The sequence below is a fragment of the Peromyscus californicus genome, unplaced genomic scaffold (genome assembly GCF_007827085.1).
Source record: "Peromyscus californicus insignis strain IS unplaced genomic scaffold, ASM782708v3 Scaffold_1__1_contigs__length_55948999, whole genome shotgun sequence".
In the NCBI taxonomy this organism is placed as follows: Eukaryota; Metazoa; Chordata; class Mammalia; order Rodentia; family Cricetidae; genus Peromyscus; species Peromyscus californicus.
In genome coordinates, this window is record NW_026294492.1 from 18,811,089 (window position 1) to 18,949,452 (window position 138,364).

Sequence of the window (138,364 nt, forward strand, 5' to 3'; positions counted from 1 at the left end):
AATGACTGTGTGTTGCCAGAAATAAATGGTTATAAATTTGAACTTCATGTGAGAAAAGGGTCTCCGGGGACCAGAGAGAGTAGAAGCCAGAGCAGAGGGACTGAGTCAGGGTGTGGTAGCACAGGTCTTTAATCTCAGCACTGGGGAGGCTAAGGCAGCTGTATCTGTGAGTTCAAGAACAGCTTAGTCTACAGATCTTTTTAGGGCAGCCAGGGCTACATAGAGGTACTCTGTCTCAAAACCTCAAAACAAAAACAAAAAGAGAGAAGTGGGACTAGCCACGCCTTGTAGGGGAAACACAGGGAAGCCTAAGGCAGTGTTTTTATACCTCCATATGCCAGTCATTAACATCTCAGACGCCCCTAGCACCCTGGTTAAATCGGATTCTAAAATCTGGTCTGTGGCCTATGTGTATTTAGGTCTACCCACTTCCCTGCAGCTCTGCCTCCGTCCCTGCTGCAGCCCAAGGTTGCCGATAGCACCTTGGTGACCGGAGCACACCCTGCCTCCTACCTGGATGCTGAGCTGTTGGAGTGTGTGTTGTGGAGACCATTCTTTAGCCCTTGGAGACCTCTACTCCTGTATGTACACATTGTCTTTTTTCTTTCTTTCTTCTTCTTCTTCTTCTTTTTTTTAATAGGCTGTTCTTTCCTTATGGCCTTCAAAAAGTAGGTCAAGGTAGCTAACCTGCTTTAGGGAGAAGTGCCAGGGTTCAAGAAATCCAGCCCGGTGTCAGGACTCTTGAATTCTATTTTCAGGTTCCGAGCTAACAGCTGCATGGCAGTCCTCCCGGGGCATTCTCCCCTCCGGGTCTTGCTGAGCTGGCTTTAGGTCTCAGGATTTCTTTCCTTTTTTTTTTTTTCCCCCTGAAGCTGTATCCCTCTGGGGCTGTCTTTTTTTTTTTTTTCCTCTCTCTCTCTCCTTCATCTGGGAGGTAGTGCTTTAAAGCTGTTCCCTGCTCACTGCTGGTGCCTGGAGCAAGGAGGAGGACGAGGATGGCAGCTGATGGAGAGATTAGAGGCTTTGAGTGGACACAGCTGAGTGATGGGGCCTGGCAAAGCTAGCTGTCAGAATGCTAGGAGACGGGCCTAGGGGATGTTGCATGGATATTGATGTCGGGGTGAAATGGAAGGTTCCTGGACTATGTGTGATGGCTGTAGCGTGCCTTCTGCTTCTAAGCCTTCCTTCTGTGGAACACAGAGAAACTCTGGTTCGTTTATGGAAACTCCAGCAGAGGGGACCATTGGAGCTGTCACCACAAAGGGCACTGTTAAAGGGAAACCACACGGAGCAGGGTACAGTCTGACTAAAGACCAAGCATCTTGTCTTAGGCCTGAGCAAACCAGTCTTTTTTTTTTTTTTTAATTTTTATTTTCTGTGCATTGGTGTTTTGCCTGCCTGTGTGTCTGTGTGAGGGTGTTGAATCCCCTGCAACTGGAGTTACAGACAGTTGTGAGCTGCCGTGCGGATGCTGGGAATTGACCCCAGGTCCATCGGGAAGAGCAGCCAGTGCCCTGAACTGCTGAGCCATCTCTCCAGCCCGGCAAACCAGTCTTAAGAGGCGCCCAGCCCCCAGCCAGCACCACAGGAGCCAGAACTGGCAGATCTAGGAAGGGTGCAAATGAAAGGACTCCGTTTGGTAGAGACAGCCAGAGTGCAGAAGGCAGGGGAATTAATACAGATAGAGGGAGAGAAGGAGGCAGGCCGTCCTAACTGCCAGGAAGAATCACCCCGGGAAGACACAGTCCTGTGTATCAGTGTGCACTGCAAGGCTTCATGCTGGTTAGGAATCATCTTAGGCAGTGTTCTGAGCTTGAACCCCCTACTCGGCCTCTTGCTGGAAAGCTGTCTGATTTCTCTGCACCTCAATCTCCCAGCCATAAGGCAGAAAGAGCAGTCTAGATGCTCCTTGGCCGACCATGGTGTTACACCCTGATAAAATCACTGTAGGAGCTGCTGGGCATGTAGGTCAGCTGGCCAAGCACTTGCTGAGCTAATGCGAGGACCAGAGTTTGGATCCACAGCAGCGGTGTACATGCTGGCTCAGATCGGCAGCCTGCCTGTAATTCCAGCTCTTGGGAAGAGGAGCCAGGAGTCCCTGGAACAAGATGGGTGTCTAATGAGCAAGTTCTGAATTCAAATGAGGGACCCTGCCTCAATGACTAAGATGGAGAGTAACAGAAAAAAAAAACTGACATCATGTGCACACATGTGTATGCCTCCCCCACCACAACATGCATGCACAGTCCACACATACATACCAAGAAAAATAAAAACATTGCGAGTAGAAAATTCACTTACTTCTGCCTACCTGTGTCATAACTTGGAACGCAGTGCGCTGGAGGCTACTGCTTACCTCTCCTCATGAACCAGGGCTGACAGAACTGGTGGCTCATTGTCACTGCCCAGGAGCAAGAAAGACTACAGCGCTATATATTGCTAGGCTGAGAAAAGATCAAAATTCCAAGAGCAGTTTCTACAGAAGATGCATTACCTGCACAGAAGGTAAAGTCTGGCCATCATAAGTCAAGGGGCAGACAGTCTATGTAAGAGCCGGCCTGACATAGACGCATTGCAATTGGGCCATCATTCATAAATGCAATTTCTTTCACTTTACTTTCTGTTCAACCCATAACCTTATTTGAGGTTTCTGTAAGGAAAGAGGAACTATTGAAGATAGAAATCCCAATTCTGACTTCCCTGCATCCCACAGTTCCCCCAAGTAGCTGATTTCTGTTCCGCCACCTCCCAGACAGTCACACTGCTCTGGCGGCTGGGACTCTTGAATTCGGACCTTTGGTTTTACACTGTTATCTGGTGCATTATTTTGCCCCCGAGAGTTTATTTCTATTCAACACAGATAGTGTGGCTATCACCGGACCAAAAAACAATCCCATCCAAACTCTCTTGGTGAATTGAGGAGTTTGTTTTGGTCACTTACAGGAGAGCTGGTAACTAGGCAGTTGCATCACTGAAAAGCCCAACCAACATGGGGGATGGATGACTCTAAGTCTGCCTCACTAAAGCCAGGAGGTGGTGGTGCACGCCTTTAATCCCGTCCCTCAGGAGGCAGAGCCAGGTGGATCTCTGTGAGTTCGAGGCCAGCCTGGTCTACAGAGTGAGTTCCAGGAAAGGCACCAAAGCTACACAGAGAGACCCTGTCTAAAAAAAAAAAAAAAAAAAAAAAAAAATCTGCCTCACTAGTACCTCTTGGACAACATACAGGCAGCTACACCACCTGAGAACTCTCCTCTCCCTCCAGCAATTGCTTACTGGCCAGATAACTTTAGGGATGAAGTTACTTTTTGTATTGCTGTGATAAGACACCATAACCAAGGCAGCTTAGAAAGCATTCAATTTGGGGCTCCCATTTCCAGAGGGTGGCAGAATCTACAACCATCATGGTGAGGAGCGCAGCAGCAGCAGCAGGCAGGCAGGCAGGCATGGCTCTGGATCAGAGTTTACATCTGACCCGTGAGCATGAGGCAGAGAGAAAGCCAACTGGAATAGTGTGGGGTTTATTACTTTTTCTTTTGGTTTTTCGAGACAGGGTTTCTCTGTGTAGTTTTGGTGCCTGTCCTGGATCTTGCTCTGTAGATCAGGTTGGCGTTGAACTCACAGAGATCCACCTGACTCTGCCTCCCGAGTGCAGGGTTAAAGGTGTGCGCCACCACTGGCTAGGCTTTAGTGTGGGCTTTTTAAACCTCAAAGCCCACCCCCAGCGACACACCTCCCCAACGAGGCCACACCTCCTGATCCTTCCCGAACAGTTGCACTAACTAGGGACCAAGTATTCAAATATAGAAGCCTATGCGGGACCACTCTCATTCAAACTATCACAACTTCCCTCAATGAGGTACTGTAAAGTTTAATATGACATAAACCCTTTCCTCCCCAAGTGGTTTTTGGTCATCCAGTTTATCACAACAACAGAAACTGTCTTAGTTAAGGTTTCTATTGCTGTGAAGAGAGACACCATGGCCATGGTAACTCTTTTTTTTTTTTTTTTTTTGAGACAGACTTTCTCTGTGTAGATCTGGCTGTCTTGGAACTCACTCTGTAGACCAGACTGGCCTCAAACTCACAGAGGTCCGCCTGCCTCTGCCTCCCAAGTGCTGGGATTAAAGGTGTGTGCCACCACTGCCACAGGGCCTTACAGCAACTCTTATAAAGGAAAATTTTTAATTGGGGCTGGCTTACAGTTTCAGAGGTTCAGTCCATTATCATCATGGTGAGAAGCATGGCAGCATGCAGGCAGACATGGTGCTGGAGAAGGAGCTGAGTTCTACATCTGGATCTGCAGGCAGCGGAAGGAGAGACTGTATGCCACACTAGGCCTTGAGTATATGAGACCTCATAGCTTGAGTATATGAGACCTCAAAGCCCACCTCTACAATGACACACTTCCTCCAACAAGGCCACACCTACTTCAGTAAGGCCACACCCCCTAATAGTGTCACTCCCTATGGGCCAAGCATTCAAACACATGAGTGTGTGGGAGCTATTCCTGTTCAAAGCACCACAGAAACCGAAAGAGGACAGGGGAGGTGTGGGTGGGTGGGTAGGTGTGTCTGGGAGAAGGAAGCCAGAGAAAATAGAAAATGCAGGTTTGGGGTACGGTGAGCAATGTCTCCAGATACATGTACTGGCTCTCACTCTCTATCTCTCTGTCTCTGTCTCTCTCTCTCTCTCTGGTTTTATCCTTGTCTTTCCAAAGAAGGATGGGAAGTAAATGTGTGGGTGCTATGTACTGTAGGTTTCAGGGGATTTCCCAACAGCCCTGTAGGAAGCAAGACTTGAAGAGGGTAATGCACTGACCTATCCTATCAGGCTCACAGCATAGGACATATAGGAAACAGAACACAAATTAACTTCTCAAGGTTAAATGAAGTATTAATAAAATGAAGGCCATTACATTATCTTTCAGGCCCTTCTCGAATTTCTATGGTCGGGAAGAAAACGAAAAGCCTCCACCCAGGGGCAAGCGGAGAAATTAAAACATACAGAAAGGCTGAGGAAACAGAAGGCAGAGTTCTCCAGGGCTTGGGGCGTTGGCCTGAGGTTTCTGCCCCTTTGTGTCTGCTTCTTACTCTGTCAGGTCAGGTGGAAGATACCGAATTCAAATCGGCTCTGGGGCACCGCTGGAGAGGATGCTGGCTGCAAAGCTTGCAAATTACAGGAATAAATCTAGAGGGGGGAAAAAAATCAAGCGGACTTCCTGCAGCCCTTGGGGGTTGGAGGTGCGCTCCATTTCCTGCATACTTGGCCCAGGTAGCAAGCACCTGGCCAGAGAGACGAAGGATTGGGCTAGAATGTGGGAACCCACGGAAAAAAGGAAGGTTATGACTCAATTCCTGCTCCCTGGAGCCCGTGGCTTAATCTGAGCATCCTGGATAGAGTTGGAGGAGGGGTGCACCTGCCGCTTCAAGCTCCCTGCTGACCTCGGAGGGGTCCTCAGGTTGGGGAACACCTCAAGAGACCAGTGTTAAGGGTTGTTGAGTCAGGAGCTGGAATTCAGGTGGGTGATTCACCGGGTGACCTCAGCAACCAGAATCCTGGCTCCTGGGGGCGTCGGGTTGGCAAAAGGCGCGCCCCAGGATGGGGAGGGTAGGGAGGGGGCAGGGATGGAGGCGGGGTTCTTGAAGCAGCCCACCAGTGGCCAAGAGGGAGGGGCGTGGCAGGACACAGCTCCGCCCCCTGCGCGCCGCCTAGCCTGCGGACCAGACCGGGAGGCGGCGGCCAACCTCTGCGCTGAATGGGCGGGTGGCATCCCGCTCCGTCCCGCCCGCCGCCGGCCCCCCCATCGGCTGCTCCCGTCGCGCCCGGGTCTCCGCCCGCAGCCGCCTGAGCCCGCCGGGCTGTGAATGAAAGGCAGGCGCGGCCGAGGACTAGCTGCCAGCGACGCGGCGACGCCGGCCTCCTGGGAGGCGCGCTCCCCGCGGAGATGTACGGTAAGGAGGGCTGGGCGCCCCGGCTCGGGCCCGCAAACTTCCAGGACGCGGACCTTTGTCCCCCGGAGTGGCCCCCGGCCAAAAGCGAGAGGGCCGACTTGGTGCCAGCCTGGCTGTGTCAGTCGCCCTGTGAGCGCGCGTCTGTGCCAGAGAGGACAAAGATGCCTCGGGCCGGGGGACTATCTGGTCCCCTGAGGTCTTTCGGGCCGGCGTGTGCAGGCGCTAAGGGGCGGTGGTCCGTCCCCGGGTAGGGACTCTGGCGGTGGAGAGGCACCTGGCTTTGGGAAAAGCGAGTGTCTCCGGAGCTGAGCCGACAAGGAGTGTTGGTGGAGGCGATCGTGTGACAGGGTTTGCAGAATTAACAAAGAGGCTTGTGCTTGGGAGTTTGATGCGCGAAACTGGTCCAAGGTAGAGGGGAGCTGCTCGCTGCAAGCCTGATGCCGGGCTCGCCGCCTGCCTGATGTGGGAGGTGGCGCCGGCGGTGCAGGAGCTGGTGAGCAAACCGGCGCTGAAGCCTCATCTCTGCGAGCTGGGTGGACTTGGCCTCTACCTAATCCGGCTACCGGTGGGATGCAGGCTTCCCAACTTCTAGACTGGCCCTGCGGAGGGCTGAAGGGAAGAGATGTAGCTTCGAGGGTCTCCCTCAATTCCACAGGCACCGTCCTCACGGGTGTGTGACAGTTCCAAGACCCTCTCAGTGTGCACGGCTCTGCTTACTCATTTATCAGGAATTCCTCTGGTTCTGCAGGCAGTGTGGATGAGGAAAGCTCTCCTTGGGTCCCACTTGGCAGCTCAAAAGAGTAGAGAACACTGGCGATCTGGACCAGTCTAGGAATGGGCTGCCTTGCAGAGCCTACCAGGGGTGTGTGTGTGTGCGCGTGCGCGTGCCTGTACTCCTATGGCCAGACTATTAGAACCCAAGTCTCTGGTAGTTATTCTGGGGCCAGCAAAAGAATTGGAGCCGTGCTCACATCCTCTCCTACTGTAGGGTAGGAACTCTGCACCTGAGGGGTGAGTGATCTAGAAGAGCGTGTTCCCAATTTAACCCATCTCTAAGGCTGCTGGCTGCCTCTGCAAACAGACCATGAGTCACAAAGTTTGTTGGCACAGAGGAAGCTGAGAGCATGCTGAAAGGGCTGGGCAGTTGGTGGGCCCCCTGTTTAGAAGACAAAGGCTCAACTTGCGCATCTCCTTCCCTGCCCAGCCGATTACACTGCCACATTATGATCCCTGTAGAGATATCAGCAGGTCCTCACGGCGTGCATTAATTCTCTTGGGTGGACCAAGTGGGGGAGGGGCGGCCTGAGCTCAGAGGCTGGACCCATAACCAGTGGGGACTCTGAAGGAAGGTGACTGGACTTGTGCATTTGCCTGTTGGGAGGATAAAAGAGCCATATACCTCTTTTATTCTGTCTACCTCTCCCCACCCCACCCCACCCCGCCCCGTTCTTTTCTGCAGAGGGTGCAGCCTGAAGCTGCAGATCACTTGATAGAAACATGTGACTCCAGGAGCACCTGCAGCAGGGAAGGAGTTAGGACAGGCCCGTCCATCCGTATGGGCCAGAATTAGCAGCCCTGGGTCACCACCACATTACAGCTAGTCGATAATGCGGTAACTTCCTTAGGGTGTCTGAGAACTGGGGTGTGGGGGTTCCAGGTCTGCTCCTGCTGGAAGAGCTGGCTAGAACAGAAGGAGGAACTGAGGAGCCAAGCCTTACGGGCGTGCTATTTTCAGAGGCACCACAAAATTTCAATTCTCTTTAATAATGTTTCTATTTCCCCAGATGCAAACAGAGCAGGGACCTGACCCTGAGTGATTCATAGAAAGATTGTGATGAAGGCCTTGGGGTAGTTGCCTACGGCCAAGGAAAGTCACGTCAGTGCTGGGAGGGAGCTGCCCCCCCCCCCAGTTGTTTGGGAACCTGCTCTCCAGAGGAGCGTCGCTTGTCTGCCTGCATTCTAGCATGGTCTTGCCTTGGTGAAAAGAAAGGCTGTTACATTCTCTCCCTAGAAGTCAGTGTGAGTAGGATAGGAGTGTGTGTGTGTGTGTGTGTGTGTGTGTGTGTGTGTGTGTGTGTGCAAGCATTCTAGAGGCAGGGACAGAAGGGTCACTGCAGGTTTGAGAACAGCCTGGGCTACAGAGTGAGTTCCAGCTTAGCAGGGCTACGTAGGGAGAGGCTCGCTAAAAAAGAAAAAAGGAAAAAAAGGCAAACGATGTGAGTGGGGTGGTGAGAGGCACACGGCACTGTGGACTTCCTATGGATTATCTTTTCCCCTGATTTTTTAAGTGACTTGTCCAGGGTGACATGGTCAAGTAAGGCAGGGTGACACCTCAGTGTCAGTGCTGGCCCCCTGTCCCCCTTCCCCTAATGTCTCCGGTGAATACGTCGTATAAGATGCCACCAGGCATCTTATGAACTGATAGATAGTAAGGACATTCAGAACCAGAAGCTACTTAAGAGCTTTAGATAAAGGTGACCTTTGGGCACCCACCGTGGTGACTCAATCCATTATAAATTCAGATCCATGAACTATGCCCTGTCCTGTCCTCAGGCTCTGTCCTTGCCTCAGGCCAACTTCAGACAGATCTTCATTTCTCTCTTGTCAGTGTCTACCTTATACCTTCGCCCTCCCCAGCTCAGTCGTCTTGTAGGGGGCTCAGTCCGTCTCCTTCCTTTGCCCTATAGGAGGCCAAAAGTCTTTTGTCTTTCCTGGAGGGCACAGTGGGATCCTAGACCTGAGGTCTGTGGATCTCAACCCAAGAGCCACGCAAACTCTCTGGCCTTAGGCAAGTGCAGTCCTGGCTCCGAATTCTATTTCTCTATAAAACTGTGAAATGCCTCCCTCCCTCCCAGGTCTGTTGTGTACCTCAAAAGCCAAGCAACAGTGGTTCTACATTTGCATGACAGGGCACAAAAGAGCCTGTCCCTTTCAGGTCCTCTTGGGGCTTCTTGTATGTGCAGGAACTGGCCAGGAGGAGAAACAAGAAACCTCAACACATATCACCTTGACCTTGCTAACTATGGGCCACTAAACAGCTCCCCACACCCCTTCCTTTTCTTCTTTTTTTGAGACAAGGGTCACACCATGTATCCCAAATTAGCCTTGAATTCTTCCTCATATTCCCGCCTTTGACTCCCAAGTGGTGGGATTACTCATGTGGAACTACACGCAGCCTGAACTGTTTTCTTCCCATTTCCTGACCCACCCAGACTGCACTACCATTCACTCAACCCTAACCCAGAGTCCCTTTCTGAAATGGCTCTCCAAAGGGACACCTATTACTTCCCACAGTCTTTTCTTGTTTGTTTTCTGAGACAGGGTTTCTCTGTGTAGTCCAGGCTGTCCCGGAACTCACTCTGTAGACCAGGCTTGGCCTTGAACTCAAAGATTTGCTTGCCTCTGCCTCCTAAGTGCTGGGATCAAAGGCGTGCGCCCCCACCACCGCCACCTGGCCCTGTGATTATATCTATGAATGTGGATTAACAAGAGCCATGGAGGAGCAAAGCATTTTGTCCTGGGGAGGGAGGGTCACCAGACAAATTCTGTGCAAAAGTGGATCCCGTTTTCTTTTGATTGGGATTATGTAACTAGGATTTAACCTGTTCCTCTTACCTGCGCCAGAGCCGTGAGAGCATCCCATTCCCCTACTGAGGTCAGTTTGAGCTTCCTGAGAAGGATGCCTCAAGAGACCGAGGGCAGCTGGCCACTAAGAGTAAAGAGAAGAGAGAGGATTTCCCCACCGCACTGTGGTCTGGGCACGCTGGTCCCACTGGAGCCAAAGCTGCTCTGAGCAGTTCCTCTGTATGCTCAGCTTGGGCCTCCCTTCCTGCTTTGCGAGGGAGAATGCTCACTGTAGGGAGAGCAGGGGTGTCTGGGTTTTAGAACGGTGCTCAGCGCATCCAACATACTCCATATAGCTGTCGTAAATGGAGCAGAGAAACCACAGGACCAGGCAGGCCGATTCTCTCTGAGGTGCAGACTCACCTTTGCGGAAATCTGCCTGCCTGCCTGCCTGTCTCTGTTTCTGTCTCTGTCTCTGTCTCTGTCTCTGTCTCTCTCTCTGTCTCTGTCTCTGTCTCTCTCTCTCTCTCTCTCTCTCTCTCTCTCTCTCTCACACACACACACACACACACACACACACACACACGCACACACACACGGCGACACTGACCTCCCCTGCAAACCTTGAGCCTCCTGCAGCTCATGGTACCACACATGGCTTCAGCTGCATGCCCTCCCAGTATCTATACCCCCATCTTTACTTTCCTTCGGAAGAGGCCCCGTGGGTACAGCCTGTTTTATGTCCCTTGCAGTTCACGGTTCAGTCATTCAGGCTGTTGCAGTGTTGTTCTTTCCTGTCAATTAAAAACAAGAAGTTAATATCACCTTCCAGAAGATCTGGAAAAGAGAGAAGGGGAAAAAAATCATCCCTTCACTGCTGCTCATTCAGACCTATCTTTTGGGCTTGGGACTAGCTCAGTGGTTGAGTCTGAGGCTTGATTCCCAGCGCGACAAAACAGAATAAACAAACAAACCCTAAAGAACAAACTATTGAGCTGGGCAGTGGTGGCGCACGCCTTTAGCCCAGCACTCGGGAGGCAGAAGCAGGCACATCTCTGAGTTCGAGGCCAGCCTGGTCTACAGAGTGAGTTCCAGGACAGCCTGGGTTACACAGAGAGACCCTGTCTCAAAAAACAAAATAACAAAAAGAATGAACTACTGAGCAAAACCCCCCAAGTCCTCCGGTTGCTGGGTTGTAGTGCATACGAATGCTATGATTTTTGCCACTTGCCCAAATCCTTCGCCCTTCCCTTTCCTTCTGGATCTGCTGTGTTTGTTAACTCTAAGCCAGCAACAGAGAAAGAGCACTGAGGACCCCCTACCCCAGCTCTGACCCCAGCTCTTCCCCTCAGGTAACCTTGAACTTGAGCTTCTCTCAGTGCACTGGAGGGCACAGGCACAGGCACACACACACACACACACACACACACACACACACACACACACACACACTCACGCTCACGCTCTAAAAAGAACGCCCACCTCACCATGGAAATTAACTTGAATGAGACCTGCCTGCATTTTTCTCCTTTCCTCGAATCTTCTCTGCTTCTTAATTTTATTGTTTGTGTGTATGCATGTATCGTATAGGTGTATATGGTGGGGGGCATCCACGGCACATGTGTGGAGGTCAGAGGTAGCCTCAGGTATTAGTCCTTGACTCCCACCTTGTCTTGTTTACCCCTTCGCTGTGTGTGCCAGGCTAGCTGGCCTGTGAGCCTCCAGAGTCTATTGTGTCTGACTGCGACCTCACCGTGAGCGTTCTGGGACTACAGATGTGTGCTGCCGTGCCTGGCTGTAGGTTCTGGAGATCTGAACTCAGGTCTTCCCCTGTGCATGGCAAGAAGCGTTTTACCCTCTGAGCCATTTCCCTACCTATACTCCTTTGCTTCTTAATTTAAGAAAAGAGGGCCGGGAGGCCGTGGCGCATGCTTTAATCCCAGGATTTAGGAGGCAGAGGCAGGCGGATCTCTGAGTTCAAGGCCAGCTTGCTCTGCAGAGTGAGTTCTAGGGCAGACAGGGCTGGGATTTGAAGAGAAACCCTGTCTTGAAATATCAAAGGAAAGAGATAAAGATAGATAGATAGATAGATAGATAGATAGATAGATAGATAGATGATTGATAGATAGATAGATAGACAGACAGACAGACAGACAGACAGACAGATAGATAGATAGATAGATAGATAGATAGATAGAACAAAATCAAACAAAAACTTAAGCCTCTTAGCTTAAGAACAGTGCTTGTTATGTTATTCCCCAATTCAAACAATGGAAACTTAATTTCTTAAAAGGACCTTTATTTTCCTTTACAACTGCTATTAACAATGATCTTTCTAGAGAAGCTGAAGATACACCTAGCTATAACCAATGTCTTGATACTTGTTCTATGCATTTGTTTACGTGGTTGGATTACTCATTTTATACAATTTCATGTTCTGTTTTTTTAACCAAATGGCATATTTGCATCCTCCCCCAGCCCCAAATTAATGAAAATTTGCCAGTTGCCACTTAAAATAGATATTTGAGGCTGGGTTGTTAGAGCTCAGTGGTTAAGTCCCGATGTCCTGCATTCAGTTATTACTTAGCTCCCTGTTGCTACATTAAAAATCTGTGATAGCTGGGCTGTGGTGGCCCACACCTCTCATCCCAGCACCAGGGAGGCAGAAGGAGGTGGATCTCTGAGTTCGAGGCTGGCCTGGTCTACACAGAGAGTTCCAGGACAGCCAGGGCTACACAGAGAAACCCTGTCTTGGGGGTGGAGAAAAATCTGTAATAAATCAACTTAAAAGAAAAGGTTTATTGACCCAGTTGTAGAGATTACAGTTTGTGGTCAGTTGGCCCCATTGTTTCTGGGTCTGTCGTGAGATAGCTTGCTATGGTGGAAGTTGGAAAGGAAGCCGCAAACTTCACAGTGGCCAGGAAGTCAAGAGAGATGGGAGGGGCCAGCGTCCTGGTGTCTTCTCAGGAGGAAGTCATGCCCCCTTGGCCTGACCCTTCCGTCAGGCAGCCTCACAGCTTACACTTCCCAAGAGTACCAAGCTGAGGACCAAGCCTTCAGTTTATGGGCCTTTGTAGAACATTCCAGAGCTAAAGTATAGCAGACCCCAGCACTGTGTACACAGGAACATATTTATGGGGTACTGTGTGATATTTACACGCACATACATATATACATAAGTATATGTGTATTATAATGTTCAAGGCTAAGTATGTCTAGCTCCTCAAACACTTATCATTCCCTTGAGATGAAAACATTCAAAATCCTGTCTTCTAGCTAAAATACATTCATATACACTGGGGGCTGGAGAGATGGCTCAGAGGTTAAGAGCCCTTGCTGTTCTTCCAGAGGTCCTAAGTTTGAGTCCCAGCACTTACATTAGGTGACAGAGAACTGCCTATAACAGATGTTCTCAACCTGGGGGTCGAATGACCCTTCCACAGGGGTCGCATATCAGACATCCTGCATGCGCAATATTTACATTATGATTCATAACAATAGCAAAATTACAGTTATGAATTGGCAGCGAAATAATGTTATGGTTGGGGGGTCATCACGACACGAGAAACTGTATTAAAGGGTTACAGCATTAGGAAGGTTGAGAACCACTGGCCTTCAGGGGACCCAGCACCCTTTTCTGGCCTCCACAAGCATGTACACTCATACATATAAGTAAAAATAATAAAAAATAAACCTTAAAGAAACAGACGGTCCAATATTACTATCTATAGTCACCCTATACCAGATAGCTGCCATTTTTCATTTTTTGTGTGTTATTACTGTTGAGTGTTTGTACACGATGTGGAGGAGGGGGCACATACCAGGGCATACTTGTGGAGGTCAGAGGACTGCTCTGGGGAGTTGGCTCTCTCCTTCCACTTTTATGTGGATTCTGGGGCTCAAACTCTGGGAGCCTTTCCCACACTGAGCCTGTTTGGCAGCCCTAGCTCTTTTTAAAAAAACTGGGTGTCAACACCCTAGCGGGCCTGGAACTCACTCTATAGACCAGACTAGCCTCGAACTCACAGAGATCCACCTGGCTCTGCCTCCTGAGTGCTGGGATTAAAGGCACGTGCCCCTGCCACCCGGTTTCCCAGGCTGATTTTTAAAGACTATGGTATGGTACAGGGAATGAACAAACACCTGGTACCCAAAGGTTTTTTTATCTGAACTCTGGAATTTTCCCTTAGGCCATAGTCAAGGAATGAAGGTAAATGCATACATATTTTAGGAACTTGTTGCTATTGTCAAAACTGTGGTTTTCAGACTCCTACTGGTAGTTATCAGAGTGCTTATCTTTTGGGACCCTCAAAGGCAATAAATACTAGGGATTAGGGGTGTGGCTCCCCTTAATGCTAGAGGCTATAAGGCTCCAGGTAGTGTTCAGGGCTAAGGATATGGTTGATGGAACATTGCTTAGCATTCCTGAGGCTCGCTTTCTTTCTTTGTTAATCTGATCAAAGCCTTCGTATCATTCTGGGTGTGCAGTCTCTGCAGGCATCGGTGTGTATACGTGTGCACAAAAGTGTGCAGAAGCCACAGGTTGACACCAAGTGTCTGTTGTCACTCTCCACCTTGGTTTTTAAGACAGGAACCTGAAGTCCATTGATCTGGCTAGGCTGCCTCCATTGATCTGGCTAGGCTGCCTACCATTGAGCTCAGGGGACCCCTTCCCGTTGCTGCCTCCCTAGAGATGGGGTTACAGACACGATCTACCATACCCAGCTTTTATGTGGGTACTGGGAACCCTAATTCAGGTCCCCGTGTTTACATGGCAAGCCCTTCACCAACTGAACCATCTCCCTCACCCCCTAACTTGTATTATTACTAATGCTTCCTGTGTTTTTAAGCATTTACGTTTCAATGAATTGTAAGACTGTGAGTGCCGTGTTTATTAAGGATATTACCACTCGATTCGCATTTTCTTGGTATTGCATTGAATGAAAATAGACAAAAACTACCAATTATTTGTGGTATACCGGCTATGTATGATATAACACAGGCATCAAAAGGGACACAAAAGTCCATGTCTTTTGCATCAAGATCATGACTTCAGGAGCTAGTGAGATGGCTCTGTAGGTAAATGTACATGCCGCCATGCCTGGAATGGCACGGAGTTTATCTAGCAAGGTGGGACAGAAGGTCATCTGTGGTCTGCCAGCAATATCCTGAAGTAGAAATGACTTGTAAGAGAAGACTCTATGTGCTGACTGACTTATCTTGCCTAAATTCTACAAATTGGGATTAGCTTTTCTATTTTCAAGGTGAGAAAACTGAGGTGTAGAAAGTTGAATAAACTTGCCAGGGTCGCCTATTTGAGGGATAAGGCTGAGATTTGAACTTGGGCTTTCCAAATCCAAATGCCATCACACTGACCCCAGATGATGTGAACCTTCCAGAGGATAGAGGCCTTCCGTGGTGGGGCTCACTACACCATACTTCCCCAGACCTTGCCAATACGGAGGGTGACAATGTTTCAGAAAGCGACACACCACCATTCTGTGGTTCCAGGCCATCTACAGACGACGCTCACTTCTGGATGGAATCCGTTCTCATCATTGTTTTGCTTTGTCAGAGAGAAAGGGCCCAAGGAAGAACCTCAGAGGACTAAAGAATAAGTAAGAAAGACACAAAAACAGATGTGCCATGATGGGGAGCTCGGGCAAGAGGCGGCACATGTGTTTCCCGGGCAGACAGAGTGGAGTGGGGCTGGCACCTTCAAGACGACAGTGTGAGGATGGCAGTGCCCTTAAAGGGGACTCCTATCCTGGGGGGTGCATGCCAGTCATTCCAGTACTTGAGGCAGAAGGATCAGGAGTTCAAGGTCATCCTCTTTTGCAGAGCAAGTTGGAAGCCAGCCTGGCCTATATGATAGCCTGCTTTAAGAAAAAAAAAAAAAGTCTCGGGGCTAGTGTTTGTCCTGGACAGAGAACCTTCTGGAACAAGAGGTGCTTCTGTTTCCCTGAGAGTTTGCCTGTGAACTAGAATTTGCCCTCCAATCTCAGGTCTAAGCAGACTTGATTTAGCTAGTGCTGCCTCAGAGGCGGGCTTGAAGCAGGCTATGTAGAGTAGGCCTGTATCCTATGTGGATCTCATGCATAGACCAGGGGTACTTATATCCTATATGGGCCTGGCTGGGACCAGGGAAGAGACAAATGGAGTAGCGTTGTCAAGTCACAGGACTCTGGACACTTAATTCATGTTTCTGAGACAGTCTTGGGAAGTAGCCTCGGCTGTCCCGCACTGCCTTAGCATCCTGGGTACTGAGACTGAGATTCCAGGCAGGCACCGCCATGCCTGCCCGGCCCAGCTTTCCTCATTTATAACTTGTGTGAAGGCTTATCCCTGAATTACAGGAACACTTGTCACAGACCTCGCCTTAAGATCTCTCAAAATGACACGATGCCAGCATCTCCTACCTTCTCACAGCCCATGCATGAAAGAAACTTCTAGAATGGAAGCAGAGAAGACGATGCTGGGAAAATCCAGAGCTCTACCCCCAAGCCTTCTTCACGCCCGCCGCCGCCCCCCCCCCCCCCCGATACTTTATTGTTATGTCTGTCATTTATTGTCACCGTGAATGTCATTATTTCCTTACACCACAGATCTGGGAGCCTCTTGAACATACAGCCCCTACGGAGCACACGGTCTCCAGCGTGTTTCAGTTCTGTTTGCCCAGGTGAAGAACTAGGGCACGCAGGGAAAACTCACAGGTTGGCACTGAACTTGAAAACCATCCCGTGTATCATTCATCCGCACAAATACGCCTAGCAACCCACGAGCCCATGCTTCTGGGAAATGAATAGCGGTGGGCTGGGAGTCCCGCTGAGATCAGAGACAATCCTGAAAAAGATAGCAGCCATGTGTTGTCGTCCTCATTGGGCTTTCCCACACCGCTGGTAAAGTCCATATAAGAACAGACCAGTGTCTAATCATCTGGCTCCCTCTTCCACTTTGAGGCTTCAGTCTCAGGAAACAGCCCTTGGTTACCTGTGAGATGTGGTCAAGGAGGCCAGACGTTTTCGAGTATTTCCTCCCGGGTGGTTTGTGGAGATCAACGTTAATGCCGCAATCTTTCTGTTCAAAAAGGAGGGTCATCTAGTGGTCTTTATTGTGATTGCTGTTCTTATCACTTGTGTAGTCTATCACAAAACAAAGCGGGGGGGGGGGGGGGGGGGGGGGGGGATGTTGGGGGCGGGGAGCGCTGGCCAGAATGTTCCTGATAAACGACAGGCCCGTGCACCTTCAGTCTGGGAGCTGGGGAGAGTGCACTGTGTGTGATAACTGGATCTTCTGTTGACATTGAACCCCGGAGAGTGTGCAGCCCCGGCTAGCAGGCCTGAGCCCCGGCAGCTGGTAAAAGACAGGAAACCCATCTGACCATCCGGAAGCTGCTCGTTAGGACTGCTAGAAATGTCTCCTCCAGACAGCACTCTTGGAGAACGGAGCTGAGTGTTCTGGAAAAGTGTGGGTGGTGCCGGGCATCGGCCACACTGTCCTTCTGCTTCATCAAGGACATTTCTGGAGTGCGTGGGGGCGGGGAGTTGGCCATCAGAGCCGATTCAGGCTCTGTTGCTGTGTGAATCTGGGCAGGATTCTCTACCTCCCTCAGCTTCAGTTTTTACCATCTGTAAATAGGAAGAGCTGGACTGGATGGTCTCGAAGGGTTTCCAAGCTCTTCCAGCTTGTGAAGTGACTGGCAAAGTTGGTTTATCCCTGGGCCCAGGCTTCTGAGGCTGGTGTGCACCCAAAGAAGCTGTGTGGGTAGTTGGGGTGGATGGAGGGGTGTAAACAAATGGTCTTAGTGGGAACCAGCCACTTTTTGTAGCCTGGCTAGGCATCAGCTTCCTCACTGGCAAGTTAGGAATAATGACCTTTGTACCCAGTGTCTATCCTTGGCCCTGACCAATGAGATGATCATGCTGACCCATATGCTGGGCCCACTTTTCTTGTTTTACGGACATTCAAGTCTCATCCAGAATCCTGCTTGGTGGGTGATCCTTTTTCTTTTCTTTCTTTCTTTTTTTTTTTTTTTTTAAGATTTATTTATTTATTATGTACACAGAAGAGGGCACCAGACCTCATTACAGATGGTTGTGAGCCACCATGTGGTTGCTGGGAATTGAACTCAGGACCTCTGGAAGAGCAGTCGGTGCTCTTAACCTCTGAGCCGTCTCTCCAGCCCGAGTGATCCTTTCTTGGTTTTTTCCCACTCTCAAGGATAATAAGGTCTCAGAAGTTAGATGTCTTGTGCAAAGTCATCAGCTTAACTTGGTGGCATAGATTAGGGAGAAAACAGGTGCCCTTTTATCTCACGGTGATCCATCTTCCACATGGATGCTTGAACACGCCATTTCCAATTGGGCTACACCAGAATTCAAGACTCTGTGCCACTTAGGCCACTCCTAACAGTGAAACAGGAGGAAAAAATAAACGGGAGAAGATCCTGGCAGGTGACACACTAGATAAAAGCTAGAGAATTTATAAGGAATGTCGGAAGCTCAACAGACACACAAAAAAACCTTGATTTTTAAAATGTACAAGAGACTTGACTAGGGAGGGCGGGTACAGCACTTGCTCGATCCCTCAGGCTGCAAAAATAACAACAGAAGAAAACACAGCTTCATCAGCTACACTTACGGACTGAAAACCCAATAGAGATCCTGCCTGGTACCACGTCCCAGAAAAGTGCTCTAGAAGCTAGGGGAGGGAGTGCAGCAGCTGGGAGGCTGAGGTAGGAGGATGGAGAGTTAAAGGCCATATACTGACCAAAAGAAAAAGAAAGTGAGAGTTGGGGGAGTAGGGGTATTTCATCTCATATGCAAGAGGCCAACAAACGTATGAAACTCAAAACCATTGTTATATGCTACTTTAGGATCCTTACGGCAGCTGCTTCCAAAAAATCCAGGAAAGGACGGGGCGTGGGGTGGCATGGGGTGGGGGTGTAGCTCCGTTGGTAGAGTTCTTACCTGGTTCTCATGCCCAGGACGGGAAGATCTCTGGGGATCTCTAGGCCAATCAGCAAGCTCCAAGCCCCAGTGAGGGACCACAGCTTAAGAAACAAGATGGGAGGCTCCTGAAGAACTCCCAGATGGGGATCTCACTCCTGGAAGAGGGGAGCTGCTCTTTTACAGCCGCTAAGGGGAAGCTCTTCGGTCCTTTCCTGCAGGCCGCTTGTGTGGAGTCCATACCTGGGTGGATGGCTGGGCTCATCACTCCTGCTGAGGAACGACAGGAATAACATTTATAGTATAAGCTGTTTTTTTGTGAGATTGGCTATTTCTGGAAGGTGCCATGGCTTTAGGCGTTTGTGTAAGACATCTTAGGTTGCTAGGGTCAGGCTCCAAATGGTCACGATCTCATTGATAAAGTATAGGAATATTGCATTTTAGTTTCAAACTTTTGCCTCTACAGACAGGTGAATGACTGATGAAAATGTGGTGTTTGCCTATGATAGAATGCTACTCAGTTCTGAAAAAAAAAGAGTCCTAGGGATATAGCTCAGTGGTAGAGTATATTCCTAGCAGTCATCAGGCCCTGGGTTCAGTCCCCAGTGTGGCAAAAATGAACGAGTAAAAAGAGAACCCCGACATTCTCCAACATGGATTGACCCTAAGGACATTCTACAAGGGAAATAGACATTCACAAAGGGACAGATGTTTTCACTGGTAAGTCCCCATCAGACTACTAGTGTTGTTCAATTCACAGGGACAGAAAACAGAATGGATCCAGGGGCTGGGGTAAGCTCAGTTGGCAAGTTCTTGCCATGGAAACACAAAGACCTGGGTTCGAATCTCAGAAACCACATACAAAAGCTAGTGTGGCTCCCCTGGTCACCCCAGGGCTGAGACGTGGAGACTGGTAGATCCCTGGGGCTCCGAAGTGAGAAAACCTGTTTCAAACAAACAGGTGTGTGGGAGCCCGTTTTCGGGTTCCTCCTGGCTTTACCCAGCAGGTCCACATAGAGGATGATTAGGACCACAGGCCTGAGTGCAGGTATTTGAGATGGTCTGCACTTGGCTGTGCTGGGGGAGAGGTCTTTTGCTCTACCCCTTGTTGTCTCTATAAAAACCCTGGGGCAGAGGCAATCGGGGCCGTTGGAAAAGGTTCCAGGCCCTCTTGAGGCTTTCCTTTATTTTTTGTCCATTTATCTCCACAAGATTCTCCGCAATAAATCCTTCTATCTAATATTTCCTGCTGCCCACACTCAAGAAAACTCTGGGGAACTGTGGGGTTGGTGGGTAAACGCCCCACACAGGTGGATCTGATGCGGGAGAATGGAGAATTGTTTCATGGGCGGAGAGAATGGGGAGTGTTTAGTAGGTAGAGTCAGTTTTTTTTTAATGAAAAGCGAAGATGGATGTGGTGATGGCTGTGAATAGATGTAATACCACTGAAGTACACTTTAAAAGAACTAAAATGAGAAAGTTTGGTATTGCCTAATTTAAATGTAAAATGTTTCTCTGTGTGTTTGGGTGCTTTGCCTGCAATACGTATGTCTGTGCACCATGTGTGTGCAGTGGCTGCAGAGCCAAGAAGGAGACACTGGATCTCCCTGAATTGGAGTTGTATATGTTTGTGAGCTACCGTGTGTGTGTGTGTGTGTGTGTGTGTGTGTGTGTGTGTGTGTGTGTGCTAGAATTGAACTTGGGTCCTTTGGAAGGGCAGTCAGTGCTCTCAACCGCTGGGTCATCTCTCCAGCCTCTCCCCACTTTGAAACAGGGTCACACCAGTTGCTCACGCTGACCTCCAGCTCCTTGGCTCAGGCTACTCCCCCACCCCCACCCCCCACCTCCAAGTAGCAGCGGGTGCTACAGGTGTAAGCTATTGTACCCAGCTTACATAAATTTTACCGCCATTTTACAAAAGTTTTGTGAGCGTGTGTGGGCACGGGGTATGTGTGTGCACATGGCACCGTTTTCAGATCTGCTCACGCCCTCACCACTGGTCATGCTGATGACTTAGCAACAATCACCTCTTTTTTAGGGGTGTCTATAAATTGAGGCTCAGAAACAGGCATCCTCATATTCTTCGGATTTCTGGAAAACTCCATCTCTCATCAAGCATGCCGTTAAAGTGCCATTTTCAAAGAAATGAAAATTTTACCTAAATCAGATTAAGGGCATGTCCGCTGCTGCATTTTTCTGCGAGTGGGTAGAGGGAAGATTATCGGATTTGAGGCATATGTTGGGGTGGACGGCCTTCACAGCAAATGCACTCTTCACCTGGGGGGTCGTCTCTAGGAAGCTGGTCGTTATCCTGAGCAGCAGAGCTGAGATGCTAGGAGAGGCCCACATGGCTGCTGTCGGGGGAAAGAGGTGAGCCAGGCATTCTCCAGAGAAGATCCACGTAAATTCGGGTCTCGGCTTCAACTCAGCCGGCAGGGTTGGTGCTTGAATTATGGGTTGATTTTTGTTTTTTTTTTTTTTTTTTTTCAAGACAGGGTTTCTCTGTGTAGCTTTGCGCCTTTCCTGGAACTCACTTGGTAGCCCAGGCTGGCCTCGAACTCACAGAGATCCAGGGGTTGAGTTTTGACTGAGCTGCTTTGCAAGGGCAACTCTAGATGCCTGCTCTGGAGTGAGCGGCAGATTTGGAGGAAGCAGGAGAGCAGGAGGAAGAAAGAGGAGGAGAGGGTCGGGAGAGAAGACAAAACGAATGCCCTACCCAGGAACTGTGATAAATGCATAGGTCCTAGCCTTGACAGAAACCCGCTGGAGCTCCAGCCGTGGCTAAGAAGACCGTGGATGATTTTAATTTACTTTAAATTTCTTTTTCATAGTTTGCATTCTGAGCATTTTAATGTCAGGGCACAAATATAATTAAAAGTATTTTTCATCACCGACAGTCTTGTGGGTAGTTATCTAGAGTCTTCTAATTATGTTTAGGAAGTAATTATGCAAAGATTCATGCAGGAACAAATCGATGTTGATAGGCTTCGAACCTCAGTTGGATGTAGGCATTGGTTGGGAAGGTGAATATTTTAGGGACTGGGAGATGTCTTATCTGTTGGGTGGTTGGTTATACAGTTCTTAAAAAAATACCTGCCAAAATGTATGCTATTGAACTCTTAAAAATCGGTGCATCTTTTGCATGTTAATAATATCATAATTAACGAGTAGGGAAATCCAGGAAAAGCAGAAACCAGGCAGACAATCACAGGGCTGTTCTGTAGCCCAGGCAGTGGGTATGCTGGGAAATAGGGTCTGTGCCAGCCTGCACCATGACTTTTACCCATAGCCCAAGATGATCCCTGGCACCCTGGTCAAAGGACTCATTGAGAACTGGCGGGCAGAGCCCATGATACAAGGCCAATAACATGCTGAGCAGCAAGTGGAGGAAGCTGACCCTGGAAGTTGGGTCCGTTGGCAGCTGGGAGGCTGCTGGTGCAGGCAGGGTAAGTGGGCAGAGGGCCCACAAATGGCCATCTGGGTGGGGAGGGTCTGCCCTGGGAGCAGTGACCGCGACATTGCTGACTTTCAGGGGACCAGAAGCGACAAGGCCTGCCTCTAACAGGCCCTTAGCAGGGTCTCAGCCCAACACTGGCGTGGCTAAACAGAGCCAGCTTGTGTGAAGGACTGACTTTTCCATTTCCTCCTTGGGGCTTTTGTGACCGGTTCAGCCCAGAGTGATGTCATTCCTCTAAGGATGCACGGCCGTTAATGGGCTTGCCATTCACCTAATGTCTTAATAATGTGCTGGTTGGTGACATCTCTCCATAGACATCTGCGTCTCCATGGCTAGAAGATGAATTTTTCTCTAATGACACATTGGAATGAATACATCTCCATGTCTCCCTTTCGGCCAACAGCATAAGTATAAAGACCTCCAAGAGACACATTGCTTTGGGTTTGAACTCAGCTGCTTTACTTAGCATCTGGGTGTCTTTGGAAGTGTTATCTGCTTTGTGTCTCATTTTCCCCATCTGTCAAATGGGACAACAGACCCACCTCGATGGTGTTGGGAGGGTTAAAGAAAGAGGCATTCAAACCGCGTAACAGTCCCTGACACACGGTGTCAGGATAACGAGTGGTAGATGGTGTCGATGTTCATAGGAGAAGCCGCTACACATTTTCCCATCCGCCAGTCCTTTACAATGACAAGGTCCCAGGAATGAGGCCCCCTCCCCGGAGACTGGATGATCTGCTTGGGCGGGAGAATGCACCTCGCTTCATGGAGAGCTTTCGAAGGAGCTGTTTTTGCGCTCTGTCTGCTTTTCGCTGCTACTTATGGTAGGCAGCATCTGTTGAGACTTCGCTCCTCAGTCAGGTGTAACGGAATGCCCATGCGCACCAGGGCTTCCTTGAAAGTGGGTCTTGGCTCTGCTGGGCCTCTGCTTACTGGGCATTTTTAGTAGGGCTCAACCTAGTGTTTTTTTCCTCCCCTAGAATTCTGATGCTTCTCATTCAGTTTTGCATTTCAAGTGCATTGCTTTTGAAATCTCCGTTGGCACCAAGACCACCCTGGGCCCCGACTTTCTACGTTTTATCTGCCCTGGGCACAATGCCTATTTTGTATTCTGGCGACTCACACATGATGCAACAGACTCTCTGATTATATATTTGGATGTCTGAATAATTGATCTCAGACTCTTAGCCTGCCTGTAAGAGTCCCTGTCTCTCAAATCTGTTACCCGTCTGCACAGTTAAAATGCTTATACTGCCCTCAATCAACTTGGCACCGTGACAATGAGGCTTCCTCTGGCTTCTATATTTGTAAACGTGTGTTCATTTGGAAACTGGAGGTGAGTAACCCTGCTTTTTTTAGGCTGCCTGTTGACCACAGTAGGAAACTGGGTATATTTTAGGAAAGAGGAAAGCAGAAATGTGTTGTCCATTCCAAATCCCGATTTCTGGCTCCCAACTTTCAACCAAATCACTGGTGACATTACTAACGCTCTAGTGCTTGTGGTAGATTTTTGGTGCTGCCGAGCTCTTTAAGAGTTATTTTTGAGATGCTTTTTACCTCACAGTTTGTATGAACTGGAAGGAACAAATAAAGTACTGCAATGTATCAAGATATTCGGATGAATGAATCCCCGTGAAAGGCTCGGATCACCTCACAAAGAGCTAGGCACACAAGTATGGAATTCCTTAAATCTGAGCTCTCATTTATTGACAATCCTAGGGTTTAAGAAGCTCACAAAACACTTCCACAGATGTAACTGATAGACTGCCTGTCGTGGTAAACACTGTTTATGAAGTGAGTGCTTATTAGCAATCAGTTATTGAGTAAAACACCAGCTCTCCTGTGGTAATTTGGTGTACACCAGGACCAGAGGAGCTAGGGGTCGCAGGGCTATAAGTTAAAGCCAGAAGGTGTTGGGCCACGTCTCAAGTCCATCCTGGCCCGGGGCAGATAGGCTCCCGAGGGTCTGCGCCGCTGCTTTTGGAAGCAACCTACAGTCCCAGGGACTCACAGCTGGCCAGGGGTGAGCTTGGAGAAGCGTGCCCTGCCTGGTCTGCAGAGCCGTTGTGACATCTGGAATTTGTGTGACGTTTGAATGAGGCCCTTGAGTTGGCAGTCACCGCCGCTGAGATGACACTCTCCCCTCCTTTGCTGGCCCTTCTTTACTTTCTCTCTCGGAAGTTCCAATGTCACTCCCTCCTAAGAGCCTCTCTAGAAGGCGGTGCGCATGCTCGATAGCCAGGCTCTACAGAGCCGCCTTCTCCTTCCCTGTTCATATTGTCTCTTCCTCTCTGGCCATTGTTCCTTCTTGAAATTCACTTTCCCGAGATGGCTCAGTGGTTAAGAGCTTTGGACTGCTTTTCCAGAGGACTCAAGTTCAATTCCAGGATCCCACTTGAGTGGCTCACAATGACCAGTGAACTCTGGCTCCAGGGGTCCAACCCCTCTGGTCTCTGCTGGTACTAGCCTTAGGTGCACATACCCATGCACAGACATAGACATATAATTTAAAATAATAAAAAATAAATATTTAGCCGGGTGGTGGTGGCGCATGCCTTTAATCCCAGCACTCGGGAAGCAGGAGCAGGAGGATCTCAGTGAGTTCGAGGCCATCCTGGTCTACAAAGCAAGTTCCAGGATAGCCAGGACTATTACAAAGGAACCCTGTCTCGAAAAACCAAAAACAATAAAATAAATAAAATAAAAATTTTTTAAAAATTAAAATAAAAATAAATATTTAAAGAATGATTTAGCCAGGTGGCGGTGGTGCACACCTTTAATCCCAGCACTTAAGAAGGCAGGGCTAGGCGATCTCTGAGTTCAAGGCGCCAGCCTGGTCTACAGAGTGAGTTCTGGGACAGCCAGGGCTACACAGAGAAACCCTGTCTCGAAAAAAAAAAAAGAAAAGAAAAAGAAAGAAAGAAAGAAATTCACTTTTCCCGCCAACTGCCAGGACATGGTGGCCCCTCATGTCCTCACTGTGTAAAAGGCCTCTGCTTCCTGTGTGGCTCAGCTCATCCATGTCACACACTACAAGACCAGAACAAAGCCTTGAGGTTCTGCCTGCAATCTCCTGCCCTGTTCTGCCTCTAAATACCTCCCCTGGAAGCCTTGGTCACTCATCTCCGTCTGTGCTGGTCGGTTTTCTTGTCAGCCTGACACAGCAGGGTCATTTGGGAAGAGGGAGCCTTCGTTGAAAAAAGGCTTCCTTTCCCTTTTGCTGGCACACCGCCGACGCCCATGTCTGTGGGGAATGTCTGAACTAACGCACGTCTGCCCTCGGAAGTCCGGCCGGTCTGCTGCCTGACACACCGGCTCTTGCACGGCCCTTTGCTCTGGCTGCTTCCGCACACGCTGTCACGCCAAGGCCACACAACTGCTCCCTGTTTCTTGCCACCCTCACCAGTGTCTAATGTACTCAAATGCCTTTAGGTGGCATGCACGTGTACAGGACTAGATAAAATAACTGCCGGGTCACAGACCAGCTCCTTCAACCCAGAGTTCCAGTAAGAAAAGAGCTGAGGGGCTGGGGATTTAGCTCAGTGGTAAAGAGCTTGCCTAGCAAGCGCAAGGCCTTGGGTTCGGTCCTCAGCTCCGGGGAAAAAAAAAAAAAAGAGCTGAGCAAGTACAGAAAGAGTGTGTGTGTGTGTGTGTGTGTGTGTGTGTGTGTGTGTGTGTGTGTGTGTGTGTATGTAACTCTAGGAGTCCAAATCTTTGAATAACAACAACAAAAAATTATCAGATTTTCAATTTAACTTTAAGAGAAAACAAGAGATATTAAACTTTATTTATTTCTTAAGCAAGATATTAAACTTGTTTAGATTTAGATGGATACTCTATAGAACATTTTCTTTTGAGGAAAGAAATACAACTAAAAACTAAAGCCTCAAATCAGAGCTATCTGAGGGAACTTACTAGAAAGACGTAAATGTTACGTGTTTTTGCTGTTCAATACGGTAACCACTAGCTTTGCATGGCTGGGTTTGTTTGTTTGTTTGAGACAGGGTTTTCTCTGTGTAGCTTTGGTGCCTGTCCTGGATCTCGCTCTGTAGACCAGGCTGGCCTCGAACTCACAGAGATCCGCCTGGCTCTGCCTCCCAAGTGCTGGGACTAAAGGCGTGCGCCACCACCACCCGGCTTTTGTTGTTTTTTTTCTTTCTTCCTTTCTTTTTTAGTTCAAAACATACTTTTAATTTATTCTGTAATTGATATGTAAAGGCATATGATTATACCTATAAATGGGGTACCATGTAACATTTCCATTGTAATTATACATATACACTGTATAATGTTTAAATCAGATTAAACTATCAGTTCAAATATTTGTCTTTTTTTTTTAATTTATTTATTTTTATTTTATTTATTTGTTTTGCCTGCACGCATGTTTGCGTGAGGGTGTCAGATCTTGGAGTTACAGACAGTTGTGAGCTGCCATGTGGGTGCTGGGAATTGAACCCGGGTCCTCCAGAAGAGCAGTCGGTGCTCTTAACCACTGAGCCATCTCTCCAGCCCCTTGTCTTTTTTTTTTTTTAATTAAAATGTGTGTGTGTGCCTGTGTCTGCTTGTCTGTATATGCACCGTGTGCATGCAGTGCCCTCAAAAGCCAAAAGAGGGCTTTGGATCCCTGAAACTGGAGTTATAGTGGATTTTAAGCCACCCAGTGTGGATGCTGGGAACCAAACCTGGGACCTGTGCAAGAGCAACAAGTGCTCTTAACCACTGAGCCATCCATGCCTTGAGCCCTCCAGGACCTGTCATTTCTTCGTGGAGAAATTAGGAAAAAATAATAATCTCACTATGTAGTCCTGTCTGGCCTGAAACTCGCTATATAGATGAAGCTGGCCTTGAACTCACAGAGACCTGCCTGCCTCTGCCCCTTCCTCTGGCTTTTTAACATATATAAGAACCTAACTGTCACTACCCTATTGCAGTACCACACCAGGACCTCTTCCTCTGGTCTAACTGTAGTTTAGGACTAACTTCCCATCCCATCTTCCCTCAGGTCCTCCCATCCCGTCCTCCCTCAGGTCCTCCATCCCGTCTTCCCTCAGGTCCTCCCATCCCGTCCTCCCTCAGGTCTCCCATCCCGTCTCTGGCTATTGAACACACAAATGAAACATCTACTTAAGGGGCAGAGTTTTGTTTTGTCTTTTGCTTTTTGAGACAGGGTCTTTCTGTGTAGTCCTGGCTGTCCTGGAACTCATTCTCTAGACCAGGCTGGCCTTGAACTCACAGAGATCCGCCCACCTCTGTCTCCTTTAGTGCTGGAGACACCGCCCGGCTTCAGAGTTTTTACTTCAGTTTAAGAAGCCACAAAGTGCCGGGCATGGTGGCGCACGCCTTTAATCCCAGCACTTGGGAGGCAGAGGCAGGCGGATCTTTGTGAGTTCGAGGCCAGCCTGGTCTAGAGAGCGAGATCCAGGAAAGGCGCAAAGCTACACAGAGAAACCCTGTCTCGAAAAACCTAAAAAAAAAAAAAAAAAAAAGAAGCCACAAAGCTTGGCAAGATGCTGTCTCCCTGTACAGCCAGCTACTCGGGGAACTGAACTTAGCGAGACCCCATCTGAAAAAATAAACAGATAGCCGTAAAATAAAACTTAAAAACTTAAGTGACTGTCACACTAAATGATACACTCTAAGACCCGCCCCCTCCCCTTCATCAATTGGTCGCCTAGCTGCAGCCAGTGGCCAACATTGCCACTCTGCTTGGGTCCTTATGGGTCTTTCTGCATTTGTAGCACATTTTACACACACACTTACACACATGCCAGGTTTGTTGCACGCCTGTGGTATCATGTCATGCATATCCTGCAGCTTTCCTTTGAATCACCAGGATGTTTACGGAGCTGTCAGAGGTAACACAGTTCAATCTCATTTGTTTCAGCTGCCAAATGGATGTCCCCTGGTTAGGAGCGTTGCCTGTTTCCAAACAAAGCCACCGAAGCCACTCCCGACCTGCTTCTTTGGCAAGCGGGCAGGGACAGATGTGGAGACATGGGATGTCTGGGTGTCCATATTGTGCCTTGGGTTCTCCCATCCCAATTGCTTGGCCTAGGCAGGGCCGGGGCCCGCGTGAGGTCAGCCCTGAGAGTCTGAGATCCCACCAAAGAGCCAGCATTTGTTTTATGGTCGGAAGCTGGCAGCCATGTCCTGCTCCGGTCATTTGCCGCTCGCCGTGCTGAGAAGCTGACACCTAGATGCTGTCAAAGGGATGGTGATGAGGTCTGAAAATACTGAGACATTAATCACAAATCAAGATGACAGGTGCAGATGGCACTCCTCTGACGGCCGAGCTAAGCTCAGACTCTAGGGGAGATCCAGAATGCTTCTTAGCACCTTGTTTTGTTTTTGAGACAGTGTCTTCTCGTGTAGCCCAGGATAGCTCAAACTCACGGCAATCCTTCTGTCTCAGCTACCTGCATGCTGCTGGGACTGCAGATGTGCACCGCCTCGCCTGGCTGGCGAGGGTCTTGTTTTTAAGTTAGATTTCTCAAGTTCACTCAGGACACTCATTTTGGGGCGCAAGCATTAAATAATGGGGTTAAAGGCTCACATATTGGAAACATTGGGGTATTGGGTGTGGAGCTGTGAAGAAAACAAAGCTCCATCATCTGCTGTGTGCAGGATCACTGTCCAAATGGGTCTAAAGAGGCGTGTGGCACGATGAGGAAGCCAGTATAAATTATACTGAGATGAGACGTCACTGCCTGCTTCTGAGGGACACAGGGCACTTTCTCCAGTGCTATTAACCCTACTGGCCTTCTTTTTTTGAGACAGGGTTTCTCTGTATAGTTTTTGACCTTTCCTGGAACTCTGTAGACCAGGCTGGCCTCGAACTCACAGAGATCCTCCTGGCTCTGCCTCCCAAGTGCTGGGATTAAAGGTGTGCGTCACCACCGCCCCACCCGTCCTAATTTAATAATTAGATACAGTTAATCATTTAGATATGAAATGCCCCTTTCAGAAGACTCAAAGGCTCCATCCCCAGCTGCTATTGCTCTTTTGAGAGGCTCTGGAAACTTCGGAGGTTGGATCTAGTTGGAGGACGTTCCTCATTGTCCCAGGCCCTGTGATACCTGTTTCTCTCTTGCTTCTGGGGGCCATGAAGTGAGGAGCACCTGCCGCATACTTCTGCCGCCATAACGTCTGCTTCATTAATGTCCAGACTCCACAGTGCCCAGGACTATGGACTGGCCCCTCTGAAGCCATGACCCCAAGTAAATCGTCCCTAGGCAGTTTTTTACCATGTATTTTACCATGGCAGTGAGAAAGTCTAATGCCCTCCCTTTATCCCAAACACTACCCCATTGGCTATCTGAAACCATAGATGGTGGCGCTGAATCTTAAGTAGCCTGTGTCTTATTCCTATAATGCATGCTTTGGATAAGTGTAGTTTATAAACCAGGCACAGTGAGAAATGAATGGCAACAATAAAACGGAACAATTATAATCCCATCCCGTGTAAGCTGCCAGCATTGCTACCTTTCCACCTGGGGTCCATTATCAAATAAAAAGGATTCGTAGAGTGCACGTGCATGGCGGTATTGCGGCAGTCGGTCTGACAACCAGGATGTGTGCTGTGTGATTATCTGGAGGGTAGCATATACAGTGTGGATATGCTGGGCAAAGAGGTCATTCACATTCTGGCCTGGGTGGGGTGAGACCTCCCATGAGATTTCATTATGCTACTCAGAATAGCATGCAATCTAGAACTTAGGAGTTTTACTTGTTTCTGCGCCTTTCCGTTCAGTATCTGTGCACCAAGGTGGACCCTGGGTAACAAACCTCAGAAAGAGAAACTGCAGACACCCAAGTCCCTTGTGTTTTGGTTTTTTTTTTTTTAAATCAAACATCCCCACCCCTAGGAAATTTCCCCGGGTGTCCCCCTTGTCTTCAAAATGATGCCAGTGAAGTTTGCACTTAAATTATTTATGCAAACACATTTCAGCCATCTGGCCAAGTTTCACTGGGAATGCCTTTGTTGGCAGACATCACGGTGGAAAGCATGTCCTGTGCCTATGTTTAGTGGGAACCGGCAAAATAGATTACCGATGTGGGAAGCCTTTCTCCATTGTTTTCCCTGCAGATTGCGTGGTAGATTTCAGACTCTGACCCCAACTCACCTTGTGTCTCGTGCCTGTTTCCCAAACCTATGGGAGTATTAATATTGTCATTCCGGGCTGTCGAGATGGCTCAGTGAGTAAAGGCACTTGCTGTGCAGGCTTGGTGACGTCAGCCCGATCCCTGGGACTCGCACGGTGGAAGGAGAGAACTGACTCCCATGGTTGTTCTGGCCTCCACGTGTGTGCCCCTGCTCCCACGCACAACAGAATGCATTGAAAACATTGAAACCCGCCGGATTCTTCAAAATATATATTGTCATTCCTTCGTGGGCGGGATGGGTTCTAATCCAGCTCTCTCAGGACCAGGGTGGCTTCCCAAACACCATTGGAAATGGAGAGTCACCATTTTTGCCAGTAGCCCCAAGCTTTTGGCTTCTCCCTCTCTATGCCGTCAGCCAGGGTTTGGTCCCTGGCTCTCCGTTGAATTCCTCTAGCCCTCCATTCTGGTTCTGGCTCCTTCTAGTCACTCTAAACTCAAATCCAGCCAGCCAGGTTTCTCCTCTGAGAGCCCAGAAGTCATCCCTATCACCATACATCGGGCCCAAGGCTGCCTTCCTTAGCCCAACAAGCAAAGTGCCCCCAGTCCTCAGGTCCTCTCCTGCTACAGTTGGGATCTGTCCTGCCCCCGAAGACACAATCCAGATGCTTGAGTCTTAACTCCTGCTTCTGTCTTTGGCCTCTGGAAATCCATCCTCAGGGAATACTCTAGAAAAATGAGAACAACTGTAACAGGCATACGTTCTTTCCAACGTTACCTTGTCATGCGGTTGCGTGAAGATGTAAACATGATAAATATCAAAGATTTGAAAAAGATGCAGTAATTCTTGTGGGTCTCACCGGAGTTTGAAACACCCACTCAGAATGCTACCTTGACAATGGGGGGAAACGCGTATGAAATGGGAAGAAGCCCTGTGTGTTTGGAACTTAATTGTGGGAGTTACTTTGAGCATCTCCTAGAGACAAGGAAGCCAACAGAGGGCTTGAATGATGTAGCTGATGTCACGTAGCTCTGTCCTGGTTTGGTGAATTCCAAGGCATGCTTTGCTTTGTAGTATACCGTTCTTAGATTGTTGTTTTGTTTTTGTTTTAGGCAAGGTCTTGCTTTGTAGCCTTGACTGGCTGAACTCAGATCTGCTTGCCTCTACTTCCCAAGTGCTGGGATTAATGGAGTGTGCCTTTATTTATTGAATGTATAATGTTTGCCTGCGTGTATATATGTGTACTATGTATGTGTCCGATGCCTTCGAAGGCCAGAAAAGAGTGTCTGATCCCCTGGAACTGGAGTTAGAGATAGTTGTAAACCACATGTGGATGCTGAAAATTGAACCAGGGTCTTCTGCAAGAGCAATTAGTACTCTTAACCTCTGAGCCATCTCTCCAACCTGTAGACTATTCTTATATATAGTGAAAACCATATATGTGTGTATCTATCTATATATATATATATAGATAGATACACACACCCACACATATACCATATATATATACACACCATATATATATATATATATATATATATATATATATATATATATATACATATATATATATAACTGTGTGTGTGTGTGTGTGTGTGTGTGTTCTTCCTCAGGACTTTGAGTCTGCAAGGATTCCCAAGCCAGCTTGGGTTCCTAGGCCACTTGCCCATGTGACCCCTTGCTCAGCAGCCTCTCTTGCCTGGGTGACCCCTTTCTCCTCTTCACAGCTAGTCCTGCATCCTTCAAGATGGGGCCTGGCTTCTGTCTCCCCTGAAAGTCACCCAGCCAGAGAAACACAAGCCCTCCGAGGAGCCTCTAACACAGGAGACTTTCCCAAAGACGCATCAGCACGCACCCACCACTGTTTTATTTCTGATTGGCTCTGATAGTCATTGGGGGGGAAAGGCACAACGACCATCCTGTGTTTTGTTACTACTTGATATCCCCAAGGGACCCTTGTCACTGTGGGGACCCGTGGTACCATCAGTATATTGGCAAATCCTCTTCTCCCCGCCCCTCACTAGTGGCCAACCTCGATTGTCACACAAAGGAGAAGGCAGGGGAAGATGTGATGTGATGTGATGTGGGGATGTGTTCTTGTGCCCCTAATGTGTACATGAGGTTTCTATATCCAGTCTCCTTGGCAGCTTCCATCTCTACCAGCAGAACCATCTCTACCTTTTTTTTACATTAAACTTAAAAATTTTATTTGGGAATATAGATTACTAGGTAGTTGCAAAGAAACACATAGAGAAGTCCCATGTACCCTTTTCACCCAGCATCCTCCAGCGCTGACGTGATGTGTCACTATGGTTCAGTCTCAATACAAGAAACTTGACATTGGTCCCGTCCACAAAGCGGATTTCAGTTTCGTCAGGTGTAGATAACTTTATAGCTTGCGTTACTTTGAACCTTTATTTATTGTGTGTATGGGAGTCTGGTGGGGGATGTGCAAGCACGCTACAGATAGCAGTGGAAATCCGAGGACAGCCTGTGGAAGCTGGTTCTCTCCTTCCACCGTGTGGGTTCTGGGGATCAGGCTTGGTGGCCAGTGCCTTTACCCACTGAGCCATTTCACCAGCTTTGTGGACAACTTTGGTTGTTGTTGTTGTTTTGTTTTTGTGACGGGGTTTCTCTGTGTAACAGTCTTGGCTGTCCTGGAACTCTCAGAAACCTGCCTCTGCCTCCCCAGTGCTGGGATTAAAAGCGTGTGCCACCACCGCCTGGCTGTGGACAACTTTCTAAAAACATTCCATCCCAGAATTTGTCTTTTTTCTACAAGAACACGCTTCCTCCACACCTGTGTGACATCCCCTTCCTCACTTCAGATCTTTCTGTGCACAATTGCTCTGAAGTTGAAGAGCTATCCCTTTCCTTTCCTTGCTTGTGGGATCTTGGGCCAATGAATTAACCCTTTTGGCTTTCTCATTTGAAGAGTGGCCATAACAACCTCATGGGACTTTTGGGTTTTAATGCAAAATGTTTTAGGTAGGCACATAAAACAATACACACTCAGCTATGGCTCAGCAGTTAAGAGTGCATTTGTATACTGCTCCTGCAGAGGACCAGAGTTCAGTTCCCAGCACCTGTGTCTGGCCGCTCCCAGTGGCCTGTAACTCCAGCTCTGAAAGACCTGATGCCCTCTTCTGGCCTCTATGAACACCTGTACTCATGTACATCTGTATTTGTGTGAGGACACAGACACGAATGCATACACAGAATGAAAAGTAAGTGCACTCAGGAAATGTGTTTTTCCTCTACCCTCTCCTACATTAACTGCTGCCTTTTTCTCACAATACAGTGGAATTCTTCTCTTAAGTAATGTTCAAAATTACTCTCCCCTGACACCTTTTCCATCCCAGCTCCAGTCTCCTCAGCAACCTGGTCTATGTGTGCATGACACTGAATGTGTATGAACCTGACTTTAATGTGTTTCATGCTCCTTTTGAACATATTCGCATTTCTGCTTTTTACCTAGCAACGCTATGAGGTATTTGCAGTAGAGACCTCAAATCTTTCATTTCTACAAGTCAACATATTGGAGAAGAGCCTGGGTTTGCCACCATCTGGAACAGAAGGATAATTTTACCAGCCTCAGAGACTGTGTAAAGATGAACTAAAAGAAAGCAGAGTGGGGCAGTGGTGGCGCACGCCTTTAATCCCAGCACTCGAGAGGCAGAACCAGGCAGATCTCTGTGAGTTCGAGGCCAGCCTGGTCTACAGAGCGAGATCCAGGACAGACAGGCACCAAAACTACACAGAGAAACCCTGTCTCAAAAAACAAAGAAAAGAAAGAAAGAAAGGAAGGAAGGAAGGGAGGGAGGGAAGGAGGGGGAGAGGGAGGGAGGAAAGAAAGAAAGCAGAGTGTCTAGCGTAGATGAGCTCGAAACATGCTGGCTGGTACTGTGGTTGCCCCTTCTGCTGTTTCCCCACAGGGCTTTGTCCTTGGGCATCTGAGAGCACGAGTGTCATCTGGGTTAGGGTGCACTTTCTTAGTGGCTGTTTGTGTTTCACTCTGTGCTGGCTAGTTTCATGTCAACTTGATACACGTTGAAGTCATCTGAGAGAAGGAAAGGTCACTTAAGAAACACCTCCATAAGATCGGGCTGTGGGCAAGCCTATAAGACATTTTCTTAATTACTGATTGGTGGGGGAGGGCCCAGCCTGTTGTGGGTGGGGCCATCCCTGAGCTGGTGATCCTATAGGTAAGCAGACTGAGCAAGTCATGAAGAGCAAGCCGGTAAGCAGCACCCTCCATGGCTTCTGCATCAGCTCCTGCCTCCAGGATCCTGCCCTGTTTGAGTTCCTGTCCTGACTTCCCTCAGTGATGAACAGTGATGTGGAAGTGTGAGCCAAATAAACCCTTTCCTCCCCAACTTTTTTTTTTTTTGGTCCTGGTGTTTCATCACAGCAACAGAACCCTAACTAAGACACAGGCCAAGCATAAAATATGGAGGGGCTGGAGAGGTGGCTCAGTGGCTCAGAGCACTTGTTGCTCTTTCAGAGGACCCGGGTTTGGTTCCCAGCACCCACATGGTAGCTCACAACCATCCTAGCTCCAGTTCCAAGGGATTCCATGCCCTCTTCGGAACTCCAGAATACCAGACACTCTTGTGGTACACATACATACATGCAAGCAAAACACTCATTCTTATAGAATACATATAGCTTTACAAAGTAAATAAAAATAAAAATGAAGATAGGAAGCAGTGGTGACCAGTCATTTTCTGCTATTTTATTTCCTTCTATCCTGATACCTTTCTCCTAAGTTAGGAAAAAAAATTGTTTGTGTGTGTGTGTCTGTGTGTGCGTGTGTGTCTATTGTGTGTCTGTGTGTGCGTGTATGTCTATGTGTGTGTCTGTGTTTGTGTGTGTATGTCTGTGTCTGTTTGTGTGTATCTGTGTGTGTGTCTCTGTGTATGTATCTCTGTGTGTGTGTCTGTGTCTGTGTATGTATCTGTGTGTGTATGTTTGTATCTGTGTGTGTCTCTGTGTATGTCCCTCTGTGTGTGTGTGTGTGTGTGTATGTGTGTGTGTGTGTGTGTGTAAGTGGAGGCCAAAGGTTGCTGCTGGGTTTGTGTTCTGAGACAGGGTCTCTCACCGAACCTGGAGCACACCGGTTGGCTACACCAGCTGGCCAGCAAGCCCCAGGGATATGCCTGTGTCTGCCCCTTCTACTCTGGGGTTACAGGCGTAGGGTACCACGTTCATTGTTTAAGTTGTTGCGGGGGATCCAAAATCTAGTGAGCACTCTAGTGACTGTGACTTCTCCCCAACCACAGAAATGTTCATAATAATTATGTGAAAAAAAAGAAAAGTAATAATAATTTACGTGAAACTAGGAATGTAACTAAGTTGGTAGAGTGCTGGCCTGGCATGCACGGAGCCCATATCATATATCCATAGCCCACTCATCCAGTACCGCATAAACCTTGCAGAGTTGTACATGCCTATAATCCAAGCTCTTGGGAAGTGGAGGTAGAAGAATCAGAAATTCAAAGCCTTCCTCAACTACATGGGGAGTTCAAGGCTAGCCTGGGCTAGAGACTCTGCCGATGATGATGGGGATGACGATGATGATGACGGTGACCACCGAGGAATGACTCAGTCAGTGATTAAGGGCATTTGTTCCTCCAGAGGACCCAGGTTTGGTCCTCAGAATCCACATTGGTTCATAACCTTCCGTAATTCCAGTTCCTGGGGATTCAATGCCCTCTTCTGGCCTCTGTAAGCACCAGGTACAAATGTGATATGCATATGTCCATACAGGCAATACACTCACACACATAAAATAATAAAGCTAAGCTGGGAGGTGGTTGAACACAGGAGCCTTTAATCCCAGCACTCAGGAGACAGACAGAAGTGGATCTCTGTGAGTTCAAGGCCAGCCTGCTCTACAGATCAAGTTCCAGGACAGCCAGGGGTACACACAAAGAAACCCTATCTTGAAAAACAAACAAACAAACAAAAACAACAAGAACAAAAATCTAAATAATAATAATCAGTTGTCGCAGTACCACGTGGTGGTGGTGATGGTGGTGATGGTGGTGAAGATGATGAAGGCTGATAGCAACGGAGTGTTTATCTTGTAGCAGAAACTGTGCTAGGGGCTTCTCTGGTTTCGTAGCCCTGAGAAACAGACTTCCTCAGTCCCATTTCACAGATGCATAGGCCAAGGCACACAAAGGCTTAGATACCTTGCCTCGGTTTGTACAGCTATCAGAGCTGGAATTGGGGTTCAAAAACCAGGCCATCAAGCCCCCCCCTGGACACGGCTGAGATAAACGTTTCCTACTGTCTGTGGTCCCAAGAGTCAGACAATTGGAAGAGATTCTGTTTGGTTTTATTTGTTATCTGTTTGGAAAGTGGTGCTAAAACCCCCAGGGGAAGCCCACAGGTAGTAACGAATTGAAGTCCTGACATTAAATCAATCGGACACGTTCCTTTTAAGATTCCCATTCTCAATTAAGGTGGCAATCAGATTAACCGAGATTGGCTGGGAAAGCGGGGAGCATCTTGGAGGCTCTGGAGCGTGAAAGGTCAGCCTGCTACTGCCAGCTCCTGGCTCGGCTGCCTCCCTGGGGAGAATTCAGCTGCTGCAGAATTCTTCTTTCAGTGAGGTCTGTCTAGAAACCAGTTCCTGACTCCTTCCCCGAATTCATTTTCACCTGACCCTTCTCTTGTTCTTCTCCATCCATAATCTTCCCTGGGTGAAAGACCGGTGACGGCACCCCGCTGTTGTGCCTCCCAACCGTGTACCTGTCCTGCGTCGCCGTCAATGTCCTTATCGCCAACTGAGCAGGACCCAGGCTCTGCCTGTGTGGCTCCCTGGCTTTAATTACCCAGGGCAAATGGCTGCCTCGCTCTGAGTAATGAGAAATCGGGAGCAACAGGGAATGATTAAATAAATAAATCGGCATCTGGTCAAAAGACGGAATAATAAGCAGCCATTAAAGTTTGGAACAACAACAAAAATATATCTAGTGAGAAGGTCACGGTATTCCTGGTACAAGAAAGTACGCTTCAACAGCAGTAGCCCATGGGACCCGGATTTCATGCATGTGTTTTAACAATACTTGAAAACACAGAGACAAATCTAGAGCCAAAGCCCCACCTTGTCAATCATCATCTCCGAGTGATGTGATTACAGGGTTTTCATTCACTTTTACTTCTTATAAATGTGTTCCCGAGAGCGTGATGTCTTTTTCAAGCAAGGGAAAAGGGGACCATGGCTAAGGGAAGTTGGTTCGCTTCTCCCCGAGCGGTGGCTTGAGTTCTCATGGCATGCTCTACCACTGAGGATCCACGTCTGGCCTCACTAGGTGGTTTTCTGGATTCATCCAACTCAGAGATAACTTCAGTTTGCTGGACCCTTGGACTCACCAACTCTGTGGGGGCCTCATGTCCCCAGCTAAAGGATGGGACCCTTGGTGGCTGTGTGTGTTTATATTGAACTTCCTTCTCCTGGCCACATGGCCCAGCCAGTGCCCCACAGCTGCTGGGGGTTTAATCAGCATTCACACAAGCTGGGTCCTCATGGGACGTACCACACGGGGGTGACGCGCCTTTCTCTCTGAACTTTGTCCCATTTCCTCCAATTCATCTGAAAGGGCTGTCTGTGCCGTTAGCCCTGGGTTTAGACTTTATTGTGAATTGTTTTTTGGTTTTTTTTTTTAATTCCATTTGTTTTGGTAGGGATGACCAAGTCTAGCCCTTGTTTTTACAGGGAGATTATAGAAGAAAATAAATATGGACTATTTTGAGCAAAAAAGGCTTTGTGTGTGTGTGTGTGTGTGTGTGTGTGTGTGTGTGTGTGTGTGTGTGTGTATGTGTGAATGGGGATAATGGAGCTCATGTTTTTAAGACAGAAAATGAGAGCCAAGCGGAAAGGAAGGACTTCCCTGGGTCTCACGCCGATCAAAGGCAGGTGAAGTCCCCCTCACGTCAGCCTTCCTCTGGGCCTGCTGTGCTCAGGATACTGTACAGAGGTCAAGGTTGCAGGACCCAAGGCCTGGGCAGTTTACAGTTTTTCTAGAGGAAGAAAAGATGAATCACTGAAATAACAGTCTGAACGGCCGGCCGGGCTCTGCCTGTGTGTCTCAGTGCAAAGTACGCACATGCGCAGACTCCAGCTGGGGGGGAGGAGGCGGGGGGGGGGGGGGACAGGGAGGGATGGCTGCTGGCAGAGGTGTGAGGGATGGAGGCATCCAGGGAGGTCCAGGTCCTGAGTCAGGGTCACCCCCCCACCCTAGCTTGTACCCAGCATCCCTGTCACCTCATTTACTTACTGCATGCCCCACTCCCTGTTCCTGTTAGGACGTTCTGTCTGGCCTCTGAGCCTTGGGAGGCAGAGAATTAACAAAGCACCTATCGTGGAGAATGACTGAAGGACAGGGTGACCTCCACCTTGAGTGGGCTTCCCTGGGTGAATGCTACGTGCGAGGGTTGCGATGTTGATGCAGACATGGAAGCCCCGCTAACTCTTCCGCTGGGAAGCAAACTAAACCAGAGTCACCTTAAGGCTACGCCAGCAATGGGTGAAAACAAGAAGACTGGCCGATGGCCGGATTGATAGGATAGCGTCAGGCGCCCAGGGGGATTCTAATCCAGCGACAAAGAGCAATGCAGAATGATCGTGGAAGGGGGGGGGGAGTGAAGATACATCTTAGCTATAGTAATGAGGGAATTAGGGAGCCTCCTGGCAAAGAGACATGTGCTGTGAGATCTTGGGCAGGATAATCTCTCAGATCCTCCCTCTGTCGTACAGGATCATGCCAGGTTCTATGTGAAATGCTTTCAAAGTACTTGGCCCAAAGCCAGTGGTAAACCCTGGGGTTTGAAATATTACAGATGAGCCTGAGGGAGCCAGAGGCAGTGAGGTGAGGGGGCGAGGAATACAGAGGGCATGGACTCTCCTGTGTCCTGGACCTGCAGGTCACATGGGCTGAGAAGACGTCGTCACCAGAGGAGGCCTAGATTTTGAAAAGTTCGCGATGTTTAGTATGGGGGATTTTTGTTCCCATCTCCCGCTTGTCCCAGGCAGTTCTGGCCAAAAGAACAGATTGGTCCAGACCCCAGGATGGGGGCAGGCAGAGCCCAGGAGAAAAGGCTGCCATGGATAGGAGTTGGCAAGGCTGACAATGTTGGCCAGATGATGTTGCCAGCAGCCGGGGCTGTTTGCCATCAGATCCAGAACACCCAGAGTGGGGCCAGCGCCCTCACCATGGCTGCACACCAGTCCCTGAGGAGCATTTAAAGCCCGTGCCCATCCTCAGAGGGAAAGGATCATCTGATGGGGTCATTGGGGCCACGCAGAGGCCAGAAGGTAGCGGGGAAGGCCAGGGTACGTGGCATGGGCAGGTAGGAGACCCCTCTGACCTCCGGTTCCCCGTCTCCAGCATGCCTGCTTCAAAGACCCTGTTTCGTAGAAAGATGGGACCCCAGAGCCATGAGCTGTGAGCTGGAACTGGGGTGTCGGAGGTAGTGGCAGCCCTGTGGAATTCAAGGCCAAGATCCTTCCCAGAGCCTCCAAGGCCAAGGCAGGCGTTTATGGAACTGTTGCCAAGTGCTTTAATGCGTCTTTGATGGCTTACAAGTTTAACCCCATTGACTTTTCCTCAGTCACAGCCATGGCTTTCATTCATGAAGTATGTATCTGCACCTCCTACCAACCTTCACCTGTGCTGGTCCTGGGCTAGAGCAGACACTGTCCCCACCCTTGACCAGCTTACCTGCAGGGGACATGATGTGGACATGGATGGAGGGAGTCATTTGGAGAACATGCTATGAAAATGGATGAATTGATGCAGGAAATTTAAAGGGAACGGAGTCAAGGGAAGCTCCCCCAGTTAGGTTGTGTGAAACCCCCTTGAGAAATGAGCGAAGCTCCCCTTCCCCCAAAAAAAGTAATGGGAAGAACATTCTGTAAGGGAGAATCTTCAATGCAAATGTCCTTGTGAAGAGTCCTTGCATCTGGGCTGAGGAATCCTAGGGGAAAAGGAGGAGAGGGGACCAGGACAGTCTGACCATGCTTGATTTTCAAGTTGTTGGGTGCCACTGAAACCTTGTAACTGGACAGTCTCTTAAATTCTGTTCATCGCTTGATTTTCAAGTGTCAAGAGATACTATATATATAAAACAGGAAGTTGGCCAGGCCACCTTTCCTTCACTTTCCTTAAAATAGGTATAAAAGATTAGGCGGGTGACAAGAACATCCTTTAGAGAGTCGCCTTTGGTGCATGGAGATTGCATCTGCCAGGCATCTCCAGAGAGTGAGCGATGACCCTGGTGGAGAACAGTTCCCTCCTGGAAATAAAATGGGTGAGGATTAAAAGGGACAGTATAGGCACGTGGCCACGAGCTGATCTCCACCCGCCTCAGTGTGCGAACATTAAGAATCAGTGCTCTCAGGAGCGAGATTAAAGAAACGATAGAAAAGCCTATTGAATTCTCGTGCCAATGAACTGTTCTCAGTTGTTTCTTAATGCTTTCTTGCCAGGATTGTGTCTCCTTTAAACTCACCTGCTCTGAGGCAGGCAGAAAACTCAGGGAGAGGCTTGTGGGTTTCCCAGCACCCCCCTTAACTGCTTTGGGTCCCAGAGGCCAGGCCTGAGCCCAGCGCCGCCCCCTACTCCCCACCCCAACCTCCCATCCCTGCTCTTCCCCTTACCTCCAGGTTGCCCAGGAAATACAGAGGCTATATAGCACCTACTGCCCTATGACTGAGATTCCAGAAAAACTCACTCTAGCTATATGACCGTGACTGGTCAGATTCTAAAAGGAAGCAGATAAGATGCCGATAAGCCCTGAGCTGAGTGTCCTGTTGACTCTTCTGTTGGGATGCACCGAGCGACACAGCTTTATATTTACCACTCGGTGAACTGCGTGTTGAATAGCTGACCAAACCATTGTTTTGTTTCCGAGTGTTCCCTCCCTCCTAAACCAGGTTCTTCATTTCACATCCCTACCTTATTTTAAACCCTGTAAAGGTTTAAGAACAAACAAAACTCCAGCACCCAACGGAACAGAATGGGTCTCAGACACCTGTGAGCCGGTTTTTCTCGTATAAACACCCCGACACCCAAATGTCTAGAAGGTTCTACTGTTAGGGATTATTTCCTTCACCTTCCAGGCTTTAAAACAAAACAAACAAAACCGAACCAAAAACATGTGCCTTCTAGAAGACTGCTTCTCAGACGCCGGCAGCTCGTGAATTGGTTAATTGGATGATCTCGGGGAATGGGAATTTAGTTTTCGGGGGCCGTTCATGAGATCCATCGGAGACCAGCATCAAGCCACCCGAAGGCTCCGGTGTCTGGGTTTGGAGGACCCTAGGAAAGAGGCAGGGAAATAAGGAGGGGATGAAGGTGACATGCTTCATGGAAAACTGGTAGAGATGACAGGCTCTCTCGGTGGTTTCTCCCTCCCCACCCACCCCCCCACCCCCCACCCCCACCCCGCCTTCCCCATCTCCAGCAGCGCAATGATGCTTCAGGGCATTACAGTGCAGCTTTGGTGGTCCCGCACAGGCAGATGACCCCCCCAGGACTTCAGCCCTAGCCTTTCTGGGTGTGGCCCATTCTAGAGGCCACTCACAGGCACCTGTTTCCTCCCGTTCTGTGAGGCGCTCCTGTACTCTGGGTTTCTTGCTTGTGTGTCTGAACCCCACATTCTTACCTTATCCTCTCGCCTCTAGGAGGTACTCACGTTTTGCTGGACTCTGACCTCGCTTGTCCTGTCTTGATGCGTCACCAGTCTTGGGTGGCCCACCCACACAGCTCCCTGATTAGACATCCCTGTACCGTCCTGCATATGACATCAGGGTGGGTCTTTATTGTCGCCTGTTACTCAGATGACGCTCAAAGATACCTGTTAGCCTGGGCACAGCGGTCCTCGGTCTGGCCCTGCCTGGTCTTTGTGTCTCCTCTTCTAGGATGTTAAGAAAGATGCAGTGTCTCTCATGGCCCCCCTAACTGGGAACTATTACCATAGATTTGGAAGGAATTGTGGATTTGGGTTAAATTACTCAAGGTCATGCAGTAAGTAACCAGAAGAACTGGGGTTTCAGCCCAGGCATCTCTGTCTGACTCTCGAGCCTAAATTACTTAGCCACCATGCTCTGCCACTTTGCAGACTCCAAGAGATGCCAATGAGCCTCAGTATTGCCTAGCCGTGGGTGGAAACGCGGCTTCTCGGGCCCCGCCCCAAGCTCATGTGCACTCTCCTGCTCCCACCCCCATTTGAATTTCCCTTTTGCACATGTGCTCTGAGTTTTCCTAGCATAGTAACTATGTAACCCACCCAGCCCTGGTACAGTGGTTACCTGCTTGGTCTCTGAAGCTAGATTTGGGGGGACTAAATCCCGGTTGGCCACTGTACAGCTCTAGGCGGGTCATTTAACCTCTTCATGTCTCAGTTTCCTTATTTGTAAAACAGGGATAAATAGCCGGGCGGTGGTGGCGCACGCCTTTAATCCCAGCACTCGGGAGGCAGAGGCAGGCGGATCTCTGTGAGTTCGAGGCCAGCCTGTTCTACAGAGTGAGATCCAGGAAAGGCGCAAAGCTACACAGAGAAACCCTGTCTCGAAAAACCAAAAAAAAAAAACAGGAATAAATAAACACCTCCCCCCATGGAGTTGTTCTAAAGATTTAATAAGTTGCCATATGTCCTACCTGGGCACCTGGAGAAAGTGTCCAAAAAGCTGGGCCAGACAGATGACAGTGTAGCCTATAGCCTTAAACCATGGGCTTTGAGACCCCGAGAAGGAATGTGTCCCCTTGGGAGATGTCCCATCATAAATAATCCTGGGTGCCAACGGGACATGGCTCTAAATGCTTTTGCCCAGGAAGGAGCAAGGAGGAGAAACCAAGACAAACCCAGGAAATGTCTGGTGACCAGAAGAGCCTGGGGTAGCGGTGACTGAGGGCTGCCTTGTGAGGCAGGGGTGAGGCTCACAGAGGGTAGTTCCCTGCTACCCCGCCCCTGGCTACCTTGCACTTCCTCAAGTTCACATCCATTCCCACATACCCAGATCATGAAGCCTGAAGCCCAAACCATGGCTGTCTCCTCCTCCTGGCTGGATGCCACCCAGACTTCCCAGCCCGAGCTCCCTCACAGCGTCTTCCACTGGCCCGTGCAGAGCTCTTTGTGTGGTGAAGGAATTCCCACTAAAGCAATTCATTCTTTTCTCGGTCACCCCTCATCTTCCCAGTGAACATTTGCATTTCAAGTAGAAGGCGTGAGCAAACACAACTCATTTGTAATTGGCGGGTGGAGGGGGGCATTTTTGCGGGGTGGACTTTCCCAAGCCCTGACAGGCTCCACTATGAAACAGATACCCCTCCACTTTCTACCCACCCCCACCTCTCTTGGCACAAAGGCTCTGGGATGCAGCCGGAGGACAGTCTTGCCTGGGAGAAGGCTAAAGAGAACAGTTTCTAGATGCTTCCATTTGATACATTAAGTTATTTTACCAGTTCGTTTCATTGGTGATTTCCGGACACCATTGGTTTCTCAGCCTCAGAGATCCTGAACAGGGTCATTTGGGGCTTCTCGGTGGAATAAATTTTAACTTGGTAAAACCCTGCTGCATTGTTCTTGGTTTTTCCGTTTGGCCAGGGGACCAGGGAAGGGCTGGCATGGAGAACTAGCCCAGCTCTTCTACGCAGTTTCAAATGCCACAGACAAGAGCCTTAGAAATTCACTGTCTGTTAATAGTTAATGATCCTGTCCATTCATCATCATGTTGTGACCATTCAGCAGAGGGAGTGGACAGGAGAGGACACTGGAGGAGACTGAGGCTCAGGAAATAGGGAGCTGGGAGCCAGTGAGGGCAGGGGCAGCAGTCACCCCGCTTCCCCGTGTGGCCTTCATCCTCCCAGGACATTCTAGACTCATGGGCTGCAGGGGTAGGTTTTATAGTCTGATCCCAGAAATTCATGGTGTGTGTGTGTGTGTGTGTGTGTGTGTGTGTGTGTGTGTGTGTGTGTGTGTGTGTGTGAATGGTAGGGTGGTGGCATGGCAGCACCTGGCCTTCACATGAGCTCCCACCCATGAGGTCTTATCCTCCAGGTGTTCTTCTGAGGGGTCTGGCTTCTTCCTCTGAACACCCCACTCTGCCCAATCCCTAAACCAAAGACACAAACAAAAGACCAATGTCTTAGCATGTGGGAATCAGTGGGAGACCTCCACCCTGAGAAAAACAAGGCCCTTGGCCCATCAGTCCTGGTTTCTTTCCTCATAGGTCCTGGATCCCCGGTCTCTGCAGCCCCATGAGAAGGCTTCATTCCTAGTTTTGTGGTTTTTGGTTGTTTTGTTTCGCCCATTCCAGGTGTGTGCGGCTGCTGTGGAGCCCTTCGTCCCAGATACAAGAGGCTGGTGGACAACATCTTCCCTGAAGATCCTGAGGTGGGTCACATTAAGGGGGGCTACATGGGCTGCTGACTAGGGAAGGCCTTTGGGCAGCGCCTCTTCCCGGCCCACAGCCTAAGAATGGCTAGCGGCTCTGTCCCATGGAGGATGAGGACGTGCGACTCTTTTGAAGGCTGGGTGTGCAGAAGGGCTGTTAGGAATGTGCTGGGCTGTGGCTGGACGGTTGACACATCTTTCTCACCCTGTCTCAGTTGCTCCCTCTCCTGATGGAAATGTTTTCCCGTCACTTAGGGAAGACGTCCCCCTGTCTAGCGTTTGGCTCGGGAACCCGTGTCTCTCCCCAGCTCCCTCTGGCATCTGTCAGGTGTCTGGCTGTGCATCGCGCAGGAGGTCTGGCTGCTTGGCTTCCAAGCTGTCACTCTGTGTGTCACTCTGTGTTATGCATTGTGGTCTGAGGATGTCAGGATTTGATGCATTGGCCGTGATATTTGAGAATTCTGCATGGGCAGCTGGAGGATCCTGTTTCTATTATTCTCTGGAGAATTCCCTAGGAGCTGAGGAATTGCCTCCTTTATGTCTTAGTGGTGACTATCCACACACCTTAATTCTGAGCTACCTTTAATGATACCATGTCCTTCTTCCACACCAGTGTGTATCTCTACACCCACATGTATATACATGAATGCATATACACACAGGCGCACAGACCTACCTCTGTCCATATTTGTATGTATGGGGTGTATGCCTGTGTGCAAATGTGTGCAATGCATGTATGAGGCCAGAGACTGACATCAAGTTCCTTTATCACGCTCCACCATGTGTTTTGAGACAAGTCTCTCACTGAACCTAGAGCTTGCTCTTGTGGTTAAACTGGGGACAGTGAGCCTCAGGGAGCCCCGTTTCCACGCCCACCCAGCTCTTAGGAAGTGCTTAGGTTACAGGCACAAGAGCTGCTGTGTGCAGCTTTTACAGGCTCTGGGGAACTTGAACTCAGACCCTTGTCCTCACACAGCAAGCATCATGCTATTACGGTATCTTCCCAGCCCCATGCTTGGAGGACAGAAATGCTGTTTTCATCCTTTCAACATTCCTGATGCCCGGCCCCTGTATAATAGACACCCTGTAAATGTCAGCTCAATTGAATTAGTATTTGCTCCAGACTTGAACCTTCCCACCGCACGGGGGGCCATGGTGATCTTAAGCTGCCTGTCTTCTGCAGGATGGTTTGGTGAAAACCAACATGGAGAAGCTGACCTTCTATGCCCTCTCGGCTCCAGAAAAGCTGGATCGCATTGGTGCCTACCTCTCAGAGAGGCTCATCCGAGACGTGGGGCGCCATCGCTATGGGTAAGTCAAGGAAGGGATTTTCAGAAATTACGTTACATTTTTAGGGTAAGATAGTGTAATAACATTTCAAGAAAAAAAGTATGGGGTGAGCTATTGGATATACTGAGGAAGACAAGACCAGGACCAAGGAGGGTGGGTTTACATGCTCCTCCTGAGGCAGGTGAACTTGGATGATTCTGTGGACATTTGGGAAGGGGACATGCTGGCTTCATTTGGCATCATCGAGTCCTCGTGTGCCCACATAGAACTTACATGGTCAGTCTGGCTTTCAGTGTGCTTCTTCTCACCAACCTGGCTCCCCTTACTGTCTGAGGCAGTGAGGTGGAGCCAGCCATGTTCTGAGAAGGCAAGGTTGGGGTGGTTTGTCCACTAAAAAACACACTTTAGAGAAAGGGCTGGGATGTGGCCTAGTGTCTGGCATGTCCTAGGAGCCTTGGCTTCAATCTCTAGTGGAGTACCTCTGTGATCCTAGCACTCGGGAGGTGGAGGCAGGAAGATCCAAAGTTCTAGGTCATCCCCAGCATCAGAGCAAGGCTAGCTTAGGAAATGTGAGCTGCCATCTCAAAACAAGACAAAAATACACTTCAGTGAGATATTTATCATCTTCATCTTCTGAGAGGAAAGGACTATGTGGGTTTCAAAGAGAGAAGAAATCTTAAAATGACCAATACATTTAGCTATTTAAATCTTGATGTAGATTTTATTTATTTATTTGGTTTTTTGAGACAGAGTTTCTCTGTGTAGCCCTGGCTGTTCTGGAACTTGCTTTGTAAACTAGACTGGCCTCAAACTTATAGAGATCCACCTGCCTCTGCAGGGATCAAAGGCGTAGGCCACCACCACTCGGCCAAAACCATCAGATTTTTAAAACTGAACATCAAAGATAATTATTAACAACAAATAAGATGAAAGATTCAAGGTTGCACACTAGTGACATCATAGGAAAAAGATTACAAAGGGTCCAATCAGAGAGCCAGCGTCGTCTAGATAAGTCAGAATACAGTCCATGCCCAAACTCCTGGACCGTCCTATCACATTAATATACTTTTTTCTAAAAGTAAATATTCCAGTACTAATCAGGAAATGGCAAAAAAAAAAGAGGCATTTTCACACTTTTCTGGAAAGAGAACAAATCGGTTAAAATTTTCTAGGTCATGAAATATGTGTCTAGATCTTCAAAACTATAGCCCGTTTCCGTCCGTGGCTTCCCAAGGAAACCATCTCAATACCTCTACCTTATACACAGAGATGGTTTTTGCAGTGTTTTCTGTCTTTTTCTGTCTGTCTCAAAAAACCCAAACCAAACCAACGGAGTCTCAGGTTGTCCAGGCTGCCTTCGAACTAGCTATGTAGCTGAGGATGACCTGGACCTCTGGATCCTCTTGCCTCCTTCTCATAAGTACTGGAGCACAAATGTGGGACACCAGGCCCAGACCATAGTGCTTTTTTTTTTTTTTTTTTTTTTTTTTTTTTTTTTTTTTGGTTTTTCGAGACAGGGTTTCTCTGTGTAGCTTTGTGCCTTTTCCTGGAACTCACTTGGTAGCCCAGGCTGGCCTCGAACTCACAGAGATCCGCCTGGCTCTGCCTCCCGAGTGCTGGGATTAAAGGCATGCGCCACCACCGCCCGGCCCATAGTGCTTTTTATAACAATGAAAAGCTAGACATGGCCTAAGCGTTTGGCAAGAGAGAACTCCAGTAAGTTATGGTTTGTATCGTATGATAAGATAATAGAAATGGAGTTTATAAAGATCCCTATCTAATGATATTAAAAATAGGAAAGCTTAGACTCTAATGGCCATGTACTAAGTATTTAAAGTGAAAATATATATATATATATATATATATATATCAACAAATCTCAGTGGCTAAAAAGTGAAGTCCATATGCCGACGTGTTCAGAGCATTCATCTGTGAGTGGCACAGTTGGAGGACTTCGTTTGTCTCATTGTGTTTTCTGTTCCCTACACATTGACTGTTGGGCATGTGCTACTTCCACAACAGAAAAGTGGACCTCAGTGTGCACTGTGCTTGCTCCTGCCCTGCAGCCATGATCACATAATTCATAGGCCAAATAGCTACCCAAGTTCGAGGCCAGCCTGGGCTACCAAGTGAGTTCCAGGAAAGGTGCAAAGCTACACAGAGAAACCCTGTCTCGGGAAAAAAAAAAAAAAAAGGAATCAAGTCCAGAGCCAGGTGGTGGTGGCACATGCCTTTAATCCCAGTACTCAGGAGGCAGAGGCAGGCAGATCTCTATGAGTTTGAGGCCAGCCTGGTCTACAGAGTGAGTTCCAGGACAGCCAGGACTACATAGTGAGACCCTGTCTTGAAAAAAAACCAAAACCAAATCAAACAAACAAAAAAAATCACCTCCAGGCTCCTCAACTTCTAGCGTCTCTTCCACTGCCCAGCCATGCCCACCACACCTATTATATAACCAATACCAGACAGACCGGCTCAACAGTCCTCAGGTTGAGAAACCAAGGATCATCAGGAAATGCTGGGGTTGGGGAGGAGGCTGGGCATCAAACCGAGACTTTGTGTATACTAAGGATGTGCTCTCCCCCCAGCTCTGGCAAATCTTAAACCAGGCTATCTCTGATGTGAAAACAAAAACGCGAACTAATATGTTTCCACGACCATGCTCTATATAATAAAATTAGGCTGCCACTCAATCAGAGGAGGAGCATGAACGCCTTGTGCATACCGGTTACATAACTCATTGCCTTGATGGGCCGTAGAGCACATTTCAAGCAAGGAAAAATGGCTTTAGCCTAGACTGAACCAGACGCTACCGTGCCAGCGGTAGCATTAAACATTTAATACCGATTCTGCCCGAGCTCTCTGCAGTGATGTTTCTGGTGATTAAAAATGTCCATAGCTGACAGAGCCTCTTCGAATCCTGCCTCTGCTCCTGGAATGACAATTCAAAATTGGCATCATCCTGTTAAAAATAGCCCCTCGCAGCGTCTAGGTATTTAAAGCCTGAAGGAGGACTTTGATCATAAACATTTGGAGAAATGCCTGTTAGGATCCTCTTTTTCTCTTTGCCCTTCTGCGGCTCCCTGCCCAACACCCTGGCCTCTTCCTTGTCCTGGATGGGGGCCTTGGAAGAGCAGCATTTTCACATCAGTGACGGGAGCTGTGTCTTCCTAGTATGATAGGGGCGGCTAATTTTTTTTTTCTTGGTTTTTCGAGACAGGGTTTCTCTGTGTAGTTTTGGTGCCTGTCCTGGATCTCGCTCTGTAGACCAGGCTGGCCTCGAATTCACAGGGACTCGCCTGGCTCTACCTCCCGAGTGCTGGGATTAAAGGTGTGTGTCACCGCCGCCCGGCTAGGGGTGGCTATTTATGGTTTGGTTCTATGGATATAAACCTTGAACCACCTTCTCATGACCTGTGAACCCCAGAGCCATCTCCTCATGACCACTGCCTTTCTGCACTGTCACTCTGTCACTGCCGTGTGGGGTGCTGATTCCTGAGTGTCTGGCCCCAGAAGGATGTCAGCTGTGAGCAGGGAGAAGATGGGCGAACTTCAAGGTGTTGGTATAAAGGGTGGTGATAGGCAAAGGAGCCAAACCCCAGCGTTTCTTACGCTTCTCTCCTTCCTTTCATTCTCTTTCCAGATCAGCCCAGCGTCCCTAGGAACAGGGGCACAGGGGAAGGGATGACTGTGCTGAGTGAGACAGGTCCACAGGGGGCACCGAGCGTGGACCGCGGTGTGCAGGGTATCTTATTAGACAGTATCTGGGGTCCCCACTGTCTGCAGATCTGCCCCAGCCCAGGGCTCAGCACCGAGGATGGAGACAAGGAGGTTGAGGAGCCTGGCCCAAGATAACCCAACATTGTTTCTAGAGGGATCTGAAGCTGGTGTGGAGTGGTTTGACCCTTCAGAAGAGTGTGCTGCAGACTCTGCTAGATGGGGAGGGTCAGCCCGCTCTTCCTTAGCTGGGACCAAAACTGTCTTCCCTGTTCTCGGGCTTCTAAAAAACTCAGAAAGTTGAATTCAGGAATGGACTGAGAATAGACAGAATACACAGAATGCCTGGAGTAAGAGGCCCTTTATTCAGGGACTCCAGGTCCATCTTTCCTCTCCATCTGGGTGGGGCAACCAGCCTACTCATCCCACACTTCTTGCGCTGCAGACCTTTCTCTGGTTTCTCTGGCTACTTCTGACCTGGAACAAGGTGTCCGGGCAGAACCAGCCTACCCAGGAACTCCACGGAGGCACCAGGCATTCTGGATATTTTCCTCTGTGGCTATCATTCACTTTCTGTGTCAGTACCTGAGCTTGACTTCTTCTGGTTGTAACCTACCCAGCATCCTCCTCTGCTGCCCGAGATTCCCAGTCTATTCCTGGTCACTTGTATCCTGTCCTCTTCATCTTCCATGTGGGAAGCCCACACGACATATCTGGGGCTGATGTTTGCTGCGGCAGCAGCCTATACCTCTCCCCATGGCCCAGCTCCATCCTAGTCTGCTCTGCCCCAAGTACCCACAGAAACCAGTTTGAACTCTCAGACCTGTTATTACTTTGGACCCCTTGAACTCGGATCTCTGTGATGGTAACCTCATCATGGGAATCCTGTTGATGAACAGTACCCCAGAAAGTCCCATGCTCTGTTCTAAGAGAGTAGGTCTGACAGGCAGGGCACATGGGGCAAGGTAGTGTGATAAAATGGGACGAACACTGAGATCATCACTTGTGGGGGGGGGGGGTCCAAATTCAAGTTCATAATTAAAACCGTGCCATTCTTGGCATTGGGATCAGAAATGGAGCATCGAGGGTTGGCATATTTAGGGAACTAAGCCCTGTGCTTCTTTATGTCTTTACATTTCTATGTCAATTCTACGGTGATAATCACTCAATAGCCAAGTTTTTTTCTAATAAAGAATAGGTTTTCTTTTTTCCTTTTTTCTCTTATCAGGGCAATCTAGATGCCACCCCCATCCCCCAAAAAACAATAATGCTTGAGAACTTGAGAGGCCTTCTGGAATCTTCTCTTGCCACCCACCCCATCCCCTTCCTTTATTTATTTTGCTTAAACTCTATTAAAGGTAAGATGTCAGTAGAAAAACACTGGCATGACCCACAAAAAAAGGGGGAATTTCTCTTTGCCTACCATTATTTTCTAATTGTGCTTGGTGACTTGGCCATGTCCAGGTGTCCCTACAAGGAAGCCTCCCCACCCCACCCCCCCGCCCCGTGCCTGTCCTCTCTGGCATGTCCCTTCTGGCAGGGGTCCCAGCCAGTTTTCTTTTCCAGCTTGGGTGACTTGAACTCCCTGAAATGCCAGGCCTGCAGGAGGTGTCTTAGCTGTGACTGACTATGCCCGTCTGGGGAGGTCAAGGTCATGGAGGGTGAGGCATGCCTATCCTGGGTAGGAGGAATGCCAAGCCAGGGCTCCCACTCACCAAATGAATTCTAAGAGGCAATGCTGCCTTTGTGTTCCAAAGCCACCACCGAGAGCTGGGCCTGTAGCTCAGTGCTAGCGTGCTTAACAAGCGTGTGCAAAGCCCTGGGTTCCACCCTAGCCCCTCAAGAAAAAGAACTTTATAGATAAACGGATGACATGATCCATTTTTTAGTATACCCAGAGATGACTATTTCATAATCTTTAATAATTGAATTTAGTAATATTCAAGGATTTAATATCTGGCTCAAGCTCATAGAGATTAAAGAAATAAATTTTATAAAAGTGGAAAAGATTTCAAAGTATAGAGCCTTTTTTTTTTTAAATGACTATTTTGTACAGAAGTTAGTGCATGGATGTTTTTAGTAGTTGGTGTCCGATGGCTGTTTTTAAAAACAGATTTAGGGTCTGGAGACATGGCTCAGTAGGTAAGAGCACTGGATGCTCTTCCAGAGGACCCAGGTTTGAGCTCCAGCACCCACAGGGCTGCTCACAACCATTTGTAATTTCAGTTCCAGGGGGTCCAATGCCCTCTTCTAGCCTCCAAAGGCACCACACACAGACATGCATGCAGGCAAAACATTCATGCATAAAATAAATAAACCTTAAAAAATAAAAAAAATTTTAAAGGCAGGTTTAGGGCTGGGTGGTGGTGGCACACACCTTTAATCCCAGCACTCGGGAGGCAGAGCCAGGTGGATCTCTGTGAATTTGAGGCCAGCCTGGGCTACGGAGTATGTTCCAGGAAAGGCACAAAGCTACACAGAGAAACCCTTGTCTCGAAAAACAAAACAAAACAAAAACAAAAAACAAAAAACACAGGTTTAGAAGACACCATGGATTCTGTGACTTTGTGTGGATGTGCCAAGTTGGTTTGGGGCTTAGGCAGTTTACTACACATTTTCTGTGGTTGGATGGTGGCCACAAGAAGTACAGTTAGGGCCTGGAGGAAGCCAGGTGATTCCTCCTAGGCATTTGTTCTATTGACTCGGAAATTTTTTTTTTTAAGACCAAAAATATCAAGAGTTTATAAATATTCTCCTCGGGTTCAAAGATGCATTCGATCTGGATTGATGAGGAGGAACTGGTCTTTGGGCTCATTCTTAGTTATACATGTAGCACATGAACTTGACCAGGGAGCCTTAACATTTTTAAGCACCCTTGCAGCTCGGTCTCACCCTGATTCTCAGTTCCGGGCTGGAGCGAACGCTTGTTAGAAGCACGGCACAGACACCGGCAGCCCACAGAGGCATCTCCTCCCTCAGATACTGCCCTAGTCAGGTGCAATAGTAGGCGAGAGCGAGACCGAGTGAAGCCACCTTGTCTCTGTCCTCAGGTACGTGTGTATCGCCATGGAGGCGCTGGACCAGCTGCTCATGGCCTGCCACTGCCAGAGCATCAACCTCTTCGTGGAAAGCTTCCTTAAAATGGTGGCCAAGCTGCTGGAGTCGGAGAAACCCAACCTGCAAATCCTGGGCACCAACTCGGTAAGGGGTGGGGCTGGGGACGGATTAGATGACCTCTGGGTCAGTTTGTTCCATCATCACTCGATTTCTGATGCTAAACAAGTGGTTCTCAACCTTCCTAATGCTGCGACCCTTTAATACAGCTCCTCATGTTGTGGTGACCCCCAACCATAAAGTTATTTCATTGCTACTTCATAGCTATAATTTTGCTGCTGTTATGAAACGTAATGTAAATATCTGATATGAAGGATATCTGATATGCGACCCCCAAAGGGGTCTCACCCACAGGTTTAGAACTGCTACCCTATGCACAGTATATGTCTTGTCTTAGTGTCTCTCTTTGTGTGAGCAAAGAGGCATTGTGTTTTAATTTCAGTGAATATACTACTTGCATAAGCATATGATAAAATAGTCCTTAAAAATAAAATTTGCTGGAGCTGGAGAAATGGCCCAGTAGTTAAGAGCACACAGCGCTCTTACAGAGAACCTGAGTGTAATTCTCAACACCCATCTTGGGCTGCTCACAACCATCTGTAACTCCAGACATCTCTGGATTCCTCAGGCATCTGCACGCATGTGCACAGACCCACACATATGTGCACGTAATTAGATATGATATAATGAATCTCAAAAATAAAATAAAATGCGTGGGCTGGGTAGGATGGCACACATCTTTACATCCCAGCACTGGGGAGGCAAAGGCAGATGGATCTCTGTGAGTTCGAGGCCAGGGAAGGCTACATAACAAAACCCACATCTCATAATAAATAAGGTCCTGCTCCTTAGACTGATGACTTCTGATTTTTTTCCCTAATAAATTGTCCTCATAAATAATTTTCAACGAGGGCCCAAGAAATAGAAAAGCAGGACTGAACCTGGGTCATTCTGTGGAGAGTGGAGGTGCCCAAGGCCCTTATGACTCAGTGTCCCATGGGTCACCATTTGAAAGCTGGTCTCAGTTACATGTCCTTTAGAGATAAGAGCACAGAGATGAAGGCCCCAGAGAAGAGCGGAAGACTGTGGTGAAGCAAGAAACGGGCTGTGGGTTTAGGTCTGCCCCTTCCCAGCTGGCTGATTCATGTGGGCTTCTACCAAAATCTCGAGAGAGTTGAACTTGGTCTCTGTGGGTCCCCTGGGCTCTGTTGCTGGTGACAGTACAAGCAGATGCTACCATGACATGTTGTGATTCATGAGAGAAGCGGTAATAGGCGTGCTACGAAGTCCCACTATGATGTGTGTGCCTAAATGTTCTCGAATGTTCTGGCTGCTTTCTTTATCTGCTGCCTTTTGCCTTAGTCCCAGCCCCTACCCCCCCCCCCCGCCCCCACCTTAGAGCATACTTTAAGCTCCGGGTCTTTAAAAGCTTAGATGCAACTATTCTATGGCTTTGGTGAGTCCTTTATCTTTCTGCAGAGAGAACAGAAAAGTAGGAGGTTTTTCCCTTTATGTTCCCAGCGAGGTGTTTCTGACTATTTCTTTAAATTTTTTTTTTAATGTTTACTGATTTCCTTGGTGTATGTGTGTGGGCATGAACTTGCCATATGAGCAGTTCACAGTCAGAGGGGAAGTCACGAAGGTTAGTTTTCTTCTTAACACCTTTTGGGTCCTGAGGATTGAACTCAGGTTGTCAGGCTTGGCAGCAAGCCTCTGTACCTCCTCCTGAACCATCTTGCTAGCCCTATTTCTGAATTTTCAATCATATAAGTCATGACTTTTCTCCTGCTCTGTGACAGAGTTGCTTTAACTAGAACATCTCCTAAGTGTCCTTTGCAGGACCCGATGTGCCAGTCCTTCCCTTCCCACCAGCTGCCTTTGACAAATTACATATACAGCAGCTAAGGGCGAGGCCCTTTGTCATGTTGCCCGGGCAACAACTTCATGTACTGTTTTAGTTGTCGTGTTTGAGATAACGACAGTCTGGGAAAGAGCATCTGCATGGAAAATAAACCAGTCACCCTGCATCCACGGGGGGCCACAGAAGCAGGTGGCCAGAAGCTCTTGTTTTTCTCAAAGGGAATCCTAGCCCAGGGGCAGGTATTTATTATCTACAGCCTTGAAAATGCCACCTCCTCTGAATTCGACATCCTGGTGATTCAGCATCTTAGCTGGGGAGCAGCGATTAGCGGGGGTGGCAACCCTATAGTGTTCAGCTGAACCTGCAGTGGGCTGGGATTCCTACTTGGAGGTAGCCCTTCCTAGGGTTGTCCTTCATTTGGACGCTCTGGCAAGTTATCTACGCCGAGAACCCCCAGAAGAGCCCTACTTCGCATCATTTTAGATTTGCAGGGACCCCAGTGCCCGCCTTGCTCTGCCTTGGGACGTTTAGCCCAGGAGTGTCAGTCAACAGGGTCTTCACAGGGATCTGAAGCTTTGTGGGAGCTAAGGAAGATGGAGGGAGAGGAAGGAGAGGTTCCGGTTTCTTTCTTCTTTACCCAGCATCCAACTCCTTTTAACTGTGTATTGTATAGTCACTGAAGCACGCTTTAACTTAGTAAGAAGATTTCACTGCCAGGAGAAGGAAAGAGAAATCAGATGTGGTAGGATGCACCTGTAGTCTCAGGACTCAGGGGGTCTTGGGAGAAGCTTATCTCAACAACCAAAAAAAAAAAAAAAAAGGTAAAGCGACCGGAGCAGACACCGTGAAAGTCAAAACAGCAATGGTTCTAAGACCTGCTGTCACGCGCTAGAATGGTCTTGCTGAGGCAAAGAGGAAGGGACGGCAGAAAAAGACCAGCAGCTCCCAGGCTGCAAGAGAGGTGAGATCCTGCCTCTGCCCGCAGACTCTCTGTTGTCCTGTTCTTGACAACAGAGAGTTTACTCAGCGCCTTCTGTAGAAGGGGGAAGGGCTAACTCTGCTTGGAGACACTTTGTTGGTACCAAGTGAGCCCAGCAAGGCTCGGATTCCCTTTTCAGGCCAGGGGAGAGCTGTTGGTGCAGGGTCACTATCTGGAGTAGACGCCCTCTTTGTTACCCCAAGCCCTTAATCACCCTCGGCTTTCCACACATTTGTGAGAGGCATTGTGAGGACTGGTGATCTGCTCCAGCAAGCTTGGCGCCCTTTGTTATAAGGAAAGAGCCGGAACTTTGATCTTGAAAGGGTGGCCCTTGGCAGTGTGCTCCTGGCCTTTGAAATGTCGTGTGTTTGGAATTGTCAGTTTGTTGTCATGGAGACTTTCTTCATCATGGCTATGTCTTAAAAAAGAAAAAGAAACAAAATTTCGACTTTATTCTCTGGTGATTTCATACATTAAGTAACTAGTATTTTAATAAAAACCATGTCTGAGGGCTGGAGAGATGGCTCAGAGGTTAAGAGCACTGACTGCTCTTTCAGAGGTCCTGAGTTCAATTCCCAGCAACCACATGGTGGCTCACAACCATCTGTAATGAGATCTGATGCCCTCTTCTGGCCTGCAGACATACATGCAGGCAGAACATTGTATGCATAATAAATAAATAAATAAATAAATAAATAAATAAATAAATAAATCTTTTTTTAAAAAAATGTCTGAGGCTGGAAAGATGGCTCAGTGGTCAAGAGCACTGATTGCTCTTCGGGAGGACCCACATTAGATTGCTCACAACCTCTTATAACTTCAGCACCAGAAGATCTGATGCCCTCTGCTGGCCTCCTCAGGCACCTGCACCCATGTGCATATCACCACACACAGACACATGTAAACACATAAATAAAGAATAAAAATAAATCTTTTTTTTTTAAGTGACAGTCAGGGTGAGTGGTCACTCTGGTCATAGTGTGCCTATAAGACAAGTACTCATTAACTCCATTTTATAGGTGGGACTGTTGAGGCCAAGGAAGCGTAAGTAACTTGCCGCAGGTCACCCTACTGATAATTGGAGGAGTTGGAATTTGAATGTATAGTTGGGCTCCAAACCCATCCTCAAAATACTAATAGGGGGTACCAGTTACAATGGTACCATGCTTGTATTTCTTTGCACTTAGGAGATAGAGGCAAGAAGGTCATTCATTCCAAGCCATCTTGAGCTGCAAAGCAAGACCTTGTTTTTGCTTTTGTTTTTTAAAGCCAAACAAATAAACAAAAAACCAACCACAAAGGGCTGGGCTACAGGTCATTGATAGAGAGCTTGTTTGTGTGCAGAAGGAGCAGCGTTTGTTCCCCAGCACAGCAAGTAAGCAAAGAAGGAAGGAGAGAAGGAGGAAGAGGTAAAGTCCCCCTATAAAGTTCTGTGGTGGTTTGAATGAAAATGGCCCCCGTAGGCTCCTAGGGAGTGACACTATTAGGGGGTGTGGCCTTGTTGGAGGAAGTGTGTCACTGGGGGAGGGGCTTTGAGATTTCAGAAGCTTCAGCCAGGCCCAGTGTCACTCTCTCTTCCTGCTGCCTCCTGATCCAGCACCATGTCCGCCAGCTCACCACCATGCTTCCCGCCATGACAATAATGGACTAGACTTCGAACCTATAAGTCAGTCCCAATTAAATGTTTTCCTTATTAAGGGTTGCCATGGTCCTCCAGGCAGTGGTGGCAAACATCTTTAATTCAGCAGTTGGGAGGCAGAGGCAGAGGCAGGTAGATCTCTAAGTTTGAGACCAGCATGGTCTACAGAGCAAGTTCCAGGACAGCCAGGGCTAAACAGAGAAACCCTTTCTTGAAAACAAACAAACAAACAAACAAACAAACAAAAGGAGTTGTCATGGTGTCCCTTCACAGCAATAGAAATGCTAGCAAAGACAGGTTCCAACTATGTCCCAGCCTGGTTTAGGCCCTCTTAGACGTGAGTATGGCCTCTTGGCCATAACCCCCATGAGGCACCCCATAAGAGACCTGAGTCAAGACCCCTAGCATGTCCTCTCTGGCTCCTCATATCAACCCCTGGAGGACTCAGGAGCAGCATGGAGTGGGCTAAGAGCTGCCCCCCCACAGGGACACCACAGACTGGCACTCTCTGACCAGGTCATGTGAGTAACTGGATTGCCATGCCTGTAGCCACCAGGCTTCCAGGTTGAGAAGAAATGCCTTCTACCACACTATCAAAACAGTGTCTTAGGGATGCGGCTCGCAGAGCCCGGTGTGGAGAGGATGCCTCTGTCTTAGCTAGCCCTTTTGCCAGCCTTCACGTTAGAAAGAGAGCACGTGCTCTCTGTGTGGGAGGTCAGGACTGGCGTGAAGGACACCACCCCAGCCCCTGTCACAGCTGGAGCCCTGCAGGAGTGAGAACGGGATGGGGTACAGCTGAGTCTTGTGGCCCGAGCCTCCCGGGCAGTCCTGGACTTTAGGGTTGAGGACTGGCTTCCAGAGATGGAACCATGGTGGGATCACCCATCCAACCGTTGGTCTGACTCAAAGCCACACCAGTTCCGTCCTTTAGAAGAAGTGGGCCAACTATCCGTGTGGTCAGTCTTGAGCAATGCCATAGCTGTGGACAAGTTCATTCTAGTGCAAAGGATCCGGAGCCTGTAGAGTCCCTGGCCCAGACTCCTCGGGGTAGGCCCAGTTGGACCCGTCACAAGCGAGCTGACCTAAAGTCATCCATTCACTTGCCAAGGCCTCGATTTCCTTTTCTTTGTAATGGGGCAAGTATGTATCCTTCCACACTCACTAACTGATGGAAAATTATATCACCGGGCGGTGGTGGCGCACGCCTTTAATCCCAGCACTCGGGAGGCAGAGCCAGGCAGATCTCTGTGAGTTCAAGGCCAGCCTGGTCTCCAAAGCGAGTTCCAGGAAAGGCACAAAGCTACACAGAGAAACCTTGTCTTGAAAAACCAACATATATATATATATATAATATCACATAACAGTGTCGGTAGCAGACTGAAAATAGTGTCATTCGGGATGTCTGTGTCCAGAGCCTTGGAACCTGTCATTTTATGAGGGAATGGGGCGTCTACAGCCGTGAGTAACTCAAGAGTCTGGAGAGCGAGCTGCGTTATCTGGGCTCGGGGGCTGGAGCGGTTCTAAATGCTGTCCCGTGCGTCTCGTAAGAGAAGTAGAGGGATGTAACATGGGAGGAGGCAGAGCAAGACAGGCATAACGCGTCCTCAGAAACAGCACAGTGTGTGAGTACAAGTGCACAGAGCATTTCACGTGTCTCTCAGAGCACACTGGCATCAACCACTCTTTTGCCTATGCCCCGCCTCCCGCTCCATGGACACCTGGCGTTTTAGAAGAGGCACTGAAGGCAGGTGTAGCGGTTCATACCTGTAGTCCCAGCACTTACAGTCTGAAGCAGGAGGATTGTGAGTTCCAGGTAAGCCTGGGCAATATAGCCAGACCTCTTCTGGAAAAAAAATAAAAGATGACATGGCCGACCTGGCTGTTTGTGATGGAAACTCCTGTGTCTGAACAGCTTCCTCAAGGACTTTTTTCCCCACCGAGACAGGGTTTCAATGTGTTGTGTAGAGTTGTGTAGATCTGGCTATCCTGGATCTCACTCTGTAGACCAGGCTGGCTTCGAACTCACAGAGATCCACCTGCCTCTATCTCCTGAGTGCTGGGATCAAAGGTGTGCGCCTGCGCCACCACTACCCGGCTGCCTCAGGGACTCTTACTTGGTGTCTTTTGAATACTTGAAAGCTTGCAGCCGAGCAAGGTGTAAGTTAAGCCAAAGCAAACAAACATCAGTTAGGATGCGTCTACCTGAAGTTTGGTTTACTGATCAAGTGGGGTAGGGCAATGCACAGCGGCCTGGGTGGAGTACTGTTTTCTGAGTGGCGTGTGGAGTGTTTTCCTAGTAGTGCGTGGAATGCGTCTATGCACCATATCATCCCTGTGAATGTCACTCCCTGTGACCGCAGAGCTGAATCTCATGGAGGCGGGGGAAGCTGAAGTTCCTGAGAGTAAGTGATAACATGCATTGCATTCAAACAGTCTTATCCCACCCTTCTCGACTTCATTCACTTTCCCAGGAAGTGATCCATGTAAGGAGAGGAAAACAAGGGTTTAGCCAGTTCCTGGGGGGGGGGGGGGGGGGGGGGGGGGGGGGGGTGTGTGTAGCTGTGGCTCCTGGAATCCCCTTGGGTTCTGCCCCGCCCTGCTGCATCAGGTGACCTCTACCCAGGCAGCTTGGCTGTGTCCATGGAACCCCTTGTTCCCACCCTTTGCTCCATGCTCACACTCACCCTCGGGTACCACGTCACTGGAGAAGCAGCTGCCTCTCCTTTCCATTTCTCTGTGCCTTCTGGGTATCAATTTTTGTTGTGTTCTGGGGTTTGTGTGTGTGTTTGAGACAGAGATTCCCATGTAGCCAAGGATGGCCTCAACTCACTTTGTGGTGGGGACTGACTGTCCTTGGACTTGTCCTGTTCCTTCATTCTTTCACTTCTCAAGTGTTGGGATGACAGGTCGGGGTGACTGCACCCAGCTCCTAGCTCAGAATCTCGGTGTTGCCTACTCCAGTCCATGCTGCCTATCTAGGCTCTGGGCTCGAGGGTTTGGAGATAGCAAAGGTGACGGTGCATCCAAACCTACACCACAGTTGACGGAGCTGGGTATAAACACCACCATGACGGCCGTGGAGTCATTTCCTGGTCGGGTCTGGTTGTTCTGAGTGTATCTTCAGTCATCTTCGTGACTGCCTTATGAAGTAGGGCCTTGTATCCACTTCACAGAGAAGGGTGTTGCCAGTCGTTAGGGTCTGGGCTGGGTATTTCCAGGTTCTTGGTGTCTTATTTGAGAACGAAGTAAAGTACAAGCCCACACAGACTGCAGAGTAGCCCAGAAATTCTATTTAAAGGAGAGCAGTAGAATAGGTTAGAATCCACTGCAAGAGAGCTGGGGCCCAGGGATGTTAGGGCGTCCATTTACTAAGTTTAAGTGGAGGAGTTTGGAGGTGCAGTATGGGTGTTTCTCTATTTTGGTTGACAGGATTAGATTGGGTAGGCCATTGCTCATTTGTACATGTTCCTTACCATAATACATCTGAGTTTAATCCTATGCATGCTCAATAATTCACAAGATGGTAAAAAGGGGATTCACCCTAGAGGTTGACTTTGAGGGCTTGGCCGCTTTATTGCAGTCCTCAAAACCAGTCTAGGTCAAATGGGACCATTGGCCCGAGCTCCATAAAAATGGGGCATTATCATGGGGATGTTAGAGGGAGTCATTTATTTCCACTGTCTGAAGCTTGAAGAGAGTGTGTGTATAGCCCAAGCCAAGGGGAGTCCCAAGTAGCTAAGATATTCCTTATGCCTGCCTCGAGGGAGTAAAGACTCAGAAGTTACACAGCCTGTCCTGTGCTCCATGAAAAAAAGCAAGAATGAGATGGGACCAATGCTAGGCAGAGCACTGTCTACTCTTCTGGACTTTAGGGCAAGCCAGCATTTAAAGGAAAAAAAAAAAAAGGCTCAGAGGCTGGGCATGGTGGTACATTCCTTAATCCCAGCATTGAAAGACAGAGGCAGGCCAGCTTGATCTACATAATACGTTCCAGGTCAGCCGGGGCTACATATGAGAGACCCTGTCTCAGAGAAGAGGAGGAGGAGGTGGCAGCGGCCTTGGGTTGTGGAGGAGGTGACTTGGGAACATCCTGTCAGTGCTGAAGAACCTGAGCATCCTTTGCAGCCTTCTCCAAATTGAACTTCCCTGGAACCATGCTTCAGCCAAGGCCACAGGCACAACTGGGGAGGCGGGGGGGGGGGGGGGGGGGGGGGTAGGAAGGACTCAGAGCAAGGGCCTGCTTCACCCTTGTTTCCAGAACTCCTGAACTGGGGTGGAATCAGTTGTCTTGGAATGACATGCAATCCTACTCTATCTCACCACATCACCACATCCATAATGCAAGCAATGCCAGTTTTATTTGTTCCTAATACTAGGACATTCTCTCTCAGATGTACATGTGCATGTATTTCAGCTGTGGCTCAGGAAGATAGATCTCCTCACCCACTTTGGATGCTGAACTACTATCAGTCAGCAGAAAAACAGCTACATATTTACGGTTTGTGTTAGTCACTTCTGTGTCATTGTGACAAAATGTCATGACGTGTTTAAAGGAGAGGGGTTGTTTTGTGTGTGGTTTCAGGTTTTGTTCATCCCAGTGGGGATGATGTGGTAAGCAGCTCATTCTCTGGGACTGAGCTACAAGATATGCCCGTAAGTGCAACAGTGGTACATACGCTGTGGGAGTAACCCACTGCCTTCTGATTGGGAAGAAACCAAGGTCCGATACTGTAGATCTGCTCAAAACCTATGGCCAGGGAGCTCACCGTCCCCAGGGGCAGACCTACTCTGACTGTTTTGCTAAATGGACATAGGATCAAACCTCCCTCTAAGTTTACGTCTCCACCCATTAATTAGTGCAGCTGTCAGTCCTCATCAGAGGAGCAGCTCTGTGTAGTGGATGGTGGTTAAGGCGGAAACTCACACTGGATCCCGGTAGAGAATAAGGATCTTCGGTGCACACAATCACAAGTGGGTTGTCTGTATCATTCCCTCTTCCCCCAAGGCTCAGGAAGCATCTCAAAACAGGGGACAGGAAGATTGTAAGAGCCGTAGCTAGGGAGAACCAGAGCAAAATAGCATATTCTGGGCATGACAGGACCATGGGGTTCATCAAATCACAGCAACTGTGGCTGTCTATTCAAGACCTGTACATGATCAAGCCAGTCCATACTCCAGCATGGAGGCAGGAGATGCCTACGAGCCCAACCCTAGGAATGAACTATTGTTAGGTGGTTGCTTCTGAGGGAGGGATAGTCAAGTTTTTGGTTTCGTTTTTAAGAGTGTGGGCCCTGGCAGGTTGACCATCCAATCCTCCTGTAGATGGCCCCATACCCAGGAGTATATGAGCAGCATAATTCAGGCATGAAGTTCGGAGGGGAGGCGTGGAGGGTGGATCCGGGAAGAACTGAGGGAAGGAGTCAGGGTTAATAGGATAAAATAGTGTATGCAGGCCGGGCGGTGGTGGCGCACGCCTTTAATCCCAGCACTCGGGAGGCAGAGCCAGGCGGATCTTTGTGAGTTCGAGGCCAGCCTGGTCTACAGGGCGAGATCCAGGAAAGGCGCAAAGCTACACAGAGAAACCCTGTCTCGAAAAACCAAAAAAAAAAAAAAAAAAAAAAAAAAAAAATAATGTATGCATATGTGAAATTCTCAAAGAATAAAAAATGTAAAACTATAATAACTAATGAGACTACTGGAAGCTGCTCATTTGCATCTAGGGTAAAGTTTTAAGTAGTTAACTAGACAGATTAACAATCAATATCAAATACTATGAAAGTAAACCAACTAGATACCTTGAGAAAGGATAGTGTGTATGTGTGTGTGTGTATTAAACCAATAATTGAGAAATTATATAATGTATTGTCAATCTAAGCTCTCTTTTTGAGACAGGGTCTTATGTAGCCCAAGCTAGCCTCAAACTGCTATGTAGCCGAGGATGTCTGTGAACTTCTGACCTTCCTGCCTCCACCTCCTGAGTGCCAGGAGTACAGACCTGCGCTGCCCCACTCAGTTTATCCCATTCTGGGGGTGGAGCTCGGGGCTTATGCATGCTAAATAAGTACTCTGTCAATCAAGCTGTCTCTAACCCATTAATCTAATCTTCTTTTAGAGCTGTTTGGGGCTACTAACGTAACATCAAGCAAAACGAATTATATTAGTTTCAAGCGGTTTATTCTGTACGCAATGCTTGCCTCTCTGGGGGATGTGATTGAAATGAATCTCCTGTTTAGAGTTGGAAAGGCACAGTGCAGTACAGTCCAGCAGCTGAGAATGCTGCTGGAGATGAGAGCCAAAGCTAGGCATGGGGGCAAGCAGCTGTAATCCCAACCATTGGGAGGTAAAGGTAGGGGGCTCAAGTTCAAAGCCAACATCTGCTACATGAGATCTTGTCCCACAGAGAGACGGGGAGGACGGGGGATGGGAGGGAGGCTACCAAAATGGCAAACCTTAAACACTCAAAAAAATCTCAACAGTTTGGAAGTCACATGTTCGGATTTGCTCTCCTGTCTCAGAATTCAGTCAAGGAGGTGCCCCACGCGTGGACCCAGCTCTCCTTCAGTCTCCGAATTGTGCCTCATTCACTGTGCGTTCATCCCCCAGGGGTGTGTGCCGCAGTGCGCAGGGGGAGCCATCATTTGCTTTCTCCTCCCTCCTCTGCCCTGCCTCAACAGGAAAGGTCCTGGTTCCCAGCCTTTTGTGTATACGAAAGCCGAGCAGCATTCGAACTCAGATCTCCCAAGTGCGCCGTTATGGGCAGGAGCTGGTGCCCAGGTGCCTGGGTCTGTGGTGCTTTTTTTTTTTTTGGCAGCAGGGTGCTTGGGGACACTCAGACAGAATCCAGGGGCGGAGCGCCGGCCTCGCATGCAAATTCTCTTCCTCTGCCCTGTTAGTTTGTGAAGTTCGCCAACATTGAAGAGGACACCCCGTCGTATCACCGGAGCTATGACTTCTTTGTGTCCCGATTCAGTGAGATGTGCCACTCAAGTCATGATGACTTGGAAATCAAGACTAAGTGAGTAGCGGGGGGCGGGGGCGGGGGCGGGGGCGGGGGCGGGGGGGGGGGGCTACGGGGCTCCCAGCGGAATCATCCAGGGGCCTTGAAGGGCTTCAGCGCGGGCTGACCAGTCTGTCTTCCTTGACTCTCCTTCTGGCCTGCCGTTGCCAGGGATGGGTGGGTGTGAAGCAGAATGGGGCTCCCGGCCGGTGGTTCTGAAGGAAAACTCTCTGGGGCCAGAAAATAGGGCAAAATATTAAGATAATGGTGGTCCCCTGAGCTGAACTTGAGGGCCAGGAACAAAACACACCTGTATGCATACACACAAACCTTCCACGCACTCTGGTAAAAATGTGCATTTTGCGGGCTGGAGAGATGGCTCAGGGGTTAAGAGCGCTGCTGACTCTTCTTCCAGAGGTCCTGAGTTCCATTCCCAGCACCCACATGGCGGGTCACACCTGTCTGAAACTCCAGTTTCAGGGGACCCCGACACCCATGGCAAAAATACAAATGTACATAAAAATAAAATAAAAAAATATTTTTAACAAAATGTGCATTTGCAGAAACAACCTACTTGCCAGTGTCTACCCCCATCCGTACAGTCCAAGTCCTCACGCTGGCTCTTCCTCACTCCATCTTCCGGGTCCTCCCACCCACTCCTTCTCCTTCTGCCATGTCGCCTAGGACACACACACAGGACACTCTTGCCCCAGGACATTTGCACAGTCTGCCATGTCGGAAGCCTTCTTCCGTGGGTCTCATAGCTCGCTGCTTCCCCTCTGCCATGGCTTTACTCACATCAGTGACATCTGCCTGGCTGTCCCCACACTCACCCCATTCCTTTTGTATCCTGCTCTGCCCGCCCCCCCCCAACGTGGTTTGCCTCCCCTTTAACAAGTTTCATCGCTCCCCTCTTACGTCTCTGACCCCTTACCTGTCGCTCCCCACGAGCTCCTAAGCTACAGGAGGACAAGGGGTCGTGTTGCTCATTAATGTATCCCAGTCAGGTCAAAGCCCATGAGGAGGAGCAGACGGAGGAGCCTCTGTGAGCGGTTACGTCCCTAGATCTTGAACTGTGCTCCCCTCCTGGCTGTAGAGATACTCAGGGTGTGGAGACGCCTTGGTCTCTTTCCTTACAGAATCCGAATGTCGGGCATCAAAGGCCTGCAAGGGGTCGTGAGGAAGACGGTGAATGATGAGCTGCAGGCCAACATCTGGGACCCACAGCACATGGACAAGATCGTCCCGTCGCTGCTCTTCAATCTGCAGCACGTGGAAGAGGCAGAGAGGTGAGTGGGGGGGTGGGGCTCCCCTCTCTGAGCACCACGCTCATCCAGGCTGCGGGAACACGCCCAAGCTTGGGCTTCGGGAAGGGGAAAACCCAGCTACGAGGCCGGGAATCCTGGCTTTGTGGCTTGTTCTGCGATGAGTACGAGGCTGGCTCCTTGGACGCTTTTGGAAATGGCTTCTGCCAGCCTCTGAGCCCCTTCAGTTCTCAAACAAGGAAGCAGGAGCAGCAGTGAGTCTGTGCCCCCTGAGTATACGCGCAAGCTGGTCAGGACACAAGCGACAGGTCACCCTTGTGCCCCTCCGGAAGCAGCAAGCTAAGGAGGTTTAAATGCCTCCCATGGTTCCAAATGCTAAAGACTCCCTGGGACCTTCCTGTCTCCCTTCATGATGCTACTTTAGACCTTAAAACATGACTGCTTGACCAGCCATGGCCACTCAAATTGCAGATACTGGATTCTAATCTCAGAGCCCCCCCAAAAGCATCAGACTCATTCCGCTCCCTGACCGTTACTTTCCCCTGTAGAGTGGAATGGACGGAAAGGTTCCCTTTGCTGTCTGTCCCCCACCTTGGCTTTGTGCTGAGATGCTTAGTAAAAATGCACTTCTTTGGGTCTGGGCTGTTAAACCAGCAGAGGGAAGTGTGCCCCCTGGTGGCTGTTTCTGATATAACAGCTCACCAATCTGGGGCTGTGGTCTCTTAGAAGGGGAGTTCTGTTCAGAGAAGGTACACTCTGATTTGCGTTTCATTAGGTCACGCCCTAGCCAATCACTGTTCCTTTCCTTTCGTCTCCCTCTTTCATCCTGTCTGTCTTTCCTCTTTTCGGTCCCCCTCCCCCAACCCTTAGACCCTCGAGGTCTGCAGGCCTCCGACATGAAAATAATTCTATTGTCTCCCCCAATCTTCTACCCCCAGCTCCCTTACCCTGTCGAATTGCTGACAGCCATGACTCTGCTATGACCTGGTGTAGCTTATCTCAAATTCCTGCTTGTCCTTCTCCACAGCCGGTCTCCCTCGCCCCTCCAAGCACCAGAGAAGGAAAAGGAGAACCCAGCCGAGCTGGCTGAGAGGTGCCTGCGGGAGCTACTGGGCCGGGCAGCCTTCGGCAATATCAAAAACGCCATCAAGCCTGTTCTCATGTGAGTTGAGTGTCCCGCCCCACCCTGGAAATGTTCCGCTGCCAGATGACTGGTCCAGCCAGGTCCCCCGGATCTCCCTGCCAACTGCCCCTGGTCCCCTCTGCCAATGTGAGAGGAAAAGGAGATGGCACAGCTGTGATGCTGTGGTGAGGTCAACCCTTCATTTGGTGTCTGCATACCCTGTATCACATAACGAGGCTACCACAAGTGGCCACCCGCAGTTTGTGGTGATTAACAGGAGGGTACCCCAAACTGAACGAAGGGGCCAGCTTCTTCATTCCTTCCTTGCGTCAAGCTATGGACCCTATACTGTAAGCCCTTCCGTGGTTGAGAACTGCCAGGGGGCTCTCAGGAGGTGTCACTGGCCTTCACCCTCGTGTTTTCCCCCTCATAGCCACCTGGACAACCATTCTCTTTGGGAACCCAAGGTGTTCGCCACCCGTTGCTTCAAAATCGTCATGTACTCAATTCAGGTATGGTAGCTTCCCTGATGCAGCTTGTCCCCACCCACCCATCCATCCACCCACACCTCCGTATCCCCATCTCCATCTCATCAATCCCCCTCCCGTACCCCGCCCCCAGGGCACTTCCGGGTGCGGGACAGTGCGCTAAGTAGAAAACCACGGGTCCTCTGACGTCCCCCAGAGACCCTAGCTGCCGCAGACCTTGCTGTTATCACCCGGCTGTGAAGGGAGGCCAGTTTAACGTTTAGTACATCCGAGGCCTGCATTTTTATGAAATAAAACGAAAACGAATTCCTAGAGACAAACTAAATTGCGCAAAAAAGACAAGCAGCCTGCACGCCCCGGTTTGCTGAGCATTCCCGGCTACTACCGGCTTCCTTTCCTTCTGGCCCGCCCTCATCTCAGCAGCAAGCGGTGTTATCTATTAGTCAGATCGTGAATTGGCACTGGGCCCCCAGCCACACTTTGTGCAGCAGGGAGCTGAGCCATGGGGCTTCTCAGGGTCCTTGCCAGTGAGACCTAGGGACGAGGAGAAATGAAAGACAGTATTTTGAAATGTATTTCTGGCCCCTTTTGAAGTAAAAGGAATGGGGGGGGGGGATGTGCAAACACAGATTTCCCGGGATTTGGCTCGGTGTTTGTGGACCGGGATGGGGGTTGGGGAGTGCCGCAAGACAGAAAAGAGTGCGCGGTCTGGGTGCCACCTCAGTGTCCACGGGCCGTGGGGTGTCATTTTGGTTCACCCTCGGCCTCTGGGTCCCCGCAGAAGGCTGCCTTTGGAGTGGATATTTGGGGACCATCACGTCTTCCTTCCCCCGCAGCCGCAGCACTCCCACCTGGTTATCCAGCAGCTCCTGAGCCACCTGGACGCCAACAGCCGCAGCGCGGCGACCGTGCGCGCCGGCATCGTGGAGGTCCTATCGGAAGCTGCGGTTATCGCCGCCACCGGCTCCGTCGGTAAGGGGGTCCGGAGCAGAAGGCGAGGGGCACGGGGGGAGGAGCAGGCGTTGGGTTTAGGACCGACTGGCGGAGCGGGCTTGGGTTTAAGGGAGAGCAGGAGGGATGCCCGTCCCGACTCGCGGGTCCCCTCCCTCCCGGCGCCCAGGGCCCACGGTGCTGGAGATGTTCAACACGTTGCTGCGGCAGCTGCGGCTCAGCATCGACTACGCGCTAACCGGGAGCTACGACGGCGCCGTGAGCCTGGGCACCAAGATCATCAAGGAGCACGAGGAGCGCATGTTCCAGGAGGCGGTCATCAAGACCATCGGTAGGGAAGGGGGTGGGGCGGGGCTGGGAGGGGCCACGGAGGCTCGGGGGCGGGCTCAGAGGAGGGACGGGCAACGATCTGGAGGCGGAGCTAAGGGAGCGGAGCTTAGGAACCAAGGCAGCCCCGGGCAGAGGAGATGGTGGGGGGAGGAAAGGGGCCGGACTCTGGGGGAGGGACCCGGTGAGGCTGGGAGAAGGGCGGGGCTCTGGGGGAGGGACTTAAGAGGGGGCCGGGCCCGGTGAGACTTGGCGCGGAATGAGAGTCTGGGAAGAGGTTGCCAGGGCACTAGGGCTCCGGCCTGAGTCGAGCAGGGCCGGTGGTACAAGATATGGCGGTGCTGAAAGGAGGGACCCTGGCCAAGCTTGGAGAGGGGGAAGAATTCTAGGGGGGGGAGTTAGTCTGGGGCCTCGGAAAGGAACTTAGGAAAGGAAGGGGTCTTGGGAGAGTGGAGTGGAACCTAGACTAGAGATGCTCCTTGTAAGAGGAAGAGGACCACACCTCTACTGTAGCGTCTGCTGTATGACTGTCTAGCGCTATTATGTTATTTAGGGATATTGGGGGAAATGGAGGCAGCCTATGTATGATACACATGCCTGGCTGGCCCTGGATTTCTCCACCAGACCTTCCTGCAAAGGTCAAATTCCTGTTGACCCCGTCCTCATGAGGCATGCCTAGTGCTTCCACGGTGGGCCATTGGAGGGGAGGTGGGGATTAAGGAAGCAAAGAGGAAAGGAAGAAAGCTATGGAGACTATCTGTGCCCTGGATGTGGAGAAATATAAAACCACAATTACCGTGGACTCCTCCCTCTCAGAGGTCTCTCTATCTATGCCATGACTCATTGCTGGAGATTCAGGGCAGGAGCAATGAAACCAGAGAGCTGCCCTGCTCCCCAGGCTCTGTCCTCCAGTGAAGGAGCCCTGACTGTGACCACGGCCTCAGTAACAAGGGAAGAAGTGGGATCTAGAAGAGTCCTCTGGGATCCTCCACACTCCCTTCCCCAGGAGGCGATTTCACAGCAGTCTGCCTGGGCCGATCTCTCTGGGCCTGCACTGCTCCTGGGCATCAGTGAGCTTCACTCTCTACCCATTCAACTAATATACTGAGCCTGGGGGACGTCTAATGCTCTGTTCTCTCCCTCACAGGCTCTTTTGCCAGCACGCTGCCCACCTATCAGCGCTCGGAGGTGATCCTCTTTATCATGAGCAAAGTCCCGATACCATCCCTGCACCACCCGGTGGAGACCGGAAGGACAGGGTTAGTCCGCTGCCTTCCTCCCAGCCTAGACTCTCTGGTTCCTGGTTACCCACCTTACTTCTGTGGGTCTTCTCTTGACTCAAAAACCCCTCAGCAGTGGGGGCTGTAGGTCCCACGGCAATTTCTCAGGCTCCCTCAACACTTCAGGGGAATCCTGGGTTCCCTGGTTTGGCTTCCTGGGTAACCCAACAAGATAAGCTTCCTGGTGAGAAAACTCATCGGTGGCAGAACTGATGAGGAAGGTGGTGTGTGTGTGGTGGTGGTGGTGGTGGGGGAACCCTATTGCCATCCTGCTGATAGTGTTCATCTCTGGCCTGCAGGGAGAATAGGAACCGGCTGACCCAGATCATGCTGCTGAAATCTCTCCTTCAGGTGAGCGCCTCCTACTCCCATCCCTACACCCATCCCAGCTCCACCTCTGTGGGACACAGCTCCTTTCAGGGAACCAAGGCAGTAAGGGTGTTACATACTGCACAGATGCCCCGCTATTAAAGAGGGTAAGGGAGGGGCTGAAACCCAGCCTGACCTCCACTGAGCTGTTTGGAGCCGGGTGGAAACGGAATGCTTTTTGTTTGGTTTTGCTTTTGAGTCAGGGTTTCTCTGTGTCACAGCCCTGGCTGTCCTGGAACTCACTCTGTAGACCAGGCTGGCCTCAAACTCACAGAGATCTGCCTGCCTCTGCCTCCTGAGTGCTGGGGTTAAAGGCGTGCGCCACCTTGCCTGGCTTAATGCTTTTTTTTTTTTAATGGTGATTCTGTGTGCCCATTGGTAGCCTTGTCACTATAACCGTGGGTCTTGAGATGACTCCTCCCCCACTGCCCACCTGGTGCCCTTCCCTAGGTCCTGCCCCTCTGGTCCCCCCACTCCACCATTGACATTCATGTCTCTGTCACCTTCCAGACACCACCTTCTTCCTCTGTGTTTTCTACGCGCCTCTTTGCATCTCAGCCTTCATTGCTGGAGTCTAGTTCTGTTGTTCACAAACACCGTTCCCTCAGCCAGCGGGTTAAATATGTAGGGTCCCTAGGGAGTGTGAGAGGTCAGCCACCATGAGATTCTGAAAACCTACATTTGTGTGTGTGTGTGTGTGTGTGTGTGTGTGTGTGTGTGAGAGAGAGAGAGAGAGAGAGAGAGAGAGAGAGAGAGAGACAGAGACAGAGACAGAGAGAGAGACAGAGAGAGAGAGAGAGAGATATTTAGGGCCTCCCTCTGTGGCCCTGGCTGGCCTTGAACTTTATCCTATGCTGGCATCACACTCAAAATCCTCCTGCCTCGACCCACGAAGTGCTGGGATTACAGAAATGCGTGCACTGCCATACCCAGCTTTGAAATTTGTTTTTGTAACAAGCTGCCTGCCCTAGCCTAAACTTTGGACATCTCACGACCAGGTTATTCTCCTCAATGTTTCTATGTCCACCTTCAGCCATCATGAACACCAGGTGAATTTTCTGGAAACACCATTTCCAGTTCTCTCCCTATTTCAGAGGAGATCTCAATTTCTAATATGAACATCTAACTTTCAGACTTTTCCGAGCAAAGTTCCCAGGGTCCTTCCTCTCTCTAGACCAGTAGTTCTTAACTTGTAGGACATGACCCATTTGGGGCTTAAACGACCCTTTCACCGAGGTTGCCTAAGACCATTGGAAAACAGATATTTACATTACGGTTCATAACATTAGCAAGATTAGCCAGGCGGTGGTGGCACACGCCTTTAATCCCAGCACTTGGGAGGCAAAACCAGGCAGATCTCTGTGAGTTCGAGGCCAGCCTGGTCTATAGAGCGAGATCCAGGACAGGCACCAAAACTATACAGAGAAACCTTGTCTCAAAAAACCAAAAAAAAAAAAAAAAAAAAAAGCAAGATTACAGCTATGAAGTAGCAATGAAAATAATTTTATGGTTGGGGGTCAGCACAACATGAAGAACTATATTAAAGGGTCGCAGCGTTAGGAAGACTGAGAATCACTGCTCTAGACTGTTCATTGCACCAACCAGCTCCCGTCTCCGTTCCCGGCACGCCAGTCTGTACAGACCCCTCACCCCATGCACACCTTCTCTTCCCTCTTCTCCTACCCTCATCCTCTACTGCATTTGTTTGGCTGCTTTGCTTTGGTAGCACTGGGGATTGAACCCGGACCTCACACACGTTAGGCAAACGCCCCTCCACTGAGTATACTTCCAGCCCCACTCAGGGTCCTCTCCCAGAGCCCTTTTGCTCTTATACCTCCCATATCTAGTCGTCTGTTCTCTCCTTGGTCTTTGTAATCCCGCAGTTTTGCCGAGTTGACCCTTGTTAATTTGTACCCAGTGTCTTATGTGACGGTCTGGGGAACGCTCATGTGCCCCATTCAGAGAACATTTGATGCTCTGGGGCTGGGCTGGCTCCATGGAAACCTTCCGAATCCTCAGAGGTACCATTCTGCAGTGTGGACTTAACAGAAAGTGCCCTTTGCTACTGTTGAGCATCTGGCATCGTGCATGAGATGTACCTACCTGTGCCGACTGATTTGAGTCGCAAGGCGCCATTATCACAGCGCTGTGCTGACTGTCAGGTGCGCGAACGGACCCTGCCACCCAGCTGTGCGTTCCTCTGCCCTCTAAGTTCTTGTGACTCCCAGTCTTAAAGTGTTGTAACAAAACAGCTGGCCGTTCACCAGTTGTTCCCTGGCCAGCTAGGACTTTCAGGGAGTCCCTGACTCTTGCCTTTCTCTAGTGTTCATCCTTTACTCACTTTCAACACTTAACTGCCCCTGCGTACTGTCCCCATACATGTCAACTGAGTAGATTTTCCAGGCGGATATTCAGGGGACTCCGTGCAGAGGATGGGACACTTTACACCAGAATTCTGGCTGCTTCTGCATCTCATCTCTACACCGAGAGTGACAGTGTTCCTAAGTACGCCTGTCCCGGGCTTCCTCCCAGGTATCCACAGGATTCCAGTGCAACAACATGATGTCAGCCCTGCCCAGCAACTTCCTTGACCGTCTTCTCTCCACCGCCCTCATGGAAGATGCAGAAATCCGCCTCTTCGTCCTAGAGATTCTCATCAGCTTCATTGATCGCCATGGCAACCGCCACAAATTCTCTACCATCAGGTGAGCTCAACATCTCTCCTCTGGTAGATGTGTGATGGGGGAGCCCCCCAACGAGACCTGTCTTCTTGGCCAGTAACCTCACACCCAGGTGGGAGGACAATTTGGATGCAGTGAGACCCACTAGAGTTCATCCCTGGCTTTGGTCAAGGAGAGCGTGAGCCAGAGCGTGCTTGTGCCCGGGCTGGGGGCTGGAGAGAGTGTGCACCCAAGAGAAAGAAACAGGAATGTGAGAGCTTTGGAGGAAATGGAGATTGGGTTAAGAGCCAAGGCCAACCTACACCACTGGGGATAAAGCTTGGTGACACCATGTGAACTCAGGTTGACCTTACACAGGGGTTAAGAGGCTCCTCTGTGCCTTCACAGCACCCTCGGTGACATCTCGGTCCTGAAGTTGAAAGTGGACAAATGCTCCCGGCAGGACACTGTCTTCATGAAGAAGGTGAATATGGCCAGAAGACACAGTGAGCCCCAGCAGAGGTCAGGTTTATTAGTCCCAGTATTCCAGCGTCTAAGCCACTGTTGGACCACTGGTCCCAGAGCCTGCCTCCTCCCCTCTTCAATTGACCAGATTAACCAGTTGCTGAGGATGGAGATGGGGTACACACAGCTATCACCTCCCTTCAGATGGCCTTCCTCCCCAGTTCTCTTTGCCCCCCACCCTGGGTCCACCCCACTGACCGCGGCTGTCCTCTGCCCCTGCTCCTGTCCCCAGCACTCCCAGCAGCTGTACAGGCACATCTACCTGAGCTGTAAGGAGGAGACGAACATCCAGAAGCACTACGAGGCGCTCTATGGCCTGCTGGCACTCATCAGCATTGAGCTGGCCAACGAGGAGGTGATGGTGGACCTCATCCGACTGGTGCTGGCTGTTCAGGTGGGGCCGGATGTGGGGAGTGCCGGATGTGGGGAGTGTTGGATGTGGGGAGTGCCGGAAGAGCATCACAGGGAGGGGCCTGGTGTGGGGAGTGCAGGATGTGGGGAGTACTGGATGTGGGAAGTGCCGGGTGTGGGGGAGTGCCAGATGTGGGGAGTGCCGGAAGAGCATCACAGGGAGGGGCCTGGTGTGGGGAGTGCGGGATGTGGGGAGTGCCGGATGTGGGGAGTGCCGGATGTAGGGAGTGCGGGATGTGGGGAGTGCCGGATGTAGGGAGTGCGGGATGTGGGGAGTGCCGGATGTAGGGAGTGCGGGATGTGGGGAGTGCCGGATGTGGGGAGTCCCGGATGTAACAGGGAGGGGCCTGTCTAGCAGGTACAGATAGAGATACTCTGCTGCACTTGCCTGGCAGTTCTTTGTCTGGGGACAATGTACTCTGGTTGGTCATTCCTCCATGAAGACCCCCAAACCATGTTCTTGTCTGAGAAGCCCCAGAAACAAATAAATTCATGGCTCTTGTTCTTCATTAAGGTAAAGGGGACACAAGGTCACCCAGAATCACCCCTGATCTCTTAGCATTTGAAATCTCTCATGGGGTTTGAGTGCTACCCCAAAAATTCCCAAGGGGGCATCCAGAAGCCCCCAAGTGATCCTGAAACAAATGTGTTCATCTAAAAATTCTCTCATTCTCAGACTTACTTGTTCAGAATTGCCACTGGTGCTTGTTAAAAAATATATATATATACATTACCCATACTGGACAAAGCCTGTGTCCCAAGCTGGGACCTGTGTCTTTAACAAGCCTCTGCTGGGATTCATAGGCAGCCAGTGTGGTACTAGGTAGGACCTGAGACCTTCAAGGTCTGCCTAGATACTAGTACATTGCCACAGAAGTCGAGGTGGGTCCTTCAGACCTCAAAGGCTTCAATCTCCAGGGTCCTGAAGCCAAGTTGGCATCATATTCTTGAACTTAGTAACATGTGTCTTAGGTCATCTTTGTGACCATGCTAGATCCTGCAGGCCAACCTAGATGTTATAATTTTCTTTGTTTACCTAAGAGGTAGAATTTGGGACTCCTTTGAGTCCCAATCTCCTGGTGACTCCCACAACTTTTAGCATATGGACCCAGTTTAACAAGACAATCTAGTCATCTAAGCTTCAGCTTTGCTGAAGGAGATGGCAGCTAATGGTGGGGTTAGTGCTAATGAGGAGGGTTTGGGCAGTGGCGGTCACCACAGCCGAAACCACAGAGTGGCGACCAGAGGTTATTGCCTCTATGCTTAGTAGGGATTCACGAGCCTCCAGCTCATGGGTTATTCCCAGGACCATGCTCTCTAGCTTTATAAGGATGACTCCTGCCTCCAGAAGGTTCTAGGTCAAAGATTTAGTCTAGAAAGATGAGCCATCTCTAGGAAGACTGAGGGGAGGCCAGGTGGGAGGGTGTATGTAGACTGGTGTGGTTTGTCAGGGGAAAAAACTCCGGAAGCCTGTCTGTGTTACCGCAGGACGTGGCCCAAGTCAATGAAGAGAATCTGCCTACCTATAACCGCTGTGCGCTCTACGCTCTGGGAGCAGCCTACCTGAACCTCATCAGCCAGCTCACAACGGTGCCTGCCTTCTGCCAGCACATCCACGAGGTTGGTGTCCTCGCGATCCTGAGAACTCAGTGAGCCCTTGAGCATTAGACGTAGGCCCAAAGATCCTCAGTCCTCAGCCTCCTGAGTAAAGGGGTCTCTTATACCTGCCCCCTACCCACTGTCCTAAGGAAGCGCATGGCACACACTCCTCCAACCACGTGGATGGAAGCAACTTGAGAGGAGTTTAGGGAAGGGCTGGGGATATGACTCAGATCAAAGAGTCCTTGCATAGTATACGTAAATCCCTAGGTTCAATTCCTAGACCACATGAATCTGGGTATGGTGACATAAGCCTATCTATAATCAAGAAGTCTCAGAGGTAAGGAGACCTTGGCATAACAAGCTAAAGCCAAACCTGGGCTACATGAGACCTCCTCCCCACCAAAAAAGGTTTTGGGAAGTTGAACATGATGATATAGACTTGTAATTCCAGCCATTCAGGAAGCTGTTGATAGAGGATATCCAGTCCAGGCCAGTCTGGACAACACTGGAACTGTCTTAGGGTAAAAGCCCTTGGCAAGCAAGCCTGATGGACTTGAGTGTGACCCTGGAACTCATATAAGAAATCCAAATGCAGTGGGACACACCTAAATCCCAACACTCACTCCTATGGCAAAATGGGAGTCGGAGACAAAAATGAGACATGAGCTCGTGGGCCAGCTAGCCTGGAATATACAGTGCAGTGACAAAAGCCAGAGAGACCCGGCCCCGACAAGGTGAAGGCAAGAACCAACTCCCAGAACCTCCACACATAACTGTGGTGTGTGCATGCCCCTACACACACACACACACACACACACACACACATGGACATGGACACGGGCACAGACACACAGACACACGGACACATGGATACACACAGGCATGGCACACACGCCAAATAATTTAAACAGCAAAGAAGCCTGTCTCAAAACAAAAAAGACAAGGTTTTTGTCATGAACACCCTCCAGTACCACGACAGCAAAAGTAGAACTGTGAGCCACAGTTATGCAAATTAAATACTTGTCAGGATTTCTCGCGTTTGCTTATCAAGATCATCTTCTTTTCCTTTGCTGAAATATTCTAAAGCAAATTCCAGCTCCCTCTGCATGACTTTGACCTACCTGTCAGTGTGAATCGTGAGAGAGAGAAGGAACAGTGGGCGTCTCCCCGCAAGGCTGCCACGTCGTCGCTTAGCTAATTAATTTTGAATCTCTCCCTGCCTTGCTGTTCCCTAGTAGCCAATCTAGTCCATCAATCTCAGCGGTTGCATAAAGGTCTTTTAAAACCTCCTGAAGGGGCTGGAGAGATGATGACTCAGCAGTTAAGAACACTGACCACTCTTGCAGAGGACCTGGGTTCCATTCCCAGTACTCACCTGGTAGCTTACAACTGTCTGTAGCTCCATTTCCAGGGGATCTCACATCCTCTTTTGGCCTGCACAGATACCAGACATATGAGTCTAGTACATATACTTGCATACAGGCAAAACATTCATATACATAAGGATTTTTTTTCTGACTTAAAATTTTTAAGTATTTTAGGTGGGCTCATATGATGTCTAGGATTAACTTTAAAATTCCAGGTCTCTGCTGGCCTAAGCTGGCTTGGGGACATGAGGGCAGGTGCTGTGCTACTGTGCCAAAGACTTCCCAAGAGTGTTGGACTTTCACGGACTCCAGGCCGATAAGGAAGTACAAGAAGTCCCCTTCACTGGAAAGAGCGGGGCTGTCTGTTGCCACATCACAGTCACACACCTGCATACTGTCCATCTCCAGCTTCTCACCATTTCAGAGACTTTCACAGCTCTTCCAAAAACACTGATGAAGGCTATGGAGGAGATCTCAAGCCGTCAGTGTCCATCAGCCAGATTTTTACCTCAGCCATACTCGGCATGTGGTGCCACCTGCATTCCCTTTTCCCTGGCGTGAGTCGAAAGCACAGGACTAAGAAAGCCCAGTCTCTTAGGAATGAAGTACCCTGCACTCTGAGGACACTTGACACAATGTGCGTCATCAATGGCGACAGCTTGAGCAGCAGCTCATCTCTCCAGGCAGCTCTGACGGTGACTGGGGAATCTGGAGTCTCCCTGGAGATGCTCTGTGTGTTGCATCTCCAAGGATGCCGGGTGGAGGAGGACCCTGAAAGTGAGGCTGCAGCTCTTCCACGCTCCTGCTGGACCCAGATCTCATCATTTGTTTCCTTCCAAACTCCAGGTCATAGAGACCAGGAAGAAAGAAGCGCCATACATGCTTCCCGAAGACGTGTTTGTGGAAAGGCCCAGGTAAGGATGGTACCAGGGATGCGGTCAAAACGGGAGAGTGGGCAGTATGAGGCCAGGCAAAGACACACATCAGGAGACTTAGACCCTGCCTGAGATCGCCAAGCCCTGAGCAGAGTTTGACCCCCATCACGTTACCATACTCCTTCCACGACTGCCCTACCATCAAGCCTCGGGCAGGCTGTGATGAGCTGGGAGTGTTGTCCCGCATAGGTGATGCAGTCTCCAGGAGCTTTGGTCAAACCCAGGGGGGAGTGCAGCCTAGAGGAGTCACCCCTGACAGGATCCTGCCTTCAGCTGCCTTCAGACAGTGCTATGGACCAGTATGGCTTCCACATGAGAGGAACTCAAGGGGAAGATACTCTGAAATACCAGGTGTCCAGCAACAGGACTTAACCTTCTAAACCGTGGCCTCTCCGTTGACCTCTGGTCCCCACATATCTGCATGCACACATATGCATGTACACCTGTGCGCGCGCGCGCGCGTGCACACACACACACACACACACACACACACACACACACAAATTAGTCACAGAACAGTGTGTTAGGGAAGGGAGCATTTATCTGTGGGCACAAATGTATGCAACCAAAGGGTTCTGCATAAAATGTAGACTAGTGGGTGCCCTTGGAAAAGGGACTAGGGGGATTTTCTTCTATTTCTCTGTCATTTTGCACAGTGACGATATTGCTATTGTGATAAAGTCATCCAGGAATTGTTATAGCTACCCACGGTTCTGCTCTGCCTCTTTGTTCTTCAGGCTGTCTCAAAATCTAGACGGCGTGGTGATCGAGTTTCTCTTCCGTCAGAGTAAAATCAGTGAAGTCCTGGGAGGAAGCGGCTACAATTCGGACAGGCTCTGCCTGCCCTACATCCCTCAGCTGACAGGTATGAGCTCTAGGCAAAGCTTCCAACTTACCTCTGCCTTCCCTACCATGTAAGAGCCCTAGAGTAAGGGGGTGTGGACACCTGAATCACTTGTGGCGGCGTCTTAGAAGTTATATAAGAGCTGAAAGCAGAATTTATGATGCGATCCCTATTTCAATGCTCTTCTTCCTCGGTTTGGAATCTCAGAAAGCAACTGGGCCATGAGATAACCTGGCTTGTGGAGGGCTGGTCCATAGTATTGGAAAGAGCATGCATGGACTACAGAACCAGGGACCCATTTCAAGATGTCTGTCCTACTTACTTTTCTAAAAACGCCTTGGGCAAGTCTCTGAAAATCCCCAAGTTACTTGACTACAAAATTCCCGGATTAGAGAAGTTATTCCCTAATCCCACATATTCCCGGAATTATGTGGAGGTGTGTGGTGTAATGAAGTCAAATGCTCTTAGGGAACACTGCACACATGACCATTACTGGTACTGATAGTGAATGCAACCATCTTGTGCTAGTTGAGATATGCTTTCTGGTCCTAAGCAGCTTCTTTGTTTCCACACATGGTTGCAAAAATCTTAATCCAAAGAGGCAACCTGACCGCCCTAAGATGGGTGGAGAAAGCCCACCGCAGATAGAAGCTTCTGGAAGCTCCAAGTGTAACCTACGTATGTACTGAGCCATTGAGGACTGTGGACCAAGGCACAGAGGAGGGTGGGACCAGTGGCTTAGCAAGGACCGGGAATCCCAGCTTCTGGGCTCTTCTTTTCCAGATGAAGATCGCTTGTCCAAGAGGAAGAGCATTGGAGAGACCATTTCCCTTCAGGTAGAGGTGGAATCGAGGAACAGCCCAGAGAAAGAGGAAGTGAGTGTTTTGTCACTACTCTGGATGTTAAGTGCTCCAAAGCTCTTTACAGTGCATCAAATTGTCCATGGGAATTAGTTTCTCCGGTACATCCATTTTCTTACTGACTCTGCTCATGTGTGCATTAGTGTTATTTCCAGCTAAGAGAGTAATGTGCTTCTTCTTCCATGAGACTATCATTAAAAAAAAAAATCACTCTAGAAAGGCTTGCTCTGTTTCCTCCTCATACAAATTAGGGAAATAACAGGCATGGGGCAAGCCTCACACAAAATAAAGAGGAGCCACGTCTGAGAGGGACTGGGACAAGAAGACTCAGGGGGCGTCTGAGGGCAGCTGTGAGGACACTGGATCTTTCCCAAAGTGTGATCAGAGTATAGACAAGCCCTTACAGGCTGGGATTAAGGATCTCTGTAACCAGGGCCAAGCTTTAAACCTGGACCTCCAGAGCTGGTCTGGAACATTCCTGTGGAAGGCAGGAAGCTCTGACCCTGGCTAATTAGGCAAGCAAAGTGAGGACATGGAAGTGGGGGCCCTCAGAGACCCTTCCAGTCATGAAAGAGAGAACCCCTAGTGTCATAGCCTTGGAGTTAGCTGACTGCTTCCCCACACTGCAGAGGGGATGTCTCCTATCCTAAGTTCTGAGGCCTTCAGTAGTTAAGTGAAGCTAAGGAGAAGAAATGCTTACCAAGCTAGTGCCCCCTACTCACTGGTGGCCTCCTGGGACACTCACATTGGTTCTTTCCTTGAGTCAGCTTAGCCCAGGGGTGTCCTGGTAACTGATGCAGGGCTATGCCCTCCCCATGCTACACTGCGACACCGTTTCAGCCCATGGTGTCCTGGTTCAGGATCCTGTGCCGGGTGACTGTGTTCTGAGTGATGAATCAATGCTAATGTGGTCAAACCTTCATCCCTGTGCCCCTGTGCCCTGCCAGGTTCATTTTATTTCCTTTACCACCTCGTGTGGCACGGTGGCACTGCTCCATTTCTCTGTGCCACACTCAGTCATCTATCTGCACAAGTATACTGGTGCAAAAACCCTCCCAGAATCTGCCTTCTTCTACGTGTAGGTGCTTAGACCTTTGGACCTATGGAGTGCTTGTTCCTTGAAGCCCAGCCAGGTCCCATTTCCTCCATGCACATCTCTCTACCTGCTCTCATTTGGAGAACTTGCTTTTACTTTCCTTTACCCTGAGGTTCCTTAATGCCTGTAGTTCATCTACATTGGTCTTCACTGACATGGATGGATAGATGATGAGTGGATGGATGGATGGATGGATGGATGGATGATGGATGGATGGATGGATGGATGGATGGATGATGGATGAATGGATGGTGGATGGATGGATAGATGGATGATGGATGGATGGTGGATGGATGGATGGATGGTGGATGGATGGATAGATGGATGATGGATGGATGATGGATGGTGGATGGATGGATGGTGGATGGATGGATGGATGATGAATGGATGGATGATGGATGGATGATGGATGAATGGATGGTGGATGGATGGATAGATGGATGATGGATGGATGGTGGATGGATGGATGGTGGATGGATGGATGATGGATGGATGGATGATGGATGAATGGATGGTGGATGGATGGATAGATGGATGATGGATGGATGATGGATGGTGGATGGATGGATGGTGGATGGATGGATGGTGGATGGATGATGAATGGATGATGAATGGATGGATGATGGATGGATGATAGATGGTGGATGGATGGATGGATGATGAATGGATGGATGATGGATGGATGATGGATGATAGATGGATGATGGATGATGGATGGATGATGGATGGTGGATGGATGGATGGATGGATGATGGATGATGGATGGATGATGGATGATGAATGGACGGATGATGGATGGATGATAGATGGTGTACATAGGATGAAATCCTCAGGCTCTCTTGCATGTAATTCTTCTATTAACAAATTGGCAGCTTCTCTTGACCCACTGAGAGTTCTGCATGCTATTGATGTCCATGCAATATTTGCTGAGTGTCTTTATCCCATATCTGTCCTTTCCAGTCAAACAGACATTTACTAAATGGCAAACAAGCCCAGCACTGTCCTGTCTGTGAATTCACAAGGTGAATGCACCCATGTCCTCACCCTCAGATCAGGAGATCAAACACAATCATCACCGGGGGCCTGTCTGAGCTCGTCTCCCTCAAAGGAACTACTTAGCATAGCTGTGTCCCTTTTGGAACTTTATATCATTAAATCTTTCTCTCCTGTCTACATCTTTCCCTTACTTCTTGTAATGGCACATGATTCAGCATGGGTGTTAACACCAAGAAGCTTATAGTCTGGTTCGAAGTTCATGGAATCTGGTCCAAACTTCATTATTCTCAGCATCGTCCCTGAGGCCTTGCATCCACGGAATTCCCTTCTTTGGGTTTTATTATTTCCTGCCTCCTTTCATAGCTTCTGCAGAGGTTGAGATCCTTTGCCTCCGGTCTTAGGACCAATCTCATTAGCAAAGGTCCCATTATTTCTAACCTCTTATGACTTTCTGTATTAAGATTCATCACTTTAGGGTATAATTTAATATCATGAACCCTCAAAATGTTGTGAAGTTCTTGGAGTTCATATTGGAGATTGTATTTCTCAACTACCTCTTACATCCAGTTGTTTCTCTGAGGATTTCTTTTTAAATCGCGTGATGATTTCCTCCCACGGAGCTTGACAGGACCGGCTTAGGTAGGGAAAAGAATAGAATTCTATTCTGAGGGACCCTCATGAGGAATTGGCCTCCTTTGCTTTTCTCCATACATGCTCAGAGATACCTCTGGGAATGGGGAAGAAGCAAAGGGGTTGCCTTCTCTCCCACACCTTTCTGAACACGTCTGTCTCTTCTCCTTCAGCGAGTGCCTGCCGAGGAGATCACCTATGAGACACTGAAGAAGGCCATTGGTAAGACAACGGCCCCAGGAAACTCTGATGGGGGGGGGGGGCAGGGAGGCTGGGGCTGACGTGGACCAGGTGGCAGAGGCTGGGGGTTTCTTGTAAACTCATCAGCCACCAAAGCTGTAGGTACAAGTCCCCACTCCCTGATGAGGGGGTCGGTACAGCCTGTCACTGCAATCCCTTTCCTACTTACTAATGCCAACTGCCTCTGAAAGCCACCACTCGAGGGTTATAGCCAGGGGACTGGTCTGTGCGAATAAAACTCCTTGTGTGTGAAGGTGACACAAAAAGGCAAGATGTCGGGGGAAGGAGAGGGGGGCGGGAGGGGGGAGAACAAAGGAATCCGTGGCTGATATGTGGAACTGAATTGTATTGTAAAATAAAATGAGATAAAATTTAAAAAAAATATAAAAAAAAAATTTAAAAAGGCAAGATGTCCAGGGAGAGGCATTGAGAAGAAATCATATTGGTGTTCGTTTAATAAGGGTGATAGACTTTAAACACGAGTCACCTCTTTATCTGCATGATTGGCCGGTGAGGTGTTCCTATTAAGAGGTTGTTTCTAACTGATGACAAATTAAGCCGCTAAATGGGCTTTCTGTGAAGACTCTTCAGTATTTTGTTATTATAGATGCACTCAGGTAGGTGTGGTGACACGTGCCTTTAATCCCAGCACTTGGGAGGCAGAAGCAATCAGATCTCTGTGAGTTCGAAGCCAGCCTGACTACGTAGTAAGCTCCAGAATAGCCGGGACTATCTAGTGCGAGCTTGTCTCGAAAAGATAAAAAATAAAAATAAAAAAATAAATGTACGCACCGCCTGCCTCCCTAATCCTCTCAGAGTGATCATTATTTGACCTCTAAACCCACTCCCTATTTTTCTTTATTTGGTGCTACCTCACTTTGGATAGCAAATGGTGTATGGAAAGCCTTAAGTGAAATTTCCTCAGACTTGTGCTGTGGGACTACGTTGATTCTCACCGTCTAGCTGCCTTTTCAATGTTCAGGTCCTTTTTCAAACTACCCCGCCAGTACTAAAAGGGACAAGTATCTGAGGTCTTATTTGAGAGCTCCAGCAGGAGTGCAGCCACGTGGGTCTTTAAAGCCCAGGTGCAGGTCCTTTGAACTGATTCTCAAGAGGGCGGGGCTTCGAGCAGAATCTGGGTCTATGCCGACACGTGAGGTCTCCGCCCCTTTTCCATGTCTCCGCCCCCTTTCCGTGCTCCGCCCCCTTTTCGTCTGAAGAGTCCACCCTGTCCATCTCCCTCAAGCTCCTTCCCCTAACTCATCCCTGAACACTAACTCAGTTCTCTGTGTCACAGTGGACAGTGTGGCAGTTGAGGAACAGGAGCGTGAGCGGCGGCGACAGGTGGTGGAGAAATTCCAGAAGGCGCCCTTCGAGGAGATTGCAGCCCACTGTGGGGCCCGGGTGAGTAGCATACCATAGGGTGCTTTCCTGACCAATCGGAAACCAGACCTGGGGGTCCAGGGCAGGGCTGGGTTCAGACCTTGTCTCTTTGTCCTGCAGAAATTAGGGTTTTGGTTCCAGTATACTGTACACTGCTGTTTACCCCAATGCTCTCTGCTACATTGCTTCCCCGGCGCCCAGGGACTGCTCTGTAGCACTCACAGTCTTGGACCTTTAACCCCAGCGCTTAGGAGGCAGAGGCAGGCAAATCTCTGGGAAGTCGAGGCCAGCTTGGTCTATATACATAATCCTAGGCCAGCCAGAGCTACATAGTGAGACCTCAAAAAAAGACAGGCAGGGAGTGGGTGGGGGTAAGGGAGGTGGGTGCCAGCTTGGGGGGGGGGGCTCGTACCTTTAAACCATCACTCAGAAGGTAGAGGCAGTAAATCTGAGTTCAAGGACAGACTGGTCTTCATAGATAATCCCAGGCCAGACAGAGTGGTACCCTGTCAACAAAACAATTTTTTTTAATATTATCGTTACCCTGTGTGTGGATGTGTATGTATACGTAGGTCAAAGGACTTTGGGTCCTCCTTCCACCGTTATGTGGGCTCCAGGGGTTGAATTCTGGCCATCAGGCTTTTGCATCATGCACTTTACCCATGGAGCCCTCTCACCAGCCAGGTTCTTTTAAACGAGGGTCTTGCTGTACCATCTTGGGCTGGCCTTGAACTCCCTATGTAGCCTAGGCTCACGTTACAACATTCAGTCATCCTGCCTCAGCCTTCTGAGTGCTGAGATTACAGGCATGTGGCTTATACTTTATCTATATAAGATCTACATATTTTGTAGTTGTATAAGAACACGTATCTTCCAAGCCTGTGCTCCTTGTCCTAAGTTATTCCCATCCCACTTTGAGAGGTGGACTGCCCATTTTATGATCTTGGAGAAGGCCCAAGTGCTGGGCACACATCAAGAAAGAGTAACGTCGTCAGCTCCGGTCTCCTGACCCCATGCCCAACAGACTCTGCTGCCCCGTATCAAGGAGCAGAAGCCTGCCCAAACGCTCCCTGGTATTCCTGGCCCTCTTTCAGTCCCCAGCCAGCCTTTGATGGGTGGTTGTCCCTGATCTGAATGTTCAAGTCCAACAGACAGGTACCAGGGATAAGAACACACCTACCTGGTTACCCTCCCACGGCTGCTACAGTCAGAAGCTTCCAGGTGTCCTGAGAGGTGGCAGGGAGGTGGCAGCTGACCCTCTTGGAGCCTGAAGCTCACTTCCCTTCTGTCTGTGTCTAGGCATCGCTGCTGCAGAGCAAGCTCAACCAGATCTTTGAAATCACCATCCGGTAAGTGGCAGCACGGGCGGGAGACCCTACCTCTGTGTCCAGCGTCAGGGGTGAGGGTCGGTACCCTAAGACCCCTTTTCACGCCTGCTTATAGCCCTCCCTCCACCCCCAACCTCTATTCCCAGCCACCATGAAGAGGGCAAGAGATTGACTCAGTAAGGCTTAGAGAAGGCCAGGAGTCTTAGTGTCCCGGGCAAGTACTTGATTTCTAAAGTACCTGTGTCACCATAGAGCAGTGGTTCTCAAGCTGTGGGTCACAGCCCCCTTGTGTGTGTGGGGGTCACATATCAGATATCATGCATACCAGATATTTACTTCACAGTTCATAACAGTAGCAAAATTACAGTTATGAAGTAGTAACCAAATAATTTTATGGTTGGAGTCACCACAGCATGAGGAGCTGTATTAAAGGGCTGCAGCTTTGGAAAGGTTGAGAACCACTGCCATAGTCTTGACTGGACTGAAGATTCTAGAATATCTTGAAAATCTGGAACTCATGGAATGGCATGAGTTTTAAAGAGAAACTAAAGCCAGGCAGCGGTGGCGCGTGCCTTTAATCCCAGCACTTAGGAGGCAGAGCCAGGCGGATCTCTGTGAATTTGAGGCCAGCCTGGTCTACAGAGCGAGATCCAGGAAAGGCACCAAAGCTACACAGAGAAACCCTGTCTCGAAAAACAGAGAGAGAGACAGACAGACAGACAGACTGAAACCGGCTGCTGGGTTTAGTTGCACAAGGATAGGACCCCAATTCCTGTTTCATACATATCTTTCTCTTCCATGTGTCCCTAGGCCCCCTCCAAGCCCTTCAGGGACCATCACTGCAGCCTATGGTCAGCCACAGAACCATTCCATCCCCGTCTATGAGATGAAGTTTCCCGATCTGTGTGTGTACTGAATTCCAGGAGACAGAACTCCTTAGAGGACCCTGTGGGAGGACCGCCCTCCTGCCCACTCTCACCATCTGGAAATCTAGCTGGGAGAGCTGAGAAATAGTCACCTTGGACAGTGGCTCTTCCCAAGTTGAGCAAAGACGGAGCCTCCGGTCCTCCACGGGCCCTCCTGCCTCCTCCTGGTCTTCCATAAGGAATATCCAGCCACCTGCCCCCTGGGGCTAATGCGCATCTCACCTGTCTTCCCTTTTGTATCAGCCAGGGACAGAGAATCATGAGGGTGCCTCCACTGAGAAGCAGAGGGGCCTGGGAAGCTTCCATTGGGAATGCGTCTATGAGGGAGGGTCAGCCACCCCCAAGGGAAAGAGCCTGATGAAGACGTGATTGGTCTAAGGAAGCCATAGATGGTACTCGGGGAAGCTGAGGAAAGCCCCCTCCCCACCCTCATCAGGAAGTGACAGTGTGAAAGATGTCTGCTCTCACCTCTTAGTCTCGGGTGTCCTGCCCGGCCTCTTCTTTAATCTCCAGTTATCTGTGTCTCTTTTTCTACTATCAATGAACGCTGAGCACTTAGAGCAGGAGCTGGGGTAGAGATGCTGGGGTAGAGATGCTGGGGTAGAGATGCTGGGGTAGAGATGCTGGCGGCAGAGCAACAGGCTGGGGACGGAGGGGGACGGCTTCTCCTAGGCTGGGTGGCAGCATCGGCAAGGCACAGTGTGACCAGTCTGTGCCTCCGCGGTGTTGTGTCTTCTCAGCTCCTCTATCCGGAGGAAGCCTGTGGCGGATCTTCTCCCGTTCTCTCTCTTCGGGAGGTTTCCCGGGTAGTTAAGTTTGGTCCCAGATGTCGATCTTCCAGATATCCCACAGTGTTTCCACACCCTCTGGGTTGAGAGAAAGCTGAGAAAGCTAGCTGGTTCTAGGGGACTGGAAAGCAGGGGGGCGGGGGGGATGCTGGGGCCCTGAGGCCGGTTTACATCGCTTCCTGGAAGATGCTCCCAGAAGAGCTGTGTGTGTTTGTGTGTTTGTTTGTTGGGAGGTTGGGGGGGGGGGGTTGGGGACAAAGGAGGGAGCAATTGAGCAAATGTCACTTTGGGGTTCAAGGAAAGAGATGTAACAGCTAGGATTGAAATGATATTTTCCCTCTCTGGGCAAAGTCTGAGACATTGGGGACAATTAATCGGCCTTGCTGTGGCCTGGGTCGAGGTGGTGGAAATCCCTTTGGCTCCGTTTTCCCTCTGTGCCACCTACCTGTGCCTATGTGACTCGTGTGCCGGGAGCCGCTAACCCAGGACTGGGTGGGTGCAGAAAGGACCACTCGACCCTTTCCTGATGCCCCTCTGGGTGCCTTTGTGCCTCCCAGGAGGCCTCTGGCAGCACCCCCAGGAGGCCTCTGGCAGCACCCCAGGCCTCCTCCAGTGGGAGCCCCCTATGGTCCAGGACAGTCCTTTCTTTCCCTTTTAAACTTCCCATAAGTTTCTCTGAGCTGTTTTCCTCTCGAACTGCCTCTCGAGATTTTGCTTCTTAGGAAGAAGGAAGTAGATCTGGTGACCTGCGGGAGTCCTTTCCAGGGTGTAATTTTAGGCAGTGTGACGTGGGGTCATAAAGGAGCCATTTCTGCTGAGGAGGGTGTGGGCTTCTCGGGACGCTCTAGACCACAGCCCTGCCTATGACCCCGCATGATGACAGCCCGCTCACTAGGACAGGTGGGAACATTTTCCAGAATTAGGAGAACTGGAACACATGGACCTCCCCATGGCACACGTGCTAAATGTCACAGATGGGGCCCGTCTGACCCTGTCCCCATAGTTTCTTCACTTCTAATGCAACTCTCCCCGTGCTCTCTGCACTGAGCTGGGGCTCATGGCTCCTGCATGGCCTGCATGATCTCAGGTCCCTGAGGACGAGGCCGCCCGTGACTTTGGAGCCATGTGGCTGTTGCTCAATCCAACTTTATAAGCATGGACTTAGGTTTTTTCCTTAATACCTCTTTAGTAAGAAGTCAAATTTTAAAAAAAAAGCACGAAAGCAAGTAACCCTTTAGAAACTAAGAAAAATCTAAGGTTTGAGCTAAAAACACCTTCCTTCACCTGCCTGCCACATCCTTTATACCAGGCCTGGCTTGGATAAGAGTTCACCAGTTTTTTCTTGTTCCCGAGTGACATCAGTGTCCACCCCTGAGGTATCTTGACCCTGATTGTGGTTTGTGAGAGCCACTTCCTTGGAGACTTCCTAGAGCATGAGGGGCCTACACAGGCCCCACTCAGATACTTCTGTCCCTCAGCCCTGCCCAGCAACAGGAGAAAGGGGACCGAGTTCCAATTCTGCGGACTCATCTGCTCCTCCTCAGTCCCTCTGTATGTCCTCTTTTTCTCCACACCCAGGCTGCTTAGTGGGGACATGCTGCTTCTAGAGAGCTGGCCATTGGTGTGCCCTCTTCTGGGTAGATTTAAGTTGATATTCAGTAAGATATTGGGGTGCCTGTTGACAGGGAACGGAATCCGATCCTGGCCGAGTATGCCTCGGAGTCAGGAAGTCTAGATGGTGATCACAGGGGTCTGTCACTCCAAACAAGGCTGGGGAAGAGAGGCAAAAGCAGAGTGGGTGGGAGCTGGGGAGGAACCCGGTGGGACTCTCGCCTTCCCTGCCTCTGGTGTCTGATAGCGCTGTCTCCTGCTCTGTTCTGTACACCCTCTCTGCTGTAAGCCAGAGCCAAAAGGAGCCAGCCAACTCTTTAAGGCCAACTGGCCCCCAGCCCACCACCACCACCACCACCCAGGGCTCTGGCCTCATAGGCCAGGGCCAGAGGGTGGCCTCCTGATGACAGACTCTAATGGGCACGAGTGTGAGGTTCAGAAGTTAGTTTGGTCAATCATAAGCAAGTGTAAGAAGTGGATTGACAGAAAATACCTGTGACCCAGAAGCAGCTGCTCTTTCCCCTGCGCTGAGCCTGTTTCCTCTTAACTTCGAAGACTAGAAATAAATGGTTTCATGACTCCTCAATGACCACATAAGAAAACCTAAAAATGTCCTGTGACCGGGCCCCGACCTACACAGTGCAGGGGAACATAGGCCTGGGCCAAGGACCCTGGTCAGAGCAGCCCTGTCCTGTATGCTACCTGTGCACGGGCTGTTCCCGGGCCCACAGGACACAGTTCAGCTGGAGTGGGATTTGGAAAAGCCCTAAGGTTCCTCCGGATATCTTTGGGTTGGGGGGATCCCTGGGTCATGGTGCCTTCCAGTGACCTGTTGTCGTAGGCCTCCCAACCTGCTGCAGAGATGCTGCTGAGCATGAGTGGCTGGCTGTGTTTGGGGGCCTGGGGGAAAGGGAAGTCTTGAGCTGTGGGTCTGAATGTTGTTTGAAAGCAGGCTGGAAGGTGGGAGAGAGTCGTATTAGGCAGGCTGCGTCTGCTTCCCTTGACCTTCTCTGGCAGCAGGGGTCCTGGCCTCTGGAATCTGGGGAAAAGGTTCAAGGAAAATTGTTGCCTCTATCTCTTTAATATGGTTTCTATGGCTCCATAACCCAAGCTGGGTCTACATCTAAAGACTACAGAAGAGGAATCATGGGAGGTCTTGATCCTGGATACCTGGGGGAGTGATAAGGAGAAGCCTTGGGCTAGAGGGAAGAACTTCATGGCCCCGTTGGCTGCCCCCTGGCACCAGCCTGGCTCCTTCAGGAAGCATAGGGTCTCCTGAGCCCAGCACTTGCCCCTTTTTTGGTGGTGGTGGTGTGTGGGGGGGTTTGAGACAGGGTTTCTCTGGGTAACAGCCCTGGCTGTCCTGGAACTCACTCTATAGACCAGGCTGGCCTTGAGATCTCTGAGATCTGCTAGGATTAAAGGCATGCACTGAACACCCATAGATGCTGCAGCCCATCCACCTCAATGTGTCTGAGTTCTTTTAGACCTTCATGACCTGGCTGAGTGTGTATGTGCCTATGTCCATGCATGTGTTTAATGTAGTTAGTAGTTGCCAACGTTGTGTATATACTAGCCGACTTATTTATATGTGAGTACAGAATCGGCACCTGTGGCAGTTCTCTGTATTTTAAACTTGTTGAATCAAATTAGTTTTCCTTCCGGGGAGGCAGGGGGTGTTGGAAGGACTATTCCAAAGTCATTCTTTTAGGACTATTAGTCGTGGTTTCCCAATGAGACTTCACAATGCCCTTTTCAAATAAATGTTAATGTTGTCACCATATGGCTGTCTCTTTGAATTCTTAAAAGGAAATGGCTGGGGTTTTTTTGTTTTTGTCTTAGATAAAATCGGAATCTGAAAATATCAACAGTGTGCCAGTGGCATTTAACCACCCCCACCGACCCTTGCTTTACCTGGTTCTAATGAAATTGAGGGGGCGGGGAAAGATGTTAGAGATGGAACTAAGTGAGGATCCCCAGCGAGGGAGCATCCTCAGGAGGGGCCAGGCTGTTCTTCGTTGTAGCTCATTTCCCATGACCTACATTAGGGAGAGCTTTGTCGGGGTTTCTGACTCACCTCACACCAGGACTCCCAGGGCTCATCATGTTTTTGTGAACATCTATCAAATATAAGGGGTTATGAACAAATACACCAGACTTTGATGTGTGTGGCCCATGGACATCTAATCTAAATGACAGGTTTGTGTTCATCCCCTGAGATTGTAGACATGGGGCTGCAAAACTCTGACCCCAGCATTCTGACCCCACAAGGAGACAGAAAATATAATGCCAGCCAGCCGAGCTTGGAGTTTCTCTAAGAGGAGGGGACAAAACAGACACACAGCAAGTAGCTTGCCATCCTGAACAGACAGCATGCCCTCCAGCACAGAGGGGGCTGACTACCGGAGCCCTGAAAATGAGCAGAGACACTGGATGAGAGTATGACTGGCCTAGAAGAGGTGGTCTCGAGCCTAGGCTTGCATTGAAAGAGGCAAGATGATGTAAGGTGGGCAAAGGTGGCGTTGGGGATGGGGTCCAGGCCGTGAAGAACTGAAGGGCGGCAATGAGACCAACAGACATGAAACAGGACCTTCCTCCCAGGAAACACGAGCTGAAAAGCTTGGTAGGAGAGTGAACACGGCTAACATGGGCTCTACATACTTTGCCCCAAAAGTTTGCACCTGATGGGAGGGAAATTGGGATGTAGGGGGCGCTGTTTTGGTTGGTGGGCCAGGGACTATGAGACCAACAAGCTCTTTTTAAATATCTGTATTAATGCGGATCATCGGCATAGGAAGCAACTGGAGGCCGGCTGGTTAATGCACTCGGGTAGTGGAGGTCTTCAGGGAGAACTTCAGAGTGAAGGTCTGAAGTTGGACAACAGGGAGAGCTGGGGAGACACAGCAAAGTAGGAAACCAGAGCCCTCAAGACTTGAGCCTGGAGAGACGGTGCATCTATCTCCGTGGTGTGTACGGAAGAGAGTAAGATCATGTGCCTTGAGTATATGTGAATAACCAAATTGAAACCGCTGTCAACCCTTACATCTTCCTGATCAAATAATGACGTCTCTTTTCTCTTATCCTTGCCCTTAGGTCAAGAAGGAAGGGGCAGGTGAGATAACTAAATCCTGGGAGGGTGCAGGGACCTGCCTGAGGTCACAGATCAGGACTCAACACAGCAAGGAATGTCCGGAGCTTCCTGTGTGTGTGACAGCCCAAAGCCCTTTCCAATGGGGAGTAGGCCTTGGTGGTGCCACCCGGCTTCGAGCCCCTAAGGTCATCACTCTTGTAGGAATCATGCTTTGGGGTCAGGTTCACAGCTAAGCACATCCTAGGAATGTTGGCTAGAGAACCAACCCTGAGCCATCCAAACTATTTGCACCCCCACCCTACCCCGGAGTCGTTTGCTGGGGCAAATGGGTAGAGAGATATGCTTTCTTAACGCTACCACCTGGTCACATGGTGGTGTAATTGGATGGCTGTGTGTGTGTGTGTTTTGACTTTATTCACGCGGTCTGCATTGAAGGCCAGAGCCACCTGTGAAATCTGAAAGGTTTTATTTCCTCTAACTACAGGCAGCTCTAGGAGGCTTGAGGTCTGCGGCGGCGAGCAGCTCGCCCATGCAGGGATGGAGGCGTGGGGTGAGGAGACCCCCCCGCCCCTGCGGCCCTCACTGGCCCTTCTTGTGAGCGTTCTTGACGATGGCGTTCTTAAAGAGGGTCACCAGGGGCGTCTGGCTCTTCTCGGAGGTCATGAAGCCGCCGTAGCGCTTGTCCTTGGGCGGGCTGCCCCAGCGGAAGCGCTCCATCCGATAGGGCCCGTCGGCCGCGCCGTCGGCGTCGGGCTGCAGGACGTGCTCCAAGCCGTCGGGCCGCTCGCCCGCCAGCGCCCTCCGGAACTCCAGGGGAAAGGCCTCCGCCGACTCGTTCTCGGCGACGTTGGGGTACACCTTCACTGGCCGTCGCTTCTTGCCCACCGGCTTGCCCCAGCGGAAGTGCTCCATGGAGTAGGAGCGCTTGCCCTCGCGCAGGCCGGGCTCCGAGCGACCGGCTTCCCCCGCCGCCGCCGCCGCCGCAGCATCCTCCTCCTCCTCCTCCTCCGCGCGCCTCTGCGCCGCGCCGCTGCCGTTCCTGGGGCCGAAGCGATCCCAGCGGAAGTGGCCCATGACGTACTTCCGGGGGTTCTCGGTCAGCGGCTGCTCGTCCCCGTTGCCTGGGAACACGGGCGTCTCCGCCGAGAGGTCCGGTTTGCAGGCTCGGATGCAAGCCTGTTGGAGAGAGAGAGAGAGGAGAGAGCCCCACCCACACGTGAGCCAGGCCAGGGCCTGCGGGCCACCGTCCCCTGCCCAGGTCGCAGAGCCGCTTGGAGCCTGGAGGCCGTCGCACCCAGCACGTGGACACCTGCACGTGGGCACCCGGTCTCCCAGGTCCCGCCGACATCTTGCACAGAGCTCTTCTTGCCCTTGCATGATTCTGCCCAGACGGCTGCAAGCAGCCCATACCCATTCCTTGCCTACTTGTCTTCTTTAGCTCTTACTATCAGGACCTTGCTATTACGTGCACCAAAAGGGGGTGTTGTCATTTAATGATGGCAAAGTGTGGCTCTATTTAAGTACAGACGGGGCATGGGACTGGAGTTTCAGAGAGAATCTTTCCTAGTTATAGAGGTCTGACTTCTGGGGCCCAAATTTTCAACAATGCCTCAATCTTACCCCAGTCATCTACAGTTTCATGCCTACTCCGGCCCTGAACCCTTGCCCCCTTGTCTCAAAACTTCCCGGCGTCCACTAATTCCTTTACTCTGTGTGTTGATCTCGTATCGTCTCCATCAGAATTTTGAGACAAGTTGGTCCATTTCTCTGCCTCCTTATTCTAACTTGAAGGAAGGCTGGAAGGCCGGGGTGGGGTTGGGGGTGTATTTCCACCGCGAATGCTATACTTGTGCCCCTGCACTCTAGCCCTAGAGGATTCGACTAGGGGGCTTTATTTACCCATAGCCTGCATCCTTAAGTTTTTTTTTAGATCCCTGGGAGTTGCCGAGGAGAAGACAGAAGGCTCTCACCCACTCTTTTCAGTTGAGGGTTTTCTACACCAGAGATTCAGAATTATAATACTGCAGAATGTTAACAGTGGATGATAAAAACAATGTAATTTAAGTACCTTTCCCCCAGGACATATAATGAAATGGGGTGGGAGTGCTCAGAAAGAGAAAAATATCTGATCAAGGTGCCCCTGCTCATTGGTGTCAGAGGTGGGGACAGAACCTATGACTCTGACCTTATTTAGCGCGCACACACACACACACCTTTCTGATGAGATCTCCTCAGGAGAGGCTATGCAATGTGTCTCAAAAATCAACAGTCTTAGGTTTTTCCGAACTGGATTCTCCCAAAGGTTCCTTGGGTCCTCTGAGTCTACACTGTGTATGAACCTTGCTCTTATGTCTTGAGGAGGTCTCTCCCATCATCTAGCCTCAGCTGTCTGTCGATAGCAGAACAGACACCCGCAGGCACCCGGCATTTATGTGCACACATGTGCTGACCTGGAAGGAGCTCCAGCCTGTCCCAGAGGGCTTGTACATGCTTCTGGAAAACCAGAAAGGAACTTGGCAGGAAGCCTGCCTTCTAGAAGCAGCATGAGATATTTGGCACCAGTTACATACACACACACACACACACACACACACACACACACACACACACAGTACTTCGGTCTTTCCTGCTCCTTCTGGAGATGTTGTATGGAAATGCCTAACTGGTAATGGCCTTGTAACTGGAAGAAAATAAAGACATGTGAAGTGAAATTGTAAGTTTTCACTTCCTAAAGGGGGCTAATTTGGGAAGTAAATGGTTGGAGATACAGGATCAATTAAGGGAGCAATCATGGTTAATGTGACACTAAATTGAGTATATGGTAAGGGGTTTTCACAGAAAACAGAGTGAGGATAATAGAGCACAAATCATGGACCAGACCCCTTTTTCTCTGAAGCCACCTCCTCCCTCACCTTTGCCTAATTCCAACCTTATGGGAAAAGTTCTGTAACTGCTCTGGGTCACTCCAATCAACGGAGATGACTTTCCCCATCCCCACACTGCTCTTCCTCTGGAGCTGTCCTAAGCCCAGGGCCGTCTTCTACCCAAACCAAGGAGGTATCCCGTGGGCCACATACCAGCAGGTTGCTTTCTGTGGTGAGGTCCTGACAGTGCCTGCTGTCCAGGCACCAGCCCAACACTTCCACGGAGGTCTGAAGCAGCAAGGCCAGCAGCAGGACCCCTGAGCGACTGCCGCAGGACCTCGGCATCTTCCAGGTGACAGGCTGCGGCTCTGCAGAGGCAAACAAGATTGGTGGGACCCCTGCAAGGAGCAGAACAATGTTGGCTAGTCACCAGGAAGGACTTCGGGCCAACACTAACAGCTCTCACTTGTGCCGTCCAAGGCTTTCTGAGGACAGGAGCAATGCTCAGAAGTTGGAAGGTGTGCGCGGAGCTATCAAGGGCAGGATAAGAGAAGAAGAGCTCAACACAGCTATGGGCAGTTTTCCCCACTCCCCCCCCCCCCACTTCTATTTCCTGTTGAAACCAGACCCTTAAAGAAATGAGGAATTAGAGATGAGGCTATTTGGTGATCACGTGGTCCAATCCCTCATCAGAGAGGTGGGAAAGCTGAAGCCAAAGAAAAAATCATTTGTGTTCATGATGAAGTAAAGGTAAGTTCTCCTGCATTCCCAGAGAGCTTTCTAAGTTTACTGCCTGGGTGAAGCTACAGTTCAATACTCCATATCCGACAGGAAGACAAAGGCCTCGAACTCAGAGAGATCCACCTGCCTCTGTCTCTGCCTCCCGAAGTGCTAAGAGTAAAAGGTGTGTGCCACCACGCCCAGGGCTGGGACGATGTCTTTTTAAAGCAGACCCCAGTCCTCTTAAACTGTCCTGTTTTCTAAACTTACATCCCATGCACCATACCTCTCATAGCCTGAAATATACCAACTTAGAGGTTATTGATACAAGGAAGGCAGGAGGCTGAAAGGAAGCTTTCTCTGCAGTGAAGGACCACTAGAGACACTGTTGGAGAATGCAGAAAGCACCTTTGGGCACATGCCAAGGTCAAGAGCCCAATAGGCAGAAGAGAACACTCACGCTGCCTTGACCCCCTGGTGTCCAGCTCTTCCCTAGCTCCACCGCTAGCTCTTAGAATGTTACACCTGCTCCCCCTCACCAAGGATCCCTGACATCGCCCAATCTAATGTTCCTCACCAACTCTACACCCATTCTGGACTCCAGATTACCAGCTGTTAGGGTGACACTAGATTAGAAAAATTAGTTCATAGTAAAATGTGAAGGACAGCCAGGCAGTAGTGGCACATGCCTTTAATCCCAGCACTCAGAAGGCAGCGTAGGTGGATCTCTGAGTTGGAGGCCAGCCTGGTCTACAGAGTGAGGACAGCCTGAGCAACACAGAGAAACACCCCATCTTGAAAAACAAAGCAAAAAATTGTTAATTAAAAAAGATTTCAATAACTAAAGTGTCTGTCACTCCTAACAAACATTTGCATTTTAAAATGAATGTGGCAGAAAATCTCATTTGGAGAGACGTGAGCCTAGCCTTTATTTTTGAGAGAGATGATTTGGAAGTGAAAGTCTTCCTTCAAGAATCTCTTCCCCTCTCTGCTCCACCCCTGTGCCATTCTGCAAGAGCTGATTGTAGTACAAGCTTTGAGTTTTTTGGGTTTTTTTGTTTGTTTTTGGTTTTTTTTTTCAGAGCCACCATTAGTGGGCGCTGGCAGCCACTGAACTGTGGGGACCACACCTCAGCCCAGAAGCAACCTTATTCACCTTCTTGGTGCTCAGGCTCAGACAGGCACACAATTAGCCCAAACTGCTGAGATCACAAATTCCCCCCAGAAAAAAAATATGATAACTAGCATGAAAACATGTCCGTAAAGAAAAATAAGATCATACAAATCTAATAGTCATCTCAACGAAGTTTCAACTGTCCTCAAAGCTGGATGACTGTGGAATGAGGTTTATATTTGAAGGAGCCACAAAAGAGGGCAGGCCTTCAAAAGCCTGCCCTCTCCTCCTAGCCACCCGCTGTGGACTAAAATCCTCCTCCTCCTCCTCCTCCTCCTCCTCCTCCTCCTCCTCCTCCTCCTCCTCCTCCTCCAGGAGCTCCCGGTTAGATGGCTCCTGAGAGCAACCTGCTATGTGTTTTCTCATATGTATTTCCCCCTTTTCTCACGGTGAAACAAATATCTTATTTGTATCTCTTTTTTTTGGGGGGGGGGCTAAAAGTAGTGCAGGAAATGTCAAAGGCTGTGCTTCTCATAGGTGGGAGAGTGTAGGATTCCAGTCATTAAAAGCCCTGGAAGATAGAAAGTTGTCATTTATTCATTTTGACACAGCTACACCTCTTAGGACCCCATGTACAGGGGGGTTCTCTGAACTCAGGAGAGCCTTATATTTACTCCTCTCCAAGTGCCACCGACATAGTGGCCCTTGGCTCTAAAGCCCTCTTCGGGAGGCATGGAGATGCGACTTCATCCATACATCGTGCACGCGCCTCAACGTCTATAATACTCAAAGGAAACAAGCCATTGAATTAGCCATAATCTGCGCATACTTCACAAACTGAGAAACACAAACATATACTGCTTACTTTCATTTTCTTTGACTCCTCCCAGCCATTCTGTGAAAACCTTCCCTGCTTTATTTACACATGGAGAATTTGGGGGATCTGTTCCCTCCTTCATTTGAAAAGTCCTTTGCCCGAGCATGGTCCTTTCAAATGCCGCACCGCCCTACAGTACTTTTGAGGGCTTCCGAAACTAGACAGGTAGCTCAGAACCTTGGACAGTTCCCTCCCTTCTCGGTATTTTAACCAGGGCTGGATCTTGGAAGGAATGCCTACTGTCCTATCCTGTAACCCACATAATTACCGCAATGCAGCCGCCTCCGATCTGCTAAGATGCGCGGGGAAAACAGGATTTAGGGTCTGCAGCAGCAACAACAAAAGAGCCCCACTATTAGGAGCTTATTGTGACTTGGCCTTCTCTGCCACTGCCTTTCCAACGTGTATTTACACTCAATACAAATATATACACAAGTCCGAACAATCGGGAAGAGAAACAGGGGAATTCTCCCAAGATCTCCCCAGGGGCTGGTCGGAGTCTAAGATGATCCTAAGCATCCCAATGCTTCGTTTCTCCGTGCAGACCCCAAGACTACCCCCTTCCCCGAAGGCAGCGATCCCCGGAATTGCCAAACCACCTGCTTTCTGGAGCGTTGCAGCCTGTCACCCCCATCGTCCCGGCTCAGTTCTCTCTCTCTCAAAAACTTTGCGGAAGAGCTCAGGTCCCCGACAAGCTAGAGCGCCAGTCTGTATTCCCGCCTGCCTGCGGAGCATCCCAAGGCCCAGGGGCAGAGCTCAGTGTGGAAGAGCTGTCCCGAGCTGTGGCACCCTTACCTGTCGCCGAAAGGCAGCTCTCCGGGGACAAAGACGTTTGGTGGCCTCTCTTGGTCACTGCTCTTTAACCTCCTTCTCCTCCTTCGCCGCCGGTTTGGATCCTGTCGCTCTCCTCCCTCCTTTTATACTTGCGGGGCTGGGTGGGTGAGCGTTGGACGTGACCTTCCTGGCAGCGCTTCTGCAGCGCTCAACAGGCGAATCCCGGGCCACGTGAAGGGGGGCGGCGGGCCCCGGGAGGGGGGGGGGCTTCCCGGTGGAGGCTGAGCTCAGGGCAGATGTGCCTGGAAAGCGCGGAGGCTGGCATTAGCACAGACCCGCAGAAGCGCACACCTGCGGCCAGTGGTCCGGAAGAACTTAATTAAGCACGGTGTTGGATCTCCACTTAGGACAGGGCAGAGGCTTAGCATCCTGGTGCGAGGCAGGCCTAGCTCTGAGGTCGCGCAGGTCGGAGTGAAATTACCTGTGTGCGTCCAACTGCCTTCCTGGCATTTGGAAGTAAATATCACCAAGGAGGAGTGAGTCTGTTATGCCTCAGATTTTCCCCAATGTTGGGAAAGTGTGATGGTCGTGTGGGATCAAAATCTACCTGTTCCATTTTGGAAAGGCAGACGGCAGGCTGTCGGGGGTCACCCACAGCAACCCAAGGCAGGCTACCTCTTGGGGTTGGGGAGGGTGCAAGAGAGTTGGACAGCCTGCCTCCAGTCCCCAAGGCCTAGGCCAGGACAGGTGCACTTCTGTGCCCAAACTCCAAGGAAAACTCCCAGCCTCAGACTATTAACCAGGAGGTGCAGTGTTCTGAGGAGGTCTACCGAAACAGGCTCCTCTCTGGGCTGAGAGCTGGCAGGATGGTCTGGGGACTGTGGGCCAGCCTTCACCATGTGGCCAGGCCCAGGCATTCTGCCTTGGCTGTAAGCTCTCACAGGCCAGGCCAGACCAGGACAGAGAGACCTGGAGTGGCATCTACCTGACCCTGGACAAAGCAAAACAAACTTGTGAGGAGAGGTGTGGCTGGCAGAATCAGGGTGCCTGCTTAATCTGCCAATTGGAGGAACTTTATCCCCCCAATTAGATGCCCTTTGGGGGAGGGGGCAGACTCCAGGACTTCCTTGAGAGTTCAGCCTTTCTGATTGGCAGCACCAACTCTGCATCCAAAACTCCTTTCCTTTTGTGCGCCACAGTAGAGCACTGAGCTCCCTAACGGTGAACGAGACGTGTGGCACCAGGCTTTGGCCTCTTTGCAGGATTGTAACCTGCTGTCTATCTTGTATCCCGGACTTCACCCACTCCCAAACATTCATACGCCATAAGTGCTACTTTCTGCCTCTACTTCCCCCAGTGTTTCCCGCAAGCTAAGTACCCTTCCTCCCTCCAATCATGGTAATTCAGATTCATATTAAGATCGAGCTCTCAAAAAAATAAAAATTAAAAAAAAAAAAAAAAAAAAAGATCTAGCTCTCCATCATCACCCAGTTCCCATTTAGCTCCTTTTGGCTATTGTTTCTGCCAGGAGCCTGAGAGGCATGTCTGTTCTGCAGGGAACCCCATCCCTGGCTCACCTGGATAAGTGGCTTATTGTGCTTGACCCAGTTCCCTTCTGTCTTCTGTCCTCCCTTCCATCCACCTCTGCCCTTCCCGCCGCCAGGCCTGTCAACGCCTTTCACTCGGACGGTGACTTTGTTTTGTTTTCCTTCGCATTACTGTTGTGGCATCAGAGTCAAACCAGGGCCAGGTGGTGGCGCACGCCTTGAATCCCAGCACTTGGGAGGCAGGGGCAGGTGGATCTCTGTGAGTTCGAGACCAGCCTCGTCTACAGAGTGAGATCCAGGACAACTAGGACTGTGACACAGGGAAACCCTGTCTCAAAAAAAAAAAAAAAAAAAAAAAAGTCAAACCAAGATAAATTTGGATTGGCCAATCATTTGAGTTCCTAATTATGTATAGAAGAACTTGCTTTAGTCAATGTGAACTGAAAAGTCATTGAACCATAATAGGAAACACTGGTTTAGTTATAGGATGTTAAAAAAATAAATAAATAAAAAAAAAAAAAAAAAGCAGGAGAAAAGGGTGGCTGGAATCATGGCCAAAATCAGGCTACTTGATCCAGTAAAGAAAGAAAACCAGGGGCTGGGGAGATGGCCCAGTGGTTAAGAGCACTGGCTGCTCTTCCAGAGGACCCAGGTTTCAATTCTCAGCACCTACATGGCAGCTCACAACTGTCTATAACTCCAGCTCCCGGGGATTTGACACCGTCACACAGACATACATATGCAGGCAAAACACCAATGCATATAAAATAAAAATACATTTTCTGGAAAAAGCTTTAGAAAAAAACAGAGCAGAACCAGGGTCAAGAGGACACCATCACCAGACAGGCATTGAACATGAGTGTCACTAGAAAAAAAAATCACCGTTGTTTTACATCTTAATATCAATAGTTCCTCTTTGAAAACCTGGAGCAGGTGCCTCTGAAGGTCTCAAAAACAACACAGTTTCCCTCTTTTAGTCTAATACGGTAGTGAATTCTTTTCACATTGTTGATTGCTTTTCCAATGTTGAATGTACTGTGCTTTCAAAGAAGTCCAATTTAATGAGTATCCCTTGTATGGCTTGCTTTTTTGTTTGTTTGTTTGTTTTTGTTTTCTGAGGGGAAAAAGCCCAGGAGCAGGGGAACGTTATTGTTGCTAATGAGAAAAGCAAGTACTATAAGTCTTTTTTTTTTTTTTTTTATGTATACAGCATGTGGGCCAGAAGAGGGCACCAGATCTCATTACAGATGGTTGTGAGCCACCATGTGGTTGCTGGGAATTGAACTCAGGACCTCTGGAAGAGCAGACAGTGCTCTTAACCCCTGAGCCATCTCTCCAGCCCAAGTACTATAAGTCTTAAGCAAACCAGAGATGGAATCCAGAAATGAAGCTAATCATTGAACACAGCTGGAGTGTGTGTGTGTGTCGGGGGTGGGGGGGTGCTTCCTCTGCTATAACAGAATAAAAGAGAAGGGGGAGGAGGAGGAGGAGGAGATGTAAGATACAAGTGGGCTGGTAGGCTAAACCAGAGGGAGATGAATGGGTTTTCTAGATATCAGGTCTTTAACCTTGTGACTCAGCATTTCTTAAGACTTATCCCAAGAAACTGTCTAGCAGTTCTACTAAATTTTCTTCAAGACCATCCCGATATCAGTTATCACAACAATAAAATAAAAACCAATGCTAAAGATGCAGTTATAAGAATTATAGTGACGTCATACAGTAGACTAGTCTGTGACTATTTAAAATAACAGTGGGGGGCTGGAGAGATGGCTCAGAGGTTAAGAGCACTGCTTGTTCTTTCAAAGGTCCTGAGTTCAATTCCCAGCAACCACATGGTGGCTCACAACCATCTGTAATGAGATCTGGTGCCCTCTTCTGGCCTGAAGGGATATGTGCAGGCAGAACACTGTATATAAATAAATAAATAAATAAATAAATAAATAAATAAATAAATAAATAAATAAATCTTTAAAAAAAAAAAGAGGGCTTGGCAGACAAGATCATGTACTATTCTTGTAGAGACCCAAGTTAGGCAGCACCTGTGTTGGTCGGTTCATAACTGCCTATAACTCCAGGTCCAAGGGACCCAGTACTCCTGGCCTCCATAGATACCTGCACTCACGTGCACATACTCAGACAGAGATACACACACATTAAAAGTTATAAAAATAAATCTTTTTTAAAAAAAAAATGGGGCTATTCCTCAACATAAAAATAATCATTGGGCCGGGCGGTGGTGGCGCACACCTTTAATCCCTGCACTTGGGAGGCAGAAGCAGGCAGATCTCTGTGAGTTCGAGGCCAGCCTGGTCTCCAGAGTGAGATCCAGGACAGGCTCCAAAGCTACATAGAGAAACCCTGTCTCAAAAAAAAAAAAAAAAAAAAAAAAAAAAAAAAAAAAAAAAAACATTAATCATCATCATCATCATCATTGGATATTAAGTGGGGGAAATAAAAGATATATAGATATAGGTGAAGGTGTGGATAGAAGCAGAGATGGGGAGGAAAATGGACCAAGTGTTAATGAGGGTTGCTCTGGTTGTCTAGGTGAGTCACAGCCCACCCGATGGTAAATGGTTTGCAGCAACTGTGTTTAATTTGCTCGGGTACCCGCACGACAAGCAGGGTTCAGTAGGACCATCAGGGCCCTGCTCCACCATGGGGCAGCTTGGAGCCTGAGGTCTATAGCTCCAGAAGCCGCTTGCTCACAGCTCTGGCTCCTGGGCTGAGAATGCTCAAATCAGGGGGAGCAGGGATGGGGGGAGTGTTAGGGCTTCTGGGATCTCCCGAACCCCACTTCCATCTCTATGGAACTTGGGCGTGGGGTTCTCAGTAGCTGGAGAATGGCTGAGCTTCTCATGTCTAGGCCCAGGCCTCCTGAGCATGGGTTTGGGAGCCAGGTAGAGGTCATGGTTGCCTAGCCTTATGGTCTGTCTAGCCTTGGGAGTTTCACAGAAGCACTCTTGCCCTTTATTGGTTGAGGTTATCACAAATCCCACACAGCAATAAGGGAAAGGGAAATGGACTCCAGCTTTCTAGGAGGGCACATTGGCGGCACATCAAAAGGATACGTGGTTGGAGAGCGTGGTGGCGCACGCCTTTGATCCCAGCATTAGAGAGACAGAGGCAGGGGGATCTCCGAGTTTGAAGCCAGCCTGATCTACAGTGTGAATTCCATAGTGAGACCTTGTGGAAGAAGGGATGGGGGCAGAGACGAGGAGGAGGAAGGGAGGGAAGGAGGCAAGAAAGCAGGTGGATAGGCTGCAGCTCTTTCGAAAATCCAATCTTTCCACTTTAAATGCAAAGGGAGCTCGCCCCCTCCCTCCAGACCTTCACTTCACACTCCTTAGGGGCTCAACTTCAAGTCCCCAGAACTCACGGACAGTTTTACTGGCTTGGGGGTGTTTGTGGGGGGGGGGCTCAGAGTCAGGGCCTTGTACGTGTTCCTAAAACTAAAGAACAATAACATCGAAGAGACAGTTTCCCTTCACAAACACCCCACACACATTCACTGCACAGGTGAGGAATAAATAGAGACCATCCTGCTCAGAAAGGGCATTCAGAAACGATGCAGGGGTTCCCAGTCAGAGGAAATGTTGGGACTCAGCCTGGCCTGTGTTCCAGAACCTTCAGGGTGCAGCTCTGCCTGGCATGAGCCCCTAACCCCCATCCCTGGGGATCCTGGTCCTTCTCTGTATTAGTTTTCATTTCTCTAAACAGCTTGAAGGACAGCCGACCGCTCTCCTTGCTTGCTGCCTATGGCGCTTCCCAGTTTGTCGGGCTCACCCGCTGCCCGTCATGTGTTTAGGGAGTTCTCAGAGCGGGGCCTACAGCAAGTGGAAGCTCTGCCCCAGATGCCATGGGAATGCTGGCAGGAGGGCGGGAGGAAGGGGGGAACGGGGAAGGAGAAGTCGCAAGTCGCAGAGGGGCTCCAGCTGAGCCGTGTGACTCCTGCGTGGTGAAGGCTCCTGGGAGTCTTACACCTGGCTGCAGTCCTACCAGGTGGCTGTGGGCACAGGGCTGACGCACTTTCGTCATCCAGCTTCTCACCTCTGTGGGTTTAATTGGAAAAGAGATGGCACCAGGGTGTAAGAACGATACAAAAGCAGGTGCAGAGGCAGCCTCCTCATGGGAAGAAAGGGCTAGCGGGGGCTAGAAGGAGCACCAGATGGTCTAACTCTCAGCCTCCCCAGTGGCGCCAAGTACTAGGGCCATCTCACTGGGAGAAAAGTCTTGGGGATGAGACGGCTATCCCAGCTGTGTTTGGGAGACTGGGCTGTAGCCAGCACCAACTTGGAAGTCCCAGCTCAGCCCTGACCCATGGTCCCCATGGAAAAGCCGCAGTAGCTGCCCTAGGGTAGAAGCACTTAAGCCCCTCTCTGAGGCCCCTGACAGAGAGACCTCACATTGTTGTTTTAGGGGTGTGTGTGTGCTAAATACTGGACTGGTGCCACTGTTGGCAGGGACGTAGCAAATGACAAGCTCCTGGCTATCTGGGAGAGTACAGAGAAGAGAATGAGAGACAAGGTGCCGCCTTTCACCTTAGCTCTAAAATATCCTTTCTATGCTTCCCGTGGGGACCAAGGAGTCTGGAGCAGAGGGTGGCTTTTCTACCTACTTAGGGTCCATCTGGGAAGTAACCCATGGGCTGAGTGTCTTGATGCTTAGGAAGGAAGGAAGAAGCCCATGGATTGGGCACAGGATGTGAGATGTAGGATGTAGGTCATGGGAAGCAGAATGTGTACTACCCAGCCCAGGACCAAAGATACATCCCGGGGCCCTGGATAGGAAAGGTTAGAAAACAGCCTGGCTTGGGAGGCAGAGCCAGGCAGATCTCTGTGAGTTCGAGGCCAGCCTGGGCTACCAAGTGAGTTCCAGGAAAGGCACAAAGCTACACAGAGAAACCCTATCTCGAAAAAACAAAAAGAAAAAGAAAAAGAAAACAGCCTGGACCAGACCTTGCAATAAGCTGGATTCTGGGTGTGGGTGTGGGGTGGGGGGAAAGCTGGCCAGCATTTTAGAGTGGAGCTAGGGTACCAGATGTGCTCAGTTCCAGCACTTGAGAGGCAGAGACAGAGCTGTGAGTTGGAGTCTAGCCTGGTCTATATATCAAGTTCTAGGCCAAACTGAGTTAAAAAAAAAAAAAGGTGAAGATTTTATATATAAACTGGAACCAAAGCCACCATTATGAGCACTTCTTATTCCCTGAACACGGAATATACATGTTGTCACCTAGAGGCGGTGGGACCTGGGAGAAGGGAGCTGATAAATGAGGCAGACAAAAGTCTCATGCAATAGGCAACTTTATTCAGAGCATCAGACAGTTTATGATCTGAGGGTTAAGAGGAGTCACATGAGTAAAGTGTCCAATCACAAGGACATGTGTGGTGGGCAAACTGCACAGGGTGGGCGAGCCCCAGGGGACAGGCGAGCCGAATGTGGCAAAGCATGCTTTCCCACAGAGGCATACAAACAAGTAACAGCCAGGTGTAATGAATAATCTGAAGTAAACGCACTCCTATCCGCAACACCTGAGAAGGACCCGAAATGACATTCCAAGAACAACTTTGTGTTTTGAAGAAACTGAGGTCACAAAACTCTTGTTTTCTTGAAGTTTTCTCACAATCACTCAGAAGTCCAACACATGTTAATAAACTCTCTCTCTCTCTCTCTCTCTCTCTCTCTCTCTCTCTCTCTCTCTTCCTTTCTCTCTCTCCCTCCCTCCCTCTCTCTCTCTCTCTCTCTCTTCTCTCTCTCTCTCTCTCTCTCTCTCTCTCTCTCTCTCTCTCTCTCTCTCTCTCTCTCATTAGGGGGTCAAACCCAGGCCTTCACACATACTAACCAAGTACTCTGCCACTGAGCCACCCCCCAGGACCTGCTTTTCTCTCCTCCTAGTCCTTTACAAGGATCTGTCTCAAATGAACCTGTCGAAGTTGATCGCAAAGATTCCTCCTCCCTTACAATGCCAAGTGCAGAAAGAGCCACACTGGGTCCAAGCCAGAGACAAGATCCCGAAAGCCTCCTTGAATGGTGCCTCTGGCCATTTCTGCAGGGTCACTAGGGGGACAGATAAGCCAAGGTTGTCAGGGAGTCACAAGCGTAGGAGCCAGGGTGGAGGTCAGATTTGAAAGTGACGCAGAGGCAGGGACTCAAGACGCTGCATCATCCTGGGATGTGGGAAGACAGCAGGGGGAATGGTGTAAGGAAGAAAGTCCTGAGCTCTGTGACCCTGAAGAGTTACTTAACCTCTCTGATCTCCTCAAAGGCCCACCTCATGGGGCTGGCCAGGGTTCAAGCAGATTGGAAACATTCCAATTGCTATTAAGATTGTCAGCGCACACCTTTAATGGCAGCACTTGGGAAGCAGAGGCAGGTAGATAGATCTCTTGAGTTCTACAGAGAGAGTTCCAGGACAACCAGGGCTACACAGAGAAACAAAACAAACAAACAAACAAAGATTGTCAGTGCAAACACTGGGTCCGTCTGCTGGACACACAATTCACGTCTGTCATCCAGGCACTCAGGATGCTGAGGCAAGGGTCTCTCAAGGTTGAGGTCAGGCTGAGCAGCTTAGTTAAAGGGAATCCTGACTCCTCTGAAGGCAGCCCGGTGGAATGGAGGAAGAAGTGTGGATTTGAGCTCCATAGATGGGTTCCAAAGCCAGGAGCAAACTGGAGAAGAGGGCCCTTGGTGCCCCAGATGGTCCTGGGAAAGGGGAGGGTCCACTGCCCCCTCGTCCCTGCCAAAGCCCCAGGGGAGGCAATTTTTCAAGTTGTTCCCATCAAGCTACAGCTGGGCCCCTTTATGGCAGTCACTGCGACCCCAAGGGCAAAGAGGAATCAATTTGTGTGGAAACGTGGCATGAAAGAGATTTCAATTGACCTTTGAATGGGGGTTTTAATTTGCTTTATTACAGTCAAAGGGCCCTGGTGAAGAGCCCCTGGAGACGGCTTTCATCCACTAATGCATGTGTTAGTGCGGGAGCCCACCACAGCCTGCAAGGATTGCATGTCCCACAGAGCAGAAGGGTCCAGGTCAGTGGCCCACAGCCAAGGCAAGGCCTCTTCCCCTGGATTGGCTTTCAGCCCCCTGGGGCCCAAGTGGAGTCAGAGTGTTGGAGGGAGAAGCAGTGAGGGGTGAGGTAACCTGGGCTCTTGCCCTGCCTTGTACCCCCTGTTACCTAAACAGTGACAGGGTTCCATGGCCCTTAGTTCCTTCCAGGCAAGATGTTCCATGGATTGATAAAATCAAGTCTAGAATGGAACTCTGTGAAGAAATGATAGCAGCTGAATGTGGTGCCTCATGCCTCTAACCCCAACCCTTGAGAGGCTCGGGGTAAGAGGGTTGCTATGAGTTCAAGGCCAACCTGGGCTACATAGCAAGGCCTTACCGAAAGAGAAGAAGGGGGACAGGGAGAAAAAAGAGAAACGACTGGGCATATGGTCCAGCTGGCACTTCTTGCCTAGCACTCACAGGGTCCCGGGTTCAGTCCTCGGCACTGCATAAAACCAGGTGAGGTGGTGCACACCTGAAACTCTAGCACTCTTGAGATGGGAACTGGAGGACTGAAGAGTTCTTCAATTATATAGTGAATTCAAGGTCATCTTGGCCTACATGAGACCCTCTCTCGGAGGAAGGAAGGAAAGAAAGGAAAACAGAACGTGCCAATGGACACAACAAAGCCCTCTGAACTTTGAGCCAAGGAGCTAGACACGTGTCCACCGGTCTCTCTGGTCTCCTTTTGTACCTACTCAAGGCTCCTCACAGGGGCTGGCCAACTGCTCTTTCTGCCCATTCTCAGTCCCAGAGAAAGCTAGGGCCAGGAGGCAAGGTGGATCTCTTGCTAAGTACCAGGCCTGCTGGCAAACCCATCTTGTGGATGACCAGCCAGCTCGGGTCACCGTCTCTGTATCCTTCATTTCATCTCGGTGATGTGATGGTGTGATGCAGTGACGCAGGATGCCTGCGTTAGAAAGTCCCGCTCTTGTTCCATTGCGCGGAGCGTGGGCGTTTTCCGCTGCAGAGCTTCTTGTGCCCTTTCCCAAGCTTGCCTTAGCCCAAACCCTCTTTTCAAAACGAGGGTCTGTTTCTGGGCAGTCAGAATGGACTTCCTGGAGGCGAGGTCTTTGCTGAAGATGTCCTGGACGTTACACTCAAACCCGCTCTCCCGGATGACGTCCCTGCCAACCACTTACTCCAGACTGACTGAGCTCAGGTGCCAACAGTCACCAGTCTGACTCAGCCATGACCACAATGGCCCCTTTGTGGGGGCCTCAGGCATTGACTGCTGCCCTTCCTCAGGAATTCAGAGTTCTCCAGCGGGGACTGAGGAAGGGACGCTGTTAATGCACATCCATTAGCGCAGCGCATCACGGGAAGAGGCATTCAAAGCGCAGACATGCCCACCTGCTGCTGTCCCCACAATGGGGCTTGAAGTGGCCTTTTTACAGGCACTCAGCTCGGCCCCTGTCCCCGCTTCTGCCGGCTGGCGTCCTCTGCTTTTCATGCCTGCTGCTCAAGGGAACGGAGCAGCCTGGACTTCCAATCAAGCTACCCAACTGAGCCTCAGTCCTGCTGTCCCGGATGAGTAACACCAGGCCCTAGAAGAGGCAGCTCAGGGTGACCTGCTCCACGACACAACCAAGAGTCTGTTACTGTGTGTGTGTGTGTGTGTGTGTGTGTGTGTGTGTGTGTGTGTGTGTGTGTGTGAAAACCTTGTTGAGAATGGAAAGCAAGTCTCTACACCAGCTCCTTGGGCAGCTGTCCTTGGTCCTTGAGAGGACCCCTTACTTGAAAAGGCCAGTTGACTCCAAAGTCACTTTTTTTTTTTTCGGGTATCAGTTATAATCCTTCTGCTGAATTGCTTCTTTCATTAAGGGTACAATGTTTTTCATTCCAAGGTAGTCAATAAGGCTAGACATGGGGGCAAATGCCTATAGTCCCAGGACCTGGACAGCTGAGGTAGGAAAATTGTCACTACTTGGGAAGCCAGCCTTTGCATGGTGGCCCACATCTTTAATCCCAGCACTCAGGAGGCAGAGGTGGGTGGATCACTGAGTTAGGGGCCAGCCTGGTCTATATAGCAAGTTCTACACCAGCCAGGACTCTAAAAAACAAACAGGATATAGTAAATAAGATCTTATAACTTATTTGCTCTTAAAAGGAAATTTTTCAGGGCTGGAGAGAGGGTTTAGAAGTTAAGAGCTGGGTCGTGGTGGCACACGCCTTTGATTCCAGCACTCGGGAGAGAGAGGCAAGGTGATCTCTGAATTCGAGGCCAGCCTGGTCTACAGATTGAGTTTCAGGACAGCCAGGGCTACATATAAGAAACCCTGTCTTAAAACAACAACAAAAAAAGAAGTTAAGAGCACTTGCCGGTCTTTCAGAGGACCTGAGTTTGGTTCCTACCACCCATTGTCAAGTAGTTCATATCCACCCAGAACCCCAGCTCCACAGGGCCCAATGTTCTCTTCTGGCCTCCCCAAGAACCTGTTACACATAGCATACATTCACATAGACACACACTCAAACAACTAAATGAAAGTAAGGGACATTTTATTCTTGTATAATATTAAAAGGACCAGTCTTAATATTATACTTCCCAGGAGCTCAGAAGAGCAAACTAAGTACGGTGAGAACTATTTTTCAGGAAATGAATCTAAGTACATCAAGCTCTTTGTCCATCTACTTTATTCCTCTGGGATGAAATCCTGCCTACACTGCTTCAGTTCTGTACTCAAACCTAGTTCCTTTCGGTTTAATTCTCTCTATATTTATCTGCTGTCCCCTCTAGGTTCTATCTTCATTCTCTCATCTTAGTTCCGCCCCATCTAGGTTCTCATCCATCCAGTTCTTTCCCATCTTAGCTCCTCTCCCATCGCCTCCTTTTACATCTTGTTCTTCCTCATCTTGTTCTTCCTCATCTGGCTCTTCCTCATCTAGCTCTTCCTCGTCTTCCATCTTGTTCCTCTAGTCCTCTCTTCTAGCCCTTCAATCTAGTTCTTCCCATCTAGTCCATTCCTCTCCGGTTCTTACCCATTCAGTTCTTCCATTCTCTCTTTTTTTCTCTCTCCCTCCTCCTCTCAGTCTCCTGATTCTCTCAGTTCTCTCTAAGTCTCTCAGGAATCCAGTTATAAACCCACGCAATAGCAATCCTCTCCACCGAGCAAGATCACCAGGCTTGAATTCTTATGGGGTCATAAAAGCAGGTAAGAATTTTCCTCAGGCACTGACCACCAGGCTTTCTTTTACAACTCAAAAGGGGAGTGGTAAAGGAGGAGGTCAATAGAGAGTTAATGATTGGTTAGTATATCAAGAAGGGAATTTATGTGCTCCATCTACATTCCTAGAAGTGGTTAGGTACGAAATTAGGAGTCTATTAGTAAGGCTGTAAGGAAGGAGGGTCTCACCCTAAATTGCACAAGGAATAAAGCTATCCTCCTGACCTAGGAGACAGGTGTTGTTTCATTTGGCCTTGGATGCTTGATAGGTATTTTAGATAAATACACTGTTAGGAGTTCTTGGAAGCACGCATAGCATTACAAGAAAATCACTGTAGGAACCAGCTAATATGTATACAAAAGCTAGAATATCACCAAGACTTCTTAAGGCATGGCTTGACCTTTGGAGAAGTCCTCGACTTTTCCAAGTAGTAGCTTTTGTGATAGTAGCTGAATTCCATTATGTTTTCTTATGGCTTGCAGCATTATATTATTTTTTTTTTCTTTTTGAGACAGGGTTTCTCTGTTCTAGTCGTCTGTCACTGCCTTCCAAACCACTCAAACTTGGTGGTACAAGCCAATAACCAATTGTTTGTGAAGATTGGGAGTTCTGCAACCTCCACTCACCAGCTGGGAGCCACGTATTTCAAACATAGCCTATGGGGAACATTCTACATTCCAACCACGATGCTCTCTACTCCCAACCCCCATTGGCTCATGGGTATCTCATACTGGGAAACGCATTCAGTCCAACCCCAAAAGTCCCCCTAGTCCTCACAGTCCAAACGCTTTTCTGAAGCCTTAAAATCTTCTCTGAGACTCATGGCAGTCTTTTAACTGTGGGGTATAAAATTAAAAAAAAAAAAATTTGAAGTTCATACTTCTGGTATACGGTGGCATAAACCTTCCTACTCCAAGAGGAATTGGGGTATAGATTGACAGTCAGCAGTGAGACTCTCAAGTCTTCTAACACCATATCCAGATGTCCATAGTGGCATCATCTAAGCTCCCAAGGGCTGAGTACACTGTCCTGACCACCCCCCCCCCACCCCCCCCACCCCCCCCCCCACCCCCGCCCCTGCGCCTCCCTCCTCCCGCTGCAGCCTGCAGGCCATCTGGCCTCTCTGATGGGAACCTGTAGCTTCCCTCAGTAGAATGACCCACATACCTAGCATCTTCAGCATCTTGGGGGGGGTCCCATGAACCTTAGGTTTCACCTTCACGGATTGGCCTCACTACAGACACTTCCACCCTGTTGTGCACAGCCTGACCTCATAGGCTCGTCTCCGCAACCTTAGCACAAGCCTTCCCGCTACCCTTGCGTTCCGCATGTCTGCAAAAGCAGCACCCAACTAAACGATGCCATGTTCTGCCGTCAGCCCTCCATAACTGCTCCTGGGGGTGACTGGTCCCCAAGGCAGCTTAGTGGCTTGACCCTTTGGCCTTGGGGATACTCTGGCCCTTTGACAGTCAAAGAGAGAAAGCAATACCGTCAAGGGGCCTTGCCTTCAGCTGGACCCCAGAAGGAAGAGGCAGTAGGAAGCTGTTGCTGGGGCAGGGCCAGGGTGGGGGTGCAGAGGCGGGGCCGGAGGGGGGCGCGTGTCACATCTCCAGCTTCTACCCTTCTTTCAGAAAGCTTGGGGCTGTCAGAAGGGAAGTGGTTTGCTAAAAGGCAGATTTCTCTGATGGAGCTGGAGGGGAGCAGGACTGGAGAGGGCCTCCGCTCTCAGGAAAGCACCTGCCCTGAGCCTCAGCGGGCAGGAGAGTCATTTACCATTGTGTCCGTGACCTTCAGCTCACTGTGCTCCTGGAGAAGTGGATGGGAACAAAGGCCCTGGAGCCCAGTGACTCAAGGCCTCGTGGATGATTTAGACACTAATGACAGCCAGAGCAGGGTAATGGATGCAAAGGGATTGGGGGCTGGAGGGGAAATGGGGGAGGCCAAGGTTGGGGGCACTTCCACAAGTTCTCAGAGGGTCTGGGAGCCTTGTCTACAACCAGCCTCTCATGCAGCCCACTCAGGACCCAGCCGGGCCATCTGAAAGGATTAACTTCAGGCACCAAGACACACATGTGCCCTCCATAGTCAGAGAAGAGACAAGGGCACACAGGTGTAGCCCTACTCCTGAGCCAACCCCGAGCATGTGTCCACAGGGGTGAGCCAGGGGCATCCTTATGCAGCGCACGTACCTCAAGGACACATCAAGGAGAAGGGGCTGCCCATGTGAGCCCCCAAAGGCTCTTCCTCCAACTGATGGAATTCGGCACCTTCAGGTCATAGGAAATCCTGTGATGTCAGGTGAAGATGTTCACACTACGTATGTTGTTATCCAAAACAGATGGAAAACAGCCGCATATACCATAACCCCACACTTACCATTTAAAAGGACACACACTAGAGCATCAGGAACTTTGGAAAACATGCGTCTCGTGTGAATAATGCCCATCCAGGGACTGCATGATGCTCTTGTGTTTTCCTTTGTCTCTGTTCTCCATATTTTCTAAAATAAACATATGATGCTTTTTTTTTTAAATGCCTTTATTAATAATAAAAATGTGAGGGCTGAGGCCACAGCTCATTCTCCCACGGTGGAAGAATGCTTGTCCAGCTTGCGCAGCCCCAGGTTTGATTCCCAACCCATAAGATGAAACTAACTTAGAAATACATGTCCGACAAGGATGGTTCACGGCCATAATCCCTGCATTTGGAAGGCTGAGGCAGGAAGCAAGGGGATCCCAAGTTCAAAGCCATCCCACGCTGCATCGTAAGACCCTGTCTCGAAAAACAGTTACTATAGTGCCTGCCTCGTGTCTTAGTTACTTCCCCACTTCTGTGATAAAACATGCTAACAAAATCAACTTAAGGAGCTGACAGGATGACTCAGCGAGCGAAGGCAATTGCCACCAAGCCTGATGACCTGAGTTCAATCCCTAAGACCCACATGGTGGGAGGAGAGAACTGACTTCCATATACACTCCTGCACACACACACACACACACACACACACACACACACACACGCACACGCACACGCACACGCACACGCATGCACGCACACGCACGCACACACACACCAAATACATACATACATATACATAAATGTAAAAAAAATTAAAGCAGCTTAAGGAAGAAAGGTCTATTGTGGCTCCAAGTTCAAGTGAAAACAGCAAGACCTTGAACTAGCCAGCCACCTGCATCTGCAGTCAGGAAGCTGAGAGCAATGAATGCATACTGTTGCTCAGCTCCCTTGATACAGTCCGGTATCCCGTGCAGCGAATGGTGCAACCTAGAGTCCACCACCTACAGGTCTTTTCACCTCAGTTAATGACACCAAGATAATCCCCACAGGTACGCTGTGGTGGCTTGTATACATATGGTCCCCATAGGCTTATATATTTGAACACTTGGTCTCAAGTTGGTGGAACTGTTTGGGAAGGATTAGGAGGTGTGGCTTTGTTGCAGAAGGTGTGTCACGGGGTTTTGAGGTTTCCAAAGCCCACAGTATTCCAGTTGAGTCTCTCTCTGCCTCATATTTGTGGACCAGATGCAAACTCTTATCCACTGCCGCAGCGCCATGCCTGCCTGTGGCAATGATCCCCACCGTGATAGTAATGGACACTGTCATCCTCTGGAACCATGAGCCCAGTCAAATGATTTCCTTTATATGTTCCCTTGATTGTGGTGTTTTGTAGGGCAATAGAAAAGGAAGTAGGGCATGTGCCCAGAGGCCGAACTCCCAGGTGACTCTAGATTTCTCAAGTTGATGGTAAACACCAGCCATGCTACCTAGTCAGCACACAGCGGGGGGGGGGGGGGGGGGGGGGGGGGGGGGATGCCCACGATCCCAGCACTCGGGAAGTAGCTGTGTAAAGAGTTCATAGCTGTGTAAAGAGTTCATAGCCAGGCCGGGCAGTGGTGGCGCACGCCTTTAATCCCAGCACTTGGGAGGCAGAGCCAGGCGGATCTCTGTGAGTTCGAGGCCAGCCTGGGCTGCCAAGTGAGTTCCAGGAAAGGCGCAAAGCTACACAGGGAAACCCTGTCTCAAAAAACCAAAAAAAAAAAAAAAAAAAAGAGTTCATAGCCAGCACGGGCTGTGTCAGAGCACTGACTCACGAACAAAGAGAGCCTGCTAGACGGCTCAGTGGGTAAAGCACGTGCAAGCCTGATGACCTGAGTTTGATTCCCGGAACCCACACAAACAGCCAAATGTGGGAGGGGGGGGAGGAAGGGAGGGAGGGAGCTCAGCAGTTAAGAGCACTTACTGCTCTGGCAGAGGCCCCGGGGTTACTTCCCAGCACCCACACAATGGCTACCAATCATTGGTGACTCCAGTTCCAGAAGATCCAATGCCCTTTTCTGGCCACCCCAGGCTCTACATCCAGGTCATGCACATCCACACATGCAGGCAAAAGCCCCAAACATATCAAATAAATCTTTAAAACATTCTTTAAAATATTCTTAAGGGGCTGGAGAGATGGCTCAGAGGTTAGGAGCACTGGTGCTCTTCCAGAGGTCCTGAGTTCAATTCCCAACAACCATATGATGGCTCACAACCATCTATAATGAGATCTGGTGCCCTCTTCTGGCCTGCAGGCAGATATGCAGGCAGAACACTATATACAATAAATAAATCTTTAAAAAAAATATTCTTAAGCTGGGTGTGGTGCGTACGACAGACTTCTGGGGAGATGCAACACACACATCTACTCATCCACAACAGACCTAAGTAATGACTGCAAAGTCCAACACAGTGACAAGGTGGATACTAACAGGAGTATATGGGTCAGGGATGGCTCAAAAGAGCAGCCACATCACCAAAAAGCCCACCTTGGGTGACAATTTTGGTTTGTTTTATTTTTTTTTATTTTTATTTTTTATTTTTATTTTTTTTTTTTTGGTTTTTCGAGACAGGGTTTCTCTGTGTAGCTTTGCGCCTTTTCCTGGAACTCACTTGGTAGCCCAGGCTGGCCTCGAACTCACAGAGATCCGCCTGGCTCTGCCTCCCGAGTGCTGGGATTAAAGGCGTGCGCCACCACCGCCCGGCTATTTTTTTATTTTTTTAAGACAGGGTTTCTTGGTGTAGCCCTGGCTGTCCTGCAATTCACTCTGTAGACCAGGCTGGCCTTGGACTCAGAGATCCGCCTGAGTGCTGGGATTAAAGGTGTGCGCCACCACCCTTGGCTTGGGTGACAGCTCTTGAAACACGATGCTCTCTGCACAGCCTACAGGCAGCTCAGCAGTGAGAGATTCTCGTCTCTGCAACCCAGCTGCTCAGACTCCTCCCCAGTAGCTGTTTGCTCCTGCGTTAAAGCTGGAGAGGGGCCTTCAAGAGTCTTCCAAGTCTATTTTCTCAGACACGTGACCTTCCTTATACCTCCTCCGTCTTATGGGTCTCCAACTCCCTCCTGAAGGAGGAGTTCTGGTTCAGAGGAAGCGGCTATCCAGTATGGTGGCACACCTCTAGAATCCCAGCACTCCTCCAGGGCTATGGGAGGCAGAGATGGGAGGACTGCCGGGAAGCTGGTGAGATGCTTAGCAGAAACGAGAGAGGCATTGCTTTAACAAGGTGATGACTGGACCCGATCCCCAGAAGTTGAGAGTACATGTGCGCACGTGTATGGGGTGATAGGAGGATCAGGAGTTCAAGGTCATCCTCAGATACCTAGGCAATCCGGGTTATCCGAGACTGTTTCAAAACAACAACAAAAGATCCAGCTTAACTTCAGTCCCCACTCAGGAAAAGGATAGTGCTGTTAGGTATCAGGGCATAAAGAAGGGTCCCTGAAACCAAACCTAGAACCAAGTGTACCTGAGGCATTGGCAGTGCCTCGGCAGTTAGGACTTTTTTTTTTAAGATTTAATTTAACTTTATTTTATATGCATTGGTGTTTTGTCCACATTCATGTCTGCATGAGGGCATTGGATCCCCTGGACTTGGAGTTATAGCCCCCCCCCCCTTTTGTTTTTGTTTTTTCAAGACAAAGTTTCTCTGTGTAGTTTTGGTGCCTGTCTTGGATCTCTGTAGACCAGGCTGGTCTCAGACTCACAGAGATCCACCTGGTTCTGCTAGGATTAAAGGTGTGCTCTGCCACCACTCGGCTAGGAGTTAGGACTTTTGCATCCTACAGAAGACATAAGGAGAGGCCAGGCAGTGGTGGTGCATGTCTTTAATCCCAGCACTCAGGAGGCAAAAGCAGGTGGATCTTTGAGCTCTGAGTTGGAGACCAGCCTGGTCTATAGAGCAAGTTCCAGGACAGCTGGGGCTACACAGAGAAACCCTGTCTGAGAACACAAAACAAAACAAAACAACAACAACCGAAGACATGAGGGAAACTAAGTCGGCATCTAGGAAATCATTTCTCATCACTAAGATGTGCAGAGTACTAAATATGCCACGTCGCTTAGTTGTCTTCCCAACTAATGGTTAAGACCTTATTGCTGAAGACATCAGAGGCAGGACTTAGAGAAAGCATGTTGGAACTGACCTGGAAATTTTCTTCTCACGCAGTAGCCAACTTTACTCAGAGCATCAGACAATTTATACTCTGTGGGCTAAGCAGAGTCACATGAGTAAAGTGTCCAACCACAAGCGTAAGCCTCACATACTAAAAACATGCTTTCCCATAGAGGCATACAAACAAATAACAATGGCCAGTTGTAATGAGTAGTCTGAAGTAAACTCATTCGTATCTGCTACACCTGGGAGGGGCAGGAAAGCATAATCCAAGAACAATTCCGTGTTTTGAAGAAACTGCGGTCACAAGACTCTTGTTTCCTTAGAGTTTTCTCACAAGCATTTAGAATCTCCCTTATGTTGAAATTCCTGGCCACACCCCCAGCTACATGACCGCACATGCACAGTTCAGCAGCCACGTAAGGGGCCTTATGTCTTACATAATCTGTGAGCTTCGTGATCACATAATTTGTGCACAGCGTGATCACGCAATCTATGCGCATGTGTGGCGTAGCGCCGTAAACCCATATGCGCATGTGCAAGGAAATCCATAAGAAGCGGGACACAGACTCCTCCCCCTACTTCTCCTCCTCCCCGCTTCTCTCTCTGCACGTGTGGTCCACAGGCCTGGTCACGCTCTCTTCTGTCCCTCTCTTCTCCTAATAGAACTCTGATAGTGGGTTTTGTCGTGCCTCATGGCCTTTCTCGCACGGTAACAATGCCACTTAATGAATAACACAGCGCCTTACACAACTCGATTTTTGGACGGTGTTCTGACAGTGGACCCCGAATGCAACTGAACTGCTAGGCAACACGTGGCCACTGGTGGACCAGCGGCGTGACTGTTGTGGAGGTAACCCATCAATTTCTGATTGAATCTGAGGCCTGCTCCACAGGAGGTAATTCGTGCCTGGTACTGTAGCTCTTCTAAAGCCACGGCTGGCGAGGTCCCAGGGGAGGATCTGATACTACTGTTTAGCTAAGTGAACATGTTGTCAAAATGCCTTCTAGATATTTGTTTCTCTCTATGAAATAGTGTGCACTCAGCCTTGGCCAGAAGAAGCCTCTTTTTGAAGTGGGCGGTGGTTAACAAAGAGATTCATAACGCATCCAAGTGCTGAGAATAAGGGATCGTAAGCGCTCAGCTCTACGTGGGACATCTGTATTAACTGCCCTAAGGCTCAGGGGACATCACAGAAGGAGTGGGAAGTAAACAAGAGCTGGAGAGTGGGGAGGAATGTTGTGAACACTGTCTTTGGAAAGGGCATGCCCATTGCACTCGTGAACGCCCGGTGGCTGTGGTTGCCTGCACTAGATCACGCCTGCCAACATTCTAGCGTGGGTAGGGGAGGAGCTCCCAAGGCCCCACCCTTAGCTAAGGAGTTATTTACACTTGATGGCTGTTGGGGGAGGGAGGCACTTTGTTTTTGACAGTGTAGGCTTGCCAGGTTATGGTGGATTGGACTTGGTGGATCATTAAAACCAAAGGAAAAAAAAAGGCTGGAGAGATGCTCAGTGGTTAAGAGCATTTGCTGTTCTTGCACAGGACCCAAGTTCAGGTCCCAGCTTACTTAGAATCATTCTTTTTGTTTGTTTGTTTGTTTATTATACATACAGTGCTCTGCCTGCATGTATCCCTGCAGGCCAGAAGAGGGCACCAGATCTCATTATAGATGGTTGAGAGCCACCATGTGGTTGCTGAGAATTGAACTCAGGACCTCTGAGTCAGCCAGTGCTCTTAACCTCTGAGCTATCTCTCCAGCCCCACTTACAATCATTCTTAACTGTAGTTCTAAGGAATCTGATTCCCTCTTTTGGCATCTGTAGGTAGCAAATGTGTGCACACTCAGACACACACACACACACACTCACACTCATATGCATACATACAGACAAAGCACTCATACCCATAAAATTAAAATAATCTTAAAAAAAAATAAAGCCAGGCAGTGGTAGTGCACACTTTTAATCCCAGCACTTGGGAGGCAGACGCAGATGGATCTCAATGAGTTCGAGACTAGCCTGGTCTACAAAGAGAGTTTCAGGACAACCAGGACTGTTACATAGAGAAACCCTGTCTCGAAAAACCAAAAATAAATAAATAAATTGATTTTAAAAAATAAAATAAAAAGTTGCGGTAGTCATGGTGTCTTTTTACAGTAATAAAGACTGAGAAGCCAATAGAAAGTCTTTATTAGCCAGCCGGCCACTACACTGGGCATCTAGGATCTCAGTGTAGCCCTGAGCCTTTCCCAGGGTGAGCTTTTAAACACACAAAATCATATTCTGTGTTGAAACACTTAAGTTAACAAGAGCAGTTAGCCGAAAGCAGAACTACAGAAGCCAAAAAGCAGGGTTAGTACATTTAGAGACTCCCAGAACTATGTATGGACTTCGATAGATTAGGTCTTTGTTTTCATTTTGGCAAATGGTACCATCTATGTGCTGAGTTTTATGGCCTGAATAGCACTCCCATCATGGAGCCAGTTGGGCTAAGGTCTGGGGGTGCCTACTAAGGCCCTGTTAAAATCGCAATAAATTTGAGGTCAAATTGGTCTACATCAGTGGTTCTCAACTTTCCTAATGTGGTGACCCTTTAATACAGTTCCTCATGTTGTGGGGACCCCAAAACATAAGATTATTTTTGTTGCTACTTCATAACTGTAATTTTCCTACTTTTGTGAATTCTCATGTAAATATCTGAATTGGAGGATATCTGATATGTGATTCCCAAAGGGATCTTGACCTAAAGGTTGAGAACACAGGTCTACATAGTAAATTCCAAGCCAGCTAGAGTTAAACAAGATAAACAAAATCCACAGAAAGCTGGGTGTGGCGATACATGCCTTTGATCTTGGCACTCAGAGTAGAGATGGGAAGATCAGGGGTTCAAGGCCAACCTTAGCTACATAGTGAAGTCTCAAAACACAAAGGGTCAGGGGCTGAGACAACAGCTCAGTCAGTAAAGTGTTTGTCACACGAGCATGAGGACCTAAGTTCAGTCCCTAGTACCCAGGTAAAAAGCTGGGTACAGTGGTGTATGCCATATCCCAACACCGGGGAGGCAGAAACAGGAGGAAATCTGTATTAGTCAGGGTTCTTTACTGTAACAGAATTTACAGAATGAATCTCTCTATATAGAAAGGGGTTTATTAGAATGATTTGCAGGCTATGGTCCAGCTAATCCACCAATGGCTGCCTATGAATGGAAGGTCCAAGAATCTAGTAATTGTTCAGTCCATGAGGCTGGAAGTCTCAGCTGGTCTTCAGTATATGCTGGAATGTGCAAGAATTAGGTTCTAATGCCAGTGAAGGAATGGACTTGCTAGCAAGTCGAGAACAAGCAGGCTAAGAGCAAAACTTCCTTCTTCCACATCCTTACATAGGCTTTCCAGCAGAAGGCGTGGCCCAGATTTAGAAGCAGGTCTTCCCACCTCAGACGATCTGGGTAAAAGTTGTGTCTTCCCACCTCAAAGGTCCACATTAGAAGTGGATCTTCCCACCTCAAATTTAGCAGAAATCCCTCACAGGTGTACCCCAGTTTGGGGTTTATTTAAGTTCAGATGTAGTCAAGTTGACAACCAAAAATATCCATCACAATCCCTTGGACCACTGCCCAGCAGTATAGCCTAATTGTCAAGCTCCAGGTCCCAGGTGTCAGACAAGGAGCAGGTGTCAGGTGCTGGGAATGTTCTGGAAACAACAGGCTTTGCCTCTAGAAGCTTATGTTTCAATGAGTGAATAAGACAGACAAGAAAATAAATAACGAAATAAAGGCACAGTTGCAATGTATGATAAGTACCATGGGAGAAAAAAAAAAACTCCCAAGAATCTCTAACATGGTGTAATACTGGAAAATTATCAGGATTATGATAATAATAATAAGCATTTCAGGGAATGAAACAGGCAATTAGGTGCTCTGGGAAGAGCAAAAGCTGTGTGGAAAGAAATATAATCAGTGTGGGAATTTGTCTTTGCTGTGAACAGTATTTACATAGTCATAATGATTTAACTAAATGTAAAATGTCAGTTTGGAGGTAACAGATTACCCATTACCTAATTGAAGAGTTCTAGAAAAGTCAGTAGAGGGGTAAAACGCATCAAATAAATTTTTAAAAATTGCAAACGAAGTGTTGTGATGCATGCCTATAGTCCCAGCACTGGGGAGGCAGAGGCAGAGCGATGGTACACCAGTCTGTACCACTTAGCAATTAGTGAGCCCTTATCTCAAAACAAAACAAAACAAAACAAACAAACAAAAAAACAAAAAACAAAATAACAACAGAAAACAAAAGTTTGCAACAGTAGCACATTATTTAGAGAAACTGAGCTAGAGACTAGGAGATACCATGAGAAATGATTCCCTCCAATAAAGAGCACTGAGGTCGGGGGTGGGGGTGGGGGGTGGGGGGGTGGGGTGGGGGGGGACAAGGAAGGGAACAGTGAAACTTGCATGTCACTCATTGTTTCTGCCTGTGTACTGCTACTTTGTTGCCAGGCCCTATCCCAGGCACTAGAAACTCAGAAGTAAATGTAACAGCCCCAAACAACCAACTCTGAAATCCACAGTGTCGTAGAGTGGTAAATACGATGTACAAAAGCAGGCGAGCAGGGCCAGCACAGAGCCGAGAGACCAGAGTCGAGAGAGCAGATTGGTGGAGAAAGGCGCGTGCCACTAAACGCAACAACTTGAGTTCAACCCCGGAACTCACCTTGGGGAAGGGGAGAGCTGATGCCTGCAAGTTGTCCTCTGTCTCAACGCACATGCCATGGCACATGTTCCCTCACTGCATGCATGCATGCATGCACACAGACACATACATACATACATAAATGTAATTGTTTGAAAAAGAAAAAGATAAGATGGGGAAATTTTTTGTTTCAGTTTTTTTTTTAATGTATATGAGTGCTCTATCTGCATGTATGCCTTTATGCCAGAAGAAGGCATCAGATCCCATTATAGATGGTTGTAAGCCACCATGTAGTTGCTGGGAATTGAACTCAAGACTTCTAGAAGAGCATCCAGTGCTCTTAACCACTGAGCCATCTCTCCAGCCCCCAGGGGTTTTTGTTGTTGTTTTTGTTTTTGTTTTTAAGACTTGTTTATTTTACATGTATGGATGTTTTGCCTGCTTGTATGTCTATGCACCCGGTGCCCTCTGAGATCAGAAGAGGGTGTCGGAACCCCTGGGACTGGAGATACAGATGGTTGTCAGTACCATGTGAGTGCTGGGGACTGGACCTGTCCTCTTGTGAGAGCAGCAAGTACTTTACCACTGCAGTCCAGGCTAACCTTGAATACTGTAAGTAACCAAACATAGCCTTGAACCTCTGACTTTCCTGTCTTCATCTCCCAAGTGCTTGGATTACATGGCTGCCCCACAATGATGGGTTTACACTGTGCTGGGTGTGAACCCAGGGTCCACCATGATGGGTTTATACTGTGCTGGGCATGAACCCTTGGTCTACCATGATGGGTTTACACCATGCTGGGTATGAACCCAGGGTCCACCATGATGGGTTTACACTGTGCTGGGTATGAACCCAGGGTCCACCGTGATGGGTTTACATTGTGCTGGGTATGAACCCAGGGTCCACCATGATGGGTTTACACTGTTGTGGTAGTATTGTGTTCCCCAAAATATTGTGCACCCTAATAAACTTATCTGGGGTCAGAGAACAGAACAGCCACAATATTAAACATAGAGGATAGGCAGTGGTAGCACACGCCTTTAATCCTATCATTCCAGAGGCAGAAATCCATGTGTTCAAGGATACAGCCAAGCATGGTGACTCACACCTTTAATCCCAGAAAGCTAGCCTTTAATCCCAGGGAGTGATGGAAGAAAGCAGAAAGGTATGTAAGGTGTGAGGACCAGAAACTAGAAGCATTTGGCTGGTTAAGCTTTCAGGCTTCTAGCAGCAGTTCAGCTGAGATTCATTCTGGATGAGGACACAGAGGCTTCCAGTCTGAGGAAACAGGACCAGCTGAGGAATTGGCAAGGTGAGGTAGCTGTGGCTTGTTCTGCTTCTCTGATCTTCCAGCATTCACCCCAATAACTGGTCTCAGGTTTGACTTTATTAATAAGACCTTCTAAGATTCCTGCTACACACTGTGCTGGGCATGAACCCTTGATCTACCATGATGGGTTTTTTGTTTTGTTTTTTTGGTTTTTCGAGACAGGGTTTCTCTGTAGGTTTGGAGCTTGTCCTGGGCTAGCTCTGTAGACCAGGTTGGCCTCGAACTCACAAGAGATCCACCTGCCTCTGCCTCCCGAGTGCTGGGATTACAGGCATGCGCCACCACTGCCCGGCCCATGACGGGTTTACACTGTGCTGGGCATGAACCCTTGGTCCACCAGGATGGGTTTACATTGTGCTGGGCATGAACCCAGGGTCCACCATGATGGGTTTATATTGTGCTGGGTATGAACACAGGATTTGGGGCATGCTAAACACCCTAGCAACTAAGCTACGCCCCAGCCCCTTCATTCTTTTTCATATCTGAATAAAACTTCATTGCATGGCATATTTTACTCATATATCTAAGCTGTTCTTCATTTAGCTGTTATGAGGAGCGCTGCTCTGAGCGTTCATGCTGAGTTTTTTGTGTAAATGTTAATTGGTTCTCTTGGGTTTATGCCCAGAAGTGCAATAGCTCATGTGATGACTCTAAGCTTTACTTTTTTCCCCTCTGAAGATTTTTAAACATCTAAAATTTTATTCTTAATTATTGTGTGCATGAATGTGCCTGAGCGTCAAGGCCCTTAGAAACCAGAAGGAGTCATCAGATGCCCAGGAGCAGGAATTAGAGGCATTTGGGAGCCTCCTGGCCTGAGAACTGAACTCAGGTCCTCAGCAAGTGTGCTGCTCGACCTGACCTGCGGAACCCTCTCTTCAACTTCCTCACCTCCTTCTCCTCTCTTTTGGAGACACATTCTCACTCTGTAGCCCTGCCTGACCTCAAACTCACAGAGATCAACCTGCCTCTGCCTCCCAAAAATTAGGACTAGAGGTGTATGCAACTGTGCCTGATGCTGGTTGGTGATGGTGTTCTCCTTCTCTAGATTTTATTGAAGGTAGCCCGGCAGTGGTGGTGCACACCTTTAATCCCAGCACTCGGGAGGCAGAGGCAGGCGGATCTCTGAGTTCGAGGCTAGCCTGGTCTACAGAGTGAGTTCCAGGACAGCCAGGGCTACACAGAGAAACCCTGTCTTGAAAAATAAAACAAAACAAAACAAAATTATAGTAGCTAATACTTGCATGTACACACGCACATGTACACGTGCAAATTTCCCTTAAAGCCGGGCAGTGGTGTTGCACGCCTTCAATCCCAGCACAGAGTTCTAGGACAGCCAGGACTGTTACACAGAGAAACCCTGTGTGGGGGAAGGGGGGGTGCGGGGGGTGGGGGGGTGGGGGGGTGGGGGGGGGTGGGGGGGAATTCCCTTAAAGCCTATTGCTCAGTGTTGGAGAGACGACTCAGTGGTTAAGGGTACTTACTGCTCTTGCACAGGACCTGGGTTTGGTTCCCAGCACCCGTATCAGGTGGCTCAGACAACCATCTGTGTAACTCCAGTTCCAGAGGATCCAACACCCTCTGGCCTCCCCAGTCACCTGCACGTACATGGTGCATACAAACTCATCCAGGCACACACATACACATAAACAAGCCTTCTGTTCTTTGTTGTGATCCCGGTGCATAAATCTACATGCAATGCTGTGGGCTGCATCCTGAAATCTGCTTGCAATGCTGTGGGCTGCATCCTGGAATCTGCATGCAATGCTGTGGGCTGCATCCTGAAATCTGCTTGCAATGCTGTGGGCTGCATCCTGAAATCTGCATGCAATGCTGTGGGCCGCATCCTGGAGCGGGAAGCACTGGACCACACAGTGCATGGACACTTAGGATTTTGACAGGCATTCTGACTTTCCCTCGCATCCGCATCGCACACAAGCATGGGTCTCAGCCAGCATCTATTTCTGATCTGAGTGGTAAGTGAGAGGATCGAGGAGCTGCCAAGCACTGAGAAGCCAGAGCTGCCTCAGAGGTCTGGGCAAGCAAGGCAGAGTATGGGTTGTGAGTGTGGCACTGCCAAGCTGGCCTGCTGGCTGGCATGGCCTGTGGCCAGAGGCATATCTCTGCTGCAACCCAGGGACACCATCGGGACGGTGGGAACAGAGTGGGTGCAGGAGGCTAGAGACAGAGCACAGCAGCCAGAGTCAGGAGCATGAGCTGAGCTCGTTCTAAAATCCATGGAGTTGCCACCATGTGGCCTGGGATGAGTCACATCACTGCCTACCTTCAGATCTGGAATTCAGCATCCTGTGGGCATTTCTGGCTTCGAACTCCACGGTTCCTGGCAGAAAACAGGATTCTCTGTGAATCCCAACCTCCCTAATCCAGATGGCTTTTCCTGTGGAGGTTTTTGTTTCTAATGGAGGGGGGTCTCCTTCATGCTCCGGAAGGGCCTGGGAGGTCCTGATTTCAACAGGTTTGAAACAAAGCAGCTCAATTCAATCATGCAAGCACTTCCTGAGTATCCTGAGTACAAAGCCACCTTCCTCTTCCACATGGATAATTGCAGGAGATTCCTGGTCAGGCTTCCAACCTCTGTGAGCAGGTTCTCCATACAGTAATTCACTGAGCAAAAAGACCAAGAAGCACCATCCCCAGTGGCCCACAGGGACCCTTGGAGTCTTACACCTCTGCAGGTTCTGTACCCTCACCCCTGAATACACAATCCACAGAACACTCGGCGGACACATGGCCTTAGCACAGTCTGGCCTAACTTCTCCAGTGTTATCACTGTTGTTTTGTGGGGTTTTTGTTTTGTTTTGCTTTGCTTTTAATTTTATGTGCATTAGTGTTTTGTCATGGATGTCCGGTCCCCTGGAACTGAAGTTACAGACAGTTGTGAGCTGCCATGTGGGTGCTGGGAATTGAACCTGGTCCTTTGGAAGAACAGTCAGTGCTCTTAACCGCTGAGCCATCTCTCCAGCCCCCTTGTTGACTTGTTTTAATGAGCTCTGCATTTTATTTCAGAGTTCTGGGGATCTAGCCCAGGCTCTACTGTGTGGTCATAACTGTAGCCTTCCCCTTAGTTTTGCTTGGGTAACTTCCTTGAAGTCTCTGTTCAAAGTTAACCTCATCAGAGATTTCCCTGACCTTTGTATAAAATAGCACTCCCCGGGGCCGGGGAGACAGTTCAGAGAAGGGCTTGCCATGCAAGTGTGAGCTTAGAGGCCATGTAAAAGCTGTATGTGGCAGATGGTGGGTGCCTGTGTCCCCTCACTCTGGTGAGACAAGAGACAACTTGATCCTGTGGGCCACTGGGGATGGTGCCTCTTGGTCTTTTTGCTGGCGGTCACTGGTCAGGCAACCTAGCCAAATTGCAGGGTTCCAGTTTCAGTGAGAGACCCTATCTCAGTCAATCAAGTGGAGAATGATGGAGAGAGACTCCTGGCTTCTCAACTCTGGCCTCCCCATGTATGTTCATACATGTCTGGGGGCAAGCACACAAACACACATACACACACGCACACACAAAGGCACTAAGAATAGAACTCCCAGCCTTTGTCTCTCAGGCCCCTTGTCCTAATTTATTTTCTTCACAGTACTTATCACAGCCCTCATTGTATGTTTATTTATCTTTCATCCATTCATCCATACACACGCACACGCGCACACGCACACATGCACACACACCAAACTGTGAGCTTCACAGCAGCAAGGACTGTTCAGATCCGGTATTCAAGGTCTGCTGGGGACATACTCCTCTGCATCAGTCTGGAGGTTAGCAGAGCCTAATGAGTGCCCTAGAAAGAAGACATGGCTTTCCCACTGAAGGTCTCCGGTAAAGTCTTTAAATAGGGCTTAGTTCTCAGGGGAGGTATGTAGCCCAGTGTCGGGCTGTGATTCTCACACAAGAAGCAGAAAGGCCAGGAGCTGTGGTTTGAGTGAGGAGGAACAGGTTGATTCTTATCTCCTTGAAGGTCTCAGGCAGGTGGTTCCACAGGGCTTCAAAGCTCTGTTTAGAACTTGATCAGGTGATTGCAATCCCCCCACAGTAGAACAACCCTGCCCCCTGGTGGTCATATAGGGCAGCGCCTCCTTGGGACTCCGGCCAAAAAGGAGGCAGAGATTCTCTTCTGCTTAACCTAGCTTCCATATGGACATTTTAGAAGACATAACATATGGGACTTGGGGGAAAAAATGACATTAACTAGGTGTTGGAATGAACACCTGTAACTCCATCACTAGGGAGGCTGAGGCAGGATGATCAGGAGTTCAAGACCAGCTTGCCCATGCTACATAGTGAGTTCAAAGCCAGCTTGCCTAGGCTACATAGCGATTTCAAGGCCAGACTGGGCTACATGAGACCCTGTCTCAAAAGAGAGAGAACAATAGTTATAGGGATCTCATTATCTAGGTGTGATGTGCACAAAGCCCAGAACTCGAGGCAGAAGCAGGTCTGCAGCAGGCTTAATGCCAGCCTGTTTTATATATGAGTTCCAGGTCATACAAGGCTATATAGCAAGACCCCATCTCACAATATTATAGGGCCATTATGGAGCACACCTTTAATCCCAGCACTTGGGAGGCAGAGGCAGGTGGGTCTCTGTGAATTTGAGGATAGCCTGGTCTACATAGTGAGTTCCAGAATAGCCAGAGCTGCATAATAGAAAAACCCTGTCTTAAAAACAAAACAAAACATAAGGGCTGGAGAGATGGTTTAGCGGTTAAGAGTGCTTGCTGCTCTTTCAGAGGACCCGAGTTCAGTTCCAAGCACCCCAATGGGATGGCATGTGCCTATAACTCCAGCTCCTAGGGACTGAACACCTTCTCCTGGCCTCCTGCACACACACACACACACACACACACACACACACACACACACACACACACACACTAAAAACAACCACACACACAAATTAAAAACAACCACGCACACACACAAAAAAAAATAAAATCATCTTTTGAAGATTTGTTTACGTGAGGGCAAGCACTCTCGAGCATGAATGTGCCCCCACGCTTGTGTGGTCAGAGAACATGAACTTCCAGTCTCAGGTCTCCCCCTCCATCTGGGATAAGAGGCTCCAGCCACCACATCAACACTTTTTTCACATGGGTTTCAGGGACAGAGAGGAAACTCGGACGTATCAGGCTCATGAGGACATGTTGATCCTCTGAGCCATCTCCATTTGTCCTTTGGTGGAGATTGGAGGGTCTATTTATTTAGTGGATTTTTTGGTAGTTTTTGTTGTTGTTGTTTTATGAGACAGGGTTTCTGTGTGTAACAGTTCTGGGTATCCTGAACTCACTTTGTAGACCAGGCTGGCCTCGAACTCACAGAGATCCTACCTATCTCTGCCTCCCAAGTGCTGGGATTAAAGGTATGCACCACTACACTTAGCCCTGTTTAGATCATTGTTATAATCCTCATGCTCCTGGAGTTTCCACCGAATTTTGTTACCAGGTCCTCTGTTCCATGAAGTATATACAGAGCACCTACCACCTTGCAGGCACCGGCTAGGAGCAGAATGGATAAAACTTAGTATGTAGCTCCTTTCTGCCCTGGTTGTAATCACCCTGGGCTTTTCTGCCCTGAAATCTTTATTCTGTGTCATGAACTATATTGTCACATACTTGGCAGGAAAATCATCGCTTAATGGCCACAGGCAGCCACTGAGCGAATGCCCTCAGCCATTTGTCTAGTAAACAGCCTCCATAAGTGGCTGTTTCTTCAGATCAGAATGAGGCTGAATGAGTGTTTAGTCTCTGCAGGAGGGAGCTCAAGACGCTCATTACTGCCTCCATAGCCTCCGCCCCACGCCCGAGAGTTCCAACCGCAAAGTCACAGCACCTAATACCAGAGTCCTCTCAACACAGACACCTGCCCCACACCTGAGGCTTCCAGCAACCAAGTCACAGCACCAGAGTCCTCTCAACACAGACACCTGCCCCACACCTGAGGCTTCCAGCAACCAAGTCACAGCACCAGAGTCCTCTCAACACAGACACCTGCCAGGGCCCTTGCTAGGAACAGAGCAGTAACCAGCATGAAGGTATTCGGAACCTGACTTAACCAAGGATCCACGTCCCTGGCACAAGCTGCTGGGGCAATCTCAGTAACTCAGGAGGCAGAGGCAGGAAGATCAAGAGTTCAAGGCTAGCCTCAGTACATAGCTTGGGCTACCTGACACCTGAACAATTTTTTTTTTCTTTTTCTTTGTTTTCTTTGTTTTCTTTTCTTTTCTTCTTCTTCTTCTTCTTCTTCTTCTTCTTCTTCTTCTTCTTCTTCTTCTTCTTCTTCTTTTTCTTCTTCTTCTTCTTCTTCTTCTTCTTCTTCTTTTTAGAAAGATCCCTGTAATAACCAGTTAGGAAGCACACTGGGTGAAAACAGCTGATTCATAATGCCAACACAAAGAAGAGCTGTTTAGAAATGCATTAACAAGAATCCTATCAATCCTCTCTAAATGAAAGATGTGAGCTTGAGGACCATGACGAGCTTGTATGAACGGAAAGACACACTTTGTATCGAACAAAACTGTGCTGTGCCCAATTCGGTAGGGCAAGTGTGTGATTCTAGTATTTTGGAGGTAGGTGGAGGATTGGGAGTTCACGGTCATCTTTGGCCACATAGAATACTGGAGGCCAGCCGGGGCTACACTTTAAATAAAGGGCATGGTGGTGTATGTATTTAATCCCAGAGCTTGGGAGACAGAGGCAGGTGGATCTCTTTGGGCTAGCTGGAGGTCACCATGGTCTACACAGTGAGGACGCTGTTAAAGGAGAATGGTATGCGTGAGAAAACGTAATTTCCCTAAATTAACCTATATTTTTGCCAGATATGTATTGCTGTGGATACTACTTTAACTGGGCAAAGCTGTGTTGCAGTTGTTTATGCTGTGGACTATTACTTTAACTGGGCAAAGATGTGTTACATTTGTTTATGCTGCATTTGTTTAAGGACGTAAGGATGTGTGTTTAATGATGTAAAGATGTGTTGCATCTGTTTCACCTTGCCTGCCAAGGCATCTGATTGGTCTAATAAAGAGCTGAAAGGCCGATAGCTAGGCAGAGATAGGACAGGAGGGGCTGATGGGCAGAGAGAATAAATTAGGAGAGACGAAGACAGAGAGAGACACCCCTGGGGCAAGAAGCCAGGCAGCTGCCAGACAGACACGAGAAGCCATGGAAGTAAGACGTGCCGGAGGAAAGAAAAAACGCTGAGGCAAAAGGTAAATAAAGAGAAACAGGTTAAGCCGGGCAGTGGTGGCGCACGCCTTTAATCCCAGCACTCGGGAGGCAGAGCCATGTGGATCTCTGTGAGTTCGAGGCCAGCCTGGTCTACAGGATAGGCACCAAAACTACACAGAGAAACCCTGTCTCGAAAAACCAAAAAAAAGAAAAAAAAGAAAGAAAGAAACAGGTCAATTTAAGTTAAAAGAGCTCCCAGAAATGAGCCCAAGCTAGGCCGAGCATTCATAAGTAATAATAAGTTTCTGTGTCGTGATTTGGGAGCTGGTTGGTGTCCTCCCATTTCCCACCCCAGGACTCACTCTCTCTGCAGAGCGCATGCCAATGTGATTATTTTGTGTGTTTTATGTTGTTCTCCCATGAGGCTAAGAAAACACCACTAAGAGTCATCTGGAAAATAAATGAAGGGGCAATAAACCTCCTAACAGGTCATCTTTACTAAGTATAGTGTAAAGCGGGGGTAAATGAGGCGACTTGGCCCAAGCTCCTAAGTAGGCAGAAAACTCCGTAAGACACACCGGACCAGAAAGGGACCCACTGTATGCGGACGTTTCAAATACTCTCAAAATGGTCTAGTCAGTAAATATCGTAGGAGAAAGGTAGCCCTTCAGAGAGCAGTTAAAGACGGATCCAAACCTTTTCCTTTACATCAGAATTAATTGCAGGTGGGTTCAAAACAGAACCTTCAAAATGGAACCATAGAGCTTATGGTGTGTGTGTGGGGGGGTGAGATATACATGTATTAATCTGAGTTTTTAAAACGTAAAGTTCCCTTGTGGCAAAAATACGGCTAGACAATAGATAAATCGGGGGGGAAATATTTGCACCGAGATGCAAGACAATATACTAATATCCTTAACGAAGAAGAAGAAGGATTAGAAATCCATGAAGCGCCCTGAGTGACCCCAGTAGAGAGGCTGAGTGAAAAGAGAAATCGATACAGGTTAGGTGCATGGAAAGTCCATCTCAACTCTTGACTGTTAAAATACAAATTAAGACGAGAGGGAAGTGTCGAATGATTAGCAAAGACACCGGGAAGTGCTCTTGAGGGTGAGAATATTTGTGGAAATGGAAATTGCGGGAGCCTTTAAGGGCGGTGATTTAACAAAAGCCATCAACAGTTTAACTGCACATGCCCGTCAAGCCACCGATGGCCAGTCCACTTCCAAGGATTGATTTCTCTGCAGCATTTTCTCCACGACGAGGGAAAAAAAGCTAGGAAGGAGGGCGGCTGGGACAGAGGGTGGCAGCCTGCATTGTGGGTGATTTGGAAAAACTCTGGCACCTACTTGCAAGAGAACAAGGCGCTGAGAGCTGGGTTGGTCTTGCTAAAGCTACATACAGATACATTAGTGTTAACTATACATGTACGTGCAATGGTTACACAGAGATGAACGTCTGTGTATCTATGTGCCTGAAAAATATTGGATGGGGATAATAAAGTGAGTTGGCTCCAGGCAGTAGGCTAGAGCCTGGAGGTGAATGAGAAAATACAGCTACTGTACTTTCACCTAATATGCTATGGGGATTTCTTTTATATATATAAATTTTTTTTTTTTTACTTTAATTTGGGTGTGTGGTGTTTGTGAGTATATACCCACGAAGGCTAGAAGAAGGCATTGCTTCCCCGAGAACTGGAGTTACATGTGGTTATAAGATGCTCAACTCCGGTGTTGGGATCTGAACTCGGGTGCTCTTAACCACGGAGCTTGCTCCAGCTCCCTTGAACCTTTTTTTAAAATAAAGATTTCTTTTTTAATTTTATGCATATGAGTATTTTGCCTGCATGTATGTGTTAGAAATAAGTTTAAGATCAAAGAGAAAGAGACCGCCACTTCAACGGAAGTGTCTGAACAAGGCAAAAGTTTACTCCTGATCCAGAGGGTGTGTGCTCAAGCCAGGAGTGCCAGTGGGGAGCCTTAAATTCCAGCATCGGGAGGCAGAGGCAGGTAGATCTCTGAGTTGGAGGCCAGCCTGGCCTACATAATGAATTCCAGGACAGCCAGGACTAACTACATAGTGAGACCGTGTCTCAAAAAACAAAAACAAAAACAAAAACAAAAAACAGCACAAACAAAGGTAGTGTGCTCTGAAGAGTGATCTCAGAGCCAGGGACGGCAGCTGGCTTTTATTCTGACCCAGGTGACTTGTCTTTTCCCCAATGGCTGCCGTCTGCCCTCACAGTCTAAACGGCTGGCTAATCCTAAAAGAATGTCGGCCCAGGAAAGGAAGGAGGAAAGGGGACAGGGGACGGGGCCACTGCTCAGGCCATCAAATTCCTGGAATGCTGTGGCCCTTAGTGCAAACAAAGGTTTGGCGGGAGGTGGAGGCGGGTAAAACATTTGCATAAAAGTCTCCAAAGGTGGGGAGAGATAAAAGGTTTGGATTTCCTGTCCTGAACACAAGTTTTATAGTATTTGATAGAAGAGACTCTTATTTAATATTTCTTTTATATGTAAGCACACTGCGTACATGCCTGGCACCCCTCAAGGAGGCTCAAAGAGGGAGTCAGGTCCCCTGGATGTTTGGGAGCTGTCCTGTCCCTCGCCTTCTAAAAATAAAACAAAACACATTTCTTTATTGATCCAGATGGGATCGTGTGTGCCTTTAATGGCCAGACTGTTCTACGCAGCTCCAGGGAGACCCTGTCTTTAAAAAAAAAATTAGTGTGTATCTATGGAGGGTACACCTGTGCCATGGCAGGCATGTGGAAGGCAGAGGACAATTACAGGAGTCGGTTTTCTCCTACTCTGTGAGTTCCGGGGGTTGAACTTGGGCTGTCAACCTTGGTGGCAAGCACCTTTACCAGCCGAGCTATCTTGCCAGCCCGCTCTGCGTTAGCAGAGTGTTGTGGCTGCTGTTCTGGGTGTTTAAGGAGCTCTCAGAAGCCAGGCAGAGTGGCACACGTCATCTCGACCCTTGGGAGATGGAGGTAGGTGAGTCGAGAGTCCAGCCCAGGGGAGCTGGAGAGATGTCTCCTTGGCAGTTAAGAGGGTGTTCTGCATCATCCCAAGGGCCAGAGTTTGGATCCCCGAAGCCACCTAACAAGCCAACACACCCTATAGTCCTAGTTTTGAGGATTGCTGGGTTTTGCTGGGGAAAAAAAAAGAGAGAGCGCCCCTGCCTCAAAGAAATAGGTGAAAAGTGATAGAAGAGAACACCTGATACTTTCTTCTGGCCTTCGAGTTCTCACAAGCACACACACGCACGCATGCTCGCACGCACGCATGCACGCACGCACAAATAAATAAACAGATAAACTTTTTTTTTTGTTTTGTTTTGTTTTTTTTCGAGACAGGGTTTCTCTGTGTAGTTTTGCACCTTTGCTGGAACTGGCTTTGGAGACCAGGCTGGCCTCGAACTCATAGAGATCCACCTGCCTCTGCCTCCTCAGTGCTGGGATCAAAGGCGTGTGCGCCACCACCGCCCAGCCTGATAAACCTTTTTTAAAAAAGCAAATTCAGTCGGGCAGTGGTGATGCATGCCTTTAATCCCAGCACCCCAGGAGGCAGAGTCAGTCAGGTCTCTGAGTTAGAGGCCAGCCTGGTCTACAGAGCAAGTTCCGGGTCAGTCAGAGCTACACAGAGAGAACCCTGTCTCAAAAAAACACAAAAAAAACCAAAAAGCAAATTCAGTTGGGGCTTGGTGGTGCATTTCTTTAATCCAGCACTCAGGAGACAGAGGCACACAGATCTGAGTTCGAGGCCAGCCTGGTCTACAAAGTGAGTTCCAGGACAGCCAGGGCTACACAGAAGCAAACCCTGTCCTCAGAAAAAAACAAAACAAAACAAAAAACCAAGAATCAGGCTGGAGAGGTGACAGCTCAACAGAATATTGTGCTTGTTCCCAAATCTGAGGACCTGAGTTTGATCTCCAGGACCCACATAATGGAAAGAGAACTGACTCCTGCAAGTTTCCTCTGACCATCACCCACGTATCACGGCACTTGAGTTCATTCTGGAGCACGTGTATACACGGCACACACACACACACACACACACACACACACACACACACAAATAAGTACACAAATGCAATAAAGTAATAATAAAGTAATAAAAACTAAGAACAGAACCTACGGGCTGGAATGTGGTTCCTTGGGTAGACCTAACATTCATGAAGACCTGGTTTCTTTGGGCACATAAACAGAGTGGTGGTTCAGGCCTACAAGCCCGCTCTCAGGAGGCAGAGGCTGGAGAATCAGGAGTTCAAGGTCATTCTCAGGTTATTTTGGATTAGATAACAATTTGGAGATACTGTCTCGCTAAGCAAAAACAAAAGTAAATTATAAAACAAAGTAAGCATTAAATTAATAAAATAGTAGCTAAAATAATTTTTTTTTCTTTTCAAGACAGGGTTTCTCTGGGTAGCCTTGGTTGTCCTTGAGGTCTTAATTTTTAAAATAAAAATTGAAAAATTTTAGTGACTAAAATGAAAATGTAAAAACTAACTGAAACCCGAGTGAAACGTGAGGCGGTTTCTCTCAGCCCGTCCTGGGTCAGGGTCCTCCTGTCTTCGGTCCATCCCCATCCCTGCCCCCCAGACTTGCAGCGCTCATCCTGGACCAGCTGCAGAGGCCTCCGGCGAGGCTGCAGACACTCCAGTGCCAGCCATCACCAGCAGGAAGCCCGGCCTGGTGCCCTGGGCCTGCAGGGACACAGAGCACCGCCCTGTTCTGCAGGTCCCTTCCTGTCCCTGCCACTTGGCTTTGCAGAGGAGCCAGAGGCGATAGAAATCTTCACCTGGTGTGTCCCGGGAGGCCCCCAGGAAGGTGACAGCCGTGACAGCTCCTCCAGCTGCTTCTGGCTCCTGGCTGCCTGTCATTCTGCCACTCAGATCCCAGGCGTGACACTGTGTGGGTAGGAGCAGGTGGGGGCTTCCATCTTCTTCCCTGCAGAAGTGAGTGCTAAGAGGCGGGCAGGGAACTTTCGGTGGCTTCGAGGAAAGCCAGCCTGTGCATGCAGGAAAGGTGGGGGCACTCTGACATCAGGTGAAAAATGCGGACTCCAAAACACAAGAAGGCCCTAAGCGGATGCCCAGCAACCCCACTTCGGGCATTTTACCCTAAAGCAAGCGCTCTCGGGAACACATGTAGTGTGAGCATACGCACTCAGAGGCTAGAAACCTAGAAGCAAGCCCCTAGACTCTCCAGTCTCCAAGCATGGGTCAGTGTGATTCTACATTTATCATGGTGGAATTGTCTGTCTTTTTCTTTTCTTTTCTTTTTTTTTTTTCACATTTACTTATCATGTGTTTGTGTGCACATGGGCACATGAATGTACAACATGTGGAGGTCCGAGGACAACCAGCAGGACTCAGTTCTCCCTTTCCACCATGTGGCTTCTGGCAATTGAACTCTGGTCACCAGGATTGGTAGCAAATGCCTTTACCCACGGAGCCGTTTCACAGGCCCTAAGGAATCGTCTCTCCCCCACCCCCTCTGGAGCTGAGGACCGAACCCAGGGCCTTGTGCTTGCTAGGCAAGCGCTCTACCACTGAGCTAAATCCCCAACCCCAGGAATCATCTTTTAATGAACATAGTTGTATGTAGAGGGAGATGGTGGGCCTGAGAGATTTGAAAAGCCTCTTCTTCCATGTCTCAATGTTTTGTTTTTTTTTTTCCTGTGGGGGTTAGGGTGGAGTTTTGTTTATTGTTGTTGTTTGTTTGTTTGTTTGTTTTTTTGTGTGTGTGTGTGTGGGGGTCTTTGAAATGGCATAATGTAGCCCAGGCTACAGCTCACCAGAGAGCCTAGGTTGGATGGCCCCCAGTGTGGCATTTCCTAGGGGACCAAGCCAGCCCCTCTTGGAAGAAAAACCCAGCTACCGCTGGAAAAGGAAGGTGTCTGAATTTCAAGAGACACACACACACCTCTGTCACAGCTCACTGGACCAGGGTGACCCTGCGGTCGGCTCTGAGCAGCCAGAGGCCAGAGGTCACAGGAACCTGGTGAGGAGCCAGAGACGGAGCAAGCCAGTGTGGAAGGAACTGACAGGTGCTGTGAGTCGGACCTGAGGCTGGGAAGTCGGGGGGGGGGGGGGGGGGGGGGGGCGGGGGGGGGGGGGGAACGGGACTGGGGGGGGGACGAGCTAGTGAAGGAAGTGGTGGGACACAGCCCAGAAGGGCAGAGAGCTGCGTTCTAGAACCTTCTTCCTGGCTGCCTGCCCTCGTTCCTGCAGCTGAGCTCCAGGCTATTTTATGGATAGTCTAAATCCCTATAATGTCGGGATGACACAGGGAAGTCATCAGGGAAGGTGTGAAGCAAGCCCTCAAAATGACGGAGGCCTGCCTGCCTTCTTGTATGGCTGGGCTTCCTTCCTGGCTGCCCAGGGCTGAGTTCGAGCGCTGGGAGAAACATCAGCCCAACGCTAATACCAGAAGGTGGTGCCCATTTTTCAGAACTCAACACCCCGGGGTTGAGGGTGGGGGGATGGGGAGCATGGTGGTTATTCATTGTGCCCATTTCACAGATAGGGAAACCTAGCCAGGCTTTGGACTGGTCTGATTTCTTCTGCGTAGATTCACTGAATTCCCACCCACACCTGGGTCTCTGCTCCTCGGAGTCTGGTCCCCACACCCGGCCTGAGCCAATCTGCAGAGCAGTGAGGGCAATGTTGAGTTGTTGGCACCGGGCTGCAGAACTAGAGTTCTCTAGACTTGCAGCCTTGGCCTTCTGCCATCTGCACGGTCACATGGTCTGGGCAGGGTGGCACCGTCTCACCAAGTAGTCGCTAAGGGTCTCGGGCCCTACGACCCTCGGTGGCTGCTAACTGCACCCAACTGCAGCCCCAGAGTCTGGGTCTCAGGATGACCTTGGCTGCCCAGAGTGAGGATGTGCGCCGGGTGGGCATACAGGACCCTTCGTGAAGGGAAGGGATCGCCCTGTGACCCGGAAGTCTGGGTAGGCTGCCCTGGGGGGAGGGGGGAGCGGGGAAACCCACGGAGGGTGGCACACACATGCGCAAGGATGGCCCTCTGAGACCCTGCCGCAGTAAGTCAAATATCATAGTCAAAGGCAAAATGTCACGTGATGGTGAGTTGTTTTGTTTTGTTTTTCGAGACAGGGTTTCTCTGTGTAGTTTTGGTGCCTGTCCTGGATCTCGCTCTGTAGCCCAGGCTGTCCTTGAACTCACAGAGATCCGCCTGCCTCTGCCTCCCGAGTGCTGGGATTAAAGGCGTGCGCCATTGCCGCCTGGATCGGTGATTATTTTTTGAAGCCCTGCCTCTGATGGAGTGGTACCCTGGGCAAGTTTACCTGCGGAAGCATCTTGCTAACCCCACATCTGGCTTTTTTTTTACGCGGGTTCTGAGGATCAAACTTGGGTTGTCTGGCAACCCGCCAACCAGTGTTTCTCAACCTGTGGGCAGCGACCCCTTTGGGCCCTTTCACGGGGGTTGCAATTCAGTTATTTACTTTATACTTCATAACAGTAGCAGAATTGGCAATTATGAAGTAACAACAAAAATAATTTCATGGTTGGGGGGTCCCAACATGAAGAACTGTATTAAAGGGTCACTAATTAGGACCCAGGTTAGGGTCCCAGCACTCCTGGTGGCTCCCTCACTGCCACCTGTAATTTCAGTTCTAGAGGATTTAATGCCCTCTTCTGACCTCTCCAGGCACTTGCATGCACATGGTGAGCATAAACTCATGGAGGCACCCAACATACTAATTAGTCCCTTGATAAATTAAATCTTTAAAAAAGTGGGGAGACTAGAGAGATGGCTCAGTGGTTAAGAGCACTTGCTGCTCTTCCAGAGGACCAGAGTTCAATTCCCACCCCCATGGCAGCTCACAACTGCCTGTAACTCCAGCTCCGGGGAATCTGATGCCTCTTCTGGCCCCCCAGGGCATCTGCACGCACATAGCATCCACATGAATAAAATATAAATACATCTCTTTTTTTTTTAAATGTTATTTTGGCTACTATCCCACAGATGCCTCCACCTTCAACTTCCCAAGGTGACTTTCCTTCCAACCCTGTGGCCCCTGTCGCAGAGTCCCAGTCAAGAAGGGGGGGCCAGGCCACCGAGGGGAAGGGTTTGTCTGTTCACTATGCCCTGAAGCCAAGGCAAAATGGATCCTTGAAGGTGATGCCCGGTGACTTGTGCCCCCCTGCAGCCCCCACTTCCTTACATCACTGCAGGCCTCCATCTAACACACACAGCCCCAGAGATTACACCAGAGGCCACACCAGCTCCGGTGTACGCACTCGCCCTCCCTCGTGGCCAGCTGTGGCCGCCCCTTGTTCCACTTCTGTTCCGGAGACCCACCACCAGTCCCCTTAGCAGAAGCTGAAATTCAGCCTAGGTAGCAGAGTGTATGCACCCCACCTCACCTACACCACCTAGGTATGGGGGTGCCACTTAACTCTGTGGCTTGTTTCACAAATATATTGCTTGATTCTGTCAGCCCTGGCTCTGTGCCAACATCCCTGTTCCTCTAAACCCCGAATTATCAAGGGACACCAGGACCTTCACCAATAGTTTTTGTGGTTTTTCGAGACAGGGTTTCTCTGTGTAGCTTTGGACCCTGTCCTGGAACTCCCTCTGTAGACCAGGCTGGCCTCGAACTCACAGAGATCCGCCTGGCTCTGCCTCCCGAGTGCTGGGATTAAAGGCATGCACCATCATCACCCGGCCTTTTTTGGGATGCGGGGTGGGGGGTGGGTTGGTTTTGTGTGTGTGTGTGCATGTGTGTTTCTTTTTCTTTGTTTTGAGACAGGGTTTCTCTGTGCAGCCCTGGCTGTCCTGGAACTCTGTAGACCAGGCTGGCCTCAAATTCACAGAGATCCTGTCGATCGGTTTTTACTAACCAAATGGCGGGCAGTACCTTTCCTTGAGTGAGCTCTCCCAATCCTGGCTAGGATGGTCATTAGACATTTAAGCATGGCTTTCAGAACCAAGGATGTCTCCACCTATCTCTCCCCCACCTCCCCTTGTCTTTCCCTCTCTCCCGAGCCTTGGAGTAAGTCTTGGAGACTGAGGCTGCACTGTCGCTGCCTGGATTCAACCAGGAAAGAGGACTTGTAACACGCCCCCCCCCTTCTTCTCCTTAGTGTCTAGCCTCGAAAGAATTATAATAGTCTTGGGCTGGGGAGATGGCTCGGTGGGTAAGCCTGCTTGCTGTGTAAGTGTAAGGACCTGAATTCAACCCCAAGAACCTATGTAGAAAGCCAGGTATGGTTGCACATCTGGAATCCCAGCGCTAGGAATGGGTACACTGCGGGGTAGTGGGTAGAGGCAGGTCAAGAGGCTTTTATCACACCCAACGTTGGGCTGGTGACTTCTAGTCATGTGTTTGCGCATGTGCGCGCACACACACTTCCCTACTGGGATTCACATGTGTGCTACAGATTTCCTGTGGCTTGTCTTCTCTCTAGAGCTCTGGGGCAGCATTGGAGAACCT

At 49.4% G+C, this 138,364-nt stretch overlaps 2 protein-coding genes and 1 long non-coding RNA gene across 6 annotated transcripts; 1 reads left to right on the forward strand and 2 right to left on the reverse strand.

Annotated features, from left to right (window-relative positions):
• The first annotated feature begins 5,715 nt into the window (after positions 1-5,715).
• Efr3b (EFR3 homolog B) lies at positions 5,716-89,812 on the forward strand. Of its 3 annotated transcripts, none has more exons than XM_052746016.1 (23): positions 5,717-5,951; positions 44,351-44,427; positions 45,611-45,738; positions 52,485-52,635; positions 63,921-64,042; positions 65,164-65,313; positions 66,317-66,451; positions 66,846-66,924; positions 67,737-67,872; positions 68,021-68,182; positions 69,326-69,437; positions 69,758-69,809; positions 72,360-72,532; positions 72,896-72,971; positions 73,245-73,406; positions 74,912-75,043; positions 77,239-77,306; positions 78,065-78,192; positions 78,955-79,046; positions 81,927-81,975; positions 83,291-83,397; positions 84,676-84,725; positions 85,515-89,812. In XM_052746016.1, exons 1-23 carry the CDS (start codon positions 5,945-5,947, stop codon positions 85,618-85,620), a joined length of 2,454 nt encoding a protein of 817 aa, XP_052601976.1. In that variant the 5' UTR covers positions 5,717-5,944; the 3' UTR covers positions 85,621-89,812. The 3 variants fall into 3 exon arrangements, with proteins under 3 accessions (XP_052601978.1, XP_052601976.1, XP_052601977.1); XM_052746017.1 differs by lacking the exon at positions 5,717-5,951 and adding an exon at positions 16,144-16,414; XM_052746018.1 differs by lacking the exons at positions 44,351-44,427; positions 45,611-45,738; positions 52,485-52,635 and having other exon boundaries at positions 5,716-5,951.
• Positions 39,576-43,903, reverse strand: LOC128115399 (uncharacterized). 2 transcript variants are annotated; one of them, XR_008220147.1, is made up of 3 exons: positions 41,728-43,903; positions 41,182-41,351; positions 39,576-40,326 (listed from the first exon to the last, which is right to left on the reverse strand). It is a non-coding gene; the product is annotated as an uncharacterized LOC128115399 (long non-coding RNA). The 2 variants fall into 2 exon arrangements; XR_008220146.1 differs by having other exon boundaries at positions 39,576-41,351.
• Positions 89,813-91,569: 1,757 nt separating the features above from the next.
• Pomc (proopiomelanocortin) lies at positions 91,570-97,615 on the reverse strand. Its single transcript, XM_052746019.1, has 3 exons — positions 97,491-97,615; positions 94,198-94,352; positions 91,570-92,296 (listed from the first exon to the last, which is right to left on the reverse strand). The coding sequence occupies exons 2-3, from the start codon at positions 94,327-94,329 to the stop codon at positions 91,700-91,702; spliced, it is 729 nt and encodes a 242-aa protein (XP_052601979.1). The 5' UTR covers positions 94,330-94,352; positions 97,491-97,615; the 3' UTR covers positions 91,570-91,699.
• Between the last annotated feature and the right edge of the window lie 40,749 nt (positions 97,616-138,364).

What these genes read in the sequence shown, in the direction of transcription:
- Efr3b (XM_052746016.1), top strand. An exon ending in TGCTGAAATCTCTCCTTCAG is followed by an intron (nt 69,810 to 72,359) that starts GTGAGCGCCTCC and finishes GCTTCCTCCCAG; the next exon opens with GTATCCACAGGATTCCAGTG. An exon ending in GACACTGAAGAAGGCCATTG is followed by an intron (nt 81,976 to 83,290) that starts GTAAGACAACGG and finishes TCTGTGTCACAG; the next exon opens with TGGACAGTGTGGCAGTTGAG.
- Pomc (XM_052746019.1), bottom strand. Translation starts at nt 94,329, where the DNA reads ATGCCGAGGTCCTGCGGCAGTCGCTCAGGGGTCCTGCTGCTGGCCTTG. An exon ending in CCACAGAAAGCAACCTGCTG is followed by an intron (nt 92,297 to 94,197) that starts GTATGTGGCCCA and finishes TCTCTCCAACAG; the next exon opens with GCTTGCATCCGAGCCTGCAA.